Below are 144179 nucleotides of genomic sequence, written 5' to 3' on the forward strand. Positions count from 1 at the left end.
GAATCGCTAGGAAAATTGATTCTATCATATCTATAAAAGTGTTCCATAAGCCTTAGGTATTTTCTGGGAGCATTCTTAAAAATATAAAGCCAGGGGGAAAAGTAATGTGATTTAACAAGAAGGTATCTTAATTACACTAAGATAGGAAGGAAAACAATTACGTTTCTGGATTTTGCTGGAAGTGTGACGTACTTTGTCTTAATGTAACCCTGGGGGAGTGCAAACTGAGGAGTGCTGTCTCTGCTAGAGACTCAGAGAAAAGAAATAGCATTATTGTTTCCCTGTTGGTTAAGAACTCGGACAGAATGGATCGTTGAAGAAGAGGAAGGTGTGCTTGCAATATTCATTGTTTCTGAAATTCCAATTCAACTTTATATTGACTTCACAGCCAGTATGTAAATTCCTCGAATCTGTTTCCTCACGCTATATCCCAAAAGGAGCCAAAGCTATATGGCATGGAAGAAGAGAAACAACAGCCTACAAAATACTTCAATTCTTTTTTTTTTTCTTTTAGATTTTATCCATTTATTTGACAGAGAGAAAGAGAGCACAAACAGGGAGAGCGGCAGGCAGAGGGAGAAGCAGGCTCCCTGCTGAGCAAGGAGCCCAACGCAGAACTTGATCCCAGGGCCCTGGGACCACGACCCGAGCTGAAGGTAGGAGCTTAACCAACCGAGCCACCCAGGTATCCTCAAAATACTTCAATTCTGACCCTCTCTACCACCACTTCCTGGAGACACTGATTCTTGATGGAATTCTTGATAGAAATAAACATTACTGTAGAAGGGAAACATGTTAATATTGATAATCATCTTCTTCAACATTAATCTCAACTAGCCCTCAAAAAAAGGAAAATCGTGTCAGTGCACACAATACTTGAAAGATATTCTTCACCTTTTGCAAGGCTTGACTCTAATACAAAAGTTGTTGAAAACTCCAAGCAAAAATGCCAGGGAAACATTCTGCCAAGGTTTGGGGCACTCGGTTAGACCTCAGTAGAATCCAAGTTTGCTTGCCTTGCCTAAATTTTTCTTTAAACTACCACCAGTTTTTGCAGGAGCTACTGAGTCTCTGCCATCATGGATTCAGAAGTCTAACTAGACTTTTTTGTTTAGTGTGACAATCTGGACAGACCGCAAAATTAATGTTCATAGACCAGGCTTGGGAGGGTAAGAACAATGTCCCATGTCTGGTCCCCACCCTCCCAAGCACCCGAGACTGTGTCCTCTAATCCGTGCTCAGTACCTGCTGGGCAACCAATTAATCTCTCTGCAATTTGAAGTTTCACTCTCAGGAGAGGGCACAGTGAGGACCCCGATCAGATTTGTCAGTCCCTTCTTCGGCTTCCACCATTCACGGATAACCACGACCTTGACATATCGCACAGGGAGATGTCTTCCCAAATCATCAATCCTGTGTGGATTTTCAAAAGTTCTAGCCCTAGCACAACACCATCATTTCATAATGAATTTCATAAATGAACTTTTATTCTCTTCCAACTGAAAAAGATATGGGAGAAAGAGATGGTCTTTTCTTTTTTTTAATGAGACGTCTTTTTTTTTCCCCCAAAAGGGGGAGGAAGAAAAGATATCCTTTACCCACACCCTCTCTCCTCCCCCACCCCCTCAAAAAACAAAAATCCCACTTCTAGAGATAGCCATGTATTTATAACGGATCCACTTATTTACAATTACCCAATAATTTATAATTACCCATTTACTTTCTGACTCCGAGAAGAAAAAAGAGGTAGAGGCAGAAACGTAGACCAGAAATGAAAGTGTAGTGAACACCAAGTGCAGTTACCAACCAAGGCCGACATTGTCCAAAAGAATCTTAATTGTTTGCTCTATCTCAGTCGGGTCTCCCTTTGGAAATGGTGTCACTTTTTGGAAGTATCAGCAAGGAGCTTAGCACATTCAGGGAGGATGCTGTCACAGAATCCCTATTGGTCTCAGGTTTCAACAACATAAAGGCAGAGCATGGGGCAGGGAGAATGTTTCTCCAGGAAATAACTCTTGTCTGGAAGCCCCATCCCACCTAGGTGAGAGGAAAAACTCATCAAGGCCACCTAGTCAATCAGGGTTGTTTATCTGTCCTGGAAAAGACACCGGGAAAAGACGGCAAGGAGGGACCCTTGCTCCAACCTCCTCCTGCAGTGCCCACGGCTGTTGGTAGAAAGGGACAATTTTGCGTGCCCTGACCTATGGACATCCCTGATCTGTGTGTGTGTGTGTGTGTGTATGTGTGCGCGCGCACGCCATACGTGTGTGCGTTTATGAACATTAATGACTTGTGTGCTAACACAGGGAGACACTTCTCTTTGATCAGTTATAGAGTTCAGTGAAATCAGCTCTGGACTAGACACCAGAACACCTGGCTTTCTTCCCCTCCCTCTCATCGTCCTGGCCTGCGGCAAGCCCTTAACCCTGGCGAGCCTCAGTCTCCTCACCCACAAAGTGGAAGTTGTGAGATCTGTCCCGACGATGATCAGATGAAATAATGTTCATGAAAGCACTGTATAAAGTAGAAGGCAGTACGCTACTGTAAGAAGTCATTATTTATGATGAATAAGCAGGAAAGAATCCAGATGCCAATTATTTTGCTATCTTCTCACTAGGCTGGGTAATCTAGCCAGAGGGTAGTGAGTGGGTAAGATTTTCCCCACTTACGTTCACAGCCAATATGTAAATCTATAATACACAGGTGTCTGAGTTCTATTATTTATAAGCCTATTTTAATATGCTATATTGTTTCTAGTTCTCTTCTGGTTCTCCAGGCAATAGAAAACACCAAATTGAGAAAAGTTCTTTGTAAATTAACTGGACCAGAAGGGATTTTTATCACCTGTTTGTAGAACTAATTTATTTGTGTCACTGATTTCTGAGGAATGGACGACACGATCACAACTGTGTGTTCTGATGTGAACCTCCTTCCTCCCACAGTTCCCTCCCCTGCCATATAAAATCTGCCCCAAATTTCCTAATACGAGTAATGTAAGTAATAAAGAAGTTTTATGTGTGTTTGTTTGTCTGTATTAAGATATATTTGCTAAAGGTTTGGGAACCTAAAATTAGAATATTTAATAAGCCACTACTGACATTTATCACCTTCTTTGGGATTTACCACTAACCCAGTGACGTTATCTTTCTTGAGCTAAATTAAAAGACAAATTCAAATCCTGCTCGGTAGCCACCAAAAGCATATATTTGAAAAACAGAATTCAGCGTGCCATATTATGCATTATTTAATGGTATGCAAATTATAAGTCAGACAGTTAGGAAAACCACACTTCAGCATTAATAAACAGCAACACTACTACTACATTAATTATGATATTGCTATGATTTATTCCCAAGTTTTGCATTTTGATTCTCCTTGAAAATTTATGCCATCTGATAAGCAGTAACCTCTTTCCCCTCCTACACCTCCTACCCATTCCTCAAATCTGTTCCTCCTACCCACCCAATGGATGTCTGCAGGAAACGGGTACAGAAATACAAAGTCATAAGCAGCTGCATTGTCTTATAAGCATTAATAATTAAAGAACAAGCAAACACCACCTAAAGCTCCAACATTTATTGTGTCAATGTTAAGCACACTTTTTAAAAGACAACATAGAATGTATAGAAACAAGGGGTTGGGGGACTCATGCTCATTTCCACAATACGGGTAATTAGGTTGGCTGGTTTTAAAAGGGCCAGGACGCTGCTCAGGACAGCGATGGTCCAGGGGCCCTCTGTAATGGGACTGATTCACTGTTCCAATGTGGGTCTGTTTTTTTGTTTTTACTTTTTATTAAAAAATATAAATAAAATGGCACTGCAGGCCCGGGCAGGAAGGACTCTGCAGGACTCTGTCTTCGCACAACGGCTTCTTGGAGGCTACTGTCAGAAAACATCACAAACTAGCAGGATGACAGACCACGCAGATGTCGGCTGGGCGGCTCTCGTCCACCCCGCCCCTGGGGGCTTCAAATTTTCTCAGAACTTAAGGGCTCTCGAGCTTCCATCCGAAAACTGCCACACATCTTGAGCTCTCTGGGTACTACGCCGAATGGGGGTGTGTGAAGAACCTAGAAAGAGGTTGGAGACAGAGGAGGGGAAAAAAAAAGTACAGGTGTGACTTGGCCCAGTGATTTTCTGTTCTCTAACTAGCTTTTTAAAACTATAACTTAAATTCACCACAGGTTGAGCCACTGGCATCTTAAACATGATTTCAAACTCAGTCCCCTCCCCCCACATCTCTGACCTCTGAGTGCCTTTCCCATGCCTCCCTCCCTGCCTTCCCCCGCCAGGGACCCAGACCCGCTACCCGCTCATATGATAGTCCTAATAAACTGGGGACACACCTGGAAGGAAACACTTTCCCTTACGACTGAGAAAACTGAGTAGGAAACAGTCCTTTGGTTGAGGAGAACAGGGGAGGGAGGGGGGCAGGGGGACATTTCCTTAAAATAATAATAAAATTATAAAGAAACAGAAACTCAAAATTGATGTAAAAGCAGCACAACGAAAACATGAAATGTCATCAAGTTCAACGTCAAAGCAGCCAACGATTTACAAGAGGCGAACAAATCTCTGAAGAGGAAACCAGAACCCAAAATAGTTGCTCCCAAATTGCACCAAAAACTGCCTGTAGTTTCTTTCAAACATGCAGTTTTCTTTTCCTTTTTTTCTTTTTGGTAAGGGGGAAAGGCAATGGTGAAGGGAAGAAGGGAGTGGTTATTTTCCTCCGGGGTTCCTCCCTTGCTGTGTACATTGACTTGAAGCAGCAGAACTGGGAGTCCGGATGTGCCGAGGAAGAGGGCTACCACTGTGGCATTCCAGGGCTCGTTGCCATGGCGACCCGAAGCAGGGGCCTGGGGCCTCCTCTTCCCCGACTTGGCGCCGCAGGAGGCCCAGGGTCTGGAGCTCAGCTGCTCTCCCGAATTCCCCCTGCGCAGTGGAGACCCGGACTGAGGGGCCTCCTGTGTCCAGGTGGGTTCTGGGGAACCCCGTTCCCAGTCCAGCCCTGTCACTGTCGTTGAGGCCCCTCTAGCTGATACCCCCATCAAACCCCTTTGTCCGACCTGCTACCAGTACTGAAAACCCTAACAGACAAAACACAGCCTGGGCATGTACCCCCGCTCACCGTTATTGAAAAGCACAGCACAACCCCCTATGGGTTTGGGGGTGGGGGAGTGGATCCTGCATTAGAGGATTGACTTTGGGGAAATCGTTTAATTTGCCTTTTCTGCTGAATCACAAGGACCTGATATCCGCTCCCTTTAAGTAGTCTTTGCCACTTTACAGAAAGAAAAAACGGTATTTGGATCAACCATTGGAGTTGTGTTCAGGCAAGTTTCAGTTCTTAAGTACAATGACCCACGTGAACTGAATTGGTCTCCTTTCCCGTTTGAAAGGGAGGAATTAATTGCATCCCATGACCATAGATGACACTGGGAAACAGAGAGAGAGAGAGAAACAGACCCATCCCCCTAAAGGCTAATTCACTGGCCATGTGTTTTACTAAATGAAACAGAGGGCTAATGGGATAACAAGATGACAGCAAGCAAAAGTGCACACCCAACAACCCATGTCTACCATTCGCAGCTATAGAAGCCCTGAAATAAATGTACGTAATCCCAATTCTGGCTATGTGTCCTGATGTCCATTTCTCTAAACATGGGTTCATTTATTCTTAATTGGGAAAGCTGCAGGGCCTTAGGAGACACTTAGGAAAATTTGCTAAGTGCCTCATGCCTTTTTAAAAAGTTAACAGTCTTTCAAAGAACATTTTTCCAAGCAGGTTTAAAGAACACTGCCAATCCCATCCTCACACTGGCAAAATTCCCACATTTCTTTTTCTTTTTCTTTTTTTTTTTTTTTAATGGGAAGTTGTCTGAAAAAAGAAAAGAGAATGGGATGGGTACATTCTTGAACACACCAGGCCCGGGAACGATGGAGTAACAGAATCATAATGAAGAACACACGACTACAACACAGTCATAAGAAATCATGTTTGTGTGTGCGTACAGAGGGCGAAAGAGGCTTTAAAAAAAAAAAAAAAGAAAACACCGTATTTCCTCCCTCATGCTCTGAGAGTAAAGTGTTCAAAGCAGGACAGGATGGGGCCTGAGGCTCCTCAACACCTTTTCAGGAAAGCCTGAAATATCCCAGTACCTTTTAACAAACTTTCAGTGTCTGCGAATAAACCACCTCATTTCCTTATTGCTCCAAATGAAATGATATCTGACCCCCACTGCCACTTCCTTTCAAATTCTCACTTCAAGCATTATGAACATATACAGTACGTACTCATTACATATACAAAAATGGTATTTAAATAAACAGTTCTATCAGAGAAGGCCCTGGGAAAAATTCAACTACTTCACACTTTCTGCCATGGCTGGTACAAATGAAGAAGCAAGTGTTCACCCCACTTCTTAGCCACCTTTAAAATGTATTGGCTTCAGTCCTTTTGTAGGTCCTAAACAAAGAGAAGATGGGAAACGGTCTCAGGATAGAGGCAGTCCATGCACTGGGAGGGTTTCTAAGTTAAAATCTGTGAGAAGTAGTATTTGCTGTCCTCCTGTTTATTAAGTTGTTCTCCAAATGAAGATAGAAGGGAACATTTAAGCATTAAGAGTTCACGTATGTAGAGGACATTGCATCAACACATCAGGGGTATCACATAAACTGGAGAATTCTGAAAAATGTTAATATCCTTAGTATTTCCTCATTTAAAAAAAATATCATGAATTTATCCTCAGTTGGAAATGTTTTTTGTTATTTTGCATTAAGATTTTTAATTTTGGGGTTCCGGATACAGATGCCATTTTTAAGTTATATTCCTGTTGCCTAGGTTTTCAGGCTCCTATTGTTCACTCAGCTTCAGAAATAAGATTTTATAAGAGGGCTTCAATAAGTCAGAAGACTAAGTACCCTGAAGAACGTGTCTCCCAATAAATTTATTTAACTTCGGGACCATGTAAATCAAACATAATCCGTGATTTATCACCAGATGCTTGTACCCCTCCCCATTCCCCATTTAAGAAATTTGAACATACAAGTAAGTATACAGTATCCACCATTAATTCTGTCTGTCAGGACGCAAAACCTAATTATGCTAAGAGCATCATACACTGAAAAATTAAAATGAACACTGTATACAAAACCTGCACAGCTGCACTCATAGCTCCTAATAAAAGAGTAATAGGGGACACACAGCGGTTTTATGGACATTTAATATGGTGGAGCGGAAGTCACCACATCTAAAACCGGCATGGCCCTGGGGAATATTTCTATCTTGCATAGTATTCTGGATTCAGTTGTGAAGTAACCTAATTCAAAACACAAATACCGCCTCTCAGTTCACTGCCAATTACCAAGTCCTGCAAGATACGTCCATCTCATCCCAGCTCCTACACCCAGGCCCAAATCCTCTCGTACGGGATTCCTCTCTGCCTTCACTCCCTGCTTCCCACCCAAACTGGCTTTAAAAAAATATACCTACTTTCTGTGTATTTTAGAAGGATAAAACTATTCTTGCCTCAGATAAAAGGCATTACATGAAAAGGCCACCTCACAGGCACCAGGGCATAAGACCTAAGCAACAAAAATGCTACCACAAGAAGACAACAGAACAGCTTTTGTTTTGGTTTTTACAAAAAGAAGAACAACGTTGTATCCATTCATCTACACTGGGAACAGGGAGACAGTATCACAGAAGTATGTGTTTTAAGAAAGCAAATAGATGCTGCAGCATGCAGTATTTGTAAAACTGACGACACAGATTTCTAAGGAGGGGTTTTTATAAGGGACCTAACCTGCTTTCCAAAGACTATGTTTCATTTCATAAATCTGTTGGTTGGGCAAAAGATCACTGAAGGGTATTTCACCCCCTCGTTTGCTATCAGCCAGGAACACACTAGAAAAGCGCCTAAAAGATCTGTCCCATCTCTGGTCCCTAGGATCTCAGAAGCACAAGGCAAACCACCATCCATCTCAGGAAATCAGTGGCTGATTCCAGAGATTTGCCACATCTGGCTAAACTACTGGTTACTTCTCTCTCTCTCTTTCTCTCTCTCTCTCTCTCTCTCTCTCTCGTTAACCTGATGCTTTTGTTTCTGGATTTTTATGGGGAGGGTGAGGTTATTTTTGGTATGAAGAAAGACTCATATGGAAACGAAAGAGCTGATTTTTTACATTATGTTCTAAGATAGAGCAGGGAAGGGAGAATAGAAAAGAACTTTCAGACAACAAGAACAGCAAAAAATCCAAAGGAAATAAAAGTTTAAGATGCTATTACCAGTAAATTTTTCATTTATATCTGAATAGATTATCGTTAAGAGATGAAGGGAAAGTTTTTAACATCAGACTGAAAACACTTTCCATTTCTTGAAAATTATTCTAGAACTATAAAATCTAAAAACTATTTCCATGTTTTGAGATATGTCTATATTAATATAGTAGGGTATATATACACTTTAGGGTATAATACACGCATCAAAATACCCATAGAAATAATCCTGAAAAAGACTGACTGGCCTTCTCTTAAAACCTGTTATTTTCTTGAAAGTAATTTACAGAGTGTGTCAAATGAGGACACAAGAAGCTTACATTGTGTACTTTAATTTTTTTTATTTTTTTCAATAAAGGGACAAAATGGGTGTATGAACAGGTTAATGCAGACAACTGCCAAAAAAACACAGACAGTGGTTTTTCCAATAGAACTTAACAAAGACCAGAAACAAATACAATAAAAAGCCAGGTTGTAATGACCTTTGGTCATCCAAATAAAAAAAAATAAAAACAAAGAAAAATAAAAGATCAAATTAAGTGCCTCTGTTTTGAACAGGGCACGTAAGCAATAATAAATAGTGACTCCCATAGTAAAAGATAAAATTTCAAGTTACGACAAACAGCTTTCATTACAGGAATAGAAAAGGCCAATAACAAAATATTCTGCATTGCCATTTACAAAAAAGTATTGACTAAAGCGGGCTTTCTCTTTAATATGCTTTGCATATGAAATTCTTTCCAATCTAAATATAAAGCACCATTTAGTTTTTGGCAATGAAAAAAACTGCAAAACATTGTTTTTGTTTTTTTTCCTTTTTTTTTTTCTTTCTTTCTTTTACTGCATATGAAGGTAAGATGCTGGAATGTAGGGTGATAGAAGGAAAGGGACAAAAAGCACACTACATAACAAACCGACGTTATTAGCTTGCAGTACTGCATACAGTATGGCAGCAGGAAAAAGGAACAAAAAAGGATATGTACAACCCCTATGACAGCCATCCGTGTGACATTCTAGCAGGCTCCCCCAAACCGCCATTATATGGCTTCTCATCTGTACAATGTCACACTTGTTTGTTTGTCTCTTTTTGTTTTTTGAAGCATACAAATAATTTGCACTATATTATCCTGCCAAATTAAAAAAATATACTGTGGCAGCCTGTCTTTTTTTTTTTTTTCCACTACCAAAAAAGGTACATTGATACCTTTTAAGAGAACAAGCAACAGTTAAAAATACAAGCTTCAATATAAATACTATAGTGCCTAACACTAGATGAACATTTAATTCAAATACCATTCTAGAAATACAGAAAAAAGACCATAAATGTGTTTTAGCATAGGAATCAACATGAGTGTGCATTTTCCTATATTTAAGTACTATATAATCTTCAACCTTTCCCCAATGTATGTTTTTTTTTACAACCTGAAGAGCGGTGTGTATCCAAGGCATAGAATTTCCACTACCATTTTTAAATGGATAACAAGTCTTGTAACACCACCAAGACAATGGAACCCTAAAATGCAGTTCCCCCCTAAACATAATGAAGTGTTTTTTAAAAAAATTCTTTTCTTAACATTTATATTTAAAAAAGTTTTGTACAAAAAAATCCTTGCACTGTAGAAGCGAAAGCAATCATTCATTTCTATGTTAAGTGTATTCTGTTTTCCATTCACAGCGCTTGCAATGTTGAGTCCGAGTAAGTAAGCTCATTAGTCAAGTAAATGGCTGGCAAAGTTTTTTTTTTAGTTTTTTTTTTTAAAAAATGCTCATCAATGAGATTGTGTTCAATTTTTTTTTTTTTTTCAGCATTCTTGCAACTTTTCCCTTAAGTATAGACCTGTAAACTGGGAAAATTGTACAGTGCACTTAATTGTCCTATCTGAGCAGGTTTATTTTATACTCAACCTCTGTATCTCTGATTAGAGAAAAGATACAGATATTACAGGCAGAGTCAAGTGCTATTTGAACACCAACTGGGGCAGATGCTAGCTTAATAAAAAAGAAAAAATTAAAAAAATAAAATAAAAACAATGAATCCTCTTCCATGTTAACACAAATAGCACACAGTGTATGGAAAAGAAATGAAGTACAACTTTTAGGGAGCACAGACATATATACTGCTACTCTTAAAATTCTTTCTCTTCTTTTTTAAGAATGTCACATTTAAACACAAGTCTTAAGAATTCATAGTTAATCATCATTGTATCAATATTAGCTTATACACCTGTTCTAGTTTAAAATGGCAAATAGTACCACGTTGTGCTAAAAGATCACATATTGTTTTTTTCCTGTTACCCTCTGTCAAACCTTATTGTCAGTCTCTTCTTTTTAATATGGTCTACGAGGTCTTAAAGTTTATCATTTGATTGTCCCTTTGACAACCAAGTAGATCTGGATCTATTTCTTTTGGTGCCAGAATTTTTTTAGACAGACATTATTTAAAACAAGTTATCTTCATAAAATGAATTCCTTACTAATGCATTTAATTGTATTCCAGGGCTTTTGCACATTTCACATTCAATTTAATCATCATTTAAAAAAAATAAAACTTTGGGCAAAACAGCCCATTTCTTTTAAGCTCTCACCAGGAGCAAAATAGCGTTTATACTGGTATAATCAGTTTTGCTTATAAGATTAAACTAAAGGGAAAATGATGATTAACTAGGACATAATGGGTCATATTTTTTAGGTAGCCATTGTTGTGAGAAATACAATATAGAATTATATGCTAGGTCCTAAGGTTTCTTACCTCACCCAATGCTGAATTAAGCTACAAGTTTATAACAAGTAGAAAGAACCATCAACGTGGTTTTAATAGATCCAAGGCACTCATATTTTAAAACCAAATGATAGAATAAGCTTGTTTTGTTTTTCTGTTTATTTGTCAATTCAAGGCCTTTTTTTTCCTCTCCAATTGATACATTTAACCCTTTAGAGACAGACATTTAGCTCATAGAGATTTTGTTTCAGTGCTGTCTATTCTGTCTATAGAGGGTTAACCCAAAGACTGTTTTTCCTCCTCACGTTATAAAATAAAACTGTACATGATATGTATTACAGAACGTATGCAGCATGGTCTTTTTCTCTCTCTCTCTCTTTTTCTCTCAGAACGGAACTGGAAACAGCAACATGTTTGCTCAGCAACGAATCGGGGACAATTTAAAATAGCCGTAACATACCATACATGCTGTCTAAGTTTAAAAAAAAAAAAACATACACAACATGTAAATTATTGCACAAGAGAAAGGCTCAAAGTTTGCGTAAAATGCAATAGTATTGCCCCATACAGATCATGCATTCAAACGGTGAGAACATAAAGGAAAAAAAGAAAAAGAAAAAAGAAAAAGAAAAAAAAACAGGTGTGCTGGTGACAAGCACTCTCATATTCTTAGCTTCCGTTACTTCTGTTTGTTTGTTTGTTTAATCACATGGGACTAGAAAAAAATCCTACGGGGGAGTGGGGCTGGAGGGCGATGGGGGAGGGGGGGTGGTGAAAAAAGGAAGTGTCAGGTGGGAGTGAGGGAGGGGTATTAATATACCTCTATTCAGTTTTTATATCATTATTCAACACTCGATCACTGTGCCATTTTTTCATGTGTTTCTCCAGGGTACTGTACACGCTAAAAGGCATCTTACAAATTTCACATTTGTAAACGTCCTTCCCCACCTGGCCATGCGTTTTCATGTGCCTGGTGAGCTTGCTACTCTGGGCACAGGCATAGTTGCACAGCTCGCATTTATAAGGCCTTTCGCCCGTGTGGCTTCTCCTGTGGACAGTGAGATTGCTACAGTTCTTGAAGACTTTCCCACAGTACTCACAAGTGTCGCTGCGTCTGCCCTCTTTTGAGCTGGGCCTGCCCGGGCCCGGACCACTAATATGGGGCGTGCTCCCTCCACTTCCCGTGCCGCTGCGCCCCGAGATCCCTCCGTCCAGCTCCCCGGGCGGCGTGGAGAAGCGCAAGCTCCCGTTCTCCGAGGAGTGCTCCGACGAGGAGGCGAAAGGCGATTGTCTGGAGTCTCCGAAGCTAAGGAAGGGATCTTTGAGCTGCCTGGAGGCCGCGTAGCCAGCGAGCCACTGCGAGTACACGTTCTCCGTGTTGGGCATCGCGGCCGGGGGCAAGTCGAACTCCTTCTCGAGCTTGATGCGCTTGGAGAAGGGGCTCAGCGAGCTGGGGCTGCCCAGCAGCAGCTTTTTGGACAAGCCCCCCGAGGCCGACTCACCCGGGGAGCAGCCGCGGCCGTTAACAGTGCCATCGTCTATGCGGTCCGACTCGCCGGCCACCGAGTCTTCGTCGCAAGTGTCCCTGTGGCCCTCGGCCTCGGCCAGGTGGCCGCGCTTATGTTTCTCGCCCAGGACCTGGTGGAAGGCCTCGCTGAAGTGCTGCATGGAGCTGAGCACCATGCCCTGCATGACATCAGGCAGGGCGCGGCCCTCGTCGCCCACGCCCACCACCGCGCCCCGCGAGCTGTTCTCGTGGTGGCGCGCCGCCTCCAGGCTCAGCCCGAAGCCGTAGTCCACCCTCTCGCTCTCCGTCAGCTCCTCCTCCTCCTCTTCCTCCTCTTCTTCCTCTTCCTCGTCGTCCTCCTCTTCCTCCTCGTCCCCATTCTCCGGGATCAGGTTGGGGTCGTTCTCGCTCTTGAACTTGGCCACCACAGACTTGAGCGCGCTGCTGGCGCTGCCCACCAGGTCGCTGGTGCCGGGTTCCGGGGAGCTGGCGGTGGAGAGGCCGTCGTCGGACTTGACCGTCATAGGGGACGACTTGTGCATGTGCGTCTTCATGTGGCGCTTCAGCTTGCTGGCCTGCGTGCACGCGTGGTCGCACAGGTTGCACTTGTAGGGCTTCTCGCCCGTGTGGCTGCGCCGGTGCACCACGAGGTTGCTCTGAAATTTGAACGTCTTGCCGCAGAACTCGCATGACTTGGACTTGACCGGGGGCTGGGAGGGAGGAGGGGCAGATTGCAGAGGAGGGAGGGGGGGCGTCGCCAGGAAGGGCGGCTTGCTACCTGGCTGGAATGGTTGCAGTAACCTTTGCATAGGGCTGGGCCGGCCTGGGGACAGCGGTGGGCTAGACGTGTTCCCTGCCAGCTCTCTAAGTCTCCTAGAGAAATCCATGGCGGGAGGCTCCATAGCCATTGGATTCAACCGCAGCACCCTGTCAAAGGCACTCGGGTGATGGGTGGCCAGGGCCATCTCTTCCGCCCCCAGGCGCTCTATGCGGTGGGGGTCCAAGTGATGTCTCGGTGGTGGACTAAACAGGGGGGGAGTGGGTGGAAAGCGCCCTTCTGCCAGGCCGGAAGCCTCTCTCGATACTGATCCTGGTATTCTTAGCAGGTTAAAGGGGTTATTGTCTGCAATATGAATCCCATGGAGAGGTGGCTGGGAAGGACATTCTGCACCTAGTCCTGAAGGGATACCAACCCGCGGGGTCAGGGGACTTCCGTGTTCGCTTTCTAAGTAGATTCTTAATCCATGAGTGTTCTGTGCGTGTTGCAAGAGAAACCATGCACTGGTGAATGGCTGTTTGCAAGTTGTACATGTGTAGCTGCTGGGCTCATCTTTACCTGCAAAATAATACAACACCAACATCAATGTTTAATCACAGAGGAGGGCGTTAGCAACTGCTTCTTTATGTTTCACCTCCTGCCTTCCCTGCCCCCCAGCCCTCGACCCCACAGGCCTAAGCCCTAACTGACCTATTATTGCCCATGCCTACATTGGTGCCCGGCACATATTGGTGCCCAATAAATAGTTGTCCAGTCAGTCTTTCTGCCATTTCATTCAGTTCTAAGAATTTTAAATCCAATCTCCAAAGCAGAAAAATCTGGACCAATACAAGCTTAGGAATGAGGATCCCTACATTCTAGGGAAACTCAGCAAACATCTGAGCTTCCCAGTCTCTCGCCAGCTGTGGTTTGGGGTGGGCGACTTCATCTCTGTGCCTCCGTTTCCTCATTTGTTAAGTGAGGGACTTGGACAAGGTGACCTAAGGGAAACTTCTCTGCTTCCTAAATCCCATCGTTCTATTCTCCCCTGGGTGGCAGGTGAACTTTCTAAAGAGGCAATCATTTCATAGAGATATCAAAAAAGAGAAGGTCAACTCATTACAATTCTCTATGGCCCTAGAGATGCTTTTAATCTTAGCCTGAAACACACTAATTGTTGATATTGTTAAAAATGAGAAGATACTCATAAAATAATTCCAGGAAGAGAAACTAGCAACCTTCTCACATCCCAGCCGGCGTGAGGATCAGTGAGTCCCAATCCTGGTCCCACAACACCCTATAGGGACTCCCATTTTTATCTCAAGGGATGGTGCAAAAAATCTCAAAAGAGAAATTTAATTCGGATTTAACCAACAGGCCGTATCGAATCTTTAGGAGTTGTCCCCCAGTCAAACAAATGCAAGTCTGGAGAAGTTAGGAGGAGGGGCTGGTGCCAACTTAAGCAGACACAGCATCCTAGTTTAAGAACAGTTAAAGCAGCCAGCACCATGACGGGCAGCAGGCTGAGAAATGCTACACTATCCTCCTCCTCATTATTTTGAGAGGCTAACAACGTGAACCAAATTATACAACATCCTGCGCCCTCGGCTGAGCCTCAGCTCCAGTTGAGAAAGAAACAGAAAGATACAGTTCAGCTAGTCAACTCTTTGGCCAGTAGCCAAGCCGTCTGGAGAGGGGCCCTGCTTAAGTCACATTATTTCTCTCTCGCTGAAAAGAACCCGAGAGCGGTAAATGCCACTTTGGCAAAGAGGGGCCAACTTGACTTCACAATCATTCATTTTTGGAGATAGCTAAATTTGAAAATATATATACACCAAGGGAGTAACTAACAGTTTACCAGTCAACTACAGCATTAAAAAGGGCACAAATGTTGGTGGCCAAAGGACAAGGATGAGAAAAATAGTTAACTTCCCAGGGATTCCAAAAAAGACAGTGTGTAAAACACAAATGAGAAATAAACTTTAGCCTGTCTTTTAAAAGGGGGACTAGACGAGTCACGTAAGGCCCCCAGCTAGTATATGTCAGTAACTTTTTTTTAAAAGCAAAAAATCCACCATGGAGCTAAAGAGTGGGAATGAGGAATTAATCAATTATGATTCCTCCATTTAGCAAGTCAGAAAGAAAAGCTGGCAGGGTCTTCTCAGGAGCCCCAAACACTTGCATTCCAAAACAAGCCCGCTTGCTCAAGCACTTGTCTGAATAATGGACTCCCTGCCCTGACCTTGTAATTTACTTTACAATGCATTTATAATCTCCCTCAATGTATCCCACTCCTGGGTAAATCTCTTTAACAAGATTAGATGATAAGATACCAAAATTAGGTTTCCAACATTTGCCTAATGTGGAGGGAGGAAAAAAAAAAAAAAGGCAGAAAGATTTTGAAAGAAAATGCTGACATTAGTATCACATTATCTGCCTATTTTTGTTTTCCTCCTCTCTTCAAAGGGAAATAAAAAGCATCATTGAGAGTATTTTCATAAATTTTTTGTTGTTGTTGAACAATGACTTGGGTCCTAAATAGTCAGGAAAAAAACTATCTGGTTCCAACTAACGTGACCCTCCGTGGCTTTCTCCTTTGCCTCCCTAGGACTCTGTGTTATTATCATACATTTAGCCTGACAATCTGAATTGGATAAGTAAAAAGGAGATCTGTCAGCTGAAACAAGTCCTTAACACTTTCATCACTCCAAATGCCTTAAAATCGTATCTTAGCTTATAATATTCTATTGAATCCCAGGACTGGACCCATAATTAGCAATGCCGGTTTCGCATGCACCCTGAACGGGATGGCCACTGGTGAGTGCTGAAAGTCATATAGCACCGCATCAGGGAGCGCACCTGTATCCTCTCCAAAAGGCTTAAATGAGAAAAGTCTGTCTTATTTTGCTGCTCTGAACCTTCCTGAAATTCTGTTTTCAGAGCCAGTGATGTGATCACTCTACAGTATATGTTCACACTATGCTGTTACCCTCTCCTCTCCATACATCGGGTCAGAGAAGATGCCATTTCATCTTATGATGAGCACACAACATACAGTTTTCACTATCGCATTTTAGTATCCTATCAACTAGATATTCTAGATCATGAGGGCAGCTAGTGTAATCATAACGTCAATGAGAAGGGCTGTTACGATTGAGACTAAAGATTACATCGAAAGAGCGGCTTTGAAACTGGTAATTATTACTAGTCCACTAATAGCAAATGATGCCTTACAGTTTCACCACATAATCTGTGTTTTACTCAGCTCACGCCACTGCACCATATTATATTACGGTGCTCACAGATTCTCAATTCCTAAACTGCAGTCATCAATAAATGTGTTACTTGCCATAATTTGTGAAATTACTTTGTTCATAACATCTTTGATGGTTTAGAAAGGCCAGAATTGATTTCCTGCGTGGCAAAATTAGGGCTACATTGATTTATTGACATGTAAAATATAATAATATTCTTCATTTACTCTGATGAAAATCAACTTCTCAATTTGAGAGCCTCATTGGGCATTCACGGGGATTGTTTTGATTTAGAGCAATAAACTGAGACCTGGCCCCAAGCGTAGGAACTCCAGGCATCAAACGGTTAAAATTGGCTATTAACTCACCTACCGGCTTTTATTTTATTTCTTTTTACTGTATGGGAAGGAATAACCCATTTTTAGGTTATCAGCAATGCTAAAAAGTAATGTGATCTAAGCCTCAGGATTTGGAAGAACAAGGTCTGACACCAGACCCCTGGCTCTACTATTTACCAGCTTAGGGCTCTGAGCCAGTCATGTCATTTCTTTGAACCTTAGGTTTCCTATCTGTAAAGTGAGCATAAAAACAGTACCTGAAAGAATTGTGAGGCTCAGATGACAGACGTATACAAAACCCATATGTAAACTACCAGGTCCGACGTGAATGTGAGTTTTCATTACTCCCAGGCTTGGTGAGTTAACCTAGCGTGATGACTGACCACGTTGTACACCCAGAAGGGCTTCCTGTAGAAGGCTGGAATCCAGAATCCAGGCCTCAGCCCAGGCCAAGGGGAGGCCCCGGCTAGAAGGCAGCAAGAGGGGGCCACATTAGGGCCCACGACTGTGGTCGACCAGCAGGGAAGCCACAAGGTTAAGTGCTAAATGCTCTGCCAGCCAAGGGCAGCCGGTTAAGGCAGCTGAGTGACCTGGAGGTCAGCTTTGCTCAAGAGCTTTCTGGAACTCCACAACCCATTTCCACATACCTTGTCTGGTCACTCCTAAACTGGTCCTGCCGGCATGGGCACCAGCAAACTGGGCACCCTCCCTTTGCGGGAAGAGGGGGAGAAGACATGGGCTCTGAATCAGGCTCCTAGTTTCCCACCCCTCCAATCCAACCCCCTGCCCTCAGGAGGGTCAGCGGAAGAGGGAGGCCAGCAGCCCTTGGCCACTCAGCTCCACCCTCCTCTCTACTGCCCCACTTCCTTCTTTTCCCTTCCCTCCACGGGTGGCTCTGTTCCCACGGCCCCATGCAGGGCCCCAGGCACCCCCAGCCAAATGAGGAGCGCTCTCCCCACCCAGTCAGCATGTAGGGGCTCGAAACCAAGAGTCCAACCCCCTAAACTCTCTACAATCAGTGACCTAAGCCAGGCTTAGGCCCAGGTTGGTGTTGGGGAGGGGGTGGCAGAAGAGGGACTTTTTAACCCCTGCACCGCCCAGCCCTCAGGACTTGAGGACTTGTGAAATTCACACAATAACTCTTTGTTACCTAGGATTACCTAGGAGTTAACAAAACAAACAACTGGCTTCCAATCTGGTCTCAGGGCGCATGCCCTGCCCTGCAGACACCATTCACAAGATGGTGAGGTCTACTTGACCTCTGCCACCTAAAAACCAGTCCCCTCTCTAGCTGAACACCTGCATCTTGTTCTTTTCTTTCCGTGACACTTTCCCTTTCTTTTCTTCTTTCCACAACAGGTTAGTTTTCACATACTTTCAAAATAAAAATACATTCCTTAAATAAAAATTTGATGTCACATTTCTTTTTTTCTGGAAGCTGCCTTTTCGTGTTTGGGGTAGAATCAACCCCCACCCCCATCCGACTGTGTAGCCATGCATGACTCCTATTAGTTGTTACTACATAGAAAAGCAAACTGTATTACCTTCTAAAACAACATCTTTCAAACACATTTTTACGAACATACAAATCTACATTTCATAAACATTTCCCCACCATAAAAGTTGGTCTGAACAAGTACTTGGATGGTGTTAATGGTAGTGGTGGGGTGGCCGTGGAATCTTTGAATTTAAGCAACAATGCTGTGCATTTTTCTCTAAAACTAGGAGAAAAATAAGTAGAAATTGTATATGTATGCACATATATAAGGCACCATGTCTATATACAAATATACCATGTTTCAATACACACATAAATGCATATATAACATGCATGAGAACAACTCTAGAGTAACTCTAAACTGACTTCTTTTGGTTCTGGCCTCTGCTAACACGTACACCGTGGAATAAAAACTCCAAGTCCTAAATGAGGCCATGCAAGTGAATGTCCAGCAATAAAATGGGCCCTGAACACACAGATGGTATATGGTCACGAGCCGTGGAGCCAGATAAGACCCTGGGGCGAAGACCCCCCCACCCCCACCCCCACCCCAGGGATGAGCTGCTGTGAGCTCCATGTCTTCAGTGAGGAAAGAAACAAAAAAGGGGAGGGGAAAGAGGAGGGGGTCGAGTGGAGTGGGGGAGAGGGTGCCAAGTGAGTAATGGAATAATGCAGATGAGGATGCCAATCTATTTTGTAACTCCTTTCAGTACTTAAAAGGTAAGGGTAATTTCCAGAAACTCTCATCTTTATACACATGGACATTTGTAGAAAAAATAATGCTCAACTTACAAATACCCTGCGGGGCATATTCTGCACTCATCCCAGGCGTGGGGATTAGAGCTCCGTGTGCAGAACGAGGGGAGGACAGGCCCCTCCAGTGCAGAAGTTTATCTGTGAAAGAAACCCAAAATCAAGCACTAAAGCTATAAACAATGTGCATCGTAAACCACAGGATATCACATTTCAATTCCATTAAAATAGATTAACATCATTACAACAGCCTTGCAGATAGTTAACAGGCCCAAGGCCTGTATCAAAAAAACAGCGATGAAGTTATTTCCACACAATTTTGTTTTGTTTTTGATTTTGGTCTTTTTAGACAAAAGAGAAGGGGTTTGTTTTAGTTGGGGGGGGTGGTCTTTGGTTCATTTGCTTCTTTGTTATTGTTTATTGTCTTATAATAAGAGATGTGTACACAGCAAGGGGGAAATTGGTAATATTAGGGGGTAGACTGGCAAAATGGAGGGGATTTATCTGCAAGGCTGGTTTACATGCATACATTTACTTAACAAGATAAGCCCAAGCAAAAAACAATACGCAAGTAGGAAATGAGTGAATCTGTGAATCATTTCTTCTAGAATAGAGAGGCCCACTCTGCCTTCCCTGTCCCACTGCTCCCTCTTCCCAAGCTGTACTTATGACAGCACCTTCGGAGACCGGGAAATCGTGGGCTGGGCCACACTCTAGAATCGGACCAATGGAATACCCCATATAGACATGGCTTCTTACAACACAAAGCAGTGGAGAATAAAGATTAGACTTCTGGGGTTCAAATAACTTTGGCCAAGTCCACATCTTGAGGGTGAGGAATCCTACTATTACGTGACAAGGAGAGAACCAGCACCCAGAAAAAGTGGCCCACCTTCTCCATTCTCCCGCACTTGGTCTCTCTCTGGTGAGGAGAAATGACTTCTCACACCAGTAAACATAAATCTAGCAGTAAATCAAGCATTTCTAGCACTGAGACTTTTGTGAGAAAGGAAATATTTGGTTTGTGCGACCTGGGGATTATATGGTTTATGTGGTAAGTTCCTAGTTTTTCCAAGTCCACCTTGAGCCAACCAAGCATGGAGAGGTCAACCTTGAGACAGAGTGTAGGATCGATGGAGCAGGAGATACTCAGTGTGTTCTAGAGGCTGGGAGGTTGTGATGATTGGGGGAGGAGGGAGAGAAGAAAAACAGACTTTGATGGTGAGTAAACAGAGTATGTTTTCCATTAGCTTAATATTAAGAGCACTTAAAAGTGTTGTTGTTAGACTCTAGGATAGCAGGTCTCAAGTGTAAAATACATCCTGTTCTCCTTATAGAGATTCATGCTGCCAAGAACAGCCAGGGCAGTCAGCACAAGGCTCCCTTTCATGGGGAGCCCGGTGGGTAACAATGGCGTGGTGCTTGTGGAAGATCTCACACTCGGTTGTTACCAGGCCTGCAAAGGGGGCTGCTCTCGGAGACCATCTCGAGAGGCATATCCTCCGCTCTAACCCCAAACAAAATAAATACCACAAAATGAACCCGTGAAAAGTGCAAAGACTGGACTTAAGAAAAATAATAATATGTCTTCATTCAACTGTTTATATTATAAACAGGGTATTGAGAATAGAGGGTAAAATTAACTACGGATTTAGTCATTGTTTTTCAACAAGAAGTCTGAGAACCCATTTTTGTACTTGCTCTTGCCTTAGCCCTTTCCTAAGTTTGTCTTGTGACCAAGACGGAAATCTTTTTCTTAGGAGACCCACACAGCTGAGGTAGCTCTGTGACCCTAGTAGAAATGCAGCAAGGGACCTGGACCCCTGCACAGGGAGGGTCTGATTTCAAACTCCCTGCCACTTCCTCTGAGAAGAGCCATGAGGTGCCTTGATACGGCCTCCAGCAAGAAATGGGAGGGCTCTTAGCCTAATCCAGGCCTGACCGCTCGCATTTACCTTCAGTGGGTGAACGTGTCTACAAACTTGTCGGCCCCGAGCAAGCGGAGCTTCCGGGGGCAGCAGCCTGGTCCGCTTTTCCACAGGGCCAGGCCATGTGACAAAGTGAGGGCCAGTACCTGGGTATCTGGCACCACGACCCTGCTTTTGGCTTTTGAATTGTAAAAAACCTTCGAGATCCTCAAGTCTATGCCTTCATTTTACAGATGGGGAAACTGAGGCCTTGAGAAATCAAGTGGCTGCTCCACAGCTATGCTGACGGTTAAAGTGAAGATTGGAATTAGTCTCCTGACTTCCCATCCAGTGCTCTTTTCTGGGATATCCATCTATCTCTTCCCCTGGTTCCTGCCCAAGAAGTGCCAGTGAGGAGGGTTCTCTTTCTCCTGACCCATTAAGAGAAACAACTTCTCGTGACAACCTCTTGGGAGAGAGTCCAACCCAGAGGTGTTGAGTGGGACTTTCGAAGGATCCAAATAATCGGACTTGGCTTCAAAATTGGAAAACAACACCTGATCTGCTTCCTGAGCCTCTTAGCTGCACCCTCTCCCCAACCCAGACCTCACTGCTTTCACCCTTTACCTCTGCTTCCCCTACAGAATTAGCCAGCTGAAGAGAGACAAACTGTTCCTGTCAGCTTAACAAGCTACTGACACTGTCTTTCCAAGAGACCCATCCTTGCATTTCTCTTCGTCCAGGAAGAGCATCGAAGCAAAGGCAATGGGGAACCCCAGCTGATTCTGCAGCCTCTCCCACTGAACCCGTTCCCCTTGGTAAGTAGTCGACATTCTCACAGGAACTGGAAATGCTAAATTGTTAATAGCCTCCCTAGGGTTTAACTTTTTGCTGTGATGCTTTCAATTATTTCAACATGTTTTAGGCAAAGTCTCACAATGAATGCTTCTTAGCATCACACTCAACAAGCAGCTCTACCTGCCTGAGCCACCCCCGGCTGAGGGCCTTTTCTCTTCCCCAGGGAGTGGTGGGCTGGAAAGTGGGCAGTCTGGCTATGCTCTCTTTTGTTTCCTTGGTGGTACTCTTAGGGCAGTGGTTCTCAAACTGCAGACCGAGGCCCAGGGAGCCTGTTGGAAATGCAAACTCTCAGGCCCACCTCAGACTTGCTGAATAAAAACCTGGGGGTGGGGGCCGTGCGGCAATCTGTGTTTAACAACTCCTCCAGGTGATGTGTAGGCACAGTTCCAGTTTAATACTGCTGTCTTAGGGCGAGGGGAGGCATGGAAGCTGGAAGCATGTTCCTCTGGCAGAGAGCCAGAATGGCTACAAGACTGTCGTCCCTTCTGTCTGGGACTCACCTCCTTCAGAACAGTCAAAACCAGAGCAAGCTTGGGACATACCTAAGAATCTCTTCATGTGGAATCCCAGGTGCCACCCTTCCTCGTTGACAGGACAGAGAATAGAGCCAAGCCTTCCATCAAACAGGGAATGCTCTTTGCACAAGACAACATCCAAACCAGTTTATGTCAGACAGATGGTGTCCTCACCACTTCCATAAAAGCTGAAATGTTTGAGACAGCAGCTGTGGCCCATGACATGGATGGTGTAAGAACTGGACTCTGTTTCCTTGTCTGGACTCACAAATGGGATGTGTTGCCCTCTTCTGGATCAGTCTTTTCAAATGCCTGTACTCTTCTGGCAAAAGGTGTTTTAACCTTCTGGTTCATAAAGGTCTCGTGAGACCCAGCATTTCCACTTGGGGCCTTGGAAATGCCTTATGCACTATTAAGTTGCAATGTTTCCTTGGGCTGAATAAAAAATAATGAATCTTATTTTTCAGGTCTCATTAAAAATCTGCAAAAATTTGGGAATGGTTTTGATTTAATGTTTTACATTGGTCACTTTACATTTCTATATACAATGGGTACCAACTTTTGATGCAGAGCTCTATAAGCCCTGTGGGATGTCCCTGGAATTTAAGGTCCTTAAATCAAGTTTTAGGTTTCCTCAAGAACATCTCAAAGACTCCTTTATTACTGACATGCTGTTTGTTTCTGAAATTAATCACTGGGTATGTAACGCAGCCACATTATAGTCTCCTCATCGACAAGTAATACCGCTGTCTACAAATGTGCGGAAACAGCTAAGCACAAAGCATCATTTCCAACACACTTGATGGCCGCTCTGGGTGCTCGACTTTTATCAGGTATCAAATCCCCAGGCCTCTCTAGAGGGGTACATAGACGTATAGATGTTTGATGTTTACTACAGTGTATATGCATGTATATATATTTCCTTTTTTGAACATTTTTTTTTTTAAAGATTTGATTTATTTATTTGACAGAGAAAGAGAGACAACACAAGCAGGCGGAGCGGCAGGCTGAGGGAGAGGGAGAAGCAGGCTCCCCACCCAGAAGAGAGACCAGCGGGGGCGGGGGGGGGGCTCCATCCCAGGACCCAGGGATCAGGATCTGAGCCAAAGCCAGTCGCTTAACCAACTGAGCCACCCAGGCGCCCCTTGAACATATATTTTTAGAAAACTTCCCTGTTTTTCCAACCAGGTAGGGCACAAAAGGAGTAGGGTTGTCCCCAAGTGGAATGGGTTACCCTAGGAAGCCATAACGTCCCATTCACTCTGGGTCTTCAAGAAAAGAATGAGTGACAACCCACCACGATGGGGAGGGAATCTCTATATTAGGTGATGGGCCAAAATAAAGGACCCTGACCCACTGTTCCAGCTCCAAAATTCTCAAATCCCCTCTCCCCCCAGCCGGTAGCCAACTTACAGACTACCCTTCAAATGCATCCTGAAAGTTTGTACAGTTTTGGAACCAATTCCAGTTCTATCAATATTAGTGGATCTAAATCACAAAAGTAACAACAGTGCAGCCAGTCTGGGACAGAGGCTTCTTTAACCGGAAAGCAAATCCACTAAACGTCTTTCTAGCTCTTGACCCTCCGTTTACAACAGATACCGGCTCCTCTCAGATTCTGTGACTTATCACAGTATTATAGAGCAAACGTTAGCTATGCCTAGGTCTTGAGTCATGTCAGTCTAAACTGAAAATGTGCCAGGTTTATCATCGCTAACAGACTTCTTAATTAACCTTCTGATACTGTCAAAATTGCATTCCCTTTTGTTCTAGACATGAGCATTTACATGAGCATTTATTCCATCATTGTTTTTTTTTACTAGCTAAGGTTTTACCAAATTGTGATGCTCTTTAAAAAGTGTATCCTGGGGGTGCCTGGGTGGCTCAGTCGTTAAGCTTCTGCCTTCGGCTCAGGTCATGATCCCAGGGTACTAGGATCGAGCCCCGCATCGGGCTCCCTACTCTGCTAGAAGCCTGCTTCTCCCTCTCCCACTCCCCCTATTTGTGTTCCCCCTCTCGCTGTGTCTCTCTCTGTCAAATAAATAAATAAAATCTTAAAAAAAAAAAGTGTATCCTGTATAAATGAAACCAAGCGAGAATTTTAGAGATACCACACTTAACAGAATTTCTGTGCTGAAACTTGCTCGTGATCTCTACATTCCCCGATACTTCATCAGTGACTTCCATTTCATCAATTATTCATTTAAAAACTTTTCTTTTTTGACCAGTTCTATCCTCTTATCATAGCCTTGACTATCTGAAAACTAACTTCACCTTTTGAGTTCTTATCCTAGGAATTCACTCAATGAGGGGGAGGAGAGATGACACCTTTCATGCCCCTTTATCTATAAAAATGCAAAAAATGCAAGCTACCAATCTGTCAGGCCTAAACAAAATTTTCTGCAATCTGTGTCTTTAACATAAGCAAAGCATATAATTCAAAAAAGAAAAAAAAAAGAGCTTGCTTTTCTGAAGAATAACTAAACCAAAGACATTGTGCTCCATCTTTGTGTTGAAATGCAGATTTCCCACTAAAAGGCAAATCCTTCATTTCAAAAGGTTGAATAGGATGGTACTAAAAAAAAGAATTCCAGCTGGTTAAATTTAGGGTGTTGAAAAAAGTGCACTCCAATAATATTCTTTGGCTCTGGGCCCAAAGTATTTTCACTTGATTGTGAATTAGATAAATTTTTATTACACTTTAAGCTTTTGCCTTAGAATGGTGGAATTTATCAAGGAGACTGGAAGGTCAGCTATATAAAGACAAATTGTCTCGGGACAGTTTTTTTCCCTTGGTTTAACTGTGTACCTCACTATGCAAAACGTGTCACCCAGGTTAATTCCATTCATTCATTCTTTCAGGCATTCATTCGACAACTATTTACTGAGGGCCTGTGAGGCCCAAAGCAATGGGCCAGCGTCTGCGGGTAACACAAAGAAAACCCAGACCCAGACTTCCCCGCGGCAGCCTTCACCTAGTAGAGAAGATAAGGCCTGGACAGAAATCGCTCTACTCCCATGCAGAAAGTGTGTCACGAGAGAGCCACAGAGAAACTGCTATGGAAATTCAAAGGAAGAGCAATTGCTTCCACTTGAAAGGAAGAAGAGCGGCTTTCAGGAAGCAGTAACTTAGGAACTGCACCTGGGGAGCCAAGAGGAAGGACTTTCTAGACAAAAGCAAAAGCCGGCACAGATGCTCAGCGGAGCAAAAGCCAAGGAGTGCACGGAGCAAATGGGGCCCAACAGGTAGTCACATTTAAATCAAAATATTGTACACCGATCCATTCGGTTGACAACGAGGATCTGTTCATCTAAATAAACCCTCTGAGGACTTCGGTGAAGTCTTCAGCTTTGACGAATTCATACTTCCAAATATCACATTTTCTTAAAATAAGGGACACAGCCACGCGGACGCTTGTGAAACTCTTCATGAAAAGTTCATCTGTCCTGTTTCGTCCCCCCCTCCTCCATTCTTCTCCCCTGATGAATGGTGGGTGGTCCGCTGAGGCAGAATTCACTGCTTTATTCCTTTAAGTCAGACAAACAAGTGTTGATAGCCATGTTCTTCTTTGTAATATTGCCTCCCTGGCTTAAATAATCTATTTCAGATGTATCATTGCCAGTTTAAGATGGGCTTGTACTTGCTGACACATTTTCAACAAATGACTGTGCAAGAAATGTGGAGATTTTCCTACCCTGCTTTGTCTCTTCAATCATCGACTTGACCTTCCCTCCAAATTTCCCCCCTTTCTTCTCTTCAAAGCCACGGGGAAGGCGAGGGTACCCTCACCCCCTCTCCAAGTCCGTATTTGAGGATTTTGTTTGTCTGGGGTGGGGTGTGCATGAGTGTGTGTGTGTGTGTGTGTGTGTTTGCACACATGCACATGCAGGTTTGCTTCTACCTGGAGTCTTTTTCAGGTTACTTGGGAGAATATAAGAACTACTTTTAAAGATGCCCAGGCCCATGAACCGCACTGACCCTTACTCTCCAGATTCTTTTCTTCCTTTAGGACATCAGGGACTCGCTCCTCTGGATAGGCTGCTGGCGCAAAGTCAGGAATCCAGAGTCTTCAGTCCCAACTCTGCCACTCACCAGCTGTGCATGACCTTGAGTAAATCCCTTCCCCTTTCTGACTCTAAGTTTTCTTGTCCTTAAAAAGAGAAGACTGGATCCGACGGATGGCTTCTCCCTCCTGTTTCCCAGGCCAGTCAGAGTCTCTTTGAGACCAGATCTAGGACAGGAGTTTGGGATGCAGTGAAGAGACCTGCTATCCTAATGCTGGCCAGGATGGGCCTGTGCCCCTCATGCCCATGCAGGGACTAGGAGGAACCTACAGGCCAGTGTGAACTGGGTTCAGCTGCCGGCCTAATTCTTAGGCTCAGAAAGTAGGCCTGGTGGTGGATTTCAGCTTCCTAGGGCACAATCTTGCCAAGCTCACCCGTCTGAGCTTCAAGGAGGAAACCTAGGTGGGTCCAGAGCCAAAGAGACTGAAGGTCACAGAGAACCAGGAAAAAACTTTCCACAAACTCAGGCTAAATGTCAAGGGAAAAGGTCTCAGCTGTCCGTGCCAGACGGCCAGTGGCAAAGCCTGGCCTCATGCCAGAGCCTGGCACCCACAGCTCGTGAGGGCATACACAGGACTCTCAGGAAAGCCAGAGTCCTCTCCCAACCACCTCAAACCAGGATGGCAAGGCCCCGGGGTCCTGTGGTCCCTGCCCTCAACCAACGTGAAGGTTTCCTGGAAAGCCATGTGTAAAGTGAGTTTCTGTAAACGGAATCACATTTGCTAACCGACATAATTTCAGAGATGTTTCATCACCCTTCCAGGCCCATTGAAAATTGGCAGGGCTTCTAACATTTTACCTTTTAAGTGCTTCTTCCACCACCCCCTCCCCAACCTCTCTGTCAAGTAGTTAATGATCTGTAAACAAACACTTTAAATTCAGTGGGGGAGCTCACTATTTAAAGGAACCCTGTGGCGAAACCTTTTGAAAAGTTAACAATCTTTCTGTAATGTGAAAAATCACCCTCTAATTTATCAGTTGCCATTGATGAGATTTTGTGGGTATCGGGCTTCCTTAAGGTGGGGCTCAATGCAATACCTTTGTGGTGAGAAGGGGGCAGTGATCCAAGGAGCTGCCCTGAATTCCTTTCTGTCACCCAAACTGTCCAACTTCCCGCAAATACATTCACAGATATCACTCACACCCCCCCAGCCCACAGGAGAAATGAAGAAAAGGACAGAAAATCATGGTCCCAGACACCTGGAAAGCCTTGAAAACCACACTTGAGTTTCTCCTGACTTAAGTATTAGGTGCCTGAAGAGGGTGGAATGAACATTTTGCACTGAAGGGAGGGAAAGGCATTTGGGCCAGAAAGTTGGATCCAATGAGACTGACCACTTGCTCAGCAAACGTTTCATTCTGATAACACAGGCCAGAGCAGAGGACTTGTCTGTCAAAGTTGGCAGAACATGCAACTCCCAAATTACTCTGAAGAGGCCACCCCAAGCCTTTTCATCTGTTAATTCACGGCAAATGTAATTTATGCTTCCATACCACCATTTTCATCAGTCTCAAGAAAATACCAGAATAAGCTTAAGAAAACTAAGCCTGGCACTTAGAAAGAGATCCTTGATGTTTTCAGGTGTTCTTGGGTACTGTGGAGGAGGAAGTCGGCAGGCGGGGTGGGGGGGGGGTGTCACTGGAAAGACAAGGGAGGGCAGAGGCATGGTTGACCACTCAGGGAGCTGGAGAATTTTCTGGTCTTATCTTCCAGGACTGATCTGCGCAACCGTTAAAGGGAAGGGGGCCCCAAAGAATAGGCAGCCCCAGGAAGGCTGTGTCAGGCCTCCCAGACTGGCCCTTCTTAAGAAAGGATGTCCTGGCCTCTGTGGGGAGGTTTCTCTTCTTCCCAAAGCATCCTCCTCACATTCTGGCCCTACAGTAATCCTGTGGGATGAGGGAAGGTGTTATCCTCACCTCCCCAGCGAGGAAGCAGAAGATGTCAAGAGCGTCCTACTGCAGGTCATGCAGTCAGGGCTGGAACTCAGAGTCCAGTCCATCTTCCCGGGGACCAAGCTTTGCCCCTTGTCAGCACTCACCTCAGGAGCCCTCGAGGTGAGCCAAGGCAGAGTGTGTTGTCTAGACACAAGTCTTAATGCCATTTACAGGCAATCACTTGCCTTCCTGACTCTATAAAGTGGTGTGTGTGTGTGTGTGTGTGTGTGTGTGTCTGTCTGTCTGAGGCAGTGGGGAAGCCATACTCTACAGGCCAAATGCTCTACGATAATCTTGGCCAAGAGATTCTTAGAACCAGAATTGGCCATTCTCCAGAATTAAAACCTATTATGTTCTATGGTTAATACAGAAGTGCTCAGAAATTATGAGAACTAATTTAAGGCTTCAAAGCTCTACAAACTAAAAAGAAAAAAAAATGGTCTAGCAGGTCAGGCTCTGACATTTCTTCAGGAACAAAACTAGGCTGCCCTCTCGCCTGAGGTGAGATTGAATCAAGGAGGGTTCTGGTCCTATGAGGCCAGGCCTCATCCCAAGGCAGCTAGTCCTTCTTTCAGAAACAGGCCTCTGCCCGCCCACAAGCTCCTCCAACTTCTGCTACCGTTCTTCCTCAGTCCCTCAGCACCTTCCCTCCTTCTGGGCACAGAGCAGCCAAGCTCTGGCCTCAGCCCTAATCCCACAGAACAAAGGAGAGGTGGACATAGCCTATTTAGCTGAGGCCTATTTTCTTGGCTTCCTAGTTATTTTCCTGGCTTTTTACCCAATTTCTAATCCTTCATTTATACCACTAACCAACCTGGAAAGAATTTCCTGAATAAAAAAGAGATGCCCACATGTATCATCTGCACTCATTCAAGAGTTCCCAATCCAGTCACCGGGTGGGTGTTGCTAGCTGTTCTTGGGTTTACTAATTCTGTTGATTCAGCAAGGGTAACACCCAAAGTTATCAGACACCTCCAAGCTCTTCAAACCAAGAATGCACCATCTCAACTCCTTTCTACCCAGTGAACAGGTTCACTTGGGAGCTCAGCTGGTGGAGACCTGGCCTCCCTGGGCAAAGGGGCCACAAGCCCCCTGTCCCTATTCCATAGGGATCAAGGGGGCATAAAGGGACCCTACACTACAGTGCAGACCCAGGAATCATTTTGTCTTTGGAATCTCTCTAAGACCGCGGGGGAAATGAGGTCTGAGAGCATTCGCTTTCCCAGCTGCTCTATTTCCCGGCGGTCCCAACCGTGAGACTGACCTAGAGCCACCAATGTCAAGATCTCTTATGTCTACTAAGAACGGAGACACTCCACTCTCCCTAACAAGCCCCTCAGGCTGAAATCCTTTTACTTCCAGAGCCTCAACTTTCGACTGCTGGGTAGAAAGCCCCCTCTGTCACGGGCCCCAGATCTCCGCCGCCATGGTGCTCAAACCGTCAGGAGGTGGGGAGTGTGGACAGCAGGGCTGACGTGGTTTCAAAGAGGCCGACCAGGCAAGAACGGTCCTGTACTCCTGCCCCAGCTCTAACGCAATAAAATGTCTTTTATCAGTGTAATTCAAGGCAAAGAGTCAAGGGTCTGTCACCATTTTAAAGAGGCTTATTACATGGCCACAAAAATTTGCCTCAGGCTCAAACCTGGCATGTAAGGTATCAGCGTGGGACAGGTTCTTTTGATTTGATTTTATTTTCTTACAAAATCTGAAAATGAAATGCTTCTGTCCCTCCCTTCCACCAGCCGTTTTTTGATTTATGGGGAGGAGGAAAGAAATCTGAAGTTGACAGGTTGGGACAACTCCACTCAGCTTTCTCACTCAAAAGCTGCTTTTGTTCAACCATACTTTGCATTTATGGCCTGCGGCTCTTGGCTGACACAGGCTGGCTCCTCAGTGTGAGAGGGCTGTGGACTTCCCCAGGAGGAGGCCCCGCTGAGATTACCACCCCCCACCCCCTGCACCTAGGGCTGGGGGCACGGACGCTCACAAAGGGCCCTGGTTAGACAATGGAGGGGGACCACAAAGGCTGTGCCATTCCTCTGTCTTCAGCTCTGTGCTGCATTTCTCCTGGGTCCAGGGCCCCCTGTGATCATCGTGCATCCATTGGCCCCAGTTCCTACACTAAACTCCCAGGCTTCTGAGAACCAAGACTTCATTGTCCACCTCTCATGGCCCGACACCATTCTGGGCAGAGAAAAGCCTCTCAATAAACGCTCAGAACTTGAGTGCTGCTCAGTGGACTTTTCTTCATGTTTGAGAATTTCTTCTCAACGAGCTGGCTGGAAGGAGCCAGCAGTGACCAGGGGAACCTTCCCTCCCTGAGGTCATTGAGGTTTCTGCAGTAAATGATTCACTAACCAAGGAACCTCCGGGTCAGCCTTGACCTAGGACATGATTACAGCCCCTTGAAAGTGGCTGCTGGCCCGTCAGTTCACTGTACAATTTTGGCAATCTGTAATTGTATATTTACTCAATGGTTGTTACGGACAATCAGGTTAATAATTCACCTTCCAAACGCCATATAATTACACAGTTAGAAGAGTTACAATAGATGTCAAATTTTCTTAAGTCTTCTGATGAACTGGCCCCAATTACCTAATCTGGGTCCCTTTCCTTTCCCTCTCTCTCTCTCTCTTTTTTTTTTTTTTTTTTTAGTAATCTCCCACACTTTCCTCTATTCTCATCCCCCACCTACACCCCTATCTTTCTGCCCCAAGAGAAGGAACAGTGTGAAGTTCTTCAGTTCAAATAATTCTATTTAGAACCCATGGTTTTGCTCCACTAAAAGGGCTTAAAAACAAGCTAGGAAGCTGGCCATGGAAGGTGCAGAAAAGGTTGACAGGCTGGTCTCAGCTGCCTCCCTGCCTCAGATGCAGGAGAACACCTGCAGCCACCCACACCTCATCCCCCAGGAGTTGCACCATATCCTCACACGGCCCTGGGGAGGCCTGGGAAAGAAAGAATGCAAAGGCCTACTGCGCTCCGTGAGGCCCCGGACTCCCCAGTCCAAGGCCTGGCAAGGGCCGCGGCGTGTGACACCATGGCCATGGGCTTCGGACACAGCGCCACAGATTCCCTGCCCACCCACCGGCCCAGGCCCCCACCTCTGCTTGAGACATACTAGGCGGCACAAAGAGAGAAATGTACACCCTTAAAAATAGAACAGGAATCCCAAGAACAGCGCAGACATTCAGAACCCAGGGCTTCCTCTCCATCGCTCAAGAGCTGAACCAGGCCCTTTGCACCTTTGTTCTGTGGCTTTAATACACCACACCTCACCCACCACAAGCAGATAACCCCCTTTCAAGGGTCAAAGCAATATCTGTCCCCCCCCCACAAAAGGGCAGTGTGGTCAGCTGACCTGGGTCACCTTGGACTGGGACTGCAGGCCACATGCTGCAGGGCCTGGCAGGGACACCCAGGCAAGGCCAAGGTCCTGGAGCACAGCCAGTGAGGGAGAAGAGGGGACGAAGGTGACAGGGCTGTCCACTGCCAGCTCCTGGGCCAACACTTACTGCAGCACGGACAGTGTGTCTTCTCCATTTCAACGGGTTGTGACTTCTTTAAAGTTTTTTTTTTGGATGTTTTCTTCCTCCCTCCCTCCCTTCCTTCTTTCCTTCCCTCAAGTAGGCTCCACGCCCAGCACAGAGCTCAATGCAGGGCTCGAACTCACAACTGTGAGATCAAGACCTGAACCAAGATTAAGAGTGGGACACTCAGGGCGCCTGGGTGGCTCAGTCGTTAAGCGTCCACCTTTGGCTCAGGTCATGATCCCAGGGTCCTGGGATCGGGCCCCGCATCGGGCTCCCTGCTCGGCGGGGAGCCTGCTTCTCCCTCTCCCGCTACCCCTGCTTGTGTTCCCTCTCTCGCTGTGTCTCTCTCTGTCAAATAAATAAATAAAATCTTAAAAAAAAAAAAAAGGGTGGAACACTCAGTGACTGAGCCACCCAGGCACCCTGAGATTAATTTCTTAACAGACGCCCCCCCCATCCCTGTACATTTTATGTTAGTGTGGGAAAGCCTTTTGACCACCAAGATGTTGTGGAGACATAAGAGCTCATCACGCTGTGTAGGAAGTGAACTGGGAAAAAACCCTCCCAGCCAGCCCACCATGTTCTCTAACTCACGAAACCCACCTAGATACAGAGACGGTCCCTGCAACCTCTAGTCAGTTGTAAGAATGGGGAGGGACTAAGGTTTCCCAGCTGAGGGCTTGGCTGTCACTTTCAGATAGAACATTCTACCCATCAGGGGCACTCCTGATGCCCAGAAATGGGGTCAGACTATTAAGGGGGAAATTTCTATACATTTGGGACCATTGGGTTTAGTTGGGTTGGAGTTTTTTTGTTGTGTGTTCAGGTTGTGGTCTCTTTACCTCCATAAATAAATAAATTTGAAGCTGTATTTGTTTCCTGTTCGTGGAGCGGACAGAAGGAGGGTGTATGGTGGAGGAGGTGTGTGGGGAGAAGACTGATAGATGGAGCAGGGCCGAGAATATCCGGAATTGGAGAAAAGTGAGAAATGGAGCTTTTTCTTGGCTTCCAAACAGTTGTAATTTCTACTGCCACTGCTTAGATCCTGGGCACCAGGCAGAGAGAGTGGGAAAGGGGCATGTGACAACTTTGCCACAAATCAGGATTTGGCATTTAAATCCACAGGAAGCAAGAAGAATAGAGGGACTTCTTATTTATAGATTTGCAGATGAATTGAATGAGATAACCAAAATGCACTTCTCGTGTATCTGAAGGAGCAATTCCATTTTCAGACTTGGAAAGTTTCCCATAATTGAGGATCACCCGACCCCGGCAGCACGCTGCATCCCAAGGTTAAGATCTGCTTCCTGAAAACCGGGCAGAAGACTGCTGCTTTGGTGGTAGCTCAACAATCGTACTTTGAAGGACAGGTTGGTACCACACTACATTTAACTGGATTCAGTTCATCTGATTATACAGTGCCTTGCTTTCTGGAATATGTAATCATCTCTTTCTGATGACATTTTAAATATCCAACTAGACAAATAATTGCAGCAATAATTGATAGCAGAGTCAAGCTGGAAGATCACTGACTGGCAGAGTCCCCACTGAAACAAATCGTTCTTTCAAACATTACAGGAATGATGTTTAAATCTAACTTTCGCTGATAAATGCTCAAAATCTGATTTACTGATAAAGACACTACAAGAAAACCTGCACTTCAGCCTGTGATTACTTTGTAAGCTGTTTGAGAAGAATCAGGCAGCGTGATTTACATTATTTTATTTCCCATGAATAATTGCAAGGATGGTGTGGGTAGTTTGGGGGGAATCCACACAAGCCAAAGAACTGATGGCCCTCTCCTCCTCTAATGTATATCCCGTGGTAGAGAAATGGTCTTGCAAGGGTAGCACCCACAAAGGAAGGCACCCAAATGATCCACGCCACTCGGGCCTCTGAAAGCTGCTTTAAATCAATGCCTCACACTGGGATTCAAATCCCCCAGCCCTGCGCAAAGAGCCCCGGACAGGGTCAGGAGGCCTGAGCTCAGATGAACCCCAAGCAAGCTCAGGCAAGTCCCCAGGTACAGCTGCAGTCTCCACCAGCCCCTAGTCTGTTTCTCCGTCCAAGGGACAACCCTAATCAATTGCCGTCCATATCATGTGTTTTGATTGTAATGCTCAAGTTGTTATGGTTTGGGGCCCCACTTTCAACAATTCAGACCCCGCGGAATACGCGATGGTCAGAAATAACTCACAGACGATTATTGTCTCCGGGAAACATCAAATGAACTGAGCTGGCCTATTAGCAGACACAGATTACAGTAAGGAGACTCTAAAACAGAAGATGTATCAATGCTTCGGCTAGCAACAAAGGCAAGAATTCAGGGATGGGATCTGAGCATTTGCCCAAAGCACTTGCGTTAGAATTTCTTTTCATCCCCCGCCTTTTCTTTCCTTCTTGTTCTTTCTTTCTTCCCTTCCTTCTTTCTTTCTTCCTTTTCGGGGAGGGGAGTGGCTTTTCTTCCCCCCTTGAAACTGAACCATTATAAGCGAGTTCATCTCATAGCTTCTGTTAAAAATCAGAAGCTTGTTAGATGTAATGATTATCTGCGCTGTGACACTTAACGCATCTGAGGGGGCTTGTCAAACAGCTTTACTCTAATTTAGAGCTCCCCTGTTAATTAGAAGGCTCTCAGATTTTCTGCAAATGCAGGTCACTATCGACAGCTCACGCTTTTGATGCTTTGCCTGTGACAGTTGCTGGGCTGCCCTTCCAGGAGTTGGCAGGGTTGTCCAAACTCTGACAGTGTCAGAAAATTTAGTCACCATGGCCGCTTTGCAGGAAGTTACATGCAAGGTGACTGTCCCCACACAGTGTTTCCCCACAGTCAACAAGCCTGATGAAATCTGCATTCACATTCAGCTAAAAATAGCTCAAATTTCGATCTTCTTTTCCACCTGCCTCTTTGCCTTCTCTCTTCCCCTTTTTCTTCTCTTTTCCACCTCTCGTCTCTCTTCCTTCCATCCTCTCTCTAGCGTCTCCCTTTTGTCACCTTCCATCCCGATACCCCCAACACACACACACACACACACACACACACACACACACACACATACATCAGGGTCTTCTGCTATTGAAAACGGTCACATTCACAGAAAGGGAAGTAGGTTTTATAGATAAACCAGGTTGCTTTTTATTGAAACAGCAGTGATTGTGGAACAGAAACTCCCCCCACCCAAACTTCTTTTTAAAAAAAATATTTCCTATTTTTTTGCGCTGGTCAGCAGCTGCACCTGGTGAGGTGGAGGTCAAGTCTATACTTCCAGGCTGGCTCATATGTAAGCGAAGGGAGACCTTGGATGGGGAGGAAAAAAAGAGGAGGAAGGAAGGAAAGGTTAACAACTCAAGCAAGAATGCATATGGGGCTGAGGTTTTCTGCCCTGATCACCCTTCCAATGAAAGACCTCAAAATTATAGGCATTCTCACTTAGGAATAGCTCCTTATGGGATACATGCTGGGGTGGACAAGAGGATGGGTGATGTGTCCATGACCACGCATATGCAAATTTGTGTTTATTTCATCAAATTCATCTAAATGTCATCACATTTAGGCCAAAAGGAAATGCTCTGTGGCACTTGCCTAAGACTTGGCCAACAAAGAGACCAGTATTTAAGGCAAAATAGGCAATATAAAAACTACTTGCACACCCCCACCAAGAACAAGGGACAGCTCTGAAAAAACAAGCGATCCCTTGCTGCCATAGTTCCCACATTGACTCCAAGTTTGATACTGCACCCAATTCCCTAAGAAGACCCAGCTCTTTCTTGAGGGCCTGCAAACAAACACAGGCAGCTGAGGGTAATGAGAGCCTGGCCTTGCAAGTTGCCGGCTTCTGAAATGCAATGGGACAGGATGGGATGGGGTGCCACAGGCTAGACTGATGAATTCACACAACCCCAGAATTAGCTAAAGTCACAGCAACCCGGCAGGGTGGAGCAAGGCGACCCCAGCAAGATTCCTAAGGGCAGCATCCTCAACAGCCACAGTGGGCCGCTAACCCCAAAGGGGCCCATGCCTCCACCCACATCCTGCTGCTGTCGGGCTGGCCATCGACTTCCAGACACCAGTCCCAGGAAAACCTTCAGTGCCTTTAAAGCCAACTAACAAAACAGGATCGTGTGAGCCAGGGCAGATTCCCTATTCAGTTAGGTACTGCCTGGGAGGAAAAAATAAGAAAATACCTAGACCCAGAAAATACGTGGAAAGTGGCAAAAACCAATCGACTCAAAAGACGAACCCTTCATCTAACGTCACCAAGCTGCCGACTATGAGGCTCCTAGGAAGCTGTCCCAGCAACCTAGAAATAAGAAACAACACTTGCTATTCTGAGCTAAGAAGTGAAGTTGCCTTCCACTCGGGACTCTCAAACATGGTCTATAAATACCAGCACCGCCCCTTGTGAGCCACGGGCTGAGCTCAACCCAGAGAAGGCAAGTGTTTCCCTAAGGTCACACAGCAATTCCAGGCCTTCCAGACAAACTCCCTCGCCCGACAGATGGCTTTGTCTTCTCTTAGGAAATAGATATTGCTGCATCCGATCCCCATTTTCAACGGGAAGGCTAGGGAATGAGGCTGCACATTTTAGCATTTCCTCTACTTTCTCCAACTTTCTGCTCCCCACCTCCACCCCCCACCCCGGCACCATACAAGGTCTGTTTAGTATTTTTAGGGCTCTATTTCCATATCTATCCAAAGTTTCTGACACTCGCGTCTGTTAGCAGGTCAACAGGATAGGACAGAAGCAAGCTGTTCTCCATTCTGAAGTGGATTTGACAAAAAGGCTGCTGAAGGTCAAGACATCCTGGGGATGCTGGTACTGGGGCTTTCAGGGTCATTGCTTTGCAGGTGGACCTTGGCTCATTTCCAGAGAATGACTTGTGGTCTGCTCTCTCCCCCATACATCAAATCAAGACACCAACCACAGCTCTACTGGCCCACACTGCCCACCTCCCCTTTGGCAACCACAGCTTCTTCTCACACAATGGAAGAGATGGGGTGGCAAACACTGATGGTTCACCTGATGCACATATGTGTAGTTAAGTACCGAAGCGAGAAATTCAAGAAACCTCCACTTACCCTACACACACACACACACACACACATATTTTAAGAAATAATTTCTAAAGACCTACCTGTCTACAATACATCTGGCCTGGAAAAGCCTTGAAATTGTCCCTTTCTACAAATCACAAGCCCTTTGGTGGCCTGAGGTCCTCAGGCTTTGAAATCAATAATGCACAGAAGTGGGCAGCATGATGGATTAGCTGGCAGATGATTATCAGACACATGGAAGCTCCACCTCAACATCAGGATTAGGACTGAAATTTCTTTCAGGAAGAACCTGACACCATTAGACAGTTGACCAAGGCATCATGGGGTGACAGCCAAGACGCTGGTAGTCATGGAACGACCGCATCCCTTGACAGGATGTTTCCACTCCATGGCCCCGTGGATGCCCTTAAAGGCAGACCCCATCTCTGAAACCCGGCCGCTGCTCTGCCCGCTACTCACTCCCCCTTTCATGTTTTCGCCCTTTCCCTGCTAACAGCAATGGAATCAGAACAAATGAATATTTCATTTCGAGATTCTAGTCTATCAGAATCAAAAAGACTCAGGACATTCAAAGCCAGGGCAAACACCCCTCCTATAAATTGAACTTCTCTCTTCAGATGGTCCACAGTCCACATTTCTGTGAACAGTGAGTCTCCCGGCCCTCCGTCCACTATTTGCCACAGGGAAATGCTGTGAACAGCAGGGGGAACACCAGCACTACACCTCTAAGTGTGTGAAGGTCTAACCTTTTACCCATGTAATGATCTACTTAATATAATATTTTGTCTTTAATCAGAAAAAGAGTAGGATAATTTGATATCCCATAAAACTCCCTAACCTGTATTTTGCAAGTCAATTAGCCAGTCCTTTCGCGTTAATGTCAGCACATCCCAGGTTGCACCTCCAGTCAGGCTTTTGGGTGTCTGCAGCCCGCATGCCACACACCGAGAGCGTAAGGAAAACACTCCGGAGGGAGGCCGTTCAGTGGGCAGTTACTGTTTCGTCATCTGAATGGAGACTGGGAAATCATCTCCTCAAATGGAGATTATCTTCCCTTGGGAATCCTTCTGGAGAGCTATAAATAATAGAACACACTATTCAACATTATATATTAAAAAACGAATACAGAATCAGATCAAGGGAAGACTAAGTGATACTGTTATAAAATCCAAAGCTAAAAAATAAAAAGCAAAAAAAAACAAAAACAAAAAACAAAGAGGCATGAGAAAGAAGTGTTAGCTGGCCCCCCTTAAATTTAGCCCTCTTCTTGGGCAGCCAAGCTAGGCTGAATAAGGGTGCTTGGGTAACCATTTCTCACTCCCTTATTTAGGAGAAATGGAGTACAAAAAGCAAGAGGCTTAATTTTAATGCAGCCATCTCCCCATCAACTAGTCTACCTACAGAAGCTGCAGAAAGGTGAAGACTGGAAATTTATGAAAGTTTTATGCAAAATCTGGACACTAGTCTGGTCTCAATATATAAGGAGGAACATAGACATGTGGAACAAACCCAAAATACGAATGTTCCCAACTCCAGCTGTCCCATAACATCTGCCTCTAAATGTCTTATGACTCAGTTTCCCATCTCTAAAATGGAATCTCCTCACCAAGTCTGGGAAAACATTATGAGAAACAATTGGATTTTATTTATTTATTTTTTTAAAGATTTTATTTATTTATTTGAGAGAGAGAGAATGAGAGAGAGAGAACACATGAGAGGGGATAGGGTCAGAGGATGAAGCAGACCCCCCGCCGAGCAGGGAGCCCGATGCGGGACTCGATCCCGGGACTCCAGGATCATGACCTGAGCCGAAGGCAGTCGCTTAACCAACTGAGCCACCCAGGCGCCCAACAACTGGATTTTAAATTCTTAGATAGAGCCCTGTCTTTGCTCTTACTTTTGACCTGGTTTTGAAAACACAATAATAATACTTATCAGGAGTTCTCATTATGCAGAAACATGAACATTATCCTGGAAGAGTGTGTCTCATTAGCTGTTAAAAGAGAATGTTTCTTTCCTTCTAGGAACATGACGAGTGAATCTGGCTATTTCGTCAAAGCTTATAAAAGACACCTGAGTCATCATTTTAACTGAGCAATTTCTCCAAGAATTCAGCCTATGGGATGGGAAAAGAGCCATCTCTGTGGTGTGTTGGGGAATGCCACTGTGCTCTCTCTGATTCCTCTCCTCTGTCCTTGGCAATCCAGTTACGATTTGACAGCATTTAAAGATGACAGTACTTGGGGTAATAGGACAATGCCGTAACAGGATTACAGCAAATGTGAAAGAAAGGACACACGGAGGTACTGTCATTTAGGTAATGTCATCTATGATCAGTTTTTGTTTCATTTTTTGCTGACACAGAAGTCAGTATCACTTATACAATTCACTGTAAACCCTGTTAGGGCTGTAAATAGTTTGCTCCCCCGATGAAAGGAAACACCAATTATACTGCAAGGGGATTCAGTAAAACTTCCTAGCTTTGGTTGATGTGACAATAAAAAAAAAAAAAAAAAAAATTCAAACCAAAAGCCAAAGATTCAAAAACAGCCTGAAGTCACTACCACCCAAAACAAATTTATCTTCAAAGAAAGAAGAAAAGATTGCTGTCGGTTATAAAACAATAGGTGGCCATGAAGTTTCTGAAGGATGTCTCAGACCCCAATAACACTGTTGCTTTAGAGAGTTTGGGGAAGATAAAGTGGAAACACCTCACTAAATTCACATTGGGGGAGCGGTCAACACTAGTCTACCAGCCAATAGGGTCCTTGCCAGTCCCTTACACTATTTCTCATTCCATTTCCTTTATGTCGTTTTGCCCACAGCACATCCAAATCCACATAATACCAGCCTTTGGAAGTCAGTTCTACTCTACTTTCCAATTAATTTCTGCCACTGTGAGTTTTTCCCCAAAGCCACCAATTCTCCTAGAAGCTGTTATTCCTTTGCAGTGAACACACAGCTGCCCTGTCTGCCATTAAAATGGCTTCCTCATTGTCCAGGACAAGGAGCCATGCTGCATGCCAAATGACCAACCACAAACAAAAAAATGCTTGTTTGACTAACACTTGTCTCGAAAGAAAATTCTGCCTGCAGGAAGAAGTACCAAAGAAGGCGGCTGAAGAGATGCTCTGATCATTTCAAATCCAAACAGAGGTGAGTTCTCCTCCCGAATATTCTGGGCTCACTAGGGTCTATGCTTTGTTTGACTTTCTGTGCTTCCCTGGCTAATCTCCTGAGCCCACAGACCTTCTTTCCTTTCCAAATGCCTATCTACCACCGCTTTTCTCAACTTTCCTCTTACTCCATCCAAAAAAGTTCTTTAAATTCAGGCTAGCTCACTGATGCCCAAAGTAGGAAGATGCTATTAAAGACAGTCCAGAAGGATAGGGATTTTAGTGCCTGCCTTGTTTCCTCACATCTGAATGATAAATGCCATGGAAAACTTCCATGCCCTGAACAATTCCTCAACATGGATGGTCTGGAGGAGAAGGACAAGAGAACAATGTGGAAGCTGATGGACTTTTGCTTCCAAACTCCATTCCTGTCAACTCTCCATCCATAATGTGGGCGAAGTGAAAACTTTCCAAGACCTAAATGGTTCTATACATTGAGAACAGATCCATTTGCTCGTATCCTACAATGTTTGGTTCCACCCTGCTTGTGAAAGGAAACCCTACCCTCAACCAGCTCCATCCTTGAGAACATATATATTGACAAAGGAGAACTCAGCATGAAGGACATTAGAGAGAGAATTCCAACAACCTGCCCATCCAACCCCTGGGCAGAATCCTCCATTTATGTTTCCTAGAATGCTGCCTTCATCCTCTGCTCAGAACGATCTGACAGCCTCCCATGGTCAACAGGATATGGTCTAGCTCCTTAAGCCACCATTCAGAGCTCCATAATCCAGCCTGACACTTCTATTCTAGGCTTAGCTTCCTCTCTGCACCAGTGAAAATACCCTGCTCAAGTGCAAAATCCCTTCCATTCTCATTTCCTTTCTGGCTTTCTTCTTCCTCTCTGACTTCCTGGAATCTGGCCCATGTTTCAAGGCCCAGGTAAAGGTCTACGAGTCACCTTAGCATAAGAATCAATCTCTTCCTTCTCCAGCCTCACTGCCTGCACCACCTTGGACTCATATCCAGTCCTTACATCACTGGTTATCTCTCCATGCCTCTACTTAATTCCATGTCTTCTCCAAGCGCTTCTTAAGTGCAGGGACCCTGGCCTTTACTTATTTTAATTTTATTTCAAAGTACCTGGCACAGCATGTGATATATGATAAACATGTATCTAGGAATTCAACAAATAATGCTTTAAATAACTGATTTACCTTCTAAAGGGGAAGTTATTTTTTCCAAATATCATTTCTGTGCATAATGGTAATTTTAACCATCTCTGTACCCACCAACAGTTTCCTTCTGATATCTGCTTGAACGTCCAGATAAAAAAAAGGCAAGTGGCAGTAACATGTTATGCTACACAAAGATTAGCATTAATATCCACCCTCTTTAAACAGCCACCCCACACCCTGGAGAAGAGCAGAATCAAAGTACGTGTGCTGACCAGAGCGTTTGCCAGGCCAATTGAGTCTGGCTGTCAGAGGTACCAAAAAATAACATCTTTTCAATGTGAAAACCAACTTGAAGGTTGTGCAACTCTCTGGCCGTGTTTTTTTTTTTTTCTAAAGTAAACTCTACCCCCCAACATGGGGCTCAAACTTATGACCCCAAGATCAAGAGACACATGCTCTACTGACTGAGCCGGCGAGACACCGCACTCTCTAGCTGTATTTTAACCATGGTCATCTGCAAAGAAGTAAGGCTCAGCAGGAGCACATCCTGCATGCAAAAAGCTAAGTTCCAAAAACATAGTTTTAATATGACTTTAAATCCAGCATCACTAAAAAGGACTTCATTTTGATGCCAGAGAGCAGCAAACATGGACATTCTTGGCCCCTTTTAGCCACTGGGTGTGGTAAAGGGGAGGCCTGGCAAAAACTAAGGTAGCAGCTAATGTAACTATTATTTGAAATGTGGTCCATAATTCTCCAGGCTGGGCAGACTGTTCATATCAAAGTGCCATGGGCATCCCCCCTCCACCCTGAAAGCCAAGATCCAGAGTCAGGCCACATGTCCAGGTGGGACCCAACACTATGTATGCATGGAGGTATTCCGTGTTAAGGACCCAAATCTACACAGCCTTAGCACCAAGCTGGGTTCAGAAAACATACTCCAGGGGCACCTGGGTGGCTCAGTTGTTAAGCGTCTGCCTTCGGCTCAGGTCATGATCCCAGGGTCCCGGGATCGAGCCCTGCATCGGGCTCCCTGCTCCTCGGGGAGCCTGCTTCTCCCTCTCCCACTCCCCCTGCTTGCGTTCCCTCTCTTGCTGTGTCTCTCTCTGTCAAATAAATAAAATCTTTAAAAAAAAAAAAAAGATTAAAAAAAATTAAAAAAAAAAAAAAAAACATACTCCATACAAGTCTGCCAATAAATGAGTAAAGTTCCAATATCACATTTATGCTGACTACCTTGGAAACTCTGCCTGAGACACAAATTTGGAGAGAAAGATGAATATTAAAAACAAATAAAAACTCTCACTTTACAGGAATTCCCCAGACAATTACACAGCTGGGATCTTCACCCAAAAGAAGGTATTATTAATGAATTAAGACCGAATCAGGCGCCCTCTCCCCTTTTTTATTTATTAAAGCCCAATGGAATTCTAGGCAATAGACACCCTCCCTTTACTTTCTCCTTCCCTGACAGACTCACAAGTGCTCATGCATTTCTCACACAGGTCCACATGCTCTGCTTGTGGCGGATGACACCATCTCAGCCTGCCTCTGCCTCTCTCCCAGTCATTCCCAACTTCTATGAAATCTCCTCAGAATCCAAAGAACATTCCGAGTTCTAGAAAATGTACTTTGGTGCCCCACTCAGAGACGGCTTGAGTCTTGAGAAGATGCAAACAGTTGAAGACTTAGAGAGAGACAGCCTTCCATGCTGGTCCAACTCAAGTGGCTGGTTTTTATTATTGAGGCATAATTTACAGATAATAAAAGTCACTCATTTTAAGCGTACAGTTTAGTGAATTTTGCCCATGGTATACAGTTGTCTCACCTCCCCCAAAATCAAGATAGAGAACATTTCCATCACTCTGAAAAGTTTCCTCATGCCCCTCTTTGCAGTCAATCTTCTCCCCTAATTCTCTGACCTCTTTTAATCATTGATCTACTTCTTGTCACTATAGTTTGGATTTTTCTAGAATTTCATATAAATTCATATAAACGGAATCAAACCATATGCCACCTTTTTTTTTTTTTTTAAGTAGGCTCCATGCCCAATGTGGGGCTTGAACTCAGGAACCTGGGATCAAGAGTTGCATGCTCTGCTGGCTGAGCAAGCCAGGCGTCCCAACATGCCACCTTTTGCGTTTAATTTCTTTCACTGAGCAGAATGATGCAGAGACTCCATGTTTTTGAAATGTATTACTATTTCATTCTTATACTGAGTGTTCCATTGTATGGCTGTACTATAATTTATCCATTCACCTACTGATAGACATTTGGGTTGTTACCACTTTTTGACTATTAAAAACGCTATAATGAACATTTATGTATGTGTTTGTATGAATGCGTGTCTTCATTTCTCTTAGGTAAATACCTACGGCAACTCAAGTTTTGAGAACACAGGAAAGGTTTTGAATTTAAGAGTCCAGGAAGCCCCCATTTTGTCACCCTTCAGCTAGCCCCACCTCCACCCCATTCCCCTGGGAGTTCAGCTCCAAAGCCTGTATCCCAGCCATCTGTTTGGTTCAATTACCAAATGTCACCTTATTCCAAGCAGAAACCTCTCCACTACCCTAAGGAAGTGAAAGAAAGAGACCTCAAAACCTTTTTATAATGGGCATTCAGAGGCCCCTTCTGAGCCAGGGATAACTATTAAATGTGGTGTTGAGTGGCCTAAGAGCCCCCCACTAGGTCAGAGAAGGAGACGGTTGACCTCCCCCATTAGCTGTATAGTTGAACAGCAGCCAAGGGTTCTAGAGATAACTTCTACCTTGCCAAAGGCCTTGAGAAGAAAGACAACATCAAGGCCTCTCTCAGACAACAGCCCAGGGGGAAACAGCTGCTACGCAGTGCTGTGGACAGCAGAGAGCCAGAGGAGGAAATGAAGATTCGCCCTCTTCACCCCTCCCCCACTCTCCTCAGCTGTAACAGGGCAGGGCTGGGGGACAATGGGTGAACAGGAAGCAGAAGGATACATGAAGGAGCTAGAGCCTCACAAGAGGAGCCACAATGGCCCCAGGCAGTGGCAGAAGCAGATTAAGGGCAGACATGGGGGAATGGGGGGGAAGTGCACAAGACGGGGCAGCCATCTTAAATAGACAACAACTCAAGAAGAAGAAGCTCAAGAAAACAGAACAAAGACTGCTACTGGCAATATTTATTCTCAATAAGCTGAGAAAGAGAAAATGAAGCCCCATGAGTGACGCATACCTACATTACTTAAGACACCTGTGCAAATCCTTATTTCTGGGGCAACAGATCCATTAGCTAAAGAGACTGAGGAAGTGTGAAGTGGGGAGACGGTGGTGCTGACAGAATGGTATGGGGTAGTGGAGGACATGGGGCCAGGAGCTGGGAGTCCTGGCTCCTCATCTGTTCATTGCCACTACTTGGCCAGGTGACCATGCCTGGCCTTGTCACCTCTCTGGAAACTCAGTCACCCCACTATAAACAAGGAGGTTGGAAAAAATGACCTCTAAGTCCTTAATGTCTTATCAGTCTCATGCCATATTTGTAGAGATGGGAGTATGGGGATAGGACAGTGAAAATGGCCCTAGCTGAGATGAAATATCGAAAGGGAGGAGAAGTGTTCATTCCAACTACCTAACCTCCATTGATTGGTAAAGCCAGACTTGGGAAGATAGATGCTGGTTCTGTGATGACAAGTAATTTCTGGCTTATGATGTTGCACCACCACACTGCATTTCTTCAGCTAGAATAAAAAAATGACGCATCTGAAAAATGGGAATAATAATAGTATTTGCTTCCTAGAGTTTCTATGGAAATAAAATGAGTTAATATTTGGGAAGTACTTACAACAGAGTAAGTGCTCTGTGAAATAAAACACAGACCTCCTAGTACTTATTAGTTACACCTCAGCAGAAATGAGGTCATCAGCCCCTTTCCCAAGGGTAATAGGAAGGGAAGAGGGAGAGAACAGAGGAAAGGATGTGAGATTGGGGCGGGGGGTCATTTGGGAATGCAGAGTAGCTGGAACCTGATAGGTACCTATGTGTGCAAGTTGGATGGACAGAGACAGACAGACAGATGAAAAATGAATGAATAGTGACGAGATGGGGGGGCAGGTCTTAATCTCCTTCACAATTTTAGGAGGGATGATCTAGTCCACATGGCAATGCATACAAATAATTTTATTCCCACTGAGAAATAAAACCTAACTTTCTACCAACAAGAGAGTCTTCTGAAAGAGGCCACCTGAGCAAACAGCCACAGACCAGGAGATCTACCACTCCTCTTTCACCCCACCCTTACCCCCACCCCAATCGGGAGGCCAAACCCTTCCTTGGGGCCTTTGATAAAAGCAACTGTTAGCTTGCACCAGACCAATTCTTACAGTTATGTTGACCCTGGTATGCTCTAAGGGGGGATGCCATATCTCTTTTCTGGCCAATGTTGGGACTACTCTGCCCCGGCACCAGCTTCCTGTTCTTACTCATGCACCTGGAGCACACCACATCACTCTAGATAACTTCTAAGTCCTGCCTAGCGTCCTCTCTTCTCATAGCATGACTCATCCATCAGTACCTCAAAGTACGACCCCTGAGACCTGAGTCCGGTTCGGCCAGTGGAAGCGGTCAGGTTGTCTTCCAGGTTGGGGTGCAGACATTATGTGTCTGATGTGGCCCCTGTGGTTTGAGAATTTGGGACTTACCTGCAAGTAAAAATGTTCCAAAGGGACTTTCCACTGGCACACAGACATAAAAGATGCTTGGCAAACTCCAAGTCCCTTCCTGCTCAGGAACAGGCAATTTGATACTCCCCCGCAACCCCGCAACTGTGCGAGCCCGGGGCAGGGGTGCTCTACGTGGTACTACCGTCTCTCTGGCGGTCTCCACAGCACAAGGACATTTTCATTCTTCTTTGAATATTTTTTTGAACACCTAAGAAATATGCTACAGATCTGGGAAAGATTGCCAGAAAAGGGAGGAACAAACTAGAGAAGGAGGCCTGGGCCACCCTCATATGTGAAAACTTGATTGACGATGAAGGCTTTTAGGACAACAGGAGGAGGGACGAATGAAAAGTATGCGTCTGCGAGGAAACAGATGGGGAACATGCACGTGCTCACGAAATCCCAGAATACTAGGACCACGGAGGGTCCCCGGAAGCCGGGAGAACAGATTATGACCTCTACAGCGGAAAGCCAATAAAGCCATTTAGAGAATGCCTTGCCTGGCAAGGTGGTGCAGACTGCCACAGACGGGGGAAAGGCCAAGAGCTGACCATCCCAAAGGGGTTCCTAAAGGGGCAAGCGGCTAGCCCTGTGACGCAGGTGTCAAGGCCACAACCAGGAGCTCTTGGAAACCATTTCCCAGGCAGACAGAGTTGGTGCACACCGTCTGATGACAGGTCTGCTGTTGTCCTCTGCTGGGCTCCGCACACGTGGCCAAAGTGAGCTCAGAGTAGCAGCAAGCAGGAGAGCGGGAAGAGAGAAAGAGGACGGCCACCTTCCACTTTGTCACTGGTTCAAGACACAGATTTGAGCCAGCTACCTCTTCTGGAAGAGCATGCTGAGTACATCTCTCCTCTCCTATACAACCCTCTCTCCTCACCACCTTCTCACTCCCACCATCCATCAGGGACCTGGGCCATTTTGGAGTGCCAACTCCAAATTAAATTCCAGGACAGCCAACCCTCTGCATTCCAACATGAGCTCTCGCCATGCTCCCAGGAGGAGTCTTAGGCCAAGTCCTTCCTCAAACCTCCCTCACCGTATGCAATAGCAGGAGTCCTGAAAAGTAGTATGTAAACGGAATTTTTGTAAAGCATGGTCCACTCTCCAATCAGCAATGATAAGAGGTGAAGAAACACAACTTAGCACGTGATTTCTGCCTCCATGACAGTGTCTTCATGGTTAGTTCACCAGAGGTCTCTGCTTCCAAAGGGACTATAAGTTCTCAGAGGGCAGGAAGCATGCCCCCTACTTCTCTCCCAACACTGAGTGCACAGAATGCTTAGCAGACACGCACTGGCCAGCAGATTCTAATGCTCTTTAATTAGCATCTCTGCACTAGAGCTAGGAGTCTATTTCCTTGCAGTCTTCCTTTTCTCTACTAAAGTCCTTCATGGAGTAGTTAATGACCTGTAAACACTTACTCGGCTACAGAAACATTCCACTGCAAAGAATACCATCGTGGATCCTTTTGTAAAGTGGAAAAAAAAAAAATCTTTTGTAGAAAAAAATATCACCTTTTTCCTGCTCTATGTGATACATTCCGATTTTTCACAGTATGGATAATTAGTATTCAAGGATATAGAAGCCATCTTCAAGTCCCATCCTAGAAACTAGCCCTCAGTTGAGTAAGTCAGGGGAGTATCGGAAAACTTTGACGTCCACACTCAAACATCAGCTCTTGAGTTGAACTGGAATGTTCCAAGGAAACAAATTCATGGCCTCTAAAGTCAGGAATCAGCTAGAGACTTGGTCCGTCACACCTACCTCTCCTGCATGGTAATGATAATGGCCATGACAACGAGGATGAGGATGATGATGACAGCTTCCACTGAATGGCACTTTGCAGCTTACGGAGCAATTTAATAAACTTTACTTCCTTCGAAGGCCTTCCAGGCCATCTTCTGCTCCCCCTTTCCATGTGCTACCACCTTATCCTCAGCACATATTTCCCCCAGAGGACTCCATGGCCTCTTTTGTCCCATTTCTTCCTTTGCCAATGCCTAGAAAATTGCTCAAAAGGGTCCTGTGCGCAGTCCCAAATGCAGCCACCTCGACGGCTGAGGGCCATCATGAGAACCCACGAAGGTCTGGGTGTTGAAGGCTGCCGGGCACAAAACCTGACAGGCCCGAGGAGGTGAGGGCCTGGGACCCACAGGGCAGCCCTCAGAGAGCTGGGGCTCGTCCTTTGGGAAAGGACACTGTCCTGAGAAAGGCGGGGGTGAGTAAGAAGTCTCTGAAGGAGGGGGGGATTTGGTTAGACTCTAAGCAAGAAGGGCCCCTGGGTAGATGGGTGTGTGGTTCTTCAAGGGGACACCACAGCCCTGAGTGCAGAGGTGGCGAGTACAGATAATGCCCACGGTGATAAGCAGCAGGGCCTTGGCAGAAGAGAGCCTGGACACTGCAGGCTGGGCACAGGCCAGGTGGCAGTGCGCTCCCAGGAGATCTCCTCCCCATGGTGACCCCTATCAGTGCCGACCAAGCACACAAGATGCACACCCAGGCTGGGCTGGACACAGGGGTCCCTACAAGGTTGCAGGGTGCGCACTGAGGACACGGGGAGGGACAGCCTCCAAGCACTGCACCATTCTGATACCAGGAAGGCACCATAAGGCACCAGGCTCCCCTCGAACCCCTTCTCTTCCTAGAAGCAGCCTGGGACATTCATAACACAGCCACCTCTGGCACCTGCATTTGTCTTCAAATTTTAATAGCACACAGGTTAGTGTGCTGAAGAGAAATGAGCAGGGGTGATCTGACCTACCCATCTATTCACCTATGTGTATGAACAGGAAAGAGCGGGAAACAGGCCGATGGGGGACAAGGAGGCCAGAAGCCAGTGGGGCTGCAGAGGTCATCTCTAGGCCCGAGGCTGTCCTGGACCCACCCTATTGTTGGCCAGGAGGCTAATTCTCTGAAGGGCCTGGAGACTTTGTTGCTGAGGGAAGCCTCTCGAATTTATGTACAAAGACATATGTACCTTACACATAGATCTGAATCACCAATAAACCTCGATCAGACTCAGATGATCGTCCAACTCATGCAGAAACGACATTTCTTTAATAGAACAGGAAGCAGGCAGGGCAAGGGGTGTGAGGCAGGGGCAGCCAGCCTATCTTCCCCATTTTCCCTTCCTCTGACTCTCTCCGAAAATGGGCATCGAAAGTGAGGAACACTACAACAACAAACCCATTTACCTTCACCTTTGCTGGGAGGTGACCCTGTGGCCTGTCCCCTGGGACCCAGTTTCCCAGGGCTACCATCATCCTCTCCCGCCTGCCGAGCCAAGCCAGTGAGCTGGAGAACAGTGTCTGGCCACAGAGGCTGGGGGGAGCAGGGGGAGCGCGGGCCAGAGGCCACGCTGCGCGACGTCAGCGGACAGTGCCCTCCAGTGCTGAGGCTGAAGTCAGAAGGCCACCAGGACTGTACCTTCTGGAACAATACCCTTTGGGGAAGACACACATTCTTTAACACCTCTGAGAGAGAGTCAAGCAGAACATTTCTTCCCAGTGGACAAGGAAGTTAATTATCCCCATTTTACAGACAAGGAGCCTGAGGCTCCAGAGTTGATCAACTTGTTTCAGGGCACCCAGCCGGCGGGGGAGCGAAGCCAGATATACCCGGCTTTTGGGCCCAAATGCCTTCAAAATGTGGCCTTCTGAAGAAGGTCTTTGCTAACCAGCCTGACCTACTCACCGGCCCCAGGTAGGGGGTGTCGGTGAGACAAGGGACCACTAGATCCCCAAAACCAAAGCGTGGACTACAGTGAGGAAAAGTGCTCCGCTTCCAACGGGGAAGCTCCTATGAAACAGCTCTGAGACCGCGCCTGGGCCCCACGGCGCGGCCGGGAAGGAGGCCTCCCTCAGTTCTCTCTCTCCTCCTCTTCCCAACCCCTAACCTTCAAGACTCCAAGACCCTGTGTTCGTCGCCCACACACGGCTCCAGCAGCTGGCTGGCCTCCAGCAGCACGGAGCCTCTGAGAGAGCAGGCGCCAACCTGACTCCTCCCAGGGCAGGCCAGCCCGGGCCAGCCCTCCAGCCAGGGCACCCACCCCACTGCCAGGTGGTTTGCTCGGGAGCTGGCTCTTGTCTCTTCTCTGGTCTGCTGCGGCTCCGCTTGCTCCTTGTCCTCCTTTCGGTCCTCTGCCCGGGCCTGCCTGAGGCTGCTTGCCAGAGCGACTGCATGTCGGGGCTGTGCCCAGGGCACTGAGCGTTGGGACTCCCACAGTCCTGTTTCTCTGCTCAGGATGGAAGACCCAGAGGCCCGGAAAGGTCTGGGGGGTACACCTGAGGTGGCAGATGGGCTGGCGTTGGAGACGTGACCCTGAGAGTAAAACTCCCCAAGTCCGGCCAGGGCAGGGAGGAGGAGGGGGACAGGTGAGGTTCCCCAGGACCAGTTCCTTCAGGCAGAGCGCCTCTGACTTCTCGCCCGTGAACCGCACCCCTGCGGCCTGACAGACACGCCTTCAGAGCAGGGTGGGGGAGCGGCCACAGCCTGGCCAGGGCAATAATCCCTGGTGGGGAGGCACACTGGAGCAGGCAGCCTACCCCAGAGCCTACCCCAGAGCCAGGCAGACAGTCTCTGTGGTAGGGAAACAAGGAAGGCGAGGCCCTGTGAACGATGCAGGGAGAGTGGGAAGGACTAAGGGCACCCCCCCTTCTCCCCACCCCTCGGGACCAAGTCCAGAGCCAGGAGGCAGCACCTGGCAGCCTGGAACATCAGCCCGGAGCTCAGAGCGGGGCACGTGGGCTCAAGCTTGGGTGGGTCAGCAGGGTGAGCGCTCAGGATCCCTGAACAAGGTAGATGAAGACTCCAGAATCTTCATCGCCCATCCCTTCCCGGCTGTGCAACCCAGAGCAGCTCTTTAAGGTCCCCGAGCCTTCAGTCTGTCCATCAGTAAAATGTGCCTGACCATACTGTATTACCAGCCTCCGGGGGCTGCTACATATTTTCACCATAAACACCTTTCTAGCAAACATTCTCACCCCATAACTAATTGGCCGTAAGGCGATTTTGCCATTTAAAAGATAAAATCACAAAAAAATAAAAAAGGGACAGTCATTGAGAAGGACATAACGAAACATGAAAAATGAATAACAAAATTTAAAAGACTTTATTGCAAAATACAAAATATTCAAATACATTCAAAATGTATAGTGTTGATTCATGGCAATACGGTGCAAATAACTGATTTTATTTTGTGGATTGTACCTAAACATTTGTCTTCAAAGTCTTTCATTCATAGTATTATACATATTTTTGCTTGTTGATTCATCTCGTTCACCATCCCACTTCTTTACTTGCTAAATTTTCTTCCTTCATTAAGAGAGGCATCTGTTTCCAAATACTAGGATGTTTATCTGTAACTGGGCTTTGTACTGCATTGTGAAAGCCTTCTACACTGCTGTTCGTTCTTGGCATATTGTCACTTGTCAGTTGATAGCTGTTCCAAAGTTCTATGGGAAATGTGGGTTCAAAACTCTATGCCACCATAGAGACCATTATGAGAGCTGAGATTTGTATCATATAAAAATGGGAGGACTGCCTCATTGGAGAAATGAAACCAAACTGTCAACCAGTTTTGTTTTGTTTTTTTACCTTTTATGGCATAACTGCCTTAGGACCAATTAGTTATGCAGCAAAAATGCTTGCAGCAAAGATGTCTATGGCGAAGATGTTTAGGGTGAAATGACCTAGGGAAAAAATAGTGTCTGGAGCTCAGGAGCTTGGTAACCTAGCAGAGTGGGCTCAACAAGCACTTCTTTCTCGTGTGAGCCATGGGGAAAACCTGCGCCGCTTGGCCCAATCACGGTTGAATGAGTCAACAACAGAGGTCTCCAAACACTTACACGAGCCCCTCCCCAACAAGACGCCTTTGGCGCATCTTCCAAAACAAGACCCGTTTCAGGAAAAGTGTCAGTTAACTATCCAGTTTTGCACTTATTTACATCATTGTTCTGGAAACTCTTCCTTCATTCTGCTTGATATTCAGTGGAGGCCAATTTCATTCATTTGTCCCACACATGTATTGTTAATGGCAGGGAGAACAAAATGAAATTAGCCTCATTCCTTGCCCTCAAGGAGCTCACAGTCTAGCAGCTCTAATCCTCAATGATCTGTAAATAGACGCCTAAGTCTCCCAAGGAGCCATGGATACTTTGGGGAAATGTACGCTTTTGTAATAGGGATTAGCCACTTCCAAGTTCTCTTTCAGGTGCTCACCTGAAGAGATAGAGGCCTTCTAAAATGCTGTATCGCCTCCTTAATTACAGCAATGGGCTCCTCTCACATGAAAATTTAAGCAAGGGGAGCAGGAAGACCCACTCTGAGAAGTTATGCCGGCCTCTCTGTATTCCAGAAGGGCCTCTTCTGGTTATTTTACCAGTGAATGATGGAAGGGGGTAATGTCACGTTTCTTTCTACAAAACTTGTGTTGCACGAGATGAAATCCCAGGCTAACAGGGTTTCAGGGAGGAAAGGCCAGATCAAAAATAAGCCTCGCTCCACGGAGAAGCCCTACCATCAGCAGGCCTGGAAAACTGACAGCTTTGCATGTTGTAACAACACAACCCAAGATTATCAGAATCCTATAAATATTTGTACAGATACTTATCAGAGCAACAATCAGATATCAGGTCCCTCCAAGTGAGCTGATGTGCTTACAGTTTATTGTCCCGATCTGTGAAAGTTGGTGCAACAAAGCACTACACAGCAACTCTTGCTGAGTTCCAGAGTCAGGGAGTAGGTAAATAGTAAAAATGCACTGGCTTCCCTCCCTGGCTCTCTTCTATGGGCTGTGAGCAAATGGAAAAATAAACCCTCGGAAAAAGTCTCAGCCTAATAAAATTACAGACAGAATAACTTCTTGGTGGAATTCAGAAGGGTAGCACAGGGCGTTCTTGCTAGCACATATTTGCATTCTGCCATCACACACTTTGTACGCACGACTCCCAGATCTCAGGTATTGCTCCAGAACTGTCCCCAGGCGGCTTCCTCCCCTTATCTTCCTCCTACATCAAAAAGTAGTGTTCACATCCAATCCCAGGCTTTCTTATATTAAAATATGCACTCAAGAAAGACCAATTAAAAAAAATTTAGCTCTGATTGTGGTAATAGAGTAGAGCAGAAAAAGCACTCGACTGGTAACCAAGAGACATAAATTCTAGTCTTGTCACTAAGAAGCTATGTGACCAGGAGGAGGCACTTAATCTCTAAGAGAGTCAAGTTTCTCATGAGTAAAATGAGATGGGGTGTGAGGGGGACAGGGTGAGCAAGACACGGAGAGAACACCGGTCCATCCGGGGCTCCCAGAACGGTGAGGTTTGTTGCTTACTGTCTTCCAACACCCACCTGTCTTGAAGGGCCCAGGGCCCATCTCGGGTAGACTGCTACTTGCTTGGAGTAAAACCAATATGTCTGTCATGTTAATATGCATGGAATGTGTTTAAATAGGATCAAAGCTAGTCATGAAGGTATCTGTGGGGAAGGGATCAGCCCCAGATCCACTCACTGCATTTGCCTCAGGGTTGGGAGCAGGGGTGGGGGCCACCTCCTCCAAACTGGGTCACCCCCAGGCCCAGGAGGAAGGGGCCACACCTCCCTGATCATGTTGGCCCCATTCTGACGCCTCGGCAGTCTCCAAGCAGGTGGGAGGACAGATTGTGGTCCGACCAGGAGAACCAAGAGAGAAGAGGGGACAGCTGCAAAGGAACCCCAATTTTCCAGGGACACTGGCTTCCTCTTAAAACCCTCACTGCCACCACCCACTCCAGCCTGGACAGTCATTTGAGGACCCAGACTTCTCCCCGGGAGATAGCCGTCCCTTGCTTCCTTTGAGCGCCGTAACAACTTCCCCTGTACCTTCTCCCCCATCTGTTCCCAGGACAGGGCAGAGGCCTCCCACCTATGGGTTAGATTCCCCAAGCACTGCCCAAGGCTGGAAAGGCCTGTGTGCCGTCCAAGCTCCCACCCCAGGGCTGTTTACGGGTTTACGGTTGTTTTCCACACCCAACAGTTCCGACCCAGCTCTGAAAGATTTCTTCAAACACCCAGATGGCACTGCCAGGGAAATGTGACATTTTGTAAGGACTCATTTATCCAGTCCAGAAGATCTGGGAGACAAGATACAAACCCAGCACCCACTGAGAGGGACAGCATTCTGGAGCTCTCGTCAGAGTTTAATTCTCTTTGCGAAGTTTTTAAAATTCAACAATAATGTGCATTTATCTAAACTTTCTGAGAACTGATTATCAACTGTTTATTGATTAAAAAAAAAGAAGGAAGGAAATGAAAGAAACTGAGTGAAAGGCCCAACGAGACCAAAACCTCACACTTGCCACTGCCTCCTGGAAGCATTCATGGCTTTGGGTGGCACATGCTAAGAACTCTGAAAAGCATCATTCAGCCTACACCACCCCTGGACCCCAGGGCTCTGGTCTCCTTTTCCATTCACACTTGCCTGGCAGGACTCCTTACATAAAACAGAGATGCCCACTGAGCCTTCACACAAGCGAACAGGGCCCGGGGCTCACACCACACAGCGACTTCCCTGACATCACACGCAGCTGCCCATTGGCACGCGTGCAGGAGTGATGATGAAGGCACACTGCTTTCCAGAGGCTTGTCTGGCCCACCCTGCCCTTTCTAAGTTGCCTCGGGGCTTCACCCAGCCCAGTCACCCACTGCAGAGAGAGAGGAGGCCACCAATCTGAAATACCAGAATATTACACACACTTGACCCTTCCTTCCACCCTGCCAGCCTGCTTTCCCAAAGAGGAAGGTATAATAAAACAAACGAGTCAACCTCTAACTACCCGCGGTTTTTATATTTACACTAATGTTCTCCTTGCAACGGGAGCTCAGCATCCTGGAACCCAGGAAAAGTCAAGTCAAACAAAATGCAAAGGGAAGACCAAGTGTGCTAAAGCAACCAGCTCCACATCTGTCTTCCCCAAACCCTCCTCTTCTGAGCCTTCCCTCGGCATTACAGGGAGTCAGGTGTGAGCCCAAGAAACAGCTACTGCTGCTCACTAAGAACTGAACCTGAGGTATTTACTGAGAAGCTTCTCCAACTTCACATTTCCCCTGATGCTTAGGGGCTACGGCAAGAAACTCTTGAAAGTATATAGAAAGGCTGAATGTCGGGCATAATTCTGCCCCTGCAAACCCTCAAAGATCATCCTAATTCCCATCACCTGGGTCCCCTACCAGGGAGCACTCCTACCGATGTCCCTGCTCTCAACTGTTCAAACAGACCTTCCACCAGAAAGCAGCCTTCTGCAAGCCCCAACTGTCTGCCCTGTGGGCCGGCTGTAGAATGGATGGAGGGGCAGGAGGGAGGAGTCCTGGGTCCAAACCCTAAGTCCATCCCGTAGTTGTATAAGACCAGACATGCGCTTTAACCTCTCTGGGCTTCACGTACCACCTCTCCTGCCTCTTCACAAGTTTACTCACGAGGTAAGGCTCAAATCTGACAATGCCCATCAAAGGGCTTATTCAAGAACCACATAAACATACTGTGATTTTATTGCTAGTCTCATTATTAACAGCACAGTGGATGTTTGAGAGGGGTCCAATTTTTCATAAACCAAAAAAGTGAGAGGGTTGGCAAGAAAGGAAGGAACAGATACCGAAAAATTGCTTCAAGGTTGTCCCCTGGAACCCTATTCTTCCAGATTCTTCCAAATGCCTACTGCGGTAATAACAGCCCCAAAAGAACACGCCACTTTGTCAGGACTTGTGGGGGAAATGTGTTGGAGCAGTTGTTAACCTGGAGAAGATCACTCATCAGGTAGCCAACCAAGTGGGGCTGCTTTCAGCTGGACAAACACTGCATCTGCAACCAGGAATGAGAACTTTCCTGTCCTTCCCTGGGGGGCCAAACCAACCTTCCTTCACCTCCTTGTCCCAACCAACAGGCCTCCTTCCCCTCGAAGGCACAGCTGCCCACCCTTCCTTCCAGCTTCCGCAGCTCTCTTTCAGAGGGCTGAGACCTCCTGGCCACCAAAGCAAGAGTATTTTGAAATCACAAGCCCTCCCACCCAGCCCCACCTCCAAGAGGTAAGGGACCCAAGGTGGCCACTCTGTGATGAGGAGGGTAATCCTCCGGCTGGGTCTTTAATTTTAGGTGAAGTCATTCATGGCTGACTCCCAAGGGGAAGGGCCAACTACAGATATGGCCAGAAACAAATCCACCTGAGGGAGGGGGACAGTATCCCCCAAAACAACGGTGGGCAGAAAACTCCGCATCCAGAGGACACCCAGCAGCAACGGCAGGCCCCCCTGATTTATCTGCCAGATGCTGTGAGGGAGGCACGGTGGCATTTGGTAAATAACGAACATAGGGTGCTGCAGGGGACGGGACACCACACTAGGCTCTGCAGCCCAGTGAAACCAGATGGCGTCAGAAGACAATGAATGACTCACAGGCAAAGAATCTGCTGTTAGCACACCTAAAAATCCCTTTTTGCAAGCCATCACTCGACACCCACCACACTAAATCACAGAGAGGTGGGAAGGAGCACCCGGGGCCCCAAATAACTTGTCATATTACTCAAATGCCAACTCTCCCACTTCGTCCAAGGGCATGGAGGGAAGGCGGCTGACCGGGGCCTGGCGCTCTGGCCCCCTCTTCCAACTCCCTCTGCATCGGAGGAAGCCACCCTCGCAGGCAAGAGCTGCGGGCCGACGTGCCACACCTTACGTGCCAGGGCTCTCCTTGCCAACTGCTTCCACCCCAGTCTGTAAAATGCCTGGAACCCTGAGACAGCCCTCCTCGGATTCTGGACAGAGCTGGCTTGGAGGGCCCTGGAGATGGACCCAAGTGTGCCAAGCCTCGAGCCTCCAAGGTGACAAAGGCCTCACAGGACTGTGTCTCGTCTCCTAGGGCTCAGTGAGCCAGCCCAAACTGGCCGGCTGCCACCCAGGGAAGTGCCACCCAGGTGCCTTTGTGCATCTCTGCTCAGAGGCCTAATGAGAAAGGCGGCGCACGAAGCAAACGGCCATGCCCAGCAGCCTCCAAAACTGCGAAGGCAGCATTAACACCGATGACAGAGCCCCCTCACATTTCCTTCTAAGCGCCTGATATATACCCATTTTTCTGTCAGCAACCTCAAATAATGTCTATAATGCTGAGATTTACACATGTGTACTTATGTTATTTCATTATAGTCTCTGCAACAAACTACCTTTCCACCTAAACATTTAATTAATGTAATTAAATTGCTACCTGATAGCAGTATCTAATTTAACTTGGGATCCAAACTATTGAAAAGCATGTGCCTTTTAACACCCTGACTGGTAAGGCACGTGATGAACAGAGCTATAAACCTGTTGGCATAACTGAGTGGTTTAAAAATAAATTAGCAAACTATAAAAATAAACAGTTAACATACATATGTACTCAATTATGAACTAACTCTAATTTTTGTTCGGAAATACTGTCTTTGACCTTAGTCATAAACAAGCACTATTAAAAAAACATAATATCTCAACAGACAGGAGGCCAAGGATTAAATGCTCTTCCAGTTGAGCAGAATGCAAAACAAGGCACCAAGAAAAAAGGAAGGAAGGAAGGAAGGAAGGAAGGGAAGGAGGGGAGGGAGGAAGGAAGGAAGGAAGGAAGGAAAGGAGGGAGGAAGGAAAGGAGGGAGGGAGTGAAGGAAAGGAGGGAGGGAAGGAGGGAGGGAGGGAAGGGAGGGAGGGAGGGAGAGAGGTAAAGAAGGAGGGAGGGAGGGAAGGAAGGAAGGGAGGGAGGGAGGGAAGGAAGGAAGGGAGGGAGGGAGGGAAGGGAAGGAAAGGAAAGGAAAGGAAAGGAAAGGAAAGGAAAGGAAAGGAAAGGAAAGGAAAGGAAAGGAGGGAGGGAGGGAAGGAGGGAAGGCAGGGAGAGAGGGAAAGAAGGAGGGAAGGAAGGAAGGAAGGAAGTGAGTGGGGGAGGGAGGGAGGGAGGGGGCTGTCTTGCTTGAAAAGCTCAAAAAATGTCTATAAAACATACAAAGACTGCTGTGCTCTTGTTGATCTGAAGCTGCTTCTGTTTGAGCCAGAAAAGTTAAAACCTGAAATGCTTTTGCATTTTCAGATGTTTGGGAGTCTCTCAAGAAAAGAGGGCAGGCGAGGGGAAGCATGATTTCCAAATGCAGCTGTTTCAACAGCTCTCGGTCTGCCTAACAGTGTCTGCTGTACAGGGCTGCCTCCCCACCTGAACTAAGCTTGCTGTCCTAAGTCTGCTCTGCCTCTAAGTCCTGAGCTTTTCTAAGACATATGGCAGAAATGTGGAAATTGTCTTCCAAATAGCACAAGACAGAAAAGGGGGGTGGAAGGGGGAAGGAAGAAGCAAAATCAAGCTGTTTAAACTGTATACAGGGCACGTTTTCACACTAATCCAGTGCTCCCGTAACAAAGGACAGCATACTATGGGATTATTACTATGGATTATTATTACTGTTTCTAAAGCAAAAGAACAACAACAACAAAAAAAAAATTCACAAAAGACATATTACACTCGCAGATTTCTAAAGCTTTAAAATCATATGGTCTTCGGTGTTCGCTCCTATGGGGTTACGGGTAATGCCCTAACTGAGCAGGGCAGATGCTAACACAAAAAAGAAATCACAATAAACCTGAAATTCTCTCATGTCATGGTGCTTACTGCCCTTTATTTCACAGACAAAAGTAGTTGAGCAACAGCTAAGTAGTTATTCATCTCAAAGAGCCAACCTAACATACTGACTGCCCTAGGGTTGTCTACCCGCCCACCGCCTCCCCCATCCAAACAACTACAAAAAGTTACATAAATAAAAAATAGGAGGAAACTCAAACTCAGCCACACTTGTTTTCGAATGTGGCAGACAAGGCAAGATGTGAAAGAGGTGCCAGAGAAAAGCTTCTTGGGGGACACGGAATTACGCTGCAGGCCATTCTCCCCACAGTCATGAAGGGGGCCAATAGGGCAGCCCAGCCCAAGTCTGACAGTTTCAAAAACAAGGTTACCAGCTGCTGCGAGACAAACATCCCGAAGACACATTTTTAAAGGAGTGCTGCTGTAAGTTTACGGAACAGCTAATGCGGAACTGTGCTGGGCTTTTAAGCCTTTCTGAAGAGCACATTGTTTTCCTCCGGGATGGGAAGGATCTGCTTGGTGGGCAAAGGATCTCAGGCACCTCAGCAAACTGGTCAAGGAGGGACATAGCTATGAGAAGGAAGATGTCAGGAACCCATCCCAGCAAGAGGCTGGTGCTTACACATCTGGGACCACGGGAAAGGCTGGAGATCTTTGGATTTCCCCGAGAGCCTCTTTGACAACAGGCTGAACCCTCAAGCTGGCAACCTAGACTCTTCTGTGGGCTCTCCCTTGGGCCACCTTGGATTCCAGAATAATTTGTTCTACATGTAGCAAAGCCAGCACCGTGGAAGAGGTAAAGAGAAAACTAAGGCGTACCTCGATGGATGTTAGTAAACTCATGCTCTAAATGCTGTTATTGAATAAGGTCTTCTGAGACTTGAGGGCAAAGGAGGGCCTCCTATGATAAGGAGTCTGTTGCTAGCAAAAGATGCTCACCTGTGAGCTCTAAAGCCTAGAAGATATCCCCACCCAAAAAAAACCCCTGAAGATGGCTCAGATAAAAATGCTCACTCTTATCAAACTCCTAACATCGCCAGCTTTTGGTCTAAAGATTCAAGCTGAGGTAAGTGCAAGAAAGCAATTTGTTTGATTCAGGCCCTTGCAAATTACCCCCAAATAATTTACTTGGTCTCAGCTTTGGCTGGCTTGGGTGTAATAAGAATTCCAAGAATTATTTTACTTTTCCATTAGAGGGCTCTCCTCTCTCCTTTCAAGGAAAAATACTCTATCTGCCAGCCAACTTCTTTCCAGGAATGGGGAAAGGGAGGAGGAGGACCTATGGAAAGGAGGACAACAGATTTCCAACAGATAAGTAATTCCAAAGCCCAGGCTGAGTGGCAGATCTGGGTACAGCAGAGCCACAGAGAAATCTTCAGAAAAGGACTCTTTACAGGTATAAAACACAGTGGCCGTGGATTCCCGATAATCCTCCAGCACCTGGAGAGGGTGAAGTCCAGGGCAAGATGCAGCTTAGTTACCCATTCCCAAATCCCATGGTTCACCAGCAGCCCCTGATGATTCACCTGAGCTCTGAGAAAAAGCTAAGGAAAAGAAATGCAAGACACAAAGCACATATTTCTGAGTCAAAAGATCAAGTTGTCTTTGGTAGCTAACGAACAATAGAGAAAGAAACTGAACAAAACAGCTCAAAAAAGCACCTTTTCTAAACAACTACAAGTTAGAGCTTGACCTAAGCCATCTCAGCTCCCAGCAGTCTACTGGAGATCTCCCAGCTGCCCCATGAGGGTCACACTCCTTTCCCTCTCAACCCTCCCTGAGCAGAGCAGGCTAACGGCCACCTGTGGCCCAAAGCGGAAGAGGAAGAGGAGCCCCACAGCTGGGAACGAGCACCTCCATCCTCTCAAACACCTCCCAGTGCCTTCCTCATCCCAGGAAATTCCATCCTTTCAGTCACCACGCCAAACATCTTAGGGTCCACCTTGACTCCTCTAACTCTCACACCCCACGCCCAATCTGTCGGCGAATCCTCTTTGTTTTACCTTCAAAACATTTCCAGAATTCGGCCTCCTCTCACATGCCCATCCCCCTGGTCCAAGCTGCCATCATACGGCCTGGATTTTGGCAACAGCTTCCTGTAATACTTCTGCCTCATCCCCCCCCGCCCCCCCCCACCAAGTCTCAAAAAGTAGCCAAAGTCTCCTTCTGGAAACTTAAGTCACATGATGCCACTCCTCCAGTGGCTTCTATCTCCCTTGGAGTCAAAGCCAGAGTCCTCACAATGACTGACAAGGCACTGGACTCCTGTCCCTTGGGCTTCAGCTCCCACCCACCTCCTTTACTCTTTCCACTGGGACCCCAAAGGCCCCTTGCTCCTGTTCCAACAACCAGGCAGATTATGCACAAAGTCTTTGCATGTGCTATTCATTTGGCTCAGAACCCTCTTCCCTCCAGAAATCCACATGGCCGACTGTCTCATTCCTTGGAGCCTTTGCTTCTCAGTGGGGCCATCCCTAACCATCCCATTTGAAGTGTGCCCACCACATTGCCTATCCCTCATCCCCGCCTTATTTTGCTCCAAAGCAGTCTGGTCAAATTGTGACACACTATATAATTCACATGTTTATTCATTTACTGTCTGTCTCCCCAACTAGAATGGGAGTGCCACAAGGTCAGGGATTTTTGAATGCTTTGATCATTGCTATGTGCTCAACACCACGAAGAGTTGCTGGCACATGGCAAGTGTTCAAAAATTGTGTTGAAAAATGAATGAGGGAACCTCTAGAATCCCAAACTGCCAGGAGGCCACTCAATGCCATATCTATAAAACCACCAGGCAGCCAGACCTAGGGTCACTTTGGCTTTGGAGTCTGAGTTTCTGCCAAATTCCATTTCCCCCACAGGCCCTGAGGCCCAGAGGGAACAGCATTTTGCATTATAACATAAAGGGGTTCAGCTGGTTCGGGAAAGGAGAAAGAATGGGGGGGCGCTCTTGAGAGAGGCCAGTCAAGACCAAATTGGAGCCTCTTCCCTAAGGCGCAGGAGGGGCCTCCAGAAGGAGAAGCTAAGAGCCTGGGGAGGTGCCCACCACCAGCAGCTCTTCAGAGTTCCCTCCAGCTCAGCGATCCGCGCAAACACACCTCGTGGCAGCCAGCCATGTGTCCAGGCACACTGAGATGCATGTCCTCACCCCTGAGGCTGTGTGGGGGCTCTGGGCTAGCTTCCTCCAGAGCATCATTCATCCCGGTTTGTGCTTTCAGACTCACCCTTCTTCCCCTGGGGGAGCGGTGTTGGGGGATGCGGTAGAGGGACAAAACTCTTAGACCTGAGAGCCCAGGATCAGCCAGAACAGCTAAAGTACCTTTTCCCACCCTGGTGTACATTTTGACAGGTGAATAAATGCTCCCCAGTAGGCAATAACAAGGAGAAGTCTGAATTAAAAGAACTTGCCAATTTGAAAAGTAATGCCATTCTATGTGACTCTACTCTATTCTGTTACCAATAAAACACTTAAAGATGCTATTCATGCAGACATAAAGTGCTAATGGCCACTTGTTAACATGTTTCATACTGCTAATATTTCCCTCTGATTTCCGACAGTTTTTTCTTCTTCTTTTTTGGGGCTATTTTAAGTTAACAGAGCGCTAATCTGATTTGAAACTGAAGGCTTAAAGAGCTACTCTCTACATAACTGCACTATTAATGACAACCATTGCTTTACATGTTGCACCGTTTCATGAAAACAATCATCACTCAGTCAACGGATTTTCCAAGCCACAGAAAAGCTGTAATACACTGAAAATGCAGGAGGCATAGAAGAAGCTCATAATGTAACTGGTGGGGAGGAGAGTCACTAATTCTTTTCCAAGCTTTGTGCACTTCGTTTCCATGGAGGCAAGAACAGGAGGACCAGTAAAGCGACTGAGAATTCTTTTCTTTCAAAACAAACAAACAAATAAATAAGAGTACGAGATGCTGTACTCGCTGCCCCCAACTCACCAAGCTGGCCTTCCAGTAACTGGGACAGGTATTCAAATGCCAAAGAAAGGATATGGCTCAGTGCTTAGTACTAACTGGGCCAAGATACAGGAAGTCTTCCCAGGACATACAAGTGCCTCAGGTGAAATGAATATGTGTGCAGCGACCTGGGGCCACAACTTTATCCACACAACTTGGAAGGCTCAGAAACACTTGAAGTGGGCGCGGCAAAGGAAGTTTTGTGCTCGCCTTCCCTGGGGAGCTATCAGAAGAGGAAGCCTGCTTACCTAGGATGCTCTAAAGGGGGCAATTCAGAGGCACCTAGATCCCCACCTATAAAGGTTGAGTTGCTAAAGGCAGCTCTTTGACATGCTAGGAAAAGCATGGGTTTGGGACTCATAAAAACCTGTCTGGGTTTGTGGCTGAGGGTGGCCGGGCCAAGTCACTTGCCCTCTCTTTGCCTGTATGTTCTAGATTTTCTGGCTGCATGTCTGGCCATCAGGTATAAGGAATTTGCCTCCCACATCCCCCCACCCCCGACACACACACCCATCTCCCAAATGAGAACACTTCATGAGAGGAAACTTGCCTGGTCTTGCTCACCTCTGCACATCTAGCACCCAGCACAATGCTGGGCACAGAGTAAGTGTTCAATAAACACATGCTGAATAAAAACTAAAATGAGATGAGACAGCATCTGCCTCTCCTCTCAGCTCTAATTCTCTGGTCCTGTGAAAACAACAGCCCCAAATAACGCCATGTTGTTTATCTAATTTAAGAGGCTTCGGTAATGTAGGCATCAGGGCATCCCCATTACTTGAGATTGGTTCAGGGCTTGGAGGGGTTCTCAGTCTGGTGAAGACGGTTTATTTTCTTTCGGTTTCTCAACTATGAGTCACCTTGAAGGAGGGGTAAGAGAACAGGCAGGTTTTACTGCAACACATCTAAAGTTAAGGAGCACACTTGACCACACAGCCCACCCACATGATATCCTTTTGGATGACACAGGAGAAAGGCGTTTTACCACTTAGCCAACTCAGAGATGAATTTCACCCAAAAACAGACACCCAGGGCACAGCTCACAAGTCACACCTGACCACACCACCACCTCTGGTTACCCCCGAGAGAGGCAGCATACGGGCAGCCCACTGAACAGTCACCCTCTAAGAAGTTTCAGGGATAGGGAGGACCTATCCCCACCAGCACCAAAATCCACGGGCCACAAATCCTTGGTCTTTCTCATCCACCACAACTCTTTGAAATGCTCTCCTCTAGAAGGAGGAGGCCCAGAGCAAGGGACTCACGTGCTAATGAGGTTTGCGGCACACCCTATCATGCCCCAGTCCCGCGTCTAGGCAGTCGACACCACCACAAGATGTCAGAAGGTGGAACAAGGAATTTCATGCTAGGAGTGACACTAAAGGGAGCTCCTGCCCCCAGGGCCCAGTCCTCAGGGGCACTCAAAGCCAGGTGGTGAGGGAGACGCTGCTTCCATGCCCCCATTGATGCTACTCTGCAGAAGCCACTGGCCAGGCACCATAAGGCCAAGCACCCATAGGAGCAACTTCACCAGCGGTAGGTGCTGGCTCTGTCTCTAGCAAGAACTCCTGCTTCTTCTCTCCTGTTGGAGCTTATCTTCAAGTCCTGTCGGGACCTTCCCTGTCCTGCCCTCTCCCTTCTAGATCCCACCCCCATCCAAGGGCTGGCAGCCTGCTCCCATCCATGATAGAATCAATTCATCCCTGGCCAGGATAGAAAAAAAAAAAAATGTCTCCTGCCACAACTAATACTCCCATTATACCAATACCTGGGAAATTAGAAGTAAGACCTAGCTCTAGAATAGAGCACAGCTGCATCCACACTAACGAAGCAGTCCTATGTTACAAACACCTTGGAGTCCAATGGGCAGGAGACCCATTTTGTCAACAGGCCAGCAACTCACTGCCTTCCAAAGACAGGCACCTCCATAGAAGAGAACCTTCCTGGCCTATGGGGAAGACCTGGATTCGAGTTCCACTATCTTGAATTCTCTAAGGCCACAGTCCTAAATCTCCAAAGAAGGAGCAGGAGGGGAGGGGAGGGAGGTAGGAAGGCAGCCTGGCCTGAGAGAGGCAGGCAGGCAGGCAGGTGGGCAGGCGGGCAGACCTGGGCTGGGGCAAAGGCAGAGCACAGGGACCTCTGGCCACATCAGCCATTTCCTCCTGGACTTCCCTAAGAGCACTTCCAGCCAGCAGTGCTCCCGAAGGTTCTCAAGGGGAATGTTTTCATGCTGGACCCCCTCCAGTATCATGAGATAGGTCACAGCTGCCCTGGCAGGTCACAGCTGCCCTGGCCACGGATGGGACAGCAGCGCTGAGCCCAGTCCTGCTGAGCAACCCACTTCTGGACAGTCCTGGGACTGGGAGAACAGACCATCTAAACATAAACTTCAATTGGAATTTTTTTTCTTATGAAAGAAATCAAAGTTGTACAAATAAATCTAGCTGGTCTGGATGACGCTCTTCACAACACTGCAAGGGAAACACGCCGCAAGAGTTAGTGAATTCCATGGATAAGAGAGGATTTCCCTACTCAAATATCAAAGGTCCTGCAAACACACACACCAAAAAGAGAGAATCCCCATTTCAACCCAACCCAGCATCAGCCAGAGCTATCAGAAAGAAAAGCAGTACTCACTCCCTTCTGAACACAGGCTACGCTCCCTCTCGCATGTTCTGCTCCCGGCTTCCCTCACTCCCAGGGTATTCCTAGCTGCCCTCCTCAGTGTTTGCCCAGCCCTGAGGAGCCTCCCCCACACCAACTTCCAGACAAGAAGGAGCAGAGCTATAAGCAAAGAGCTCGCGGCTTGGTCAGGAGAAAAGGTGTCTGCAAGTGAAGGCATGGAAGATGTCACACCCATCCCAACCCTTCCTTATCTTGTCCACAGGGAGAAAGAGGAAAATAAACTCACCTAGCCTTGGCACCTTTCCCCCACATGGAGCTAAGCCCCAGTGCAAAGCCTGGCCTTTCGATTTTCAAACAATCAGTCAGAACAAATAATGAACTAAACACCATATATGAACTAGCATTATGTGGGACATGAAAATACAAAAAATAAAACACGATCCCTATCTTCCAAAAGGCTGTAGTTTTGGCAGCAGAAGATTCTAGCACCAGGAGGCAGCGTGAATACTACTAATGCCCTCTCATTAGTCTCAGAGCCACTCTCCCTCCAAAGGCCACGTGGGGGTTGCAGCCACTTCCTGACGGGAGTCGGGCCTTTGCTGGCTCCCCACTCATACATTCCTAGTGACTTGGGGGGATGGCCTTGGAGCCACCCAGCTCAGGGAAAGGCAAGCCAGAAACAAGCACTCAGTGCCCGTATATGGGACCGGGCCATCTCTCTGTTCCTCAAAACACAGCCCGGTGCTTTCAGGCCAGGAGAGTGTGGTGGCGAAGAGAGGGGCAGGCGGAAGCAGGCTCTGAAATGGATGCAGGGCCTGCCTACCGACTCTTGATCCCTCGACCTCCCCAGCTTCCCTATTTGTGCTCCCGACTCGAGACTGGAGGCTAAAGTTCCCAAGCCACTTAGCCCACTGTGAGGTCATACAGTGGGGATTACCGAGTCACCTCGGGCTAGGCAGAATGGGAATTGAGCAAGTCAGTCCGAGAAAGATCCAGTCAGCGGATGTTCTCTGGGCTCTGTTGGGTCAACACCCATGAAGGGGTCCTGGGCAGGCGGCCCCCCTTCTCACCACGTCGTATACATCTTGACTGATGGAACTGCAGTACCAAAAAGGGAGGCAGGGCTGAAAATCTAGCCTTGTGGCTATAAGCCTGCCATTACTCATGCCATGTTTGTGTGCTCTGAAATGCTTTCCCATGTCCGTAATGCTTTTCAGATCATCCTACACACTTGCTGTCACCTCCCTCACCCCAACACGCAGAGAAGATGTACTTTTCATGTGCACTTAGGTTTTGTTTTACTATGGTTCTCTTAAAGATTTTATTTATTTATTTACTTGAGAGAGAGCGCTTGCACAAGCAGGGGGAGTGGGAGAGGGAGAAGCAGGCTCCTCGCTGAGCGAGGAGCCCAATTTGGGGCTCAATCCCAGGACCCTGGGATCATGACCTGAGCTGAAAGCAGATGCTTAACCAACTGAGCCACCCAGGAGCCCCGGTTTTGTTTTACTATTAAACACAATGACCAACTCATATTACTATAACATAGGTTGTGCTGGAAACTTATAAAAGACTTGGTTTTGTTGGCTCCCAGGGAATCTGGGCTCTGCTCCTCCAAAGCCTACGTTCTCCAGATGTCAGCGGAAAGTTATGAACAGCTAGACTCTCACCAGCAGTAAGTGAGGCAAGAAAGGCCACTCACTGTATTTCTCAGCCTCCATGAACAGAGTCACTGGGAGAGGAGCCAAGAGGGAGGAGGCACCCTCAGAGACAGGATCATAACCCTCCGCCACCTGGTGAAGCAGAGAGGTGGCCGGGGGGCTTGGGACAGGAGTGGAGAATTAGGTTCAATATGGACAAAGACAGAGAGGAGAGCCTAGGAAGGGAGAGGTGTGGCTTCAGGACGGTTGAGAGGGCAAGTTTAACTGCACTCAAAGATGGCTGAAGATGGCAACCCTCTCGGGTCCCCTCCCCCTTTGGGAGCTTTGTACTATCACTTTACTATCGCTCAATAAACTTTGCATTGCTGCAAAAAAAAAAAAAAAGATGGCTGAAGAAGCTCTAGAATTCCACAGGGACGTTGAGCTGAACATGAATGCCTGCTTTTTATTAAAAAAGTAAGCAAGATACCTGAGTACAGATCTCAGAGTAAGGAATGGGGAAAACACCAAGTATCTCACCAGTGTACTCTACAGTAATCAGACCGGTGTTTGAGTAAAAGATCCGGGAAGGTTAGAACCAGGAGGTTCTAAAGAGAGGTACAAAAATAATAAACAAGTTAAAAGATAACAGATCTATGAATTCAAGTTCAGGGAACAGAGATTCTTCAGGAAGGAGAAGAGGCAGGGAGCAGAGTAAAGGATTCTAAAATATGAGGGGTTTCAGCTCAAAGCTGATGATAAGGAACTCTATCTTCTCTGCAATGAAGAGGAAATGGGTTTAAACTGAAGCATAAGAGATTTAAGGTAGACAAAAGGAAGGATTTCCTGCTATTGAGAGAGGTCTTTAAAAATAGAACACATGTGGAGGAGGAAGAGGTTGAGCTGGCCAATTCTCAAGACCCGTCTGCCTCTGAGAGGGTCCAACTTCCACCAGCACCCCAGCTCCATCCCACCCCCTATGTTCAATGATTCGAATAACAGTGCCAAGCTGTTCCATGTGCACATGGTGCTACCACTCTGCGTGAGCCCTGTCAGGAAACATGGCGGCCTCGCCTGCCCAAAACAGGACAGGGAAAGAAAGAGGCCTTGAGGAAAGGGTACGGCACCCGACCACTCTCTGGGGTCTTCCTCAGCAAAGCTCCAGTTCTCAGAAGTATTCCAACCATCACACATAAAAGCATCGGGGGTAGCACGAGTCTCTCGGCAGAAGCACAGGAGGGTCACCCCGGGTCCCGCTGGGTGAGGAGAGGCTGTACGAGCTGGTAGAGCGAGCCAGGGAGAGGGTGTGAGGCCCGGGCTCTGGGCCAATTCTATCACCGCCTAGTGAATGGCCTCAGGCCCATCATCGCCCCTCCTCAGCCTCAACCTTCCTTGTCTGTATAATGAGAGGGTAGATGATAGGACTTCATGACTCTATGTCTGCAAAGAAGATGCTCAATAAATACTTACTTCCCCCTTTTATGAAGAACACTAGGCTCAAAAACCTCTCTTCTCTGATTGCTCAGATACTCTGGTCAAAAACGGAACAAGAGCCTTGCCCTCCGAGTCAATTTTAGGGAAAGGGAGACATTTCTTTAAAGCACTTTAAAAAAATAGCTCTCTTAACTTAAAAAGGCAAAATGAGGCGTAGGTTTTCTCTATCCAGACTCCCTCCAGCAAGGCTGGGTGGGCCTCCGCACATCTTGTCTGGGTCCCTCCATCAACATCTGCTGAGCTCCCCCACCACATAAGGCACTGAGGGGATGGCCCACTGCATCAGAGCTGGAGATCCACACGGAGTGTTGCAGCCCATCATGAAGTGAGTCCAAATGATTTTGTTACTACTTAGTACGGATAAAATGTATTTACTTTGTAAGTGTCTGTGTTAGAGCCAACTCAAGATGATGCCTACAAAATGACATTTGGATTCACCTGAATTTCAATATGCTTCCTCAAGTGGAGACTAGGAGGTGGGGCCAGCCAGAAGCTGCCCATGGGAGGGCATCACACATGAGAATGCCAGTTTCTCACACACACACAGACACGGGGGGGGGGGGGGCGGAACAAGGCGAGAAGCATCGCACACAATCTGAGAATCACCACCCACCAGGGGAGGGTGAGAGACGACACATAAACCCATCAGAGAACGGTGAGGAAAATTCAAGAGCCCACTTATCATCACCGAGTTCCTTTAAAAGTCCATCCAGAACTGGGATGTAAAAGGAGGTGCCACGGGGCATCCTGAGGACCCAGCAGGTACCATTCAGGCTCCAAGCAAGCTGGGCAGACCATCAACATGCCACTGCTCCATAGGCAAAAATTAAGATGCAGTCACTCACAGGGTAGTTGGTGGGGCTGCTTGTCAATGACCTTCCGCCATTTGAGTTGAGATCTGCAGCCACAGTATCACCAAATCTGTCTCCCCATGACCCATGACAAAAGGACAGTTGGTTCTTTGAAAGAGCTATGGTACAAGTCTCTCAACCCTTGAGGAAAAAATGAAGAGAAGTGGGATTTTCAGTCCTGACACTCTGGTAGGTAACACCAAGCCAAGAGGTTTCTTGTCTCCCCAGGACACCAAGGGCCCCTTTCGAATACAGGCCACAAAACAAACAACAACAACAACAAAATGTAGGTGTGAAAGTGGGGTAAGAAAGAGCCTAAGGACCAAGAGAGTTTGGTATATGGGTATCAACAGCTTTAAAGCATTTTGCAGCCTTTTTGATTCTATAACCTCCATATTGAGAGACATAAAACACCAAACACTACACCTGTCAGGTGCTGTGCCCTGAACTATCTGCAGGCAGCTGAAAGTCAGTACATCAGACTTTTAACGACGTGAAAGTTAAAGATTAAAAACATGTTGGAACGCTTACTTTATGCGGTGCCAAAAATGTGTCTGTAACCTGTTAGGGGAGATGGGTGTGGAGCATCCTACAAGAAGGATGACAGCACTCACAGCGCAGAGAGAAGGCCAGGTCCCCGCCCGCCTGCTTCCCTCCCTGCCATCCTTCCTTCCTTCGGAGAGAAATTCCTCCTGGAATCTGACATGCTTTGCAACAGCAGTAGGTTAACCACCCCAGAGAGTGAGGCTGGAACCACTGGAATCCTGGGCAGATTTCTGACGCCAATTCGGGTCTGCCGCACGAGGTCAAAGCCACTGTTTTAGACATTCAAGTGGGCACGGGAACGTGCTTATAAAGACGAGGCTGCCAGGTCACATCCTGTATTCCCCCGAATTATTCCAATGACAATAAAAACCCACTGAAAGCAGAGACACTTTTGCAGGGCCCTGCCATTTGTCAATCTCTAGCTTAAGCTTTCATGGCTATGCCTAGTTAACTCTCTCTTGACAAGGGTTATCAAAAGTTTGCATCTCCCTACTCTCCCCTCTCTCTAGCAGAAAACCCATGTCACCGGTAAGCAATGTCTATACCTCCTTCAATCTCCTCTGCTTAACTTCTCATTTATGGCTGTACGTTCAGATACACAAATGTGTATCTGATGTAGCATGTTGCTTTTTTCCAAAAATTGAAAAATTCACAAAGCCGACGATAATATACCTTGAATGGCATGTCCTATGGGTAGAAGCAAAAAAAGAAAAAAAAAAAAAACCCTGCAAAGTTATTTATGCATGAGTATTAAAATTTTCCTCAAAAGTTCCCAGGCAAATGGGTGCCTCTTTAATTTTCACCCTTACAATAAACTCTTCTGCAGGTTTTGTTTATTTTGAGGAAACATTTCACTTTTTTTTTTCAAGACATGAGGTGTGAATGATGCAAAACAGTATTTGGATATGTAAACTGAATTATTTGCATAATGTATTTCTAATCAGTGAGTATAAATTCTGGAGTCTGAGGAACTGAAATCAAGTGCCACAGAATTTTTTAAAATCCAGATTATAAAAGCAAAGAGCATCGCCCTTCGGTGGAATAATAGACACATTTGCATTCTGTTTATAAGGAGAAGTTATCCACACAGACTTTTCTGAAGAATTTTAAATCAGTGATGTTGATGTACACTGCCTTGCTCTGACTCACCAGTGGAGGCCTAAAGGTCCTAAGTTCACAGGCACAACCACAACCAAGCGCCAAGGAAAGCAAAGACATTCGCCTCTCAAAGAGAAGACCTTCCCCCACAAGCCCCATGTTGGTGTGCCTGCTGGACCTACGGGAGTCTGAGGTAGAAAGCAGGCCAGGGGAGCAGCCAGACCTTCCGCCTATCCCACCCATCACATCAACTTGGTCACCAGGCTGTAACAAGCCCGAGATCATCTACACCCTTCTGCTGGTTTCCGTTGGTGTTTTCACGCAAGCTTAGCCCCTTTGCAGAAAAACAGTGACATGGATGTGCAAACAGCAGAAAGATTATTCCAGCTTTGTACACTCCCTTCTGTCAACAAGCACAATAAAACCAAGTTGGAGAGACAATTTGTCTGAACAAACACTTTTTGGGGAAGGGATGAAACGCGGAGAAGAGAAAATAGGGAGGTGTACACGGTGGTCAGCCCCAGACAATGGCACTCTCCCCACTCCCACAACAGTGGCTCATCAGGTCCTTCACTGCCCCAGAGTCACCTGCACGCTCGGCACCCCCGTAGGTGCACATGGGAGCGCCTGCGCACAGAGTTTCTTGACGGTGCCAGGTTACATTTCTACGACAGCTGGTCCTATTGTCTACCGCCAGTGAAGCCAAACCAGCCTAAAATTTAATTTAATCTGCTGTAAACCCAAGTGTCAGGCACTTCGATGGCAGCTAAAAGCGCCAGTCTCAGATAACTGAGTGACACTTGCTAATAATAGCCTCTCCCCATAAAGTGAGCAAGAGTGGACATTTTGTGAAACCAGAGGGACCTCTGCCTGGGAATGGCTCGGTGAGGCTGGTCTCAGCTCCCAGGCAGCAGATGCACACGAGACCAGGCCCACCGCGCCTCTAACAAGACCAGCTGCACTAGAGCCCCCAGTAACCTCGCTTTCAAGCTAAGCAGCCACATCCCTGGCTTTTGCTGAACAGAACAGATGCCCCTTTACAGCTCTGCCATCATCGGCCTGCTCCCCCCATCTTCCAGAGGCTGTGCCCCAGAACTCCCTCCACTGTGCTTTGGTCCCCCTCTTCCTTAAGGGCATGGTCAGCTTCCTCCTGGGGAAACCATCTTTCTCAAATAGCCAGAGCTCAATGGCCACAGGAAGGCCCAAGAACCTTATCTTTGTCAACACTGCCAGGTAAATGGGCATTTCCCACCTGCTCTTGCCAGCACCCACTACAAAGAAAAGAGGGACCAGTGCTGGCACTCAGTTAAACTCCACCTCCAACTGCTCTTCACATGCTGAAACAAATTCTGGCAGCTCTTTCCTTCCAGGAGAATGAAGCACGGTGCACAGTGAAGACTCTAAGAAGAACGCCCCCTCCCTTAAAAGTGAACTTTCCAGATACAAGACTTGAGTTCACAAGTACTTTCTTCCCTAAAGGATACCTGTCCCCTCACTACCTCTGAGCTGAACCCTTGGCAAAGAAACAACATCCACTGAACAAGGCCATTTTGCTCTTGAGCAGTCAGGCAGCACCTTTATTTTGGGGGAAATCTCACATACATACATACAGCAGTACAGAGAATGGTTTAAATCAACTCCCAAGTACGCATCATCCAACTTCAACCACTAGCAACTCACAGCCAAACTTGTTTTATCTATAACTCTAAAACCAATCCTGCCCATTGGATTATACACATTAATTCTAGACATCCTATCATCTCATCACCAAATACTTCAGTATGTATTTTTAAAAGCTAAAGACTTTTTTTTAACCACAAAACCATTATCACACCTAAAAAATTAAAGTGACAATAATTCCTTACCATTAAATAGGGGAGTTACTTTAGACTCAGAAATACTTCTTTGCATCTAGGTCCTGCTTTGGAGGATCCCTTCCACCAAGTTCAAGACTAAAGCTGACAAGAAAAGCATTCGGAGAATCACACTCTCTAAAAAGGGTCATGGACCTTGTTTAAAGCCACCTTGCACTTCAGCCCAAACTCCTCCTTGCAGTCCCTTGCTCTACTGGGGGCCAAATGCACTCTCTGGGAGTCCTCCATGAGAGTCCTCACCCCTCTCAACATCCCCCCAATTCCTGAGTCTTCCTCATTCTCCACTCTGTGGCCCATCACCGCTTTAGGCAAGCAGGTACATTCCCAGTGTTCAGAACTGGTATTTATTTTTCTTTGAAGAAAGTGTTCTCCTGGACAGTTCTGCACAGAATTCATTCACAGAGCATGTCTTAGATATACAGCTGACTAGATATGTCAGTTATGTTCCAAATGGGTTTTCACAGGTCAAGGTTCTGCAGGCAAGAGCAAATACTATTTTTAGACAGGATAAGGTCACAATGCTTTTAGAGACAGTGAGGTCTACAATAAAACCTATTGATCAGCCTCTGGAACTAGTGCTCCAGAGAGACACAGAGATTGAAACAAAAATTGCCTGGCCGTTTTCTCTGTAGACTCAGTGGGTAAAAGCTTGTTGGACTTAATATCTTTCAGGATATAAAATAAGTAAGAAGTAACTGTGCACAGATTACTTAAGTCCATTTAACCAGATGCAGAGGCGGGTCAAGAAACACTCTCATGGCAGAACTCTGCAGAGGGGGACTTCGTGGCAACAAGTGTCACTGCCACCAAGAGAAAGACCAGCCTCCTCAGCTCTGTGAACGCACAGGGGATAGGCTACCATCCAGGAGCTCAGCTTGAATCAGAAACTGTGCCCCTCAATCCAGGGCTATGTGAGCAACAGACCCTCAGAGACAAACAGCATGAAATAGATTGGCCTAAGTTGGAATTTAATGAAAGAGGTATTCATATGGACGACTTTTTAAAACTTTTGTATTAACTTAATGGTAAATCTGAAGATCTTCCCACTCTCTCTCACTCTCTCTTGCTCTACCTATATATAGAGTGCATATACATACGTGTGTATATACACACACACACACACACACGTGTGCTATACATATACACACTCTAGTTATATATACACACATTATATATGTGTATACATGTAGTACATATGTATAAGCATGTGTGTGTTACATCTTATGATGATCGTTCCACTGTATTTGGAGGGGTTTTTTTTCCCCAAAGAAATAAGTCTTTTATAGGTGTACCACACAAGACTCCAGTAAGATAAATCATTCATTGCCATTGACACTTGAGAGATAGATTTAGAAATCATACAAACACACAGGAGCCCAAGCAAATGAATCATGAAGGCACAAAAAGCGACCGGAAAGTTATTTAACCAGCCTGACAATTCATGAATTTACCCAGGTAATAGCAACAAATCCTAAATAATTTATTTAAGTCAAACAGGAGCTTTAAGTAGAGACATTAACGTAATGGACTGGCACATCTTAAACTTCAGCTGGAGATCTCAAACTTTGAAGTCAATTACGTCCCCACAACTACCTCTCCATTACCAGCAGTGCTTGATTGTTTTGGAGACGCGGGACCACAGGACCCCGTGTGAAAACCTGTAGGGTATCTTCATTTATGATCTGCTCCGGTCTCACAGCCCAGCTCGCAAACAAAATATGCCATGGTAAACATAATCCATATATCACATTGTGACACAGCTGACCCCATTAGTGAGCCAAGACTGTCCCAGCGGTAGCATCCTATCACACATTAACAATACAATGCTGATACATTTGCACAACACAATGCAGGGTTGGGGGAGAAGAGACACAATCCGCTATGAAATCCGAAACTTCGTATCTGAATACATATTTGGTTGCCTATCTCTTTGGCATGAATGCTATTGTGCTTTTTGTTCGAGTAATAACTGAAGGGGAAAGTGGTACCTCTGGGTGGCTGCCATTCATTCAGTCTGCCCGTTATCTTCCTCTGGGTTGAGTCAGGGCTCAACTTTTTCCTTTTCCCTGTTTGTTTTCTTTAGCATTTTGTTTTGTTTTGTTTTTCTGCCAGAGACAGAAGAGTAGGCAAAATTTGAAACAGCTGATTATCAGTGCCCTAATAGAGCACTCCTAATAAAAATCCCCCAAAACATTATAAATTAAAGAGGCAGTAATTTAAATAAATTGCTTTTTTATGGAAGCTATAGATCTCAAGAGTGCCTGAGTTCTACGAGAAACATGTATCCCACAACTGGTTCATTTCCCCCTTCCTCTTAGCACGTGGGATAATAAAAGAAAGTTTTAAATAATCATTATCCAAAGGGTAACTTTGAGTGTTGTTTATCAGCATGCTTCTGAAAACATCATTTTATATCTAATTTCATGCCATGCATAAATGGTATTTGCTGGACAGTGTGGAAAACAGAAACATCCATGCTAAAAGTCAATGGTAAACACCAAGTTTAGAAAACGGATTGCAAAGATCACATGTCCCAGAACAGGCCATATGCTTTTACCTACATGATGAATAAAAAAAGAACATTTTCCCTCAATTTATGCTGTCTTCAACACTAACAGAGGGAGAGTTCTTCTAAACATGTTGCATCGGATGCCTTTAACAAGCAAGAATTTGTAACTCCAAGAACTCAGCATATGTAGGCTATGTCCATACAGAGAAACCAGCTTTTGGGGGAGGAAAAAGGAAAATATCACTGAATTCAGTCAGTTAATTGAATTTAAAATACCTGGTTGTTTAAATTCAACTGATTTCTTTGTCAAACGTATTTCTATTTTGACATAGCTACAGTTGCCCAAAAAAGCAAGCTTGGAGAAAATACACATTACACTCCTTAGAGTTTATATTAAAAAAAAAAAAAAAACAAAAAACAGCTTGCAACAATTAAAAGACGGAGAAATCTTGTAAGGCTGGAAACTTCTGTGAATTATCACCATTCCATTATACCATGCTTCAGTTTTGCTTCCAGCAATTTGAAAGTTGCTCTTAAGCTTTCTGCAGAGGGATTATGAGCCCAACCCTTAATCTCCACCATAGCTCCTACCTTTGAGGCAAATAAAGAAAATATTCTGCCCTCTCTGCAGGCGAGCCCCATTCAGCAAGGAGGTTCCAAAAAGAGCAGAAAGGAGAGGAAGCAGGCAATCTCCCTACGGTGTTCAGAGTACATGGTACAGGACGGGGGCTTGGAGATGCACCCACTCCAAACTACCCATTCTACAGACAAGGAAACGAAAATGAAGGGAACTCAAAGTCTCACTGCTCAGAGTTAGAACCCAGGCACACTGGTTCCCAGACCAGTGTCTTCCCGCTATCATTAGAAGTCAAAATTTGGTTCTAGAAAAATCCCCAAAGACCTCAATCCCCACCCTACCCTCCCAAACCATTTTGGTCATTTTTCCACTGCCTTCATGGAAGAGTAAGCATCTAGTTCTTGGGCCTTCACAAATTCTTATGTTCTCTTTTTGTTTTACTTTATTGTCTAGTAATCAAAAATAGTTTATCATAATGCTCTCAAATGGACTGTCTTCCTATTACAGGCAGAAAATGTTATCTCCTAAATGGCAACAGGGGTGGAAATAAAGATGACTTTGTTTTTGTTTTTGTTTTTAAACACTACAGTTTTTTCTATGATGATGATTTCGTATTCTAGGTACAAAAGAGGTAGGGTTTCTCTCACCCTTAACTTCTGAAAAATCTAGATTGACTCAAATTCGAATCTGGTTGAAAATCCTATATTTGAGGATGATGTATTCTAGCAGAAGGCTCTGGATTGGCTCTATTTTGCTTTGTCTTCCCCCCAAAAGATTTTTAAATAGTTTTCATTTTTAAAACAAAGATTTCAACTTTGGATTGTGCCCATGCCAAAGTCGCTATACATCTAATCAATCAATAAATACGACAAACAAAGCAGCATATGTTTATCCTGTACATTTGGGAAATGTACATTAATTACTGCAGATTGTCTCCTATGCATCCCCCCCCCCGCCCCGTCGCAGACAGCAGGGCTCAAAAGGGTCCGCAAAATAAAAATGTATGGGGTAATTAAATGGATATTTATAATTAGAACTTAATAATTTGCATCAGGGACAAATGAGCTCTGATTTTAATCTGCAGCACATTTAGATTAGCCCGAAGATAGTGTAATTTGATGGTTTATAGGCCTCCTCTCGGATTATGAAATAATACCAAGCCTTCCAAGACAGCGCGTCTGTGTCAGGAGTGTGTTAAAGAAGAAGATGCAATGAAAATGTTTGACAACGTGAAAGCAGCCATAAATTACATGACAACTGTGTAAAAGTCATGATGAAACAAATAAAGGGCTGACCTATAATGCGTCTGATTCATTGTGACACACACAACTCCCCGCACTAATCTCTGCCCAGCCAACGCATTCTTAAGCGGGGAACTACTTAGCACCGGGAACGTTGTAAATTATCACTAGTCAACAGCATTGATTTTTAGTCGACATTTCAATCAGGTTGAAGTAGAAATACTACCCAGCTCATCCAACAGCCTCTTAACCAGTCCGCTGCCCCTCTGTGGTCTCCTCAGTTATGGCTTTGTTAAATTTCCATTGCTCTCACCATTCAAAATTTATTATAGCGTTGCCACATCCAGACACTTGGCCTGAAGGGTCACCGGCCTGCCTCTTGGGACATTAAATTCGAGCTTACCTTAATGAAGGCAGAACCAAAAAAGAAAAAGAAACAAAAGGCCACCATCAGAGAGCTGGCCTGATTTTCAAGAGAATGGGGAGAACACGAGAGGGGAAAAATAGGGCCTCGAAAGCAATGGTATTCCTTTTATCATTTCTGCCTTTCAGCCTAGGAATAAAACTCAGAGCTTGTCTCCTGGGGTGATAGGGGAAGACTGCTGCAGTCCTGACCCGGGGGGCAGGCAGACACAACATGGAGAACCAGGGGAAGAGGCGAGGGCAAAGGAAGCAAGGATCCAGTCCCAGGGCAGAGTGAGAACTGAAGTGTAAGGCTTGGAGTTCTTCACCCACATGTGTTCTCAGCAGCCACCCCCACCCCCATCCCCACCTCAGAAGACCTCCTGGATCCAGGCCCATGACAACTCCTTGGTGGTGGACCTGATCTGAACAACCTCCCTTGGTTCAAATGGAATAGAAGAGCATAGAAGAGTGAGCAGAACTCCCAGCCAACCCTCGTCACTGCTGGAGGCAACTCTTCGGGTCCCCCACCGGACTCCTGCACACACTAGGCGCCTCCTAACTACCCAGTGGACTCTGAAATTATACCAATGGTGGTCCATGGTGGCCCAGCCAATTCAAAAGGATGGGTGATAAAAAGGAAAACCCTGACATTTGGTTTTGGAATACATTATGTAATCCGTCTGCAATGAACCTCAGGTCTTGCTTCAGCAAATATTAATGGAGTCAGAGCAGCCTGCAGAGTGACGAGGGGAGGCCACCATGCACTTGAAAACTTGCCTCAGGGAAAGCCACATGTGGATCATATGGAGTTGGTGACTGTAGTTTCCATTCAAAAATTTTCTGAGGTCTCTTAGCGTGCTTTCCGGACTTGCCTTACCACAGCACTTGTTCAGCCAATAATGAAAACCTCCTAGAAGCAGATTATTACCCCGCAGCACTCCCAACGCACACATATGCGCGCGCGCACACACACACACACACACACACACACACACACACGCTCTCCCGCTCAGAGCATAATTCTGATGCTCTCCGCCCTTTAAAGGTGCGGTCAGCGAAGCCAATGCCAGAGAGAAAACAGAACAGAAACACTGGAAGCCAGGGTTCACCAGCCCTTAAAAGTCCTCGCTTGGTTTCTTGGTCAGCCTACTGCTATCTCGTAACCGAGTCACGTGCAAATAATAAAACCTCCTTCCTGTTCTTCATAGGACCCTCGCCCCATGTCTGCCTTACTCTGGACAGATGGAGAAGTGACTACTTGCAAAGCAGAATTCCTCACATTGCAACTCTTTCCAACAGCTCCAAGGCTCCGCCAATATGCCCAGGACAGCCGCCCAGGAGCTGGATGAGAACATTCTTCTCTTTCCCAGAAGACTTAAAAACTTGACCACAGAACCCACAGGAGGGCCAACCATCCAGCACCAGAGCTTCCCACCCAACTGGTGCCCAGCTCCACTGCAGAAAGCTGCTAACATTTTGAGGAGGTGACAGAGGATAATGACGGGAAGCCAAAGGATTAAGCCCCTAATGACTGTGACCCCTCAGGGAAGTTATTTAACCCTTGGGGAGGCCCAATTGCCTCCTCTACCAAATGGGGTTAATAGGACCTCCTTTCTGGGTTTGCTGTGGAACAGATACATAGTATAGCAATGGCAACTCTCTGAGTGCATCCTGTGTAGCAGGTAATTTATGTGCTTTCTCTCTCATTTACCCCTTGCACCCACCTTATGAGGGAGGTGCTTTGGGTTATCTGCATTGCACAGAGGTTAAACGCTTTGCCCAAACTCTCCCAACCAGTCAGTGGTGAAGCAAGAATCTGAACCCAGAGTGACTATGTCACATACCCAGGCATACTCTCCTGGTGATGCAGCCCATGTCTGTAGGGAGAGAGGCCAAGCACTGAGGGAGCTGCCAATGGGGAGAAGCCCCTTCAATCACCCCACCTCACCAGATCTACAGCGGCTACTCAACTGTTCCCACCCAATAGCCCCTTGCCCACAGGCTCCAGCAGGAGCTCACCCTGAGGCAGAAGGACGCTCTGAGCCCATTCGAACCCTCCCTGCCCTGCTCATCTCTCATCCCAAGCTACTAGCCCCACACTGTGAGGAATTATGTTGAGACCCCAGTTCTTATAGTAGAGAAAAGTGCTAAGCCATGAGTCAGAATCATAATAACAACTGGCTTTTCTCAAGTGCTTACTGCGTACCAGGCAAGCGTTTTCATGCAATGCTAATGATGTCCCCATTGGGGGGAGGGGGGTCCTGCAACTCCCCCCATGTTACATATGAAGAAATGGAAACTCAGATGAAGAAATCTGCCCAAGCTCACACAACTAGAAATGGCAGCACTTCTTCACCATTTTATTTCACGTATGCCCAGAAGCTGAAGAAGGGGGAGAAAAGGAAAGGAGATAAATATATTTTTAAGGGCTTATTTCCCCCTCTTTCAGCCCGGCTTCCCCATGTTACCACGCAAGTTAAAAAGGCACGTAGGTGGAGTGAAAACAGCATCTAACGGGCTTGGCTGAGTGTTTTGGGTTATCTGTGGGATGAGCCCAGAGGCCTCCAAATTTTCCCAGTTTCTATTTGCTACTAGATAAGGAGGAGAAAAAGTCCACCTCCCTGCTGAGGCTTCAGCCTGGCGAAGTAAACATGATTTTATCTTTTTTTTTTTTAAGATTATTTATTTATTTATTTATTCATTTATTTGACAGAGAGAGACACAGTGAGAGAGGGAACACAAGCAGGGGGTGTGGGAGAAGGAGAAGCAGGCTTCCCGCTGAGCAGGGAGCCCGACGTGGGACTCGATCCCAGGACCCTGGAATCATGACCTGAGCTGAAGGCAGACGCTTAACGACTGAGCCATCCAGGCGTCCCGTGATTTTATCCCATTTTATGTGGCTGCTCACAATGGTGCCTTTTCAAGTCTATGTTGGGAAAAAACATCTTTTATTGCGTGAACTGCATTTCGGACAGGCCCCCAAACCACTTGGAAGCCCAGGTGTCCTCTAGGTAGAATGCTACGAACCCAGATTTAGCGCAAGCAGCTCCTCTGGTGGGAACCAGAACATGCCCCCCGCCAGTAAGTACAGGGAAATTCAATTACCTCGCCACTTGTGGCAGGAGGGCAAAGACGGCACATTAAAAGAGCTAAAAATGTCAGGAAGTTATTGGGCTGATGACTCTTGCTTGCCAACACGCATAAGTGAATGCATAATGTCATAATAAACTAAAAAACACAGAAACAGACCAAAGAAGATAAGGTAATTGAGAATAAAACAAGCCCAGACACATGGGTTTGCCATAAGCCCTGCACGGGAAATGCGGCGCTTCCAACCGGGGCACTTTTTCCCCCACCCTGGCCTTTCATGGGCCTTGCTGGTGTATTACCCTTCCGAGCCACCAACAGCCTAGTTCACAGCTCTTTCCCAACAAGGAGTTTAACTTCAGCCATTAAAAAAAAAAAAAAGAATTCGTTCACACCGACTTCCTACCTGCACGCAGGCCCGCACGCCCCGCACGCCTCGCACGCCCCGCCCGCCCCGGCTCCGCACACACGTCGGCGCCAGCGCACGCGCTCACACACGCTGCTCTCCTGAACACACCGATCCCTTTCCGGCCCAGGCCCCCGGGTTACTGGCGTTATCACAACTCTTTTTTTTCCCAATGGCAAGCCAGGAAAGATGATAGAACCTGTGTGTGTAGCCAAAAGACTGGCCTCAACTGGTTCAGAGGGGAAAAAAATTGGGCTGTGTGTGTGTTTTTTTTTTCTTGCCTCTAGCCAAAGACCTGGGAGCATTTGATGTACAGTCAGCAGGTATTTTTTTTTTTTTTTAAGAAAGAAAAAGGAAGGAAAAAAAAAACACTGAAAAGGCTTGGCTGCACTGGGGCCCTGACATGCTCTCATCTAAAGCTTGGCCCTAGGCCAAGTTCATCTGTTAATGGACAGCCACAACCAAGGCCTGCACCTCCCCCACCTCCCCGACTCCTCTGTGTTCTCCTACCTCTTTCGAGCTCCTAAAACTAGACATCGATTATGTCTGTGCTTTTCCCTTTCTATTCAAGATAAACAAAGTGCTTCAAGTTCAGGGCACACCCTGGGACCCTTGACAAAACAATCTATCAGTCTGTCTGCTAAACCAGTCTGGCTACACCACGGCCGCGAGAGCAACGCTCCCAGTGTACAATTTTCCCTTTGTGCTTCTTCCCTCTTGCCACTAACCTCTTTTCTTTACCACCTTCTCCGGAGCAGATGGACTTGACCACCTTGCTTAAGCCCCTCCTGGTAACCTCAGAAATTAAAGAAAGGATCGGAGCTGCTGGCTGCCCCTCCTACTGCCCAGGTTTTCCTCCTTCCCCTGTGTGGCCCCCATGTCCCTCGGACACACACACGATTCCCGTTATATCCACATAATCCTTTCCACCCTCTCACCACAGACACCCAGAAAATAAATTTAATGCAGGGACCGTCCCTTCTTTTGCTCCCTGCAAGATTATTTTAAGTGAGTTTTGTTTTAAATCATATCCATTAATTTAGCCTGACTTGCAATTAAATGCAAATACACTTTTTACAACCAGTACGGAATGTATTAATTATAACTACAAATGGTCAAATGAGAGCACAGTCCCTCCTAAAAATATTAATAAAATACATAATAAATAATATTAATGAAACAAAAATAGATTCATAAGCCTTGGCCAGGGCTTTTATTATTTCACGCAAGGGGAAATCCAGCCAGTGAAACTTGCTGCACATACTTTGGCAGGACTCTGGCCAACCACACCAGTGAACTCTAAAGAGCGTGTTTGGAGGGGAGCGGGGAGGGGGGCGGGGAGGCGGTGCTCTGGTGTTGGGGGTTCTGTGCAGACTCCCCCCTGAGAGACTGAGTCATGGCCACAGAGCACAAGGTGGAGGCCATAACGTCTCACACAGCTTTCCCATGTGGTCGGGGAAAGTAACCCACAGGCAGCTTCCCCTTCCTAAGGCAGCCTGGCTCTTATTTCAGTGCCCACCCCTCCCCTCAAATCAATCTCCTAGACCGGAGGGAAATGAGCCCAGCTAAACTAAGGGCTCAGGATTCTCACCCCATCAGCACCCTTTACTGCACAAGCGCCAAAAACCACCTCCCCCCCCCAACACACACCACCAGACCCCTGTTAACCTGTCTCCACATCACGCAGCCCCTCGCCTCAACCCCCACCCCCGTCTCCCCCAATCCCTGCCCGCGCCTCTCCCCCCAAATCCAACACACCCACCGCACAATCGAATCTAATTAAGATCAGGAAGAAATTTGCATTTTCTTTTCACTGTACCCCCAGTAATCACAGAAGTTCTTCAAATTTTGAGAATTTTGTTCCTCTGCTAATTATTTCCCTCATTTTGCATTTCAAGGCACAAAGACAGTCTATCTTACTGGTGGTCTATTAATAGTTTGAAGTTTTGAGCATCAGAAGGTGGGGTGGGTTTTTTTTTTTCCTTTTTAAAACTATTCTGTCATTTCCAGTTTTGTAAAAAGATTTTTTTGTGGTTGTTGTTGTTAGTGGTGGTGAATTTAATGTTTCTTCCAAAAGATAGCTTAGCTGTGCCATTCTGTGTATTATGATTTGATCTCCCCCTACTTTACTGATTTACAGAACCTTGGTATGTGAATGGTAGAAGGAAGGAAGGAAGGAAAGAGGGAAGAAGGAAGGGAAGAAGGGAAGAAGGAAGGAAGGAAAGGAAGAGAGAAAAAAGAAATTAAGAAAAGAACGAAAGAAAGAAAGAATGAAAGAACGAAAGAAAGGAAATTCCTTGGCATAAGTACATGTTTGCTGATCAAATTTCAGATCATGTGTTGTTCATTATTATGACTTTACTTGAAAAACAGTTTGCCACAGTGAGATGGATTCACTTTATATGCTTTCTACCCCTCCACTCCCTTTAAGTACTTTGAAAAACAGTACAATTTTTTTAAGGTATATTTAAAGCATGAACTGGTTTGGATTAAAACAATGTTTCAATGTCCATAAATTCTCTCAAAATACATTTTTAAAAGACTTATGCAAAGCCACACATGATTTTGAGGGACCTAATGAGATTGTCCCACCAACAAAATTTAATGGTGATTTAAGAAATTCTAATACTTTTCATTTACTTCCCGTAGAATTATTTGTGTACTTGACATTTATACAGTTTCTCCATTATATAACAATCTACTCCGGGTACACTAGATTATGCCAATCTATTAGAATGAAATTTGTACTCCATATAAGCAGAAGTTTCCAGTCGGTTTTGACTTACCATTATGTTTCAATGTAAAGTGTTATTATAGCTGAGTATAAAGCACAGCTACTCTGTGCTCACGGTTTTTAACTCTAATACTGTAATCTTTCTGGCTGCTTCTAGGGCTGTGTCAGTGTTTACATTCCTGGAAGTTAAATAAACCGACATGGCAAAACTCCTGGATAGACTGAATAATAAGGCTTGTGATGACTAAATTGTTTACTTTTTACCTTGTTAGGATCCCTTTCTTGTAAAGTTTGGAGGAGAGACAGAGAAAGAAGGAATGAAGGAGGGTGATATGAGATAGAAAGAGAGAGATTTACACACTGGCTTCCATATGTCACAAAGACCTTCCTACCCACAAGCAATGTGATTGAAGCAGAGTGCATGAGTTAGTTTTGCCTGTTTGGTTTTGTTGTGTTTTCTTAAATAGCCGGTCATCTGAATACCCCCTTCTCTGTTGCCCTCCCCCCAATAAAAAGTATGAACATTTTTTTGCCCATTTTCAAATAGCAAATTATCCATTAGATTTCATCATATCTTAGTAAAGCAATTACATCAAGAAAATGATAGTGCGTGTGGAATCAATTATGCATGCAGTTGGCCGGAGACCAAAGGCTGTGAAGTCGGAGAGGGCAGAATCGCTCGACACACACAAATAAAAAGCCCCTGGATCTCACAGATGGACCCCATCAGTTCATCTTACTGCCTAAAAAGTTCATGCACTTAATAATTTATTTGTGTTCTGGATACTGTTTCCCAGCTGAATATTAACAACTTTGAACTGAAGCATGCTTTTAGCATGGTATGGATGGAAGTCACAGTAGGGCAGTGCTAGGGTCCCTCGGAGGTTAAAATTGTAGTTATGTTTCTTACACACTGTTCATTTTCCATCACAATTTATTTTCTTTCATTAAACATTCCTTTTAATCAGAATATCAGTTTCCGTGTTCTGATTCTTCTTGTTAACCAGTGATAAACTCATAGACCAAAGATGAGCATCAATAATACAGCACGGGCTATTCAACAGCAAGGGCAAATACCAAAATCACAGTCTCTCAAAAATCGGAAACCGTTAGTTAGCAGCTTGTTTTCACAACCAGGGCACTTGTGTACCTTGAAGGAGGCACCCGGGAGCCCAGGGACCAAGATTTACTCTCGTGACTAGAGAAGGACACAGACAGAGCAGCGGAGAGCAGAAGCCAGACGAGGCCACAGGAAAACTTCCTTGAGCTCAGAGGTAAAAAAGTCAGCCAAGCCCAGGCCCAAGACGGAGGGCGGTGGGTGTTAGGCACATATTGAAAGAAAAGACCCAAAGCATTGTTGCAAAGGTCTGTCTGTACTTTGTAGCCATCTTTCTTCCAAAGGAGAAGCCTGATGTCTTAATACGCTGGAAAATTCAAGTCTCCCTGACATCAAACCGCTTAACAATGAAACTGCCTGACAACTTTCGCGGGGGGAACAGAGACAGGCAGCACATATTTCTGCACAGATCTGGATATGCCTCAATCATACACTTGAATTTTACAGTCTTCTCCCCAAATGAGAACAACTTCCAGCCACCACTTCCACAAACTGTACTTAATGTTAAAAGAAAACGGATAAAACATATGTAATTACTCAAGGTTAGACTTCTAATTCCTCAATTCACTAAAGGAAACTTGGCAAGAAGATGCATCATTTTGCTCCTTTCTACTGGGGCATCCTAGGAGGAGAGCCACTGAGGCAGCTAATACACAAAACATGATCAAAAGTGATTAACAACAGCTTCATATGCAAATTGCATTAATGAAGGAGTGCAAAGTCATCATGTAAATTAAATATGTCAAATCTCTTGGTGAACTTTCAATCTTGAGAAGAAAAAACACTGCTTTAATTTTTTTACATCATCAATTTTGCAAGATTGAAAATCTAAGAATCTTGGTGCTATAAACAATTTTCACCTTTTTTTTCTCCTTCAGCAGGCTGACAGGCCAGCCTGATGTGCACCGAATGTACATGTTAATAGGCCAATCAAAAATGCAAAACAATTCGCAATTACTGGAAGGACCTAATGGTCATTAGAATTTACAACTAGGTAATGAACTGAAGTCTGCCCACACCATGCATATTCATAAAGCAATTTAGCCTTTGAAGATTAAAGAAGTGCTTAAAATTCAAATGAGCTTTAGCAAATTATCAGTAAGATTCATCCAAAAAGCAAAGGGTTTTTCTTCCTATGATTTCCTCATTTTTTTAATGCAAAATTATTATATCTTCCAGACTGAGCTTAAACTAAACATTGAGCTTCTAGTGAAGCCAAAGGGGCTAAGAGACAAACAGAGGCTGCAAACATCGTTACGGACTTTGTTCATAAAACTAAGCCCTTAAGAGCCAAACCTATCTCTAAACATGGTAATTTATCAAAAACAGCCCAGAGTTGCTCATAGGCAATATACTGCACAGGCCTCCAACAAAACAGATTAACACGAGTCCCACCACCCTCCCAAAAAGCCTTTTTCCCCTCAAGTTGAGTCTCCTGTGTAAACATCCACTGTGGTATAAAAACAGCTTTTTCATCGCCTTGTAGTGGCATTCGTTTTAGAAGTTTCTGCTTCCAAAAGAAAAAGAACAAGAAAGGAGAGGATATGAGGCAGAGGAGCGAGATCTGGTTTACTTCTGAGGATTGAAAATCCTGTCGTTGGATATTTATCTTCCCGGGGGTTCCCCCCATCCTACACTGACAGCATTTAATTCAAGAAGAACAGGTCATGCAGACATCAGCTGACATTCAGAAAGTCGTTGTGTCCACCCCCCACCCCAGTTATTACATAGTGGGAATTTGAATTTTCATGCTTCCCAATGACAAGTATGGAGAAGAATCTATCTCACACCTCGAATGCTAACTCACACCTTACTAACCTCATGATATTTAAGAAATTCTAGTGATAGAATTCCCAGTGAATGTCTCCTCTTCCCCCATCCCATACATCCAACCCAGATGAAAGCACATGTTAAGTCCTATCTCAGCTAGTGTGCAAGTCAGACTGAGAATAACAGCTTAGGACCACGTGCCCGTGCTCATTGCTCTGCTTCTGGACCCAAAAGACTCTCTGCTTTGGTGATTGTGTTGAACCCCTACTGAAAATACTCCAGTAACTTCCCTCTGCCACTCTTTCCCCCCTCCCACCCCCAGCCTCAGACATTTTCCTAGAATTGATCCTCCTACCTGAAAGGCAGGTATACCAAGGAAGTGGAAAAGAGAACAGAGAAGGGGAAAATACCCAAGTACTATCCCTGATTCCTTAGCTCACTTATCCATGGGCCCTGCTTGGAAACACGCCCCATTTTAACGTTTATTAGAAAGAATCGGATGCAGAGCTGCATGTAACTCACATTCACAACCATCTGTATGAGCCACAGGTCCACAGTCCTGACCAATTCCGTTTGACACTAATGTTACTCTACATGAGTAGAGTTCAATGAGGGTTGATATGGGATGTGACAGAGTAAATCAGAATTAGATTAAAAACAAAAGTTTAGAAACTGATGCTACACTGCAGAGCAAATGGGACCTGAAGGCCAAATTTCCCCTAACTGCCTTCAAGTCATTTTCCCTATTAGAGCGTTTGCCTGCCACCCCTTTGCTGGCAGCGCCGCAATCACATCAGAAAGGAGAGTGGAATGTATACAGGAAGGCTTGAGATGTTCCTCTTTAGATACAATACCTATACATTTAATACATAGCAATTAACTTCTGGTCAGGAGTCTGTAGGCAGCAAGCTGTCCCAAGCAGATAGGGGGGAGAGGGGGCCCAGAGCTGGGACAAGCACAAAAGACAGGTCCAACAACAATGCCTGCTGTCAGCAGCTGAATTATTTTTATACAGGAATTTTTATCTCTATTGTACAAACAAGTACGTGTCTGTGCAGACTTGTTAAGCAATCCACTTGTATGTAGAATAAGATTTTTTTTTCTTTCTTGCTACCAGTCACACAGCTCCAAGATCAGAAGAAATACATAGTCTTTGAAGCTGCTCAAATGTTTTAGTTAAAAGGACAGCAGTTGTTTTCAAAGATCCAAGAGTATCTTTATCAGAATTAAATTTTTCCTTATTGATTTTTTCCCCTTAACATAACAAAAACATAACATGAGAAGGTTACGATTTATTATTAAAAATTTTCGCAGCCTTTAAATTATTCTTCAGTAGCCAATGTTCACTTTTAAATGTAAAAGAATAGTTGTGTTGTTGTTTTTTTTTTTAATCTTAGGATAGGATGGAGTAGGAGAAACTCATGAGATTTAAAATTTAACATTGGTTAATGTATTGTTTTAACTGTGAACTCAAAAGACTTGTGGAGGAGGGGGCTAAAAGGAGCAGTAAATGGTTCATTGTGAGCTGCCCCCTAAACGTAAATCAATCATGAAATCGTGGTATCCCCTGAGTCACTAAAGGGAAATGCTTCAGAGTTTTGTTGTGGGGTTTTTGTTTTGGTTTTTGGTTTTGGTTTTTTTTGGCCCAAAGAGAAACTCCATATTTAAAAACGTAAAAAGATCAAACATGGCATGTAGGGCCTTGTGCTCCAACTAAGGTAAAAATCCAAGCTACACCTTCTTTCTCTAAAAATTAACAGATGCGATGTTTTTTGCAGTTTTTTTATGCATCATTACATATCAAGAAAATGAACAACTGATGAATATGAATTTAAGTGCCCTGATGCTTAGCATGAGGCTTCCTTGTGTTTTGCAGAAAATTCAAAGAAAACAGAAACCAGAGGGCGGGGGACACAACAGCACCTGTGTTCTTTTTGCAAAAGCACCTTCGCAGGCTTCACAATAATTCCATTCTTCATTTTAATGGGAGTTTTTAATCAGTGGACTCACCTGTATCTAAAACTCAGATCAAATTGTAGGTGTAATTGTTCATCACCAATGCTCACAAGAGTGAAAATACAAACAGAAACGCATTGTGAGTGACCCAAGGTCCCCAGGTATCCCCTTCATCAGCAGGCCTGCTCCATGCTCCCACTGGGAATTCCCCTGGCAGGGCCGATTCCATTCGGCATAACACACCGCCAACTCTATCTGGAAAAGGGTGTGCTGGGCGCCTTCTCACCTCTTTTACAGGAAGTTTAAATCTGATCATCTCACCTTTAGTGGACAGAATTTGTTGCTTAGCACTCTACAAACTTGGTATTTTATCTCTGTAGAGAGATCAAAAAGGAAAAAAAGGAGGGCAGAAGGAGCAAGTTGCAGCCCCGGCCAGCCTGCGTGCATGGGGAGCACCACCCCAGCGCAGCCACCTGGTCAGGTAAGCCTTCCAGGGGCATTGCATCAGATCCGCTCACATCAGTCTCCAGAGATGAAACACTCCGGTTCCCTGTCTGCAAACTTCTCATTCACCAGTTCTTGGCAGCTTATTTTTCCAAGTGTTTTGTTTCAGGAAACGTGTGTATTTTCTTTTGTACGTTTTGTGGATTTACCACAACTGGTTCTGACAGCTGTTGATTCTGTTAAATGAACACATTATAAAAATCCTCTTTAAAAACCTCAAGCAAAAGTGGACTCAAAAAATAATGGCGAAATGTTTTAATGGAGTTCCAACTGAGAGTTGGTTAAAAAAAAAAGTATAAGTGAAGGTACAGAAGTCTTTTAAGTCAGCACTAGATCTAAACTGAATGTGTGCGCGCGCACGCGCGTGTGTGTATGTGTTTAATGGGGAGAGAGGGGTATTGCAAATCACCACAAATATTTACACTGTATTCCCTTTGTTCAAATCACATACTTTTAACAGGAAAAGCTGGAACTGAGGCTATTTAAAATTTTAAATATTCAAACGCCTGTAATTAACCATATGAAACAAATTATGTCGCACTTCTCCATACCACACACGCAAAAAATTCTGGTGGTGGATTGGGAGGTGGCAGAGTTGGGGAGACAACTCCAAGAGGAGGAAAGGATGATGTTTTCATTTTGCTATAGATCAAAGGAGAACGAGAATGGAAACTGTAGCATATCGAGCATTTTTACATTGCTGTCTTTCACACTGGGCTATCTAAGTTTACACAATTCCCCAGACTAGCTGCATATTAAGCTTGCTGTGTACAGCTTTATTATGGTGCGGTGGTGGAAGGAGCATTAATATTCCAGCTCCGCATCTGACAGGGCATTTACATGCGCCCATCTGAGCGGCACCTGAGTGCTCCTCCAAGGTGCAGTAACTGTGCGCCTATTGTAAAGGCAAATGAAGCTCACCTATTCCCTGCTGGGGTCAGAAGTGACCTCACCACCCCCCATGCTTCAAATCCTTCCCTTGCCAACCTAACTCAATGCCATCGCAGAATGACGAATGAGCTCAGAAATAGACCCCAAGTTACTAACCCTGCTAAGAACAGCAAAAGCCTTTGCTGAAATGTTTTAAAAATGCATAGGGAGTGCAGCTGGCCAGTAAAAAGCAGAGAGACAGATTCCAGTGAACCCAATATGGAATACGTTACATTCTAAAACTGATTAGAAATACAGTCTTATGTTTGCTGGCTTCAAATTGAGTTTGGCATCAAGCATACTGGCTTTAATAATGCTGGCATTTTATTATTATTATTATTATTATTATTTTAAATTTGCCTTTGGTCTCTAGGAGCACATGTGGAGAGCTAAAGCATTCTTATTCGTCAGGTTACATTTCCTGGAAATTAAGTTTGTGACAGAAAATGACTCTAGTAGCAATAATATGGTTCATGCTCAAATTAATTAGGTCATTGTTGTAAAAACTACATGGCAAATTACAAAGGTAAATTTACTGATATTGGCCAGAGCCTCTATACCCTGGAAGTAACAGGGAGAAGCAGTTTAAGGATGCTTATTTACCTGGGTAGGAGGAAAGAATAGAGGAGGGAGGGATACAATGGCCAATTTTCTATTTGTCATTACAAATAAAAGTACTGGTTATTATCCATTAAATTACATGGTCTGAACATATTTATGAACTTTATTAATGTCCTCCAAATTGACACATAATATAAAAACCTGCTTGATTTGAGACAATGTTAAAAATGGGCACTAAGTTAAAATCTTTTTCTTTTTTAATCCTTGTAATAACAACACTGCTGACATAACCATGACCCAAATGAAATCTGAACAAGCAGAAAGGTACTAAAGATCCTTGGTGATTAAATCTGTTTCTAAAAAAGTGGCAAGGTGCCAGGCTGGGTCCAGTTTGATGCTAAGTGCTTTTTATTGCATGAAGCTAGTACTACGGTATGTAAAAACAGACTGGGGCTTGGGTAAATTTTGTCAAATGATTCCTTTGTGCAGTAAAGAGTGTGAACAGACCAACCAAAGTACATTATATTCACATTGAATGCCGCAATCTCGGTGCATCTCCCTAGCTGTGCTACTTTGGTTCGATTTCATGTTTTCCCCCAAAGGAAAGCCAAACTTTTCTTCCTTTCTTACTGCCTAGTGTGCACTGCCACCATTCATCTATTGTTTTCTTTCTTAAAGACTTTCACTTAAGAAATCACGAAATTCTGAAAAATGCTTCCCTAGGATCTGCACGTTTGTTATATACTCCAATTTAGTCCTCCCACATTAGCCAAACTACATTGAGGCTATGGTGTGAAATTAATGATTTTCCAGGACTCGAAAATGTGCCATTAATATGCATCCAACTCCCCTCTTCCCTGAGCTTAAGGTTCGCTGTCCTGACATGGCCTGCACGTTTCTACACCCAGTTGCATTTTCCAGCCCATGGGCAGCTCCACAATTAAATGCCACATTCACTCGGAGAAAGGTGTGCAAAACAGATTTCAGATCCTTTAAAGTAAAAGGCACAACTTGCAACACAAGGAATGGGGTGATTTAAGAAATTAAAGCACTGTTTTTTTAAGCTTTCATAGAATGAACACAGAGAATGGGAAGGAAACTTTCCCCCTCTGCTCCTGTTCTTGAAGTGAATACATATTTGTGTTTCCAATAAAAGGCCATTTTTACATTAACTGTCTGTAACAGCAGGAGACAGAAAAACTAACACAATCTCTACATCACACACAGGATGATCTTCATATCACGTGGCCCTATTCTCAAAACTATTATTTATAAAAGACAACTAGGAAAATGCACAATGCCTCTTTTCTGTGTCTGACCGAAAGGGTAATGTCTGAAGAACTTTGGGATCTTTGGGATCTTCCACATTTAAAATTTTTTTTTTTTCCTTTTTGGCTTTCCGAAGTAAATTTAGCAGCCATGCGGGCCACTGTGTTTAATTAAGCTTTCAAAAGTCCTCTGACAATGCCAACAATTGTAAGACACTTCTGTGGCTCAATCATGCAATCACTGTGACAGTTCTATTTACAATTTGTCTTAGAGAGAGTTTCTCTGACATTGTACTTTGACAAAACATCCAAGCTGCCAGTTCACAACCTTTCTCGGTCTTATTTACAAATACAGCTTGTATATAGGACTCCCAGACTCATGAACATGAGTCTTTGGGTAGTGGCCTCACAAACACATAGGCTCCCAATGAAAATCCTAGATATATATAAGGAAACAATATTCTCTACTCTCTGGATTCAGAAGGTAAGTAAAATGTTCACCAGTACACTGGGGTTTTGTTTGTTTGTTTGTTGTTTTCTTTTTCAGCTGCCATGCTAAAAATTCACTTCAGAAGTCAGTGGTTTTTATTCAGAATCACTCGAATAAAAAGAAATTAAAAGTAAGTAGTCATACTAGGATACTACAATTTATAGTCTCATTTACAGTCACACCATGAAGCATACAAATACATCCCAAATCCAGTCTGAGCTAGAGAATTAGAATGGGTACAAAAGGAAAATGCAAGTTGATTTTCTAGATTCTGAAAAGCATGTTATATTTGATTTACCTTTAAGTAACATGCTGATGTATTTCTGTTTTGAATTAGTATTTCTCCCTCCCATTAGAGTAACTGTCTTACATATTTTTATCCAGTGATGAGGTATATTACCTAAGCAAATAATTTTGAAATATCCGATATAAAGGCCTATGTTCACAATTTTAAGGAGAAAAAAATCATATTTATCAATGGTAGTAGACTTGACTACATTTTATAGCACTGGTCATATTTTCTCCCATTCTCTTAAAAAGCTAACTTCATAACAGCCCAACCCTAATTTGAAGATTTCTGTGTATAATAAGCCGAAACCTCACATCTGACACTGTGGGATTATATTTTTGGCCCTTTCTATAAGTGAACAGCAGTTTCCCATTCACTAGTCTTTGATGAGTATTTCCCCCATCATAAAATAGGAGACTAGAAAACACAGCAACACCCCTATTAAAAGCCCTGACTGCCAGTCACACACAGGCTGCTCATACCTCGTGGTGAATATCTGAAACACAAATACATGCACTGGACCCCACGCAATATAACCTGCTCATTTCCAGTTAAATGAATACTATTTCAGTGGTCTCAATGGATCACTGTCACGCAATATTTTGAATATTTGAATGAAATGAGAAACCAAACTGATGAACGTCGATGTGTTAACACACGTACATGGGTGAAGTGCTGGAGCACAGACCCATCTATTCGCCAGGTAAAAATCATCGTTTCTTAAAAAAAAAAATACTCCTCTTGGAGAGGCCTGTGTACAGTCAAAATGCATATCACTTTACTAAGGATTTAAAGAACTCTACTTTATTCTCCTATCTGAAAGCCCCAAATTCTAAGCTTTATTTATCTCAGGAAAATCTGTCATTGTTTTATTCCTGCTTCCTGCCTATAAAATGGCACAGAGCACACTGAGCTCAAATCCAACTTACATCACTTTAATAAAGCCTTTCCTACACAGCGCACTTAAATGACTACCTTTTATGTGGTTGCCAAACATATTCTTCTAGAGATTCATCAATAGATCTCTCTCCTAATATGGAGTATTGCTTCTCCTTTCTTTTTGTGACACAATTTAAGTATCTACCGAATGATTATTCTTCTTGTTTCCTTCCTCACCATAAAAAGAAAAGAAGACTTGGAACTGGGAAGACGTGCTGGAGAGAAATGGGCTAGTTGTGCACAGCCGTCTTCCAGAACTTCCCTTCAGAGGCACCTGAGGGCCAAGGCATCTTAATTTATGTGCAATGGTAGAATGTTAATTTCACCATAGGAAACTCTTAATTCATTACTGTGAATTATGAGAAGTCGTGATTCTAGTTACTGACATCTCGCTTTGAGATGTGACCATGCTATTTATGTTCAGCCAATTCCAGGGTGGGAACAGGTGATTAAACACAATGAAAGGAATCAAGACTTTGTAATTATTTGTGCATGAAAGGTTTACCTCACCTGGGTTGCAGTGCTGGTGCACCCACTGAATATCTTAGATACCTTACACTGCTTTTCATCTCAATGAAATTATTTAGTATTAGCACTCTAAAACATATTTTAAATTTGCTTTCTTTTCTTTTTGCTTTCTTTTGTGTTTGTGTTTGTTTTTGTTTTTGGCAGGGCGGGGTGCTTCTCTAGGCTCTGCTATTGTACCAGGTTTTAAGAAAAAAAAAAAAAACCTTTATGACAACCAGAAGTTAAAGAAAATATCTTTTCTTTCCTTATGTAGATTCACAACTATCACAGTAAAAAGCTTTCACTACAGTGCCTTCCCCCCAGCTTTTAGATTCCTCTTCTAAGTACAGAAGCACAGAATTTTGGAGCTGGTTAATCTGAGAGTGAATAACCTATTTGGGACCTCAGTAAAGAAGTGTGGTTTTAATTCCTGCTTGACAGACACTGTGTTTTGTCTTTTAAACGAGCAGCTCGATATGTAAATACGATGTTACATCACGCAAGTGTTACTCCATATTTGGTGATTTAGAAAGGCTTTGGATCTCCGAAGTCGACAAATCCCCTTCTGCCGGCTCTTGCTTCATTAATCATGCCTTACGTTTTCCTTCCAGTCACAAGACAGCACATGGAAATGGTCATTGCCATATCCTACTGGGGGGGTGGGGGGGAGCGGGGGTATAAAAGCTTAACCTACATGTCACTTAAGCTAAATGTGGTGGAGTCTAGAAAAATATTTTGTAAATGCAGCTTCTCTGGTACAGATTTCTCGTTTCACTAAATGAAAAGTATCTGAGTGTTATTGCAGGAAGCATTAAAATAAAAAAGAAGAAAGAAAGAAAGAAAATGCCACGTTTGATTTTAATGATCAAATTCCAGAGGGGAAAAGGAGAAATAATACGACATTTAATCCCCTCTGGACCACTGACCTACTACAGTTCAACTCTGTGGTCAAACTAGGTCAGAAAGACAAGTTTCAGTGAATCAACTGATTATACGCACTCTTTCCTAAAACTGAACAAACCTTCTGCCTTTTAGGGAAGGGGGCAGGGGGGAAACAGAAGAAAGGGCTCCACCAACAGTCTTGGTATTTTTGGCACCACGGACTCTGCATTTACTCTGTCTTGTGTGCTAAATCACTGTTGTTTCACAAAAACACGTTTTAAAGGTCACTATATAGGGCTGCTGTTTATCACTTAGAGTAGGGATTTAAGTCCCTCTGTTAGCCCGCTAATTCTTTTTCCCCGTGAGCTGCTGAGAAACCCACACACCTAGCTACCTCTCTGCTAAAATTAACCGAAAGGAGAGCTGTTGAATATGGGTATGTGTTTTTCCAATAGAATTTTTACGTTGTGTTATAGCAGAAACAGGGGAAGTCTGGACTGGACATTTGTAAGGGTGACATGTGGTTGTGTAAACCACAAACAAAATCAAGATACATCTGTCAAAACCACATCAGAGACAAGAGAGAGCACAGAGAAGCGTTTATCATTTAGCTGAGGAGGCAGGCTGCAGGGAGCAGCCGTTCCTGTCAAACCAACCTTTTGAAATTTCCAACATGCCCTTAAACTTTTCGAGTAAGCATGTCTGTGCGCTTCAGCAACTGCCCTCTCTACTCTGGCCTGGCCAGTCGAAAATGGCATCTTAAAGTCAAGGTCACAGTGTCATCCCACCACGGGGCTGTGTTTAATTACAGCCCCATACGGGCTGACAGCCAATATGGATCCAAGGCTAGCCCTGAAGCTCAGTTAACTCTTTCTAGCCATTCCAAAACATCCTGCAGCCCACCCCACTTCATGGAAGCCTTGAGAACTAACTGTACCCCTAGGGAGGTCTGACCAGGTATTCGGACTCAAAGAGGTCATCGGCCGAACCACCAAATGTCTGCATGGCCACTTTTGCCTCTGACTTGTCACCATGACTGGAAATGGACAGTGGAAACTGGGCCCACGTAGAGTAAGGTTCAACACTTAAAAATGAGAAGGGGAGAAAAAAAAGAAAAGAAGTTCAGCATCAGTAGATCCAGAGAGAGGGCATCAGGTGTGTGTACCACCTACATCTGACTCAGTGAAGTGGAAAATATTTATTTTTTGTGTGTTCTGGATGTAAGCAATAGGAATGATTATTTTAAACATTACAGGGCTGTCAGGGACAGTCACATGGAGAAATACAGAAAGCACTTCACCACTCCTTAGTGCTTGGCTACAGCACCTCTGTAAATGAAAAGAAAACATGCAAACAGCTTTTCTCCTTGCTTCTCATTTACCTGCTATGTGTTCCTGTTTGGGGCAAATTCCTCTAGATGACGTTGATAAACAATCGTCATCCTCTGGCGTGACCTGGATGCCAACCTCCACGGGATTGGATGCTTTTTTCATCTCGATTGGTGAAGGGGAAGGTGGCTTATCCACAGCTTTTTCTAAGCAGAGGCTGCCATTGCATTGTTTCCGTTTGTGCTCGATAAAAATAAGAATGTCCCCCAATGGGAAGTTCATCTGGCACTGCCCACACGTGAGGAGGTCATGGTCCCCTTCTGGAGCTCCCAAAGGGCCGTGGTCCGGTTCATCATCTGTAAGAATGGCTTCAAGAGGTTCGGCTGTGGTTGGAGAAACAAAAGCACAATTATTAGAGCGCCAGAGAAGAGAGAAAAGGGGGAAATACATTCTCAACCCCATCCCATCCCACCACATTATATAAAGTGTTTCTAGGCTCCTTCATATAATACCCAGAAAACGTGAGCACCTAAAACATGTAAGGATGTGAAGATTATCAACAAGAAAGCAAATTTATCAATGAGACAAATCATCATATATTTAAAGAAAACTCTCTGACTTCCCTAACTCCTGAGAAAACATACATACACACACACACACACACACTATAAACTATGTTTGGTTTGCGAGTTTAGAAACAATGTTGAGTGTTAAATAAATCCTTAAGGCAGGGAATATAAAGAAAGCTTAAATAATAACTACCCCCAAAACTGGTAAAAACATGTACTGAAACCAAATTTGTTTCTTTTTTCCTATAGACTAAGTTGTCTATTGTGCCAAAGAATAAAAAAGGAGAGGTGAATAAACACACACACCCTTTGTGTGTGAATGTATATACTCCTAAGTATACAGAGACATAGCTTCATAAATTAGAAAGCTACTATATCACACAGAAAATGTGCCACATTTACACCGTCATAATAAGAAAACGACTGCATTCACCTGTGAAACGGATCTAAATAATAATCATAACGCAGCATAATTCATACTGCCAAAAACCTTTCTGATCTCACTCTCAGCAGTGCCACAAAATCAAAGAAATACCAAATTCACTGGCAATTCTTCTCAGACACATTAGCTAAATGGGATACTTTTGAGTACTTAAGAAAATAAGCCAATTAGTCATTTTTTCATTCTGAAGAAAGGAATGCCTAAAATATTCTAAACATGTTTGCACTTGGTGGCCTCCATCACATAAAAATCAGAATGGTCAAGCAAACGCCACATTTCAGAACAAGGCTGAGAAGTCCTTTCTTTAGACTTGAAATACTTCGCCTAATGTTGTCAAAGTTGACTAATTTTCTGAATGAGCTCCAAAACGCTTCATTATGGGACTATTTCTACACACATAATCACCAGCGGATGGTATAACAAGGTAGATATGTCTTTCATTCCTGTTTCCTTTTTTTTTTTTTTAACTTTGCACCAAAATACTCCAGCATCTCATTTGAACAGCTTCTATCATTTTTTTAACCTTCCAAAGAGGAAAAGAGAGTTGGTTAAGTCTCTGCTCCTGAAACCATATGCTTACTCTATCAAAAAAAATCACAAAATACAAAACACATCCAGGATGCTGCCAGTTAATAAAACTGAAGCAGAAAATGTACAAGTCTTAAACAGTTAATCAGTCTGACCTTCTTTAGCAAGCTGCCAATTTCACATTTAATGAACTTAAAGCCACAGAGAATCAAAAAATAGATTTTAATTTGAGTGTAGAATATTGGAACCGATTTTGATAAAGTGCAAAAATCCAGTGAACTCAGGTTAAATTTATTTCAACCCTACCCAGGCTGAATATTGAGGGGGAAGATCTGGAGTAACTCCCAGATGTGCTGGGTGAAATAATATTGAGAGAGCCCTGCCTAGCTGCACCTGTGCTCAAGTAGGACATGTCATAATTTCTAGCCTCTGGTACTCCTCCTAATTTAACATAAGGTCACCACAGGAATATGAAGGTTATATTCTCACTAATAAAGGCAGCAAGGTAAGCACTTATGTTTCTTTGCCCAACATACTGACCAAAAGATAAATACAGAATACACATGCATGCTTTTTAAATAAAAGGAGATAAACGGAAGTGCTTTTGCATTATGCCTCTATGTCATTTTTCTCCTACATTTGCTTTCATTTTGACCAAGTGAGGAACCGAATAGGGAAGTCATCTCCAAGATCACTGCTATTTGAATTAAGGATTTTTAAGTACACATTGACAAATGTGGCTTTTTTTTTACTGTTGTTGTTCAGCACTAACTACAAGTTCTGAGGTTCACAGATTAAAGAAAGACTCAGAGATAATATTTTGCTTTATTAAAGTTAGTACTACTTAGAACCTTTGCAAAAAAATCTTTTTTAAACTCCACCATTAAGATTCTTTTTTTTTATCCCCAAGGCCTGACATATTTCTGAAAGTGGAAATATTATTTAGGAGCAAAAGGAAATATTCTCCTAGGTATCAAATAGTTAAAGGTAATGCGGTGCAAACAGACTTGGTTAAAGTCTTCTAAATGTAGTGACTGAACTGATTTACAATCAAAACCAGGAAATGAAGTGGTAATTCAGAGGTTGCTGATTACACCTCCACATTTCACCTAATTAATTTTATAGGAGGCAAAGTTCTTGAAAATAACAAGATGATCAAATGTACAGATATAAAACCTGTAACCTCAACATTTTCTATGCTCTTAACGTAAATTATTGCTAATTAACAAGAATTATATCCTAATGTATGAAATACGTCTAACATCGGGCTTCTTGCAAAACATTTGGCTAGTAATGTTCAGAGAAATACCAAAACGTGTTCTTATTATTGCTGCTATATTATTAAAAATGAGACGAAGTGGGGCACAAAGAAAATATGAAAATACCATTCTCTTGGTGTAGTCTACTGATTTGCATTGACATCTTTTCTCAGTGGTAATCAACATTTCCTTTCTGGGCATCTGATAATTTCTCTGTATTTTAATGCAAATTCCTCTTTCCCTAAAAACATTCCTAACCTCAGCCATTTTACCCCCTCCCTCAATTCAACTCCATCCTCTTTCGCCCCCACAATACCATCGTTTCTAAGCTTTGGCCTAAACCTCCCGCTACAAAGCGGGGAGTCCAGGATTGAAGTGGAAGGGAGTGGGCAAATAATCATAATAATTAGCCGCGAATTCTCTACAAGAGGAGAAAGAAATAGAAAATAAAATGCTTCTGCGTTGAAAGAGCAAAACAGACTGGAACGTCTCAATGCCCCAGCGGCTGACTGAGATCTCCTTCCTCTCTGCAGTTGCAAAGGAATAAATTTAAAGAAAAAAAAAAAAAGCTTTAGAAGAAATGTAAGGAAGGAGCGAGGGAAACGAGGGCTGCTGGGGGAGGGGGAGGGGGAAAAGGAGCTATGCCTTCAAGTTTGCTTTCCAAGTCCTTCCTTTTGATTGTCTTAACAGGGCAAGGAAGCACACCAAGTCTGAAATGTGGAGAGGAAAAGCAAAGAAACAAAAGCGAAGGCTAGGGCGACAGGCCCGGGGCAGGGGGCCCGGCGGGGGCGGGCTTTGCCGAAAGTGAAGTTGGGCGCCGGGACTCTGCGGCACAAAGCAAGAAGCTTGCTGGCTGCAGCCTCCGGCCGCGCTCGCTGCAAACACGTGCAGCGGCGGCTGCCGGGCCGTGGGGCGCGGGCCAGGCCGGGAGGCGACCGGCAGCCAGGGGCCCCTACCGCCGCCTCCACCGCCGTCCAGCCCGGCCTCAGGGTGACCACCGTTCCCCGGCCCCGCCAGTTGGAGAAATGGGAAGTGAGGCTTGGAAAACTCGGCTGGTTAACCTGGTGCAGTCTCGGTATCACCACACACACCCCTCAAGCGTGGGCCCCGAAATTCATTCTGTGTCCCCAGGCTTACACTTTTTACTTTGGGGGAATCTCTGCAAATGCGTTTCTCCCGCAATTCCGGGCACGAGTGTGCGCAGCGCGTCGGCAGCGGCTGCTGCGGTTATTCATTATTAATGATGCTGCTAGCCCGCATCATTATGATGATAACTATTACTATTGTTGTGATTTCGGGCTCCGAGGCGAGAGCTGCAGGAGGCGGGGGAGCCAGAGGTCCGGCTGCAGAGCCGCCGTGCAAGCCCAACGTAGCCGCCGTTGTCCGTGCTTTGCGCGGGGGTGTGGGGGTAGAAGAAGTGAACCGGGAGACTAAGTGCAAACTTGCTGGATCCCGCCCTTTGGCCTTGCCTCGAAAGCTGAGAGTGCGTATTCCCCTTTTCCTCCCTACCAAAAATGCCCGCCCCAAAAGAAAGCGAAAACTGCACCCCACTCAGCGCCCGGCGCACGGGGTTGTCGACCGCGCTCCCGAGCGCTTCTCCGCAGCCCTGGCCAGGAGCATTTTTAAAGTCAAAATGAAGAACAAAGACATAAGGGGTGATGGGGGGAGAAAGGGAATTCTGCCTAACCGTCCGTTTCCCCCACCCCCACCCTCGCAAAGCTCGTCCCTCCCCGGCCGAGAAACGCAGAGCAGGGAGTGGGGGAGGCTCTGGTACAGGTTCAAGTTCGCTGAGCTTTCTTGATCTTGTTCTGCCTCCTAGCGACCGAATGGCTCAGTCAGCCCAAGAAGCGGAGGACTGGGGGGGAGGGGGGGTCTTGAAGACCGGAATGGCTCCCGCCCCCTCTGCGCACCCAGAAAATGAGAAAGAAGCGGCCCCCGCACCCCCTCCATACTAGTCCCTTAACCCAAAAACCGCAATGAGACAAGGCTAGAGGCCGGCTAAACCCACCCAGCCTGGAGTGTCCCGAGATGGACCCGGGAGTGGGTGGGGGACAGGGGAGCAGCCCGGACTGCACGCCTCAGTCGGTCCTTTGAGCCCCCAGTGCATCCTTCCGAAGAAGGGCCGGGCTTTCCCGAGTCCTGCGAACACTGCCCTTCCTTCCCGCCGGTACCTGGCCGGGCTGTAACTTCACACCGCCGCGCGCCGCGTCTGCTCCGCATCCGGCGCGGCCGGGGGAGTGGGGGGCGGGGGAGAGCGACGAGGGAGGGATGCGCGGGGGTGGGGAGAGGGAGGGCCCCGCAACGTGCCGGGGCGGGGGAGCTTCCGAAGTGTGTGACAAGTTCCAGGGCCTAGTGAAAAATTCAACTCCCTATGCGCACCCCCCAACCCTTTAATAAATACAAAATTGGGTATAGGTGGTGGTTTTAAATTGCATCAAAAATTAAAATAAGGGTCACAAATGAGGAGGGGAAGGGATGTGGGCCCTCTCACGCCTTTCTTTCCCTGGCTGCCAAACTTTCCGAAGTGCCCACCGCCCGCCTTTCCAGACGCACTCTGTTAGCCAGGACCCAGTAACCCACCCACCACCCCATAAAGACTCAAAAGGACCACCGCAATCCCCTCACCGCTGACCAAGACAGGCCCTGGTTAGAGGGCAGGAACTCAAGGGTGGGGTGCACGGAGTACCGAGATCCAGCACTCCCCAAACACACAGTCGCACATACTACTCTGCCCACCTCCCCACCCCCCCATCTCACCCCCCCCCCACCTGGCCTGGCAGCGCTCGGGAGGCGGGGGCTAGTGGCCAGACCCAGTGGGAGGGGGGCAAGGAAAGCACGTGGTGACCTCCCCGCGGTCCGGAGCTGTGGACAAGAACGTCCGGGGGCGGGGGGAGGGGGCGGCAGACGCGCTTTTTCAATTGGTTTGAAAAATAAAAATGCTTCACAAAGCTGAGTTTCTCCCCAGCCGATTTCGCAGTCTGGTGGGCTGGGAGAAGGTCTGGGCATTGTGCTGGGGGTGAAAGTGCACTGTGGACCCGGCTGGCGCGGAGTCGCCGCTCGGCCTGCCGCTGTGCGGGCGGGCAGACGGCTGGCGCGGGGTGGGCGATCTCGAGCAGGGCGGGGGCGCGGCGAGGCCCGGCGAGGCCCGGGCGAGGCCCGGCCGCCGCCGCCGCCCGCTCCCGGGCTGCCGCGCCGCGCTCGGTCCTCTGTCTGTTTGTTGGCAGGAGGCTCCCGCACACGCGGTGCTTGTAAACATTCAGACACGAGATTTTTCCCAATCAAAATCCACTTCCACTTTTTTTGAAAATCTTCCAAAAAATAGTAAGAGGAGGGAGTTCCTCGCTCCCTCTCCATGCCGCCGGCGCTCTAAGTTTGCAATCAAAGGGGTTTTGGGGAAGGGGGTAATTGTATTTTTCCCCCTCTAATAGAGATTGAGATTTTTGAAGGGGGGGTGGGGGAGTCAAAGAGGAGAGCGTTGCAGAAAACGGCTGGCTGAGCGTTTGGCTTCTGTTTGGGGGCAAGAAATTTTACATCCTTTTGCCTTGTTTTATTTTTGTTTTTATTTTTATTTTATTTTTCACGTCTTTTCGCCGCCACTGAGGTTCGTCTGGGATGGGCGGGCAGCGGGAACCCAGGCGGCGGCGGCCCGAGCGCCCTCCCTCCATCCCGCTCGCCCTGGGCCCTTGCTCCTGCACTTCGGCGGCGGAGGCGCGGAAGGGCAAGCGCGAGGAGTCGGCACAAAAGGCAGCGGGACAAACACCCACCTCGGGCCGGAACAAAAGGCGGCAGCGCCGGCCGAGACTCCCGTCCTTCCCGGTCGTCAAGCTCTCCCAGCCGCCGCGGCCCCTCTCCACACTCGGCAGACTCCAGAGCGCCGGGGGGCCCCCCTCCCACAATCCCACTTTCTCACTATTGTGGAGATGACTACTTTCCTCCTGATGCACACTTGACCGTGAGCGCGCTGCTGTCCGAGGGCCAGTCTCACCTCTTTTCTCCCAGGGAATTGTTTTTTTGGCTTGGGCTCCCTCCTCCCGCCCCGTTTTCCTTCCTTTGGTGAGTGGAAGCAACCCCCCTTTTCCCCTCCAGCTCCCTCCTCTAGGTTTGCAAGAGAGTTGTTCGCATCCATAGCATTGTTCATTATTTTGCAAAATTGAAGGGGAAATCATTGCATTCCTTTTCGAAAAGCGAAATAAAGCAGCGGAAAGCATGAAAGAGGAGGAGTCAAATTTTTGTGAATTAAATAAAAATTAAAAGGTGCGTGCTATCCCAAAAGTGTACGTACGGCTGTGGTTCGGGATAGGATGAGGTTTGTTTTTTGTTTGTTTGTTTGTTTTTCTCCCTTTAAGCTCTTTTACCCCGATTCTCGGAGGTTCATCTCGTGAAAAAATTAAAAAATGCATGCACACACCCCTCTCTCCCCCTCGCTCTTACTTCTCGTCCTGCGCGCTCTCGTGATTATTAATAATTATTATTACTATTATTGGGTTACTTACGCGAGAATTCCCGTTTGCTTAAGTGCTGGGGTTTGCCTTGCTTGCGGCGAGACATGGTGGGCTGCGGGGCGGGCGGCGGCGGCGGCGGCGGCGGCGGCGGGCGGACGACGGCTCGGTTCACATCGGGAGAGCCGGGTTAGAAAGAAGGAGACTCCAGAGAAAATATCTTCATCAGTGCCTTTTGACATCCAAAATAAATTAGAAATAATACAAAGATGGCGCAGGGAAGATGAATTGTGGGAGAGCCGTCATGGCTTTTTTTTTTTTAAGCAAAAAAAAAAAAAGAGAGAGAGAGAGAGAGGAGAGAGATAGAGGGAGAGAGAGAGAGAGAGAGATGAAAAAAATGGCAAAAGCCCCCCTGAGCTGCAAGTTCAAGTGCGGACGTGACGTCCCTGCGAACTTGAACGTCAGGAGTCTGGATGGACAGAGACACACAAAACATGGGCAGGGCGAGCAGGAGAGAAGGGGAGGAGGGAAGGGGAAGCTCACACCAATGGACACACATCAGGGGCTGGACATGAAAAAGAGACCAGGACAAGCCAATGGCCAGTGCGGGGCGGGGGAGGTGCGGGGCGGGGGGCTCCGCAGACGCCAGACGCGGCCCCCGGGGGAGGGGCGGGCGGAGGGGAGGGGGCGCTGGGGCCGCGGGCTCACCAGTGGCCGCAGCTAGCGCCGTGGCGGCAGCGTGGCCGGGAGAGAAGAAAGGGGCGGCCGGGTTGGGGGGGGTGCAGGGTGGGGGGAGCGAGACGTGCGCCCTGCTCCCCCCTCCGGACGCGGACCCTAAAATGAAAGATTACTTAAAAAAAAAAAAAAAAGGCAAGAGTATACGGCGAGGCTGCAGCCTGGGTCCCGGGAAGCGCGGGCGGAGGGAAGCCAGGTAGAGTTGCTCCCGGACACCCTCCTCTGTGCGCACACCCACTTCCCCTCACCGCCGCGCGGCTGCTGCGCTCGCTCCCCGCGTGCGGACGCCCAGGGCTGCAGTGAAAGCCCTGAGCTCGGGGCTGCGCTCGGGAAACTTTGCCTGAGGAGAGGATAGCAAAGAAAAATCACCCGAAGTTTAGAGCTGAGCCTCCAAGTTACAGCTCCGCAGCGGGCGAGGGGAGGCGGGAGGAAGCGCGCAGCAAAACGGAGTCCAGCCCAAGTTTGGAGGGTTGCGGGTCCGGAAAGGCAGCTCCGGGGCCTGTAGGTGCCTGGGCAGCCTGGAGAGAGGGGGCAAGGGCAAGAGAGGCGGCGCAGGCCCGGGCTGGAGGGCACCCCCAAGGCCGAGCCGGGGGCGAGGCCGGGGGAAAGCTGGGATCTGAGCGCCCAGACAAGTGATTGGGTCTGAATGAAACTGGGAGCACGGACTCGAGGCTCCCAAGGGTCGTAAATAGAAAGGACAAGGAATAAAGAACGAGGAGCCAGACTCGGGGCACGTTCCAGCCCCCAGAGGGGAGCGCCAAGGCCCGGGGCGAGGAAGGCGCCGAGGCGTCCACCTCCCGAGCGGCCGCGGGCCAGAGGACAAAGCACGGGTAGTCCTGAGAGTTCCAGTCCCTGGGAACGTGCTCCGGCGCCGCGGGACGTCCACGGGCCGGGTCCCAGGGATGGACACACCCCCTCCCACTCAAGAGCAACTGCTAAAGCACAGAGGAATGGGAAGAAAAATGTTTCTTACAGGCCGGGTACAACTATTCCTGTGCTGTTACCCGGGGAAAGAAAATGGGGAATGGAGAGAGAGGGACTGGCTCCCAGGAGCAGCGGGGAGACCACGGTGGTGGGGTGACCGCCCTGGGTCAACGCCGTGCTGCTCAGGCGCCCAGAGCCAAGGTGCACAGCCTGGAGCCTGCAGGCCCCTCCGGCCTTTCTACAGACGTTCCCGGGAAATTAAAGAAGACCTGTTGGAAATAAACCCCTGTCTCTTTAATGCACACACGCGCTCGCGCGCGTACACACACACACACACACACACACATACACACGCGCGCGCGCGCGCGTGCTGCCGCTGTCAAAAAGCGGGCTTCACTCTGGCGTGGGATACTTTCAGTTTTACGTAAAATGTACAGCAACAGCACCCCCTGCGATTGGAAAGTTTATCCAGAAACGTGTCTGCAAAGTCCCCCGGCGTCTCCCGCCTCCCAGCCTCCCTGCCTGCCTGCGCCACCCTGTAGCCTCAGCCACCGCTGCCGAGACCGCGCTGCGATTCCAAATCAGGAAGGGCGGGGGGCGGGGGGGAGGCAAACTGACTCAAGTCTAAAGGAGGCGCGGAGGGTGCAGGGTGGAGGCGGGTCGCTGCGGTCCGCGAGACTCCGAGCTGCAGGTGGACGTGTGTGTGTGTCTGCAGAACGAGGAGCCTTCCTTCCCTCTCCTCCAAGCGGCTCCACAACCCCTCGCGTCTTCTCTTTCCCCTCCTCAGTCTAAAGGACGTCTTTTCCGTAAATTCACCCACCCGGCTGAGGGCTTTATTGCTTTAAGCTGAAGCCCCTGGCTTGCAAGCGCACACCCACCTCCCTGTGGTGCCGGCAAGCGGCTGTTTATTCTCGTGTTGTCTTAGTAAAGTTTCAAACCTATTAGAAAATGACTGGCTTGCCTGGCTCCGCGAAGCTTCGGGCCCCACTAAGGAAGAAAGAGAGGTTTTTGATGCTCAGCATTAGGAGAGATGTGTGCTGAACTGGGTTTGTGTAAATGTGTTTTGTTGTTATTGTTTCTCTCCAGTTTGGGGGGGGGCACTCAAATCCTGTTTAAGAAGCAGGAAGAGTCACTTGCAGTAAAGCTCTGTAGTGTGTGCGTTACACCATTTCCCCTTTTTCATGAGTTCTTCAGAGCAGGTCGGCATCTCCCACTACTGTCTTTTTTCTTCTTCTTCTTCCTCTTCTTGTCCTTCCTCCTCCTCCTCCTCCTGCTCCCCTTCTTCTTCTTCTTCTTCGTCGTCGTCCTTTTAAACTAGCTTTGGAACGACCAAAAGAGTGTCATTGCACGGGAGGGGGGCTGCGTGGAGAAGAATGGTTGGAGGGAAGGTGAGGAGAGGAAAGAATAAAGTGCAACTGGGAGGTTTTTGAAAAATAAATAAATAAAATAACAGCCTCTTCAGGTAACAATAGTGAGTCAGATTCTTTCGGAACCGAGTTTTTCAAATTTAAGTATTTCCCCCATCCATCCATAAAAGTCCATATATAGGGAAGGCATATAAATGGGCGAATGTGTGTTGTGGAAATATATATGTATGATTTATATATAATGGTGTGTATAAAGCTTTTCAGGGTTGGCTGTAGTGTAAAAAGTAATGACTTTATTACCTCTGAAAGGTTCTGTGGTTCACATTTAACAGTCTTCTGAATTACAATTCATTACACAATTGTGTGCTCTCTAAAACCGGCACCCTATCAGGGCCGCTATCTGTGGTTATTTCCAATAAATAACTGGCAACATTTTATTGATTTTCTTTTTTTAAAAAAAAATCATAGGAAATTAAGCACTTAGTTACAAGTAGGTCTGCTATGTTATTGCACTTGTTTCAGATTCCAGGGGGTTCCTTCCGAAACCACATCTTAAAACATACATTAAAAACCCAGTTTTGCAGCTGCTTTCCCTGGGTGCCAATGGAGAGGTAAGCAGCGACGTTTCCACCATTAACATATATTTAATTTCACCACCATAAAATGCCCAGAGTGAAATAGGAACTGCCCTCCGCTCCCGCCCCTCCCCCAGCCTGATTTCACCCAGTCCAGAAAACCTGGGCTGTGTATTGGCATTTGATCCCTCCTCGTCGCAGACCCCCACTGCCGGTCCCTCGTGCTCGCCCCTAAGAGTGACGCCCCCTCCCTCATTCCTGCTGGATGCTCGCTAAAGCGCTCAAAAGTGGGGGGAGGGGAAGGTTGTACGTGTGTTTAAAGAAAGAAAAATGTGTTGTTTTAAAAGGTTTAAAAATATTACATAAGTATTGATTAATGATGCAGGTGCTTTTGTAGAGGGGTGAAAGGTCACCTTAAACGCGCACACTTGGATACACAATAAGTATATTTACCTTTACCAAAGTGGCTTTTAGAAAGTAATAAATTATGACAACGTTAAAATTATTTTCTGGCCGTTCAGTTAACTTAATTTGGAGCTGTGGAACCTTTGCTAATTACGCTCCGTGGGCTCTTTCCCAAACCTTTGGTGACGACATTGAATGTAAACTCCAGGCCAACAGACGACCCCTCCCCTCCCCTCCTCCCCCTTTTTATCTTGCCCGCGGAGGAGACTCCCCAGGACTTCCTGCAGTATATATTCTGCCTCTGATCTCCGTACTTAATAGCCAAGTCCTGGTTTATGCTTTATAATGTGTTGACAAGTTTTCTAACAGACTTTCTGAAATAATGCACATATATTCACGTCGGTTAGAAACCCACCGTATTTTTAGAGTCGAGTAGATCTATACCCTAATGCAGTGAGAGAGTGTAAATCATAGAGGATTTCATAGTCCTTTCAGTAGTTTTCGGTATGAAGTATGAGCCGCGTGGCCTCCAGACGTAACCTTTTAGAAAAAAAGACAGTGCTTTTATTTTATGGTGTAAAGTGCTTTTAGCTCCAGGGCTCTGAACGTGAATGTGGTCAACAAACAGCTCCAAGAGGGAGACTTAATACAGTCCCAGCCCTCGTGCGGAGGATCGCCTGGCGCGGGGGACTCGGGCAGAGCTGGAGAATGAAGGGTTAAAGGTCTGTCTCGATGGAAACTACAAGATTAAAATAAAATATTCACTGTCTGCCTTTAAGGGGAAACACCTTTATAGGCTTAAAGATAAATAAATGAATGACTGAATGGTTAAAAAATTGTTACAATCAGTCCCACCTTACTTTTGGCTTCATTCTTTCTTTTTTCCTTTTTTCTGTTTTCTCTTCTTTCTTTCTTTCTTTCTTTCTTTCTTTCTTTCTTTCTTTCTTTCTTTCTTTCTTTCTTTCTCTCTCTCTCTTCTTCTTCTTATTTTTATTCTTATTTTTTTGTCCTAATAGCAATTCAGAAAATAGAGAATGGGCAGTCATCTTCATAAAAACAAAATTTGGGTTTAGATTCTATACTTGACATAGGCTTTGCATTGGGGGTTCTTGAGGGTGGGAGTGCTAGGGTGTCCTTAAGACAAAGGAAAAATTAATTTTAAAAAAGGGGATTGTGTGTGAGAAAGGGGGTGGGCATTATGTGGGCACCCTAAAGAGAAAGGTGAAAAGAAGGGCCACAGACCCCTCCTCTCCCCAGCCTCCCTCAGCCCCCACCTCTCTATAACGTTTCTTCCCCCTCTCCTGCCACTGTGATCCAGAGCTGAGGACCTAAGGAGGCCCTGGGGGGGCAGTGTCTACACCTTATGCAAGGGCAGACATCCCCCAGGAGGCTCCTGGGGGAACAGTTAGTCTGGCATTTCTCCAGAGGCTCCCTGGGCCTTTAGCTGGCTGGCAGGCTACCTCATCTACCTGGATGGTCTGTCCAAAAAAAGGAAAGAAAAGAAAGAAGGTAGGTAGGGTGGGAGAGAAGGAGGGAAGAAGGGAGGGAGGCAGTGAGGAAGGAAGGGAGAAAGGGAGGAAAAGAAAGAAGGAGAAAGCTGAATCTGCTCTAAATAAGTCTATACTTGCCTCTCCACTGGGCTGCTGTGTGCTGAGTCAATAATGTATGGGTCGGGGGAAGCAGTCTCACCATTTAAATAAGAGGCCCCTTTGAAGATAAGAAGGAGTTCTGGTTAGAACACCACTTGGTAAGATAGTCAGTTCAGTTCCCTCACATTGACATCAAAGACACATAGGTGTTGGGCAATAAAGCCAGTCCAATGTACTGCATTAAAAACATACAAAACTCAAATACAGTAGATGCTCAATAAATGGTTTTGTAGTGAATAAGTGAATAAATCCTATTACCATGTGAATGAAACCCACATGACCATTCAAATTCTAGTTTTCCCCAGAGACCAATAAGGCTTTGATCAGGCAACCCTATTATAAGAGCTAATTATAGCCTAAAAGTGATTCCCAGCAAAGATGGTGAGTTCAAAAAGATCATCCCAAATATTAGAGCAACTGAACAATTGTTCAGAATATAATGCAAGATATTTCCATCATCTCCAGCAGTCTACATTATCAAATATCTTCCAAATAAACCAGTATCAAGAATCCAGTATCAAAAGATTCATTTTTTAACGCTGTTTTTTGAATCTGTACAAATCTGGTTTCCCAAAGGAGAGCACTTCTAAAGGAAAAATACTGTCAGAACAACCAAAAACAAAAAGTATCTCAAACTTAATTCTCTTCCCCCCTCTTTGATTCCTTTTCTTTTAACTAGGGAATAATTTTTTTCAGGGCATGTTTTTCTCACCCAGTCACGCCCAATCGCAAAACAAGCCTCACCTATTTGCTTCTTTTGGCAGGGGGAGGGCTAAATAAGAGGAAAAGCAACATCACACACACACACACACACACCTGGTCTGACATTTTGTACAGCAAGTTTAAGCCCAATGTGATTTAAAACAATGTGAGTTAAAAACCTCTTAAAATTTGGATTTATAATGGAAACGCTGACAGACTCTTAATTATAGCAGCCCTGCCAGACACTGCTATAATGAAATAGTTGTGCTTTCATTACTATAGAGGCACTATAGTTAAGGGTCTGTCAGTGTTTCTATTATAAACCTCAAGTTTAAGAGGTTTATAACTTGGGCTATTTAAATGGCACTGGGTGGAATTCAAGTTATCAGTCCAGATGTGAAGTTGTTTTATAAAAGACAGGATAACTCAGCTGAGAAAGCTTTTGGAGAACTCTCTCTCTCTCCCTTTCCCTCTTCCCCACCCCACTCCTTCCCTCTTATCCTCCTTCTCTTCCTCGTAGAACATCACAGAAATGATTTCTAGTGGTTTCAGATGGTCTTATTGCCAACTTCTAGCTATGACTTCACTGTCTAAAAGGAAATTTTATAGGCAGTTAGTCCTTTATTTGGACAAGTACTCTTTGCTGTTATTACAAGTTTTTATTATTTTATTATCCTAGAATATACATACAAACAGAGAGAGAGGGAGGGAGAGAGAAAAGGAGGAAGAGAGAGATGGAGAGAAACAACTAAAATTCAGACTATATATGAAGGAATGTTGCAACCTCAGATACATACACAGATGTATATATTCTGTGTTATATTCTGATAAAAAGTATAAATTTACCAAAGAGAAATAAAGCACTTAAGATCTTCTTTATCTATTCCATCAACTATGTGGTAAAAATAAAAGAGGTACTTATAACATTTTATTTCGGAAAGTTGTGTCTTCCTGGTATCAATTGATTTGTTCAGAAAGTAGCAGTCAGCATTGAACTACCCAAGGACCACGTATACACAAACATGAGATATTTCTCTGCTTGACTTTGTTCACAGATAAATGGAGGATGTACCTTGGATTATCTAATGGGTCAGAGTTGTGCAGTATGTTCTATTAACCTGGTATACCGCCAATATAATATGTAATTAAAGTTTGCTAGTGAGGATGTGGCTGATTCTATCATAAGGAAAACAAGGATGGCGGGTGATAATGGAGGTGATGGTGGTGGAGATTAGTGATGATCATGGGGGTGAGAGATAAGGATGGTGGTGGTTTCTCTAGTTAATATGTCCATGAGAGGGCAGTAAAAATGAGATGAAAGATGAAGGTAAAAAGCTCAAGCCCTTGCTGCTCCAATTCTTGTTGGTTTAGCTGTTCCATGAAGAGCAGGTGGTCGATGAGTTCAAAGGAAGTTTTCAAATGTGCCCCTCCCACACACACAGCAAGATGTGGCCGTGGCTGGGTATTGTTGGCAGGCCCTAAGGTCACTGACTTCATACTGAAGGACCCACCAAGAACAGTGTGGCCACCATGTCTGCATTCAGAAATCTTTTCACTTCCAGAAGAAGAGCAGTTTATTTTTCTCTGTTCCCTCTTATGGAAATCAGACCACCAAACCAGGCTATCAGGTATCATTACAGCCTTGATAATTCTCACCTCACAATAGCTTTAGTTGGTCTCTTCTGGCATTAGTTAGGTGACAAAACAGAAGTAGTCATCAAGACATGTAACCGAGCTCAAGTTCCTTCTCTGCCAATTTCTTATAAACCCCGCAAATGCCTAGCCCCACGACCACTCCAGATGTGTACCAACCCTTCCCAGAGATCACTGAATAGCTGGGACTATTCTGGTCCCTTTTCCAGAAATTAAGACACCTTTTTTTCCTAAGAGTTAATCATCAGTATTTGTTTTTCCTGCCAAATTCAGCAAAGGGAAATTTTCTGGTAGAAAATGCCGATTCTTATTTCATCTTTCTTTGGCAGCCTGGTAGAGGATAAACAAATCTCTCTAGTCTCCCATTTCTCCTTGTATACAATTTGCCTGTTTTCTCTCTTTCTCTTAAAAAAAAAAATTCTTTGCACAAGGTCAATTATCTAAGCCTCCAGGTTCCTATAAAATGAAGAATCTGGTCCTAAGAATTGTTATTCTTTCTTTCTTATGGAGCACTGCACCAAGACATGAGACATGGTCCCTGCTCTTGGATGGCTTTTATTTTTAAGGCACGAGGATGCACATACACAGACACAAGCATATCACATTAGTTCATGAGTCACACACACCAAAGCCATACTGATGCACACTATTAGCCTTGCTTTATAGAGCTTTGGCTTCACATTGCTGATTTGAATAGTTCTAAACCTTTGGCAAGGACCTGTTTGAGGGAACACCGTGCTGGTCACTTCTGACACAAGATTTTTACTTTCTAGAGAAAGAACTTGTTTTCCCAGAAACGAGAATGGTAAATAATGAGGTCTGGTCATGAATATCTGTGATAATCTATTGTTTTCAATTTTTATGATGTTATAAAATAACTAGTTACCTTTGAGAAATGAGTTTTCTGTACTACATTTGTTTTGTAGGCAATATTATAGGCTATTTCTAGCATGCATTTGTGAAAGTATCCTTTTTTTTTTAAGATTTTATTTATTTATTAGAGAGCGAGCGAGAGAGAAACAGCATGAGAGGGGAGAGGGTCAGAGGGAGAAGCAGGCTCCCCGCTGAGCCGGGAGCCCGATGCGGGACTCGATCCCAGGACTCCGGGATCATGACCTGAGCCGAAGGCAGTCGCTTAACCAACTGAGCCACCCAGGTGCCCGAAAGTATCCTTTTTAAAATGACACTGTTTCACTTCCCTAACACAGAGTGGGCATTTAATACATTTCTTGAATCAAGGAATGAATTCCACAAATGCATTTTCCACAGATGCTGCTGCAGGTGAGAAAGATACAAGTATTTGTGTCTGCTCACTAATAAATTAAATATGCATACAGTGGAAATTATATTATTTTACTTTTTAAATAGTTAAGAAGTATAGGCCATTTGCACTAACTGACACATTATAAACTGCGAGCCCATTTGCATCAGGTTGAAACAATTGCATGTCTCTCTGTGTATATTTCACATAATAACTTATGTCATAAAAACCTCACTCAGGTCCTGGGTAGTCGGTGCTTATAGGGCAGAGCCTCTGTCATTTTCATCATCTCCCCCCACGCCCCCCAGCACAGAGTAGGACCTTAGGAAAATGTCTGGTACGTGAATAAAGACTTACAAAGTAGACCAGTCAAACTTTCAGGAACTTCAAAATCCTATCTACCCTGGATTACAATGTCCTCTTCATTGTTCTCAGTTCTCAGATTTTGAAACACAATAAAATATTCAAACAGCTCAATTCCAAGTGCATTGTAACACAGAGTAACTCTGTGAGATTAATTCTGGAGCCCGATTCTTCACATACTACCTTCTTCAAACATCAAGGCCTGTTCTAGCTGGTTCTTATCTGAAGGAAGCAAGGCTCATAGAGCCTTATATTGGCACCCACCCTCTTACCTATTCCAAACAGTGATTTTATGTGGCCTTGCTCAGGGAAGAAGGGAAATATCAGCATGTGCTTTTCACATAAGATGGAAAAAGAATCATGACCCTCTCCTCAAAAGATTGAATCTTGAACTCCAAGCTTAATTAGTAGATAAAAATACAAGATTAGTGGATTTTCAAAAGAAGCTCCATTTGGGACTGTAAACATGAGGGGGGAAAGCATACATATTAATTATTTGAATATTAAGGAGTTTTGCTAAAGATTATAGGTCTTTTGCATGTGTTGATTTAAAGATTCTAGAAAATTTAAATATGCTCCTTTTACAACATGTTTTATAGGAAGTCAACTCTTCTTCATGGGAACCTGCAACTTTTATTTTTTTCTTTTATTTTAGCATAAATAAGTCACACTGAAAAGCAGCTGCAAACCAAAAAGGAACTACTCTTTAAAAAAAAGTTGATATAACTTTAGTTCTTTTTTTTTTTTTTTTTAAGATTTTATTTATTTGCGAGACAGAGAGTGAGAGACAGAGAGCATGAGAGAGAGGAGGGTCAGAGGGAGAAGCAGACTCCCTGCTGAGCAGGGAGCCCGATGTGGGACTTGATCCCAGAACTCCAGGATCATGACCTGAGCCGAAGGCAGTCGCTTAACCAACTGAGCCACTCAGGCACCCGATATAACTTTAGTTCTACTAACATCTTTAGAATTCCAAAGCTGGATTGCTTTATTTCCACTGGTCTTCACATTTAAGTGTTTCAATCTCTTTAAAGCTAATGTGACAAAGAGAAAAATTTTAAGCTGAGTCCAGGCTTGTGTTTTTAGCTAATTTATCCTCAGTAAGTCTAACATGATATCTTGTTTGTAGAAACATTCCAAGTTAATATACTTCTGACAATGCTAATAAGTTGTGATTCATTACTTCCAATTTTTAAATATTCTGGAAGGAAGACACTTTTCACTATGGGAGCTGAAAGGGGCAAAAGAGCCTGATTTCTTTTCTTCCTTTTTTAGGGATTGGCCCGCAGCAAGTAAATAAATTTCAATCCTGAGGTGTATATATATATATATATTTCAACATAATACCAAATGCCTTAACATTGTGGATACACCAGCACTGAAATAATAAGATGACGGCAGTAATTATTTTAAGGAGAATTTCCCTAGCCAGAATAACAAACAGATATTTCGCCTAATGTTGCGCTGAAAAGTAGTACCTAAGTACACATACTGCTGTAGTGAGTAATGTGTGCAGGCATTTTTGTCACCACATATTACTGATAGCACATATTACTTTTACTACATGGCATCTTTATTTTGTAAAGCCGAATTGCAGGAAAAATTATTTTCATCCCTGAGATTTCGATAGACACTTCGGGCTATCGAAAGGAAAGGACAGGCTACAGAGAAGGCTGTGTGTTGTGGAGTCCCACCATCAGTAAGGAGGTTTGCTGAGGATTGGGATAACGGCTCTTGGAGCCCTGTTCACTGGCCTTTTAAGAGGGAAGGAAATTAAGTACAATAGACTTGTGATAAAATCAGGATGAGGTCCATGGAAACCGAACGACTTGGAATTCACGTCTCAGCCCCCGTATTCCTGTGTCCAGGTATTGCCAACTGAAGATTGCACGAAGCCTCTCACTGAACTAAAACCCCTAATCAAATATCACACGGACTGCCTCTTGGGCCTGAGGTGGAGATAACATTAGGTCTTTCTGAGTGTAATTTCAATTGTGATGCTTACTTTGGCAGAATGCTTTTCAGAGGTGAACAGAGTAACAGAAATCTGGCATCCAGAACCAAACACGCCTGAGTGGCCCATGTAGAGTTTCCCCAAAGAAGGTCAAAAAGGGCTGCGAGAAAAGGTGTATCAAAGGTATCCTTGGAACTCAGAGCCAATAAAAAGGAAACTATTCTCTTCTGAGACCTAATTAACTTTTATATCCAAAGCTACACTGCACATTTGTTCATTGCTTATGACTAGGACGAAGAAAATATATGTGCCATGGAACCAGGCTTTGAAATGATCTATTGGGTGGCTTTTCTGTGTCTGTAAGGAATTTTCTGTTCTTTAGAGGTATTCATTCAGTGAATAAGTAAGTCTATGCTAATTTTTTTCTCAAGATGTTAAGTATTTTCCTATATCTATTTTCAAGGAATCAGGGACTTAGTCCAATAACTTCCAAAATATTCCCTTCAAATCCTAAAACAAAACCACAACAAAAATGTTCCAGAAACAAATTTCATGCTACAGGCTTTGCAAGGATTAGTCTCCTATTAGAGTCACTGTTCCTATATGATCCTTTTTCATGTTTTAAAGGAGGATATATATTTTTCTGTTACCTTTCCTGACTGTAAAGCAATCACAAGAACCTGCAGGAGGCACCATAAATATGCAAATTTCTGAGAGATAACTGTTTTCAGTGGCTATGCCTCCAAGTAGTCCGGGAAACAGGAGAGCTGGAGCTGCCTACTTCCAAGTAATTCGTATGTTGGTAGTGCCCCCTGCTGCAATCACAGGTTGTCCAAGAAAGGGAGAATAAAATGCAGAAGCATTTAGATCTGGTTAATATGTGAAATAAATGCCCACCACCCCTGCTCCAGTAATAACCATACCCACGTTCAGAGTTCCTTCTGCCAGTCACAAATACACTTGAAACACTGTCCTCGGCCTAAAACTGGGAAGATTTCCTTTTATCTCAAAACCTTTAAATATGCAGGTTACATAGGAATAGGTTTTATTTCTCAAAAAAACACACCACCCCAAGATCTGCCACCACATTTTTTAAAGAATGAAATATTTTAAGAATTTTCTGGAGGTTACCTAAAGATAATAAATTCTGAATGAGAAGAATATCACACTATCCACTAGGAGATTGGAGTAGGCAGGGAAAAGTTAACGTGTTAACAGTGTATAGAGCTATTATTCAGTTTTAAATGGCTTTATTTATTGAAGGAAAATTTTGTGGGACATTAACTCATAGGGTGGACTGGACATTTTGATATTCAAAAATAAAATGAAATAAAATAAACGAAACAACCAAGTTAGGAACATTGGAAAACGGATTGCCGTAGCTCTATAGTCACTCTGTTACAGATTTTCATATTAAGACTTTGGGGGGGGGGGTCATAGAACAGAATAACACGATACATTTCAGACCTGTGCCGGTCTATTGAATACATAATATGCATTTTTAAATTGCCTGAATATATATTCACATGACAGAATCTAATGGGCTTAGGAGGAGCCCTCGCTCTTGATAAATCATAAAAACTGTTATAAACTTGTCTATCACATCAGGTCACACACACTTCTTTTAAAACTGTTTTTGTCTTGTTTAAATACTAGAATCAGAATACATAAAGGAAATTAAACCTAAAAAAGACAAAACCCTCAGTTAGGTATTAGAATCTCTAGATAGAGCCACCAAGGCAAGCCTTGATGACACAGATGCTTTTTCTGTTGGACACTTCCCAGTCTTCCCCAACGCCCCAAAGTCCCCCACCTCCAAGCTTTGCTATTTTTTACCATCAGTTTCAGACCTGTAGGCTCTCTCCTAGTGTAAACATCTTACAGTGGCTTATGTACTGGAGTTTGAATTTCACCTTAGCTTCGCACTTCATTTCCATATTCAGATCTTCGCAGCTAGAGCACAGTAGAGGACTGAGGAAATTACCTATATAATTTTAGCAGTGAGTCTGCCTTTATCTGCATCATCCAGGAATCTTGTATCCTGTCTGTGGAGCCCTGACCTGAGAGCCTGTGAGGAGAGAGAAGGAGAGGAACTGGTGGATATTAGTTACCAGGAAGAACTAATTAGAAATAGATCTTGATATTAAAGGTATCCATCTTTTCCTTACTCAAAACTTAAACAAGCTCCCATTATTCCATATGATGAGGAGAATTTTTAAGCTCCTGCTCTGGGCTTTATTGCTACAGAAGGTGAACTGTGAAAAAAAGAAAACCAGTGCACAAAACAGCAGTTGGGAATCGAAGCTCCTCTTTACCAGAACCCCTGCCATATATGTTCTGTCACTCACCTTCTAGACACTCAGTACAACCATTCAATCTATTGAATCAAGAGACTGTTTGATCTTATCTGCATCTGTGAGCTGACTGTCAACCTACTTAGGCTGCATATTAAATCATCTATAGTAGCTGTATCAAGCTGGGATGATCTGTTAATTCTAAATTTATTAACCCTTGGAGTGCAGTCATCATGTTTAATCTAGTGTAGCCCGCATTTATTTTACAAGACTAAATCCTTCTTTAAGATATGGCTGTGCTGTAGGTTAAAAACAGCTAATGTGGGTTTCATTACAATAATTGGGGGGAGAGACTGTCTGAAAAATGCTAGTGCGGCTACCTTAACAGGCTATGTATGTCTGGTCCCAAGCACTCTCCTAGGCTGGGTTTGCCTGTGAGATGAAATTTTCTCCAGAAACAGTTCTGTCTCTAAAAAGAATGCAAAAGGAAAAAGAGGATGGGGAAGAAGTGGGAGAGGAGGAAGGCCTCTGACAGATTTCCAGGGGTCCAAAGCCAGAAAAACTGATTTCCATGGTAGTGTCAACCCCTAATGTAATGCCTGAGGAATAAATTTCCGAAGTCACACACCTGGCGGAAGAGGCTAACAAATTTCCTTAAGTGAGTAAAACTTCTTGGTCGGTAAAGATCACCTATTTCTGGATTGAATGGCTTTTTTTTCATACACCCCCCTCCCAAAGAAGAATTCCAAGCAATTCAAAATATAAGGTAGTTCTGCTGAAAAGAGAAAAAAAATGTTCATTTAATATGTTAATCTGGTCTTCAGACAAAAGAAAAAAAAAAGGTATCCATCTCTTCTACTTGCCCATTACTGATGTTATCAACATATTCATAGCTTTTCTTTCAGACACAAACTACTAGGCATGCTCCCTTTTTTGGTAACCACGTGCCTGATATCTCTCTAATGTAGCCTAATAACAATTTTAGCATTCAGATGAAGCGATTTCATTCTGTGACTGCCTTTTCTATTAGATTTGATTTTGAGAAGCCCCAGTGGGTGCCTTCGAGGCAGAGATCTATCTGTGAGGCTGCTACCGACTCAATAGCAGCCTGGGCTAACCTTGACCTTTCCCGAGACCCCGCTCCATCTGGTGCCAGCCTGCTTTCCACCCCCCCACCCCCCCACCCCCGCTTCTTGCTTCATAGTCAACATTGATCAAGGCAGAACGGAGCGCCTCGTCTCCTGGAAGGGCTGGGCAGGCTCAGGAGGACAGCACATTTCAGTATATGGAAATGATCAAGCTTCTTATGCAATCATAAATCTACATAGGAGTCTTGTGATTTGATATTTCATTCACCTCTAAAGATTTTTTTTCTCCCTCCCAACAGGGATTTATAAGCTCTGTAAGAGCTCCCGGACAACGGCTTTCCCCAACACCTGGAAATTATCAAGCTTGCTGCTTGCTGAATGATGCTAACAGCTCTAATGCTGCAAATTCATTTTTAACAACTCACTGGCTTTTATCTAGGATTTGTGTGTGTGTGTGTGTGTGTGTGTGTGTGTGCGCGCGCGCGCGTGTGCGCGTGCGCGCCCTTCCTTAAGAAAAATCTACCGAAGCAACGGACAGTATCAAAGACACCAAAATCAAATCCGACTGGAACATCCTACATCTCCACACCCATCTCCATTATGTATTTGTAGATAGATTTTTTTTTTCTATCCGTGTATTCTGTCTCCTTTAACTGCTTAATAGGGGAGAGATAAAGAGGAAAAGAAGAGACTGAGGAAAAAAGAGAAAGAGAGAGTAAAGAGAGAGAGAGAGATGGAAAGATGCCAAACAGAGAGGTAACTGGATGTAACACTTGAATGGAGCTTGAAACCTACCTCTCCCCTCCCCAGGCCACATTCCTCCTTTCCCCAAAACCCACCCAAATGGCTCCTTCTCAAATCACCCACTACGGTACACAGATGCCTCCTCTGCCTCACACTCTCTTTCTTTCCTCTTCTTCTGTATGTTTCAGGGGCTGGGTGGTAAAGAGGCTGACTGAGGGGGAGTCACGTGGGCAGCCCGTGGGCAGCGGCGGCAGCAGCTCAAAAGAAATTGACTGGCCGCTTGGGCGCATTTCAATATATGGAAATGACCAGAGGCTTCTGCAATAAATCAGCACTCAACACTTTGTCATTTTTCTAGTTCTGCTTCATTTTCCTATTTTCCTCTTCTTCTCACAGAAGCCTCATTTCTTGTATTTTACCCTCCTGCGTCTCTTCTCACCTGCAACCCTCCCCCACCCTCTCCAAATATTGGCGCATCCTCGCCAAACGCCACCCCCCCCCACTTTCTGTTCTCTGGCTCCCCTGTAATTGGAAACATCCGGTCGACGACGATTGTTTTCTTTCCCTTTAAATTTTTTTTTTTTTTCCTAACAACATCGGGCAGTGTTTGCTGTAGTGCCTCAGATTTTCTTCAACCACAGGCGCCCGGGATGCGCTCACTCAGTCCTCAAGACCCGGACCTCAAGCCCCTTGTGATGAAGAAAAAAGAAAGACACGGTCCTCTTCTCACCTTTCTCCATCCCAGCGCCCGCTCCCACCCTCGAGGAGTTCCCTTAGCAAACTTAAAAGAATATCAGAAGCAACTTGTGCCATGAAATGCCCGGGATAGCGCTAGGGGGTAGCCAGAAGAAAAGGGAGGGATGTAGTGGGAATCTACGTGGGTTTGCAGGTTCCTGCTTTTCTTTTGCAGATCCTGTGGTGCCCTCCACCTAACCCTGCCCCTATGCCTCGGGTCTTTTTTGAACTAAAGCAGCGCATCCCTGCAATCTGCAATTAGTCCGGATGTTTCTCAGGAGCTCAACACAGCCTGAATTTCTTGGCGCTTACAAAAGCGAAATTACCAAAACCCCATTACCGCGCCGGTTTTTGTGTTGTTTTGTTTTGTTTTGTTTTTAAGTTGGGTGCAGAAGCAACCATTACCTAGCTTCCTCCACCCCCTCTCGCGGCTCCTACTTGAGATTTCTAATCTTTCAACTTGGGACTCTCTCTTGTCGACTGGGCAGTCTCTCTTTTTTCTTTCGCTTGGATCTGGGAACAATAGGCATGTAAAGGGTCAGTGGGCATCACCCTATAAAGCTCAGAACCTAATTAATTTTATTAAAGGAGGATCTGTTTATGCAATATGACAGCCTGGGGGAATTAACCATTTGAGGACACAGACGCTGTTGAGGCACCAGAGATTGCCTTTTCACATCATAAGCTTATACTTCCTGCCCCATTTGATGCTGGGCGGCACCGTGATCCGGGTCTGGTTTTTTGTTTGACCTTGTGAAGAGCTTGTCTAAACCCGGGGTTCTGCACAATTCGAGGGATGCCCAGAAAATCCATATATTCCCACAGCCAGATGACAGTTGAAGTGCCCACCCATTCACACTTAGCTGCAGTGACAGCTCAAAAGGTCTCACTATTGGGAATGTGGGGGGTGAACCTCTCCACCACGACCTAAAGTGGATATTTGGAAATATTCTACTTGGAAATCAAATTGTATGAAATCCAATATGCTTTCTCAACAGCAAAGGAAAATGTAACCATTTTAAGTTGTTATTTTTTATTTTTTCCTGCCACTCTGGTAATTTGAAATACATTTTTAATAACCTCCTGAAGAAAAAAACAATTTAATAGTTCAGACATATTGTTCTTTGACTTAATATCCCTGTGTATTCCTTAATTGCCCAAAGTTTATTTCATTTACAAAGGCTAACTTTATGTCTCCTGGGAATTCTAATGTCATAGTTGGGTTTTTTTTTTAATCATCACCTTGGATTTTGTTCAACAGGGATCTAGAAATGTATAGCATATGTATAGAAATAGATATGATAAAATATTCAAGAGCTCTCTGAAGGAAAATGTGCTTGAAAATAACCCCCTCTTTTATGGAATTTGTTTTGATTTAGATCTATAGATAGTAAAAAGAATGAAAGAAACTGTGAATTACACTGAATATAAGATGTTTATCACTTTAATATTACACTTCCTAGCTTCCATATTATAGAGCTTTAGAATACTCCCAAACTTTCAGATTGAAGCTCTGCCTTATACGGTCTGAGGTTTGTCTGGAAAGACCTGCCAGCACATGCCAGCTAAAAATGAGTGTCAATTAATAATAATAAAAAAGATCCCTTATTCCTACACTCATGTAATTTAACAGGTTTGCAGAGGAACATAGGATGACAACAGTTGTGAGAACATTCCAATATATGCAGTTCTAACAGCTTTCATTCTAAGACGGCAAAGCTTCCTAAAATAGAATGGCTTAACATTTCTTTTTTATATTAAAAGTCCAATCTACACTTCACATAAAATGTTTTTTTATCACAAAAATATTTGTCTCTAACAAAATGCACTTTTTGTTCTACCAAAAAAGCAAACATCTTGAAACAGATTCTCCCAGCTTTTTACAGCTCCCCATTGCAATTTTCTGTACTATTTTCAACTGCCCCCTCCCCCTTATGAGATACTCTGAACACTGGAATAAAAATAATTACAATTGAAATACTGAACTAGAATGTCCTGTTTCCCAATATTGCTAACAAATTCTCTAATTCTTAAACTGCTCTCTGTTGGAACTCGGCAAATTGGGGAACTTACACTGATATTTCTAAGTGCAGTTTGTTGTTTTAAAAACATATTGTACTGATTAATAAAAATGTGAAATAATTTGAGTTACAAATTTTGAACTACAAATCGCCATCTGCTCAAATGGGGAAAAACCAAAAATTGCCGAATATATTTTCTCACCTCTTTTTTTCATGATAACATAAACAACATTCCTGAATAATTAAAAAAAGAAACTGACTACACTTAATGCATTTTTATAGTTCAACAACTGCTTGGTGAGCCCACCTTCTTAAACGTGCAATTATTTTTTTTCTTAATTACTTACATATGTTCTATCAGAAGATGCAGGTTCTCGTGCTTTTCCTGCATATTGTACAAATCTGTTTAGCTCTACCTATTAGATTACAAGCAAGCCCCTGGGTTGATGGGGTAAAGTAGACTGCAATGTGCAGTAACCCCAACTTGGTCATAGACGTCAACTACGTCAGAGACCTGTGAGAACACTCACAGTATCCTCTGAGGGTAGGGAGAAAATGAAACAAATTTCCATGAACCCAGACCTGGAGGGAAAAGGGGTAACCCATCAAATAGAGACATAAATACAACAAAGTATGATAAACAATTTAGCTTATTACTTGTGGGAAAGAAAGCTGGTGGGTAGATCTGCCATCCATGGCTTCTGAAAGCAATTGTTGATGGCCCATCACACAGGATCCAGTGGAATTTACTATTCTACCAGCAGAAACCGTGAAAAATCATCTAGGATGGACAGAGTTGTTGGCTTTCAAGCAAGGAAGAGGATAAGCAGGAATCATCAGGGCAAGGAGTCGAACAGGAGATCCAACACAGAGTTGAATGTACTGCTGTTTAAACCATATCCCAGGCTCAGACATGACAGATAAGCACGTTGATTTTTAATCATCCTAAGAATAAAGAATTCCAATTCTGTTCAGTTAATCATAGAATACTATGATCACTTTTCTTTTTCCTTTCTTTTTTGTTTTTTCTTTTCTTAAACCCTGACTGCTCTGGGGCAGGGGGTGGGAGGGGAAGTGCCCCCTTTTATTGTACAGAGACATTTGCACCATGATCTCAAAGCCTAAACTTCCTAAGTGGTGTCTGCATTTATGGGACTGTGTCAGGCAGAGGGAAGAATGGGCCAAATCTGTCCAGGTTCAGTGCAGGTAAAAGTCAGGCCGTGAATCCCCAGGCCCCAGGAAGGATGGAGAAGTTGCTTTCATCCCGTTGGAATGAGATGGAAGGGCATGAAGAACGGGCTCCAGATAACCCTCAACATCAGCTGCTTTCTCTCTCTTTCTCCTCCAAGTGTGATTCCTGGGACACAGCAGCTGTTGCTTTTGTTTCATTTTGCTTTTGATTCATAACCGATCTCTCTAATTTATAGAATATTGAATGCTGTGCATGATGTGAAGTAGGCAGGCCTCTTATTTAGAGTCAGTGTAATACCAGGTCTTTTGTCTACCACACCCAGGCTCCTGTACCGAGGTTGTAGGGGACTGAAGACAAATTTAAAAAAAACAAAAAAACAGGGACACATGAGTGGCTCAGTCGGTTGAGTGTCTGCCTTCGGCTCAGGTCATGATCCCAGGGTCCTGGGATCGAGTCCCGCGTAGGGCTCCCTGCTCAGTGGGGAGCCTGCTTCTCACTCTCCCTCTGCCTGCCACGCTCTCTCTGTCAAATAAACAAATGAAATCTTAAAAAAAAAAAAAAGTTTCATGTCCCCATGTCCTCAAGTGCTTCACAGTCCAGGGGAGAAATTGACACACATGTGGCCACAAAACAAGTCAGACTGAGGATAGGAAATAAAGAAGAGATCAAGGAGGGGCTCCCAAAGCAGGGGATTGCTCAGTTCCTGGGGAAGGGCGAGTAGGGCTCTGGTTGGTGGGAAGATGTGGGAAGAACACTCAGGGAGGAAGGACTGGCCTGAGCCAAGACCAGGCACACAAACAGGAGTGGTGAGTTTGGGGCTGCAGTTCACTTGGTGTAGCTAGAGCATAGAGTGGTGTGGCCGGAAGATGTCTGGAGAGAGAGGTCGGGGCAAGTTTGGAAGGGGCCTCGAATGTCAGGCTTCACAGTCTTGACCGAATTCCATAAGCAGTGGAAAACCATTTGAGGCTTTTGAGAAGGGTGGGGGTGGCATGCTCTTTGGAGAAATAAAACCTGGAGGCAATTTGGAGGATGGCTTGAAGCAAGTTGTTCTCTGCCATTGAACCTATTTTCCAGTTCGCCAATCTGCAGAAGAAGAGGTCCATATGCAAATGACGCAACTTGGATGGAACATTACCGTGGCTTTCTCCTTCATAATTGAAGATGATGCTCTCGACAGTGATTTCTATTTACATGCACAGGATGACTGACTTTCGAAATCTTCACATATAAAAATCTGTTCTTTGAATGCTTCTATATTTGAAATCTTAATGTCAAGAATCTAATTTGCCTTTCCCCCTGTGAGTCCCAAAAGTTTTTACCTCCAACCCTTACTCCTTCCCCTGACCCAATCTGCCAAAAAGGAAGACCCAAACTCATGAAGGAAACCTCTCTTTTCTATCTCGAAAGAATAAAGAGCAGAAGGTATCTAAGCCTTTGAACCACCCAATCATATTTATTCAGCATCCACTATATGCACAGTCCTTTGCTAAACCTCCTTTAAAAAATGAACCCAAACACAGATTTTAAGGAAACAGGATGAATAATACAGGCCATTATCCATTTTTTTAAACCCTAAAATCAAATAACTGGAGAGTAGCTATTGTTATCTGATCACTGGTCAAATGGTGCTCTGGTTTTTAGCACAACATTCCTAGTGCAGCAAAGCTGAGTTCTGTAAATTAAAAACCCTTTAAAAATTAGATTCTGTCTTTACAGGGCTGGGGAGACCAATTTATAGAACTTTGACTATGAGGTTTCATGGCTTTTGTTTTATTTCTCTAGTTCCACCCAGTAGAAAATACCAGTATGAAAAATGGGACACCATGATGAATTTCAAATAGCCTTCTGCTAATTAGCAAATTACCCTGTCTCATCATAAGGGCTGCCAGCATTGTTTCAATACGGGTCTGCTAATATTCCATTCTGAAGGCCCTAATTTAAAAATCTTGTATCTTGGCTGCTAAAATCACTGCAGGCTGAATCTTGTCAAACAGGAGGAGACTTTGTTTTCCGGTCCTGGACATGGAGCATAATGGTGTCATTTTAAAATGCCTGGAATGTGTGTGTGTGTGTGTGTGGAGGTGGGGGAGAGACAAGAAAATTGTCTTTAAATGCTTTCCTTTCAGCACACCTTCACTATGATCCCAGATCAGAACCTAGTTCTCTTGAGATTGAAGACTTGCTTTGACATTTTCAGTGAGGAAAATCTCAAGTAACCCATATGGATTTCTCATGCAGGATTTAGCCAAAATATATATTTATATGAGATTTAAACAAAGTCGTTTCTATTGTAACATTTACAATTATTATCGGTTTCTCTGTTAAACCTTGTGTTTTGGTTTAAATTAAATCTACTGTCAATAAGAATGAGCAAAAAGTGTGGATTCCAGTTATGTAAACACATATTCATATGTGTATTAGCAAATTTAACATAATACATTAAAATATACAGTATGTCCACTTTAACATCAAAAGTGAATAATTATGGTCTGACTTTTGAAAAATGCTAGGAAGAAAATCAGACTTACATCCATAATTCCATTTTCAACTATTCCATTGTGACTTGGTATTATTTTTATATGGTTCCCTACTTCAAATATCAGATAGTAGAAGATTTCATTCATCTTACATATCATATATACCATAGTGTCAAGGCCAAATGCAAAAGAGGATAGCCTGAGAAAGCATTGAGCCTGAACCCTAGAACATCAGGTTTCACTTTCTCTGTTTAGGGTATTATTTTAATGTAGATTTGTGTATGGATATGGTATTATTCAAAGGAAGTGATACTTATAAAAAGCTATATCCCTTAGTAAAACTTAACTCAGAAAATTAGTCTCAGTCTTTTATTTTTCTTTTTTTGCTAGCTGTACTTTCAAAAGTGGTATATGTTTTAGGCAACTTCTGTTTAAATGTAAAAGCTGATTAATCCCTTGAGTTATTCTTCTTTAAATTACAGACCCATAAGTGTTGCTTTTCATCCTTGGCAAAAATTAAAAAGTATCAACTTAAAATTTAAACCCATCTCTATCTAAGAAACAAGTTTAATAGTTTACAGTATATGGCAATTTAAGTGTGATGACTACTTCTGGGCTCTGTAAGCATTCATTAGCTTACTTTCCTCCCGTTAGCTTGCAATAAAAATAATAATATTTGCCATTTAGTAGGGGCTTTTCACCCTCAAAGTGTTTTACAGGCATCAAGTGGTTTATTTATTAATAATCTATGTTTCTGCTTAATAAACTAGATTTCTATTTACAATCAAAGGGAAAATTAGAAAATGTTCTGCATGTGGTAAGTAAAAGGAGTTGCTAACAGACTATCAAATTACATATTTATTTTGCCCTGCCCATTATAATTAGATAACTTTCTGCCAGCCAATTAAAAATGTCAAGGTCCTAGGCAATGAAGTATAGAAGTCTGTTTCATGTCTGTTTGTTTTTCTGATTTGGGAGGAAGTAGGTTTTTTTCAAAGTTTTTACCCCTCAATTTACTCATGTAAAAGAAAACTTGGCTTCAGATACTATAGATTAGACATCAAAGAGATTTCTTTTCATTTGGATTTATAAGAACATATCAGCAGCTCCATTCTAGAGCGGGAGCGGGGAGCCCCTAGAACTCCTAGGGTATCAGCTCAGAGGCCCTGGCTTGGGTTCTGTTCCAACCAGAGTAGGAACTGCAAACAAATATTTTAAAGACCCAAGGCCTCCAGGACATTTGAATTTTGCAGTCTTCAGCTCTGGCTTCAGGACGGTGGGTGTGTGTGGGTAGGGGTTAGCACTGTACCTCAGTAGGTGACCTCGACAGGGAAAATCAAACAAACTGACCTGGGGGTGAAGGAGGGTGGTGTTAAATGACATCCATAGACTCAGACATAATGCACCTCTAATACATCTTCACACTGTTTTTCAAATTGACCTTCTCATCTCAAGATATGCTCTTCCCTAAAAAGGAATGTTTAGTTAGAACCACTTATGCGTGTATTTGGACTTGGCCATATAGAATTCTCGTGAGGAGCACTGGAAATGTTTGCAGGTTTCAGGAAATTCCTTTGAGAAGGCACAGCATAAAACGAAGGTATAGACCGGTCTACCAAGAGGTTTAAAATGGCTCAGTGTCCGGCAACTGAAATGTATAAACAGCAGACAACCCCCGCACATTAGGAAACACGTTGTATTGGCACTCTGTGCTCTCTCTTAAGGCTTAGAGATGATTAGGATAATAGGATATTACCTTACGTGCCGCGATACTTTACAATTTTTACAGTATTTTCACATGCACTCTCTTTTTCAATTAAGTATACTTTCATCTCTTTTCACATTGATTTTGGCTTGTTTGCTCTTTAATATTTTTGTTGTGTTTCTTCTAACTGATAAGAATGGAGTAGTGTAAACATCACCCTCGCATGTTTGCACGATGCCGCCTTGTTATAATTAAATGTATTTTTCAAAGGTCTCTAAGCCAGCCATAAAAATTTGCTCAAAGCTCAGTTTGAAATGTTAGGGTCTGCTCCTGCGGGTGAATTCTTTCAAACACCATTAAGAATCTGAATTTTGATCATTTGAAAACATATACTCTGGAAACAAACCCTCGGAGAGGATTTCTATTTCACAAAGCGATTTGGTCCACCTCCCACTATTGTTTGTGCAAAGAATGGATGTGTTCAGAAGTTAATTTTGGTCCTTTTAAATGGCTGAACAGAAGCGCATGAGGCAGAAATAGGCCTTCTGATTCACCTTCAGTTTTAAAAGCGTTAATTTCTGCCTTCTGAGGGCCTTTAGAACAACTTGTCCCCATCTTTGGCATCAGAGAGCGACTTTCCAGTGAGAGGGGACGAGACAGAGAGAGAGAGAGAGCCACTCCCCTCACCCTGTATGCGTGCCCCCCACCTGAAGGAGGCAGAGACTTCTTGGTGAAATCACCACAGACAGGACAGCAGTGGAGGGACACCACTATGTCACAGTGCCTTCTGATGAACACCCAGCGACTGTATCTCCTCACGGCAGGACCCTAACTCACCTTTACCAGCCCCGTGGAGACAGAAGACTAAGTGGCCAAGAGGACTCACCTCTCTCTCAGAAAGCCATTTGCTCCCTCATCCCTCATCTCTTTCCAAAATCAGCATTCATACAAAATAGAATTGCAGAAGTTGGCCAGGAATGGGAACGAAATCGCAATTCAATTGCTTTTTCTTTTTTTTTTTTTTTTACATTTTGTAAAATAATGGCAATAAATTAAATAATCAAAATATTTAGCTGTGTAAACTGGCTCCTGCCACTTGCGTGGTTACTTCTTTTCATGAGGAAGGTTGCTTTACATACCAATAGGTGTTTTAAAATTATCTCAATGTCTATTTAGACATGCTGCTCCAGGAAGGTCTTCTGTTTTTTTCAGTTGAAATTAATATTTGCTAATAAAAGAACTGTCAGGGCTTTGAAGTAAACATTCATTTATGTACCCAAAAGAACAGAACGGCACCAGGTTTGATCTGTGCACTGTGCCTCCATCCCAGTCCGTCAGCGATCAGCATGGCGGCCGCGCTGGCTGGAGCTGGGCAGCAAGCTCCAGAGGACGGGGAGCTACCTCCTTGAACAAGGGACACAGAATATCGAATTCATTCCTTTTACCAGCCCTGTATGCTCCTAGCAAAAACAAAGGCAGTGTGTGGGCTGGATTCTGCATTTACTCATAAAGTTTAAGGTGTTGGCTATAAGAACAACTGTCAAAAGGCGTTTGTACCATAACCCATGAGAATTAAGCAGGGGGGAGACTCCAGAGGAAAAACTCAATCTCACACCTACTAAATTTATCTATTTCAGGCATAAATGGATTCTAAAATTTTGTGGCTTGGAAAAAAAAAAGTTCAGTGAACACAGCAGAAACTGCAACGCTGAGACATTTCAACCTAGAGACCTGGATGCTCCGATCAGATGGTGGAGCCTTCCTGGGCATGTTTATAGTCATAGTCCATATCACGCACCACTGATGGGATTATCAGCCAGGAGCGGCACCCCAAAGGCACCTGGACCTTAAATTCTCTTCTCAGGCCTTCTCTCCTGCCCCTGCCTTCCTTCCTCAGGAAGGCCCAGGCAATAATTAGGGAAAAAACCCAGAGATTTTTAATACTTTTCAAGGATTACCAAGTCAATTACTTAGAGGGAGAAAAATAAAGGGGAACTAGTTGAGCATCGCCTGCTAGGGCACATTCAATTCAAACAGCTCCCAGGGAGTTAAAATTCTCTCTATATAGCGAACAGTGGGTGCCTACATGTCGCTGGCAAACCCACAGCAGTTTAAGGCAATATTTTGGTCAGCAGGTGTAGACCCCAAATGAACAGTGGTTTAAGACCTGGATTGTGAGAGGCAGACATGTGCCAAAATTAGAAAAGCATTCTCCGGCTATTATTTAACATTCTACATATGTGAGATACAGAATGAAAGAATGAGAATTATCTTAAAATCCCTGCTAAAGCAGGGCCTGCTTTCTCAAGGCAATCTCAAGCTTTAGTAGTTCAGACAGATTCTCTAGCTGACAATTAATATTAATGGGTAGATTTCACAATGTGGCATTATCACACGGGAGATGGGTGGGCACACCATCTGGGTTTTGGCAGGTATTAGATGTAATCAAAGGGATTACGTGGCTCAGGGAGAAATAGAAAACCTTGGTTTTGTTTAGTCTCTTGCCTCTTTTGTTTGGACGCAGCTCTAGGTGTGCTTAACTATTTTCCCCTTTGTCCTTTATCTGTGGTTGGGAACATCTCCAGGGGAAAAACAAAACAAAACAAAAAGGGATGGACAACCCACAAAGATAGCTTGGATATGGTATCACAACCCATTTTCCCTTAACAGAAAAAAATCGTCAAATATTTATTGAATGTCTACTCCGGGCAAGGAGCCCTGCCAGGAGACCTCCACGAGCTCTCCCTCTACCAAGATGTCAGCATCCACAGGTCGATCTCTGGATACTTTTTTTTTTTTTTAAACGATTTTATTTATTTATTTAAGAGAGAGAATGAGAGAGAGAGAGAGAGAGCATGAGAGGGTCAGAGGGAGAAGCAGGCTCCCCGCAGAGCAGGGAGCCCGATGTGGGACTCGATCCCGGGACTCCAGGATCATGACCTGAGCCGAAGGCAGTCGCCCAACCAACTGAGCCACCCAGGCGCCCCCCATCTCTGGATACTTTAAAATAGATTGAAGGGCACGCCGAATCCGCAAAGATAATACAAGATTTCTCGGTCCATCTTTGCCCCTCCCCCCATTTACCTCCACCACACACACACACACACACACACACACACACACACCAATGTTACTTAAAAGATCAAAAGGAAGCATCCACCTCAGATTTTAGAATCCACAGCATTGGATTGCTATTGGAAATGTTCAATAAACTAGTCCAGGGAACCCATTGAGGTGTACATGTTTATGTTCAATAAAAATGAATGGAAGTTGGGCACCTGGGTGGCTCAGTCGTTAAGCATCTGCCTTCGGCTCAGGTCATGATCCCAGGGTCCTGGGATCGAGCCCGCATCGGGCTCCCTGCTCCGCGGGAAGCCTGCTTCTCCCTCTCCCACTCCCCCTGCTTGTGTTCCCTCTCTGGCTGTGTCTCTCTCTGTCAAATAAATAAATAAAATCTTTAAAAAAAAAAATGAATGGAAGTTATCTACTGGTTTACACTCTTGGAGGAGACGGGTGATTAGGCAGTCTCGGGTGGCAGGTAACTTGTGAATTTTACATTTCACTACCTCCTTGAACATAAAAAGGACGATGATGAGTGAGAAGTCGACTTGCAACCTAAGACATTCTGCCCATGAAGAAACACTTCTAATCCTCCAGTTTCCCTATCAGGGAATGTCTTCTATCCCACAGATACATGCTCTCCTAACCCACAAGGATACTGTCTTACTGTCTTTGTTCAATATTTATCACACATCCAGGGAGTACAGCCGCAACATAACCCCAACAGCCACTGGCCGGTGATGCAGGCACACGCCCTCCTCCCGGCCTGGTTACAAGCACACAGGACTAAAGAAGAACCCAAGTTCTATGCAAGTTCTGTCCAAGTTGTTTCTGGGTTTGAGTAACTTGTCGCAGGAAGCCCAGCATGTGAGAGGTGTATGCTCAGTCACATGGCAGGGATTATGTCCCCCAATTTCCTCTAAATACAGATCAAAGTTGGGCCAGTCCCACTTGCAATAGTAGCAAGGTCTTTTAAAGAGTCTTGTCCTCTTCACCTTTTTTCCCAGGTTACCTTACCCTGCACAGAGCTCACCCCCTACTCATCTCCCCAAACAGCCAGAATAAACTCAACCAACACCGCTTTTTCTTTCTCCCAGGCCAGCTACTTCCAGGCATCTTTTCAGGTGCAACAAGCACACGCTCCATCCTTTTTGTGAATCTTTATAAAATTTTGCTGTTAACAGCATAACTACATATTCAACCGCCCAGATGAACTTGAGTCCTTAAAGCTGCACGGTCTAAAGGGGGCGGCTATGTACCTACACACACGCAAGCACACGCGGCTACTCTAAGTTCATTAAAATTAAGTACAATTAAAAATTCAGTTCTTTAGCCACACTTCAAGCACTCAACAGTTACATGTGGCTCATGGCTACCAAAGACTGGACCGTGAAGATACAGTTCATTTCCATCATCACAGAAAGTTCTATGGGATCGCGGGACTAGAGGACAAGAGAGGAGGTAAGTTTTCCTGGACCCTGCAGACAAGAGCTTGGGAGCCAGACCCAGGCGCTCACTAGTTTCCACTTGAATCTAAATGCTAGTACTTCCCCTGCGTTTGTGACACCCAGGCCCTATAGCGTTTCAACTGGGGAGACACGGCCGTGGTGAAAAACCTCCACAGAGCGGAATTCTGGGCCAAATTCTTTGCTAAGGGGTGGAAGGGGAGGGAAGCTTCCTGGGCAGGCGTTTGGGTCCCACTCGGGCGCTGCCAGCTTCTTGCCCTTAACCCAAGCTCCAGCCGGGCCGAGCTTCGGAGCGTGGGAGCCGGGTCGGGACGCGGGCGGACGCCCGCCGGCGCCGCCTGCGCCCGGCGTCCTCTCGCCCGTCCTTCAGCACAAGGGCGGGCAGCGCAGGACAAAGGCTCAGGCGGCAGCTGCCCGGATCGGCTCGCAAGGGGCGGCCGCGGCCACCCGGAGCGCCAGCCGCCTCCGCCGCCCGGCGGGGGAGGCCCGGCGCCCGCCTTTGTCTGCGCCACAGCGGAGGGCCGGGTCCGCAGGAAGCGCGCGCCATCGTGCGGCCGGAGCTGGGCACTGCACCCCCGGAGGCGCGGCGCGACCTTCGCGCGGCCGGAACCGCGGAGCTTGGCCGGAATCCTCGCGGGGCCGGCGGTGTCCTCGCGACGGCGACTGCTTCAGCGGCTCGCGAGCGTTCTGCTAGGTGTGCTGTGCGTGAGGTAAACAGATCACTCTTCTAGTAAAGGCATCTGAGGCAATGCCAACAGAAAAAGTAGACGGAAGTGGACATACTTGTCCATGGAGAATGAATAAAAATAATCCAGTCAGATCAAGAATCCTTGTTAGTACAGTTGCTTGCGTATGTGTGGACTATCTCTGAAGCGTCACAGAAGAAGCTGGGTGTAGTACTTGCCCGGTGACCTAAGACAGCCGCGTGTCTAGGGAACAAATGTGAAAGGGTGGCTCCTGATTCTTCCGACTCTTGTGCCAAAGGCATGTGTTTCCTGTTCAAAACGAAAGCGTCTAGTAATATAAAGAAAGATACGTTTAATAAAATGTGCAAATATTGCCGGAGCCAAAGATTGAGGAAATAGTTAAACACGCCAGCTTCCTGCCCTCTGGGGAGCCAGAGTCTACACAGACAAGCCAACAAGTCACAGAAAGGGAGTTAACCCACACGTCCGATGGCCATTGGTCAAGCAGAGGTTTTCCTGCGTTGAGTGACCCTGTTCAGCAGGTGAGGCTCTTGCCGTCTTGCTTGGCGGGGTGCAAAATGTATCTGGCTGTTGTCTTCACTTTGTTGACCAGGCGCCTCTTCCATGGTTTTTGCCTCAGAAAGCGCTTCACTGGGGGAGATAAGCAGAAAAGGAGCATTTACCCCCCGGCTTACTTTAGAAGGCAGGGATAGAGTTGAAGCTCTAAGAAAGGATGCTCTATCTCTTTCCAACTCAGTCTTCTCTCCTAAACCTCCAACTCCATCTTCCAGCATGGATTCCAACAAATTTAACCTACGAGGTCATTCAGCAAGTTAGAATTGGTTACAGTTAAGCTTCCAATCCCCTCAGCCTTGATTCTGTCACATATTTGCTGAATTGGGCCTTGTGACATGGACGCAGACAAGCCTGGCCCCCAAGACCATTAAATCTGGCCAAGGAGTCAAGGTATATGCACCAGACCAGTAGAGCTCTTCCAGGCGGGGACCACACCAGCAACCTCTTGGTGATCCCAGGGCCCAGTCTAATTTCGTTGAACTAAACTCTAAGTTTGTTCTTTATTTACCCTGGAAGTGCTCCGTGAGGTCAAAGAAACGATGGGACAGGCAGATCAGCTTCCCTGCAGTTGGGCTGGACAGAGTATGTTGGGCAGCAGGGCTGGCTTCAGGGTCTGAATGAGTCTCTCCTGATTATAAAGAAGACTTAATCTCCATGCAAAGTGGAAACAGCTAGAGTCCTGAGAGCAGAGATTGCAGAGAGAAGGCCTCACCCAGGAGAGAATCCAGCTGGGCTGGGAAAGCATGACTTCGGGCTTAGCAGAGGGGGGTGCGTGTGTGTGTGCGCGCGCGCGCGCATGCGCGCGCGTGCGCGTGCGAGCATTGCCAGTGTGTCTGGGTCTGGGCGGTGAGCACTCAGGAACCCTGCTTCACCAAACCAACCTGCTGGGAGCAAATGGCCTGATTTGGGGGAGCAGGTGAGTGAGAACTTCTTGAGTCACAGTCTCTACTGCTTTGTTTCCATCCCCCAGATACAAGTTCCAAAAATGCAAAACCTAACCCACATCCCTCTCCTGGAGCTCTGACAAATCACAAGCAGGAGGGGCTTGGCAGGACAGTGAGAACCTGATCAGCATTTCCTTCACAGCGAGGGAAAGCACTACAGATGTACCTGAGCACTGCATGAGGCACAAGGTAGGTGAGCTGGTTTTCCTGTTTTCTTCTTAGAACTCAAGGTGGGTGCATCCTTGCACTTTCTCTGCTCCTGCCACAAAATCTCTCGTGGACCTGCCTTGGTCCTGCTTCCGGTGGGATAGACAAAAGGAATTAGTAACGGTTAAGGAGCCCACTGCCTGGAAAATCGACCTAGCCAACTGGAATGTATTGATAATCTAAACCACCCACATGGGGAAGGGGACCAAGTCAACATGGAGCAGCTTCAGATTCAGTGTCCATTTCTTGAGTACCCGCCCAGTACCCACCCAGTGCCCTGCACTGTGCTGAGCACTTGCAGGCAGGGAATCATCTTCCATTTTGTTTATTGGGATTCCTGTGACCTAACAGGGTGGCAGTGGACCCCACTCTCTCCATAGCTCTGGAGAAGACAGCATTGCCACATTCCAATTTCCTTGGAAATTGCTTACTGATCAGGTCTTTCACCTTGTAAGAAGTTAAGATGCCTCTTGCCTCAACTGACTGGAGGCCGATTGGACACACCAGGAGCCAGAGACATTCTCCAGCTCCTTATCCACCCCCCATACGGCCTTGCCTTCTTTCCCCTCAAAAAAGATTGCTGTCATTGGCTCCTTGAGGAAGACTTAGGCCTTGGTGCCTGTCTTCCCAGTGGGAAAGCCCTTTGCCCTCTCAATGGGGGAGCCATGAAGCTTCCAAGCCTTGCCTTGGGCTCCCCTTGGGCGCCTGGCTCGTGGGAGGCAGAGGTTGGTGAGAATTAATTGTAAAGTGCATTGAGAGGCACAAATGAAAACCAGTCCCGCGGCGGAGAGATTATTACTGTTGGCAATTTGGGTTTTCTGAAATAGCTCTTAGGATTATGACTGTGGCAGCCCAAACCCCAGAGGTGAGCTCAAGGCTGATAGATTTTCGGAGTGGCCCCGTTTTGCTGCAGCCTTCTAGCTTCCCCTCCCTTCAGGGCGGGGTTGAGAGACAGTGAGGGGCCTGGGCTGGGAAGCTCTGTCCCCTCCAAAGGCTGCAGATGCCAGAGCAGCTAAAGGCTGACCCCCACGTTCTTGAGAGAGGGTCCCCGGACTCCCCGGCATAATTTCCTTCTCACTTCACCGTTGCGTCCCTGTCTGAAATGGCAGGTGACCTAAGTGGGAGCGGTGTGCAAATTGATTTGGAGGCGATCGATGGCTCGGGGCGCGGCCCGGGCTCGCTGCCGTGTCCCTGACCCTCTCCGAATCGATTCACACACCGTTCCTTCTCAGCGCACCTGCCACGTCGGATGGAGGACGCGTGAAGTGAGAAGAAAATTACGTGTTGTTAGGCCTCGGCGGCCACCGCGCCCTCCCCTCCCGGCCCCCCACCGCATTGCAGGCCGCCGCCCCTGGCCTCGGGTTTCGGAGAGCCCTCTCCCCGTGTGCGCGCGGAGATACAGCCCGGGAGGCAGCGGCACCACCACTTGGAAGCCTCCGATCCAGGCAACCAAGAAGCTTGCCCTCTCCCCCAACGCATGGCTTCTAAGGCATCTGCACAGAGCTTTACTCTCTCTCAAGATCATTGTGGACCACCTTGTAAACAGACCACTTCCTTGACGGGCCCAGAGTCACTGGATACTTGAATTCCATTCCTTGGAATATATTCACTCACCCATTTCCACAAGCCTCAGTGGAACCCCCAGCGAGTGTCCAGCACCTACCAGAGATCAGGCCTGCTCCGCAACATTCTGAATTATCGCCACTGCAATCTGCTGGGAAGAAAACAGAGTGTGCCCACAGGTGCACCCGAGGATAGCCCAAACCACCATAGAGAAAGAGAATGAGTAAAATAATCGGAAGATTCCTGTAGCTATTTAACACAGTCCTCATCCACCTACGTCAGTCTGTCAGCCCCCTAATTGTTGGTTACTGGCCTGCTAGGAGATGAGGAGCTTGCACCAGACTGTAAATAGACTGTGTCACTAAGCGGTTTTTTCATCGCAACACTTTCTCAGTGAAGGAAGCAGTGCATTTTACATTCTGCGGCAGACAGTTCCTGGATCGGCATTTTGGGTCAGGACCAATCTGTCCCTTAGTCACAGCAGGCACACTGCCTCAGCCCCACAATAACATTAGGGACCGGGGTAGCCTGAATAATACCCCTCACCCCAGATGTCCACATCCTAATTTCCAGAACCTGTAGAGATTACACAGCAAAAGAAACTTTGTGGGTATGATGACATTAAGGATTTTGAGATGGGGAAATTATCCCGGATTATCTGGGTGGGCCCAAAATAATCCCAAAGCTCCTTAGAAGTGGGAGACGGGAGGGGAAGAGTCAGAGAAGGAGACGTGCTGATGGAAACAGAGTTCAGAGTCAGGGAGAGGTTTCAAGATGTTAATCTGCTGGCTTTGAAGATGGAAGAAGAGGCCACAAGCAAAGGAATGTGGACAGCTCCAAGAAGCTCGACAAAGCTGACATGGCTTCTCCCTGATTGTCTCGAGGAGCGACCAGACCTGCTAACAACTTGATTCCAGCCCAGGTAGATGGATTTTGGACTTCTGACAACCAGAATTGTAAGATAATAAACTTTTCCCCAAAGGCAAAAGTGTCAGGGGCCCACTAAAGTCACAAGCAACCTTGATTCAAGTAGCACTGATCATGAGGACCCCCCTCCTTTAGCAATTCTAGACCTATAAGACCCATAAGAAAGTACAATCTGAAGCAGAACTAAACAATCCATTTGACCACTGATCTTGAAACAGCCATTCTGGCTGCTTATTATAAATCCATCAAAGACCAATATTTCTAAATAGAATTTTAAAATGTGCTAAATTTATTCACCAAAACACATCCAAGTGACTCACTTATAAGGGAGGCTGGGTCTGCCTCCTTCTTTCTCATATAGTCTTCCAGTGTGCAGAAGTGGGCTGCCCAAAAAATTAGTGGTGTTTCCACATTTATAAGTGAGGATTCCTTTTGTTTGAAAGGCCCTGTTGGACATTTCTGGATTACTTGGAAGCTAAATAAACTAAGAGGGTTTTTGTTTTGTTTTGTTTTTTTAATCTTTTAATCCTGCTTCTGCCTATTCTTGAGCTACTGAAATCAAGATTCTCCCACAGGCAGAGAACCAAAGTGATTCCTTTCAGCAAACTCTTTGACTTACTGTCCAGGTTCTGACACATTCCTCTGCCAACAACAAATAAGTGAGAACACTTCCAATGAGCAATGGCACCTCTTCTCATTTGTAGACGGGAGCGTCAGCCTGAAAATAGTGGCCAAGTGTTTTGACGCAAAAAGCAAGAATTTCAGGCCAACTGCAGCCAAGTAGGCTATTCTTAGATGTGCATAGGAGGCTGAGAGGTCTCTGTGTGGGTTGTTGGGAAATGGTTAGGGATTTGTGACTTTTAAGCGGCTCTTGAAATTGTTTGGAGATGAACAAGCCCCTGCAGATCCTATTCATCACAGATGCTCCAATTCCACCTGACCTTCTGAGCCCTTCTTAAACGTGAACTAGTTTCTGAGGTGTTCCCCAGTAACTTCGGAGGCCAATGCGGATTGATCCTTCCCACCACTGACCACCCATGATCCCTTTATTCAGTACTGCACTTATACGTGGATCATGTTTTGGTCCATTGGGCTGCTATAACAAAATACCACAGACCGGGTAGCTGATAAGAAACAGAAATCTACTCCTACCAGTTCTGGGGACTGAGGAGTCCGAGATCAAGGTGCCAGCATGGTCCTATGCTGCTGAAGGCCCTCTTCCTCGTTCATGGCTTGTGCCTTCTTGCTGTGCCCTCACATGGAAGGGTGCTAAGGATCTTTCTGGAGCCTCGATTATAAGGCATCAGTTCCATTATGAAGGCTCCACCTTGTGACTTAAGCACCTCCTAAAGGTCCTAATACCATCATCTTTGGGGGTTAGGATTTCACCATATATGTTTGGGGTCGGGGGACACAAACATACAGACCGTAGCAGATGACATCCTAAGTAACCCATGGATGTTACCTTTGCAGAGTTGTATTGACATAGTCTTTATTCGACCTCCGTTTTCGGAGGTGTGTGATGTGCTCGACCACCTCCTTCTCTCTTTCCTGGACCTCTGTGCTGCCTTACTTGCCTAGTTTTCCTCACACCTCACTGGCTTCTTTTCATTCTCCTTTGATGTTTCCTCCTTTTCTAAACTTTAAATGTTGAAGTACCTCAGGGCTCTGTCTTTTGTTCTTCTTATTCTCTGTCCACCTTCTCTCTCTAGAGGACCTTCTCCAGGACCATGGCTTTATGAACCCTGGCTTTATGATAACTGCCAAATGTCTCCCTCCCACCTAGACCTCTTCCCTGAGTTCCAGACTCATATTTTCAACCGCTCACTCAACTGCTCCACGTGGATATGGTGGTGGCTTTGTAATGCATCATATTGACTAGACTGAGCTAATTTCCCAGGCTCCCCTTCTTGTATATTTCCAGGTAGGCTGGGCTACAGAGGAGAGTCTTGGAAGATTTTGGAGGGTGGCAGGAAAGCAGCAACCCCATTGTAATTCCCAGGGATTATTGCTGATCTGCTGGCTCAGTTTTTGGCATGAAACAGGAGTGAGGCCTGCAACTGGTCTACCTTCCTCCTGACCTTCCTTTGGCTTCTCTGGATCCTGAGTCAGGTGTCTGTTTAGCTCTGTGACAAAGGGCCCCAGCTTCTGCAGGATACCTACTATAGAAGATACATATTCTGGTGGCTCTACTTCTCTGGTTAAACTCTGCGGGCTACAGATGTCCAAAAGGCACCTCAGACATCATGTGGCCCAGGTAGAATTGTTCCATGACCCCTCCCCATTCTGCTCCCCACAGTTTTCCCCATCCCAGTCAACACAAGGAAAACCACAGAACGAAACCATCAATTTGTCCTATTAGTTCTATCTCCAAATTACATTGCCCTCCTGACTGCTTCTCACCATACTCACTGCTACAACCCTAGTTCTAGCCACCTCCATCTCTCACTTGAACAACTGCAACAGTCTCTCAACTACACTTCCAGTACCTCCCATTCCTTGTAGTCCATCCTCCACACAGTAACCAGAGAATCTTCTTAGAGCTTAAATCACAACACTTTCTCCCCTCTGCCTTTTAAAACCTCCCATAGCTTCCTATTGCAATCAAAATATAAATCCAAAAATCTAGAAGGTTCTACATAGTTTGGCCCCTGATGCTCCCTGTCCTTATGCTCACCCACTTACTATCTATCTTTAGATATGCACCACTCTCAGATGTGCCTGTACATGCCCCAGGGCCTTGGCACCTGCTCTTCCTCCTGCTTTGATTGTTCTTTTCTCAGATCCTCACATGGCTCCCTCCTTCTTACTGTTCAGGTCTCAACTGGATGTCACCCTCACTGAAAGATCCTTTCCAGCTCCACTCCCCCAGTTATGTTCTACCGCATTACCCTAGTTTGTCTTCCTCATAGGGCTTCTCTGTATGTGAAGTTATCTTGTTGATGTATACTGTATGTGTTTCTGGAGTGTCATCCCTCTCTGGGATGTCAGGTCTTGAAAGGGTGCACTCTGAGAGCTAGAAGTGATCCTTACATATGGTAAGGATCACCTATGGATTGGTTGTCTTTTGTGTTATTCCCTAACTGGTTCAATCTTTTTACCTCCTCAATTATAGTGTATGCACCTCGGGGATCAAAACCATCTTCAGTGTCCTCTACAGCGCCTAGCACAGGGCTGGGAGCATGGGTCATAGGTTCTCAATAAAGTTTGTCATAGACAAACAAGAGTGGGAGGTAATAACAGAAATCATGGTCAGTGGCCCTCTCCACCCCATGCCTCCATGTAGTTCTTTTTTTTCCCTCTTGGCTTTACCCTCCTTGCTTTTGAAGATGTGCCTAAGAATATAGGGCCAGACAGGCAGGATTCTAGGCTGAGCTCTGTTGCTAACTAGCTGTCTAACTCAGGGCTAGTGATCTTGTGTGGACCTCAGTTCCTATAATTCCAAAGTGGGTAGGGTCCTTTTGGGACATGTAGATGTGAGAGAAGCCTGGCATAAATCAACATGGAGTGGAGAGGACCAGTGGGCTCTGGAGACTGCCAGGGTGCCCACCTTCCTTTATATGGTCTCATATGTCCTTCTCTCCTTCTGACCTAGACTAGAAAGAGCCCTTTTGACATTTCTTAGTTCAGTTATCTCTTCCAGCAAGATTCTGCAAGCCCTACTTCTTTCCTCAAGTTCTCAGGGACTGCTGGCCCTCAGTTGATGCCTCCTTTTATGAACAGTGCCAGCACCTCATATCCAGGCCACCCTTTTGGACACCTGCTTCTCTACTCCCCTGTAATGCTACTTGTGTTCTGGTTTATAAGACAGCAACAGAGGGAGGAGAGCTGAGGTCTGGGGCACTCTCCAGACAACTCAGGGCAAAAGCACCATTATTGAGAGGGAAAATTTCTGACTTTACTGAAATAATTGCTCAGCTGCATACTTCAGAATGTAAAAGCAGAAATATTTTATCTTATGGCCTTTGAGATGTGGCTATGGGATCATAATGGCTCGAGTCCTTCAAAATACTTACTATTTGGGCGCCTGGGTGGCTCAGTTGGTTAAGCGACTGCCTTCGGCTCAGGTCATGAGCCTGGAGTCCCTGGATCGAGTCCCGCATCGGGCTCCCTGCTCGGCAGGGAGCCTGCTTCTCCCTCTGACCCTCCCCCCTCTCATGTGCTCTCTCTCTCTCTTTCTCTCTGTCTCAAATAAATAAATAAAATCTTCAAAATACTTACTATTTGCCAACTAGGGTAGCAAGCTGAACAGATTAGGCGTGAGGAAAAGAGCTACTATTCTTTGGGGAAATCCTGTGTTCACAAAGAGTGTTGGAGACATGGCTGTGGATCTGACATTCTGACGCCTTTGGCATCTGAGCAGGAACTGTTGGAGCCCTATCACACTGAAGATCCACTTGAAAAGTCCTCTTGGTTTGGGATGCTACGCTTCCTCCCACAATAACTACTTGCAGTCTGTCTGAGGCTCATGATGTCTTAAGGACTATCAGCACCCCTGAAGATCCTGACCTCCTGGGGTCAGCCCCTATCAGACTAAGCAGAAAGGAGTGATTAGTACATAAGTACAACCAGTCCCCACACGTTGATGCCTCCACCAAGTTGTTCATCATTCTACTCTAGAAGCAGTGTCTCTTTGGACAGACTGGGCAGATCTGTAGCTGTATCCTTTTTGTGATGAGAGAGAGGATGTGGGTTAGAGGGGTGAAGGGAGGTCATTGAGTAATTCCAAAATAATATAGTTTCTGTAACTATGCAGACTAATTCATATTATTAGTTCTGTGCTGTGGGTTTACAGTAACATAAGGATAGGAGATGAGCCTTGTAATGGTAGCCAATCACGTTCTTTGAGGTCCATGTCAGTCTTACCCTACCAGGTTCCATGTAGACTAGCTACAGTTGAAATTCCCATTTCCTCATCACTTCCTTTGAAGTTTATCTGAAGTCAGAAGGAATGGTTTGCCCAAAGAGAAGTGTCCAAAGATGTAGCTGGTGCAAGAAGAAACTCAGCAGAAAGAATCTGAATCTACGCTGGGGTCCGCAAAAACCAATATTTCCTTTCTTTTCATTAGATTATAGAACATTAGAGCTCATGAGGAGCATAAAAGATGATGTTATGGGCTGAATTGTGTGCCTCCGAAATTAATTTGAAGTCCTAACCCCCAGTGTTTCAGATTGTGACTTTATTTGTAAATAGGGTCATTATAAATATAATTGGTTAAATTGAGGTCACACGGAAATAGAGTGTGCCCCTAATCTAATATGACCTGTGTTTTGATAAAAAGGGGAAATTTGGACAGAGACAAGAGAGAACACCACATGAACATGTAGTCAGAGATCAGCCAAAGAATGTCAAAGATTGCCAGCAAACTGCCAAAAATTAGAAGAAAACCATGGATGAGATTTTCCCTCAAAGCCCTCAAGAACAAACTCTGCTCACACCTTGATCTTGGACTCCAGCCTCCAAAACTGTGAGACAATAAATTCCTGTCATTTAAGCCCCCCGATTTGTGTCACTTTGCTATGGGAGGAGTAGCAAACAAGTTCAGATGGCCTGGTTCAACTCTTCATTTTAGAGCAGTAGTTCTCAATGGGGGAAGTCTACCCCCCACCAGGGAGCATTTGGCAATGTCTGAAGACATTTCTTCTGGTTGTCACAGCTGGAGGTGCTACTGGCATCCAGGGGCTAGAGGCCAGGAATGCTGTTAAACATCCTGCAATGCACAGAACAATCTCCCCTAACAAAGAATTGTCTGGCTCAAAATGTCAATATTGCCAAGATTCAGAAATCCTCTTTTAAAGATACAGAAATGGAGGCCCAGAGAGTTTAAGTGATTCACAAGATCACTAAGAACTTCAGGGCAAAACTGGAAGCAGGATACAGGCTGTTGGCCCAGAGAGTGAGCAAGAAGAGATTAGGCCCGGCAAGAACCCTGGGGAAACCATGTTCTAAAATATAGAGAGGAAAAGCAGCCAACGGGGAAGGCAAAGAGGGAGGCGGGCACTGGAGAGGAAAGAGGAGAAGCAAGAGTACCTGGAGCTGCTGGGGTTGGGGGACAGAGGTAGACTGCAGAGGACACTAGAGCAGAAGCTCTTACAAGACACTGGTTAGGAAAGGAAGAAACACATGGCTAGCTGTAGGGAGACTTTGGGTGGACAGGGGGTTGGGGGTTTAAGATGGAAGGGACTGGAGCATTGAGAGGAGCCCACAGAGGGTTGAGATTAAAGGTGCAGGGTAACATCAGGGGAGTGTTACTAAGAAGGGAGCAGGGGACAGGGTCCAGAGCCCAGGGGGTGGGGGGGATTAGCTTAGACATGAGGAAGAAGGCAGAAGAAATTAATGGAAAGTGACTTTCAGAGGGAATAGGTTTTTCCATTCTATTCTGCCTTAATCTTATTATACTTTGAGGATAATATTTGCTAATAATTCATTAATGTGGACGAGAATTCTGAGCCTTCTGGACACGTTCAGGGATATGATGGGAGCACCAGCACAGGAAGGCTTCCGGTTTTCTCTGTTATTCCCTGAAAAGCTACTGCTACTTCCTCCCAAGCATGCAGATCTATCTGCCTTAGGAAGTTTCCAAAGCCTGGTCCTACAAAAGCTGATGGATGCAGAAACAAAAACAGTGGGAATGACCCAAATTCCATAGGAAGGGGTTCAATAGCATATGGATAAGCGGCTGGGCTGGCTTCATGGGTGTGCTCATACAGTCACACAACACCCTGTGCTCAGAAGGGGCCCTGTGCTTGGGGCTTAATACTCTGTGGTCACAGTCATAAAACTGTCAATAATTTTATCTTTGGCTTTATGTTTTGTAAGTGAAGTTTGTTGGGACAATGGAGAAGCTACCAAGGGCTTGGAGCCTTGGCTCAAATGCTGTCCTGCCTCCCACTGCCTCCCCAGGATGGGCTCTTGGCCCCTCCCTCTCACCCCCACCCAGAAAGTGCTACTTAGCCCAGAGAGAGTGAGCGAGAGGGTATGGGCACGGGGTGGGGGGAGTGGTGAGGTGGGAGGGGTCAGGTACACACCCTCAGCTGCCTGTGAGGGTCTGCGCTCTCCTTGCAACTATCCCCATGCATGAGGGTGTGCAACGTTAACTGGCAAATAGAAAACACCTCAATGGATCAAGAGAGAGGGAAGAAGAAAGGAAATGGCTTTTTCGCAGTTTTTCAGCAAGGGGCCCCTCATTTTCATTTTGCATCAGGCCCACAAATCATGCAGCTGTCCCTAATGGCTGGAACAAAAGAAGATGAGAGAACCAAAAAGCAGAGTTTCCCAGAGTTTTCATCACTCTTCCCCCAACTAATAGTTATCAAGCACCTAACAGACCCGGGGGATAAATGACTAAAGAGACACAACAGTTGGGGAAGTCAGTGAACTTTGAGACTGGAGAGGGCTGAGCAGGTATTTGTGAAGGCAGGTTGCTGCAGTGCAGGGTGGCAAATATCAGGAGAAGTCAGCCCAGGGACCATGGGAGCCCTGGGAGGAGC

General features: G+C 45.3%; 1 protein-coding gene across 10 annotated transcripts; it reads right to left on the minus strand.

The window, feature by feature from the left end:
• Positions 1–3561: 3561 nt before the first annotated feature.
• Positions 3562–104618, minus strand: BCL11A (BCL11 transcription factor A). Of its 10 annotated transcripts, none has more exons than XM_006747444.3 (5): positions 103473–103948; positions 96235–96564; positions 19146–19247; positions 12100–13842; positions 3562–4072 (listed from the first exon to the last, which is right to left on the minus strand). In XM_006747444.3, the coding sequence occupies exons 1-5, from the start codon at positions 103525–103527 to the stop codon at positions 3981–3983; spliced, it is 2322 nt and encodes a 773-aa protein (XP_006747507.1). In that variant the 5' UTR covers positions 103528–103948; the 3' UTR covers positions 3562–3980. The 10 variants fall into 10 exon arrangements, with proteins under 10 accessions (XP_006747507.1, XP_081689705.1, XP_006747508.1 ...); XM_081833579.1 differs by having other exon boundaries at positions 11948–13842; positions 103473–103946; XM_006747445.3 differs by having other exon boundaries at positions 13700–13842; positions 103473–103922.
• Positions 104619–144179: the final 39561 nt, after the last annotated feature.

The sequence above is a fragment of the Leptonychotes weddellii genome, chromosome 10 (assembly GCF_054177405.1).
Source record: "Leptonychotes weddellii isolate Sample4059 chromosome 10, ASM5417740v2, whole genome shotgun sequence".
Classification (NCBI taxonomy): Eukaryota; Metazoa; Chordata; class Mammalia; order Carnivora; family Phocidae; genus Leptonychotes; species Leptonychotes weddellii.

What these genes read in the sequence shown, in the direction of transcription:
- BCL11A (XM_081833578.1), bottom strand. Translation starts at nt 103,527, where the DNA reads ATGTCTCGCCGCAAGCAAGGCAAACCCCAGCACTTAAGCAAACGGGAA. An exon ending in AAGCAAACGGGAATTCTCGC is followed by an intron (nt 96,565 to 103,472) that starts GTAAGTAACCCA and finishes CTCCAACCACAG; the next exon opens with CCGAACCTCTTGAAGCCATT. An exon ending in CAAACAGGAACACATAGCAG is followed by an intron (nt 19,248 to 96,234) that starts GTAAATGAGAAG and finishes TTTCTTTCACAG; the next exon opens with ATAAACTTCTGCACTGGAGG.